Source organism: Lissotriton vulgaris, chromosome 12 (assembly GCF_964263255.1).
Source record: "Lissotriton vulgaris chromosome 12, aLisVul1.2, whole genome shotgun sequence".
NCBI classification, from domain to species: Eukaryota; Metazoa; Chordata; class Amphibia; order Caudata; family Salamandridae; genus Lissotriton; species Lissotriton vulgaris.
This window is the reverse complement of record NC_141700.1, coordinates 533,392,558-533,536,736: the sequence shown is the minus strand read 5'-3', so window position 1 is coordinate 533,536,736 and position 144,179 is coordinate 533,392,558.

Below are 144,179 nucleotides of genomic sequence, written 5' to 3'. Positions count from 1 at the left end.
ATACATGTGCGAGGCCACTGGTATCAGACATGTTTAAGATTGAGCTTAGTATTTCTACGAAATGCACGGGGCAATTTGTCGATAAAAGGGAATATATCTCTGCTGATGTCCTTGCCACTTGCAGATCATACATTTCTTTTGATGACGTTAACGGCACAGTTGTCTGTAAAAGAATAGACTTCATTCTGCCTAAAGTATCAATTCAAATAGAAGAGATATTCAACCGAGGCCATAACGCACCCCCATATCTGGATTGCTGTGTGGATACAATACTTGCATACAGCAAATGGCCCTGGAAGTTACAGTTGTCAGATAGGCTTTTCCTGGCAGCATGCCACAACAGCTGTGGTCACTTATTAAAATGTAACTTCCGTTAGAAAGTGGTCTAAAAAATTGTTCTATCTGTTTTGCAGGCGTGCCATGCAGGTGACATGAAAGGTTATTTAAAGACCCTTCGTAGGATCCATGCAAATTAATACCTTGACACAGAAGTGCACCACTTAGTGATTTTTTACAATTTTTACCACAAAGAAATACCTCCTTGTTCCCTTCACTATAACATATGTGTGTATAAGGTGAATCCCAGGTTGATTTGATGTATTCTTTACCCAACCTTTCATACCAGCAGGGTATATACTCTTGACAGTATTTAAACTGGAAAGTTGTTATCTGAATTGTAATCGTTCCATGTATTATCCATTCAATGACAGGTCTTTCTGACATTGTCAATGGTAATCTCTCGAGTTTTTCAATGCTCAGAATCATATAATCTGCTCCTTTTTGTGCCAAACTGATTTGTTTATCAGTAAGGTTAAAGATAACGAATAATGACGTTGTGTTGATTAAACGCCATGGTACGTAGCCTGAACGCAGATTTTGCAACGTCCAACCAAGCTGTACAATAGAACGTATTTGAGACTGACCATGTTGTAACATTAGTAAGTCCTGCTCCATTATATCAAAAGCAGATGATACAATGCTGTTCAGTGAATATATTCTGGAGGACAGAGTTGTTAACCCATTGTCCACAACAGAAAGTGATTTTTCCAAATTTATACGATCAATTTCTCGTATTTTTTCTGCTGTCTCAATTTGCATTACTTTCCATGCTTCGTTGTACGCAGCGTATATACCGGCCGCTATGAAACGTTTTTGACGCTGTTTGCGTGGTCCCATTATGAAATCATGCAAGTCAGCACCGTCTTTAAGTAAAGTTAAGTGTTGCTTAATTTCAGTCAGTGTGGATTTCTATAGCCACTCAAGGCATAGTTTCCCTACACTGTATGTTGTAACTATCCCTGGATGTTGTCTCTGGGAGTATCTAGGGTCTGGTCTGGTCATTTTGAACCCCTGTGTTTTGTTCAGGAATCTATCTTGACAGTTATTCGTGTCTGTTGGCCAGATTAAACACTTTTTCCAATCAGGATGTGTTCTGTTTTGGTGTAAAATATGGGATACGTCTATCTCAACATCTGTAGTGCTGTCATTATCAGTTATGGGTTTCGGAATAGACGGTTTATTTAAATCTTTTATGTTAGCTAGGCCAGTATTGAAATTTCTCAAAAAATGTTTTCTAACTGCCTTTTGTTGGAGTTGGACAGTGTTCCCACTGGTTATAAGATAAAACATTTCTAGGCTGAGCAGTTTTATGCAAAAAGTGATCACCATAATGGTTGTAACAATATAACTCTTCATATTTTGATGAACCCTGCAAGTAATCATGTTCTGTAAACTTGGCTGCCATTACTAAATCTGACATCATATTATTAATGTTTTCAAAGTCCCAATCATCAGAGAAAGTACTTGGTGTCACAAAGTCACTTAATGAAACCTTGAACTGGTGTGGATACTTCAAGAGCTCAACCGGGCCAAAAATGTCATAGTCAGTTCTTTCCCAAGCTACCCCACCGGGTAGTAGTTTGTCTGAGATGTTTACAGATGTCAGTTCTCTTTTCTCGATGTGAGAGGATGTGTGAGGCTTTAGGACCAAGTTGATGTTCTGACTTGCTGTGTCCATTGTACTATATTTTCCATCAATGAATTTCCCCAAACAGAGAACCATGATGAGCCAAAGCAGGAGAGTAAGTGCACCTAACACAATCCGAACTTCAATCCATGGTGATATCAGATATGTTTCTTTTAGTTGGTGGAAAAGTTCAGTTACTTTGTCTTTGAAAGTTTTTGTTGGAGGCGTTTCTTCATGCTCGCTTGGATCTTCTGATAAATCGTCGAAGTTGATGAAGTAGCCAGATGCAGTTCTGTCAATTGTTGGGATTTTTCCCGGATTTTCATTTGCTTTTGCTTTTTTCTTTGTTTCATTAGAATAGTCAGAGGCTACATCATTGTAGATTGGTGTTTCTTGACAAACTGTCGTTATTTGGGTTTCAAGAGGCACTAGTTCCATGGCATTATTGCATAGTCCATTTTTATTCACTGCAGCTTTATCAAATTCGATTAGTCTCTCAGCATGAGCCTCTTAGATTGTAGCAAATTTCGGTATTCTGCTATTTCTTGGGAGTCCACTGGGCCTACTACTTATTATTGGCCACATGATGTTGGTTTTACCAGGTCGATGGATACAACTCTGTTCTCCCTTTTACCAGCAAGGGGCGGTAGTAAAACTGATCTTGTTCCGTTGATATCTAAGACAGGTACTGCTTTTCTGTAAGAAGGCCCAAATTCCTTCTTTACCGCGATCTTTTCTCTGACCAGATCCCCAATCTTTGGAATCCAGACAGGTCTTGCTGGGACAGGTGGTTTTTCTTCAGTGGCTGTCGGCTGTAGTTTCAACTTTGTGTTACTCAGATTTTTTCTAATTTCATTTAAATCCTGTAAAACAGCCAAATGATCTTTGATATCAAAGGATTTTTCTTCTACCACTAAAGTATGACTATCAAGATCCTGAATAAGCATTCTAGTCCCGAACAATAGTTCGTATGGAGTGAGACCTTTTAGAGAATTTCTTGGCAGATTATTAAGACTACGTTGGACACTTGTTAAATGTTTGACCCACCCATCACCCGAACCTAATACCCTCGCCGTTATAGATTGCTTTATGTCCCGTTTTTTTCTTTCCACAACCGCATTTCCCTCAGGATGGAAGGGAGAAGAGTACCGCAATGCGATGCCCATGCTGTTCATTGCCTCTTTGTAAGCTCGAGAGCAAAACGCAGGACCCTGATCACAATGTAGCATGCCAATTGTGTATGTGCCGATAAAGACTCGCCAATCTTTTATAATAGTTCTGGCATCATAATCAAGTTAATTTGTCTTAATAATTATTGGGACGCATTTCTCTGGTTGGATTTCTGTATCATAGAATGCCTGAAGCTTTCTAACAAAGATGTCCGGGCAGTATCCTGGTCCGGTTCATAGCTGCGATCTCTATTGCAGTCTGGACAATCCATTGCAAATTTGTAAATTTGCACGCTCATTCCCGGCCACCAGTACTCTGATTGTAATTCTATTAAAGATTTCAAGATCTGTTGGTGCCTCGGACCTAATCCCATGTGTGCGTCTTCAATCAGGAAGTCTCTCCTGTTCGTGTTTGGAATTACTCTATCCCCCACTCCAGGGATTTGAGCAAAAGAAACGGAGTTTGCATCAATTATGTATGTATTACTGAGTGGATAGTTGAGAGGTAATGCTGCATAATCGCCTTTTAGTGAGGCTTTTACCGCCAGCATGGTTTCCCCATCTATGTGTTTTTCTGAACGCTTTTCAGTGGCTACGGAAGCCGGTTGAACTGCTTCCGCTGTGGCTGTGTTAGCCAATGAATTCCCTGCAACGTGAACGCCATCACGTTGATGACTCAGTGCGTGTATCATGTGAGTCCTCTGTAGTTCTTTCTTTAAAAGAACTACTTGTTCCCAAAGCGATTTATGCTTTATTGTGGCACCTGTGTCATCTTTGTAACCGTTTTTGATCCATGTCTGCATGTCAATGTTGTATGATTTGACGCAGAAATATGAATCGCACACTATTAGTGTCGGGAATTCACGATCAGCGCCATCATTTTCAAGCGCCATCTTTAAAGATCTTATTTCAGCTCGTTCAGCTGAACAGTTTCTGATTGATTCAGTTTTGGTAATCATTGGCCTGAATTTACCAGAGCGCCAGCGACCTTTAACAATCGAGCACGCTGCTTTGTATGATGTTTCCACTACATTGTAGTGTTGTGCAAATCTGTCCATGTAGATTACACAAGTGTACTTTTCTAGAGGCAGAATTTCGATTGGCAGAGGATATTCTTGTTCGTACTCTAGATCATCTAGTTTCTTCAGTTTCGGGTCAAAATAGTATTTTACGTCTTCTGCAGCAAGAGAATTTTCCCATTGTATCCATTCTGGATCTAAAGCCACAGCATTTAAACTGCGTGTACTCATTAATGCCTCAAGGGCTGATTCTGCTGTAAAAATAGTTATCCTTCTGCCTTGGGCTTGGGCTCTTTCTTTTGCTACAGCAGTTTGAACCGCTAACAGATTTTTTTCTGTACAACTGGATTTTATTTCAGTTTTAGTGTACAAATGTGATTTGTAAGCTATAGGTACCGTTTCTCCCTCATTAGAGGTCAGGTATGTGAATCCGCTTCTTCCTGGGATGACTCTGATTACAAGATTGCGTGTGTTTTCACGTGTTTGCAATTTTGTTTTAGTTAACATGTCTGTTTGTAGTGATCTCAAAATCTCTGTGTGTTTCTGAGTCCAATTTATTGGTTTGAAATCAGGTCCTATTAATTCATAGAGAGGTTTAACCCCCTTGGCATAATTTAGAATGTATGTTCTTCCGAAATTCAGGAAACCTAATATTGATTGCAAATTCTTCAGCGTTTTTGGTGCTTGGAGCACAGCACATTTCTCTAAGAAATTGTCTGCCAGGCTTTTGCCTTCACTTGATAACTCATATCCTAAAAATAGGACAGTAAGATGGGCAATTTGTGACTTTTTAAAGTTGAATTTGTAACCCTCTGAAGCGAACCCAAGTATTATGGAGTTCACCCTTTTCAAGTGAGTCTCCAGGTCATCATCTGTGAGATAGGTGCCATCGACTTAGGATAATGCCTCATCGTCGTATATTTGTAGTAACTCTGTTACCCTTGCTGAGAATAAACCTGGGCTATTCTTGAATCCCTGTGGGAGTCTACAGAAGTGTTTTTGTGACCCCATTATTGAGAAAGCGGTCAAGTACCTGCTTTCAGGTGCAATGTTTTAGCAAAAGAATGCATTAGAGATGTCTAATGTCGTTTTATATTTTTTGCGTACTATGTTATTCATTAGTGCAGCACTGTGTGAGTTTTGTACTGTAATGTTTTACAACAGGAGTTAAGGTGCCTGTAGTCCAAAACTAGACGATATGAATCGTCTGGCTTGGAGACAGGAAACAAAGGATTGTTCATTTGAGAGGTGCATGTTTCGATCACCCCTTGATATTCAAGTTGATCTAATATCTCCCTGACTTGCTTTTTAGATTCTTGTTTAACTGGGTACTGCCTTTGTGCAGTGGGCTGATTTTTTAACTGGATTTTGTGGTGAGGTGAATCCTCATCCCACCCTACATGATTTTTGTATAAAGCAGGAGCTTGGGCCACTGCCCATTTTCTTGCCAATGTGTATGTTTTATGAATCGGGATATGATTCGAGAAGGCAGGCATAATCATTTCTTCGTGTTCCTAGTGACTCACTGGATACATCCCTGTGGGCACACAGTCTACCCTTACGGCAAAGAAAGGGTTCCAACCAATTTTACTGGTACAGTTCTTTAGTGTTTTATTCTTCACACTTTATGTAGTTCAAATATTCATTTTTTCATCAATATTTTTGATATGCAACACATTTGACATTGTTAATTGTGTATCCAATGCATTTTGGGCATGTATTTCCGCCCTTCATCAGGGAATAACACTAAAAATAATAAGAGATAAACATGATAACTAATATTGACAAATGATTCCAGCGGTACAATCAATGGTACATATATAAACTGTTCTGGTACGATTATTTTATCAGCACTACTGGTGGTAATGGTTAACAGTCATGGATCTTGCATACATGGTAAAAAACATGTAATGTAAATCATTCTCTGTGTTTCTCAACCTCTGTACATATACGCTATAAAACAACATATCTGGCGACCAGCGCCTAACTCACATGTCTGTTGTTGTATCATGAGCATCGGTATCCGAGATACGAGCTAAAAAACGAAAACAGTAGATGTTCAAACCTCATGTATGAATGTTATCGACTCATTTTGGTTCATATCTATTCTCCATTGTATACTAACCTTGCTAACGCGATTTGAGTAGATTTCCAAAAACGCCTCGATATTCGTCAGTTTCAGCAAAAACGCTGGCAGCGTCTTAACGGGTCTAATGAGTTCCGCTAACACATTTCAAAAGCGGTTCCGATCACGTGACTAATGGAGTTAAACAAAAGACTTTGGTGTATATCTAATATTCCGGCAAGTATTATTCTCCAAATTGACATTAAAGGTTAAATACAACAAACTGCTAAAACATAATGAACAACTAAAGGTAGAAATATCGGATACACGACGACGTTCAACATTGAGTATGCATTAAAAGATATTGGGTGGAATCGAACTCTTGGCAGGATGTATCCAAAATAATCGGATATCATGCTGCTTAGTGTGTAGCGCTATAGAGGTGATGAGAAATTTCTATTGATATTCATGTGTATCCTTAACATGATGATGGTAAAAGTAGTACCATAGTTCAAAGCATAATTAATATATCAAAACAATAATAACTGTATCGCAAGTGTCTACATATTCAGTCTAGGAACAATTCAAGCAAATTTATAGGTAACATGATAGTTCAATCCGGTCATTAAGACCATTGGGTTTCTGCGATGCAAGTTTTTGAATCCAATAGTTCTCTCTTTTGAGAAGATGTTTGGTGTTATCTCTTCCTTCTACTCTCTCCACAGTTTCCAATATTATGTACTTTAATTGAGATATTGAAGTAAGCCCACACAACCACAAATGATGGGTCAGATCTTATTTATTAGCCATTAGTCACAAGAGCTCCCAGGAACTGTCAACCAGGAGTCCTAGGAACAGTATTCAAAGCCCAACATTCTGTATCCATAGAAATGCTCATGACATAGTATTGTTCTCATGTATAATAGACATAAAAGATGGAAACTAGATTACTACAATATTTCCCTTCTTTCACAAAACTCAAACTTCAACATTTTCAAAAGAATAGAAAGAAACCTAAGAGAACAAACTATCATGATAACAAAAGGAAAATGAAAGGAATAAAAAATTATAACAACTAGAAGAATCATACATTCCCAAAAGAAAAACAAGAATTAGAAAATTGCCAAAAAAGAATACATAAAATTGCAAAAGAAAAAATCAGAGCAATACATAAATGAAAACAACATTACATTTTAGAAAACACCAGCATCCTTAAATTACAAGTCCATGCTTTTAGGAGTTACCCGAATCCTACTGCTCCTCCTAGGAGGAACATAAACCAACTTAGAATCATTTTTATCAGCAAATTCAACTTCTGAATTTTTTCCTCGATTAGCACATCCCATCTGAGAAACAACCTTCTGAGGCAGTTTATACACACAAGCAAGATTCCACCAGTTTTTGCCATTAACTCTCACTGCAAATTTCGTAACAGCATCAATTTGAACTGGTGAACCAAATTTTGATAAACCCTTAGATACATTATGTGGTGACTTGATTTTAACCCAGTCACCTACCTTTATGTTGGACACAAAATCTCTCTGAATGTTTGTTTTTTGATGACTTTAATAACTTCCCCTCCTTGATGCTTATTCACATTCACATCAGTTTGAGATTGAATATTTGTCAAAACACCCTCCTGAGTTGACTTATTCTGCATGAATGAACCCCATTTTCTCATCCAAGCTGGACACAATTGGAATGAAGCTTCTCTTCCTCTTAAAAGCTTGAATGGACTTGAACCAGTAGTTGCATTTGGAGTTGTTCTATGTGCCCATAACATACTCTGCACAGCCTCCTTAATATTTAAATCAGAAGACACTGCCCATTGTATACACTCCACCAAAATTTGGATATTCCTCTCAATAAAACCATTTGCTTGAGGATGATAAAGAGCCACCCTCTTGTGAACAATACCCAATTGACACAGGAAGACAGACATTTCTTTTGAAGTAAACTGAACTCCATTATCCGAAACAATCTCTTTCAGAAACCCCTCCCTTGCAAATAAACTTTGAAAGAATTTGATAACCTCATTAGAATTAGGATCAGTCATGAAATGGACCTCCCACCATTTGCTAAAGTAAGCAGCCACAACCAATGCAAATTTACATTTGTTTGGTAGGATGTTAAATGGACCCACAAAATCCACTGCCAATTTCAAACATGGACCATCCGGCAACACCACATGTTGAATCGGAGGAGAAATAATCTTGACAACTTTGTCGCTTGAATTGCAGATTACACAATCCACCACAGAAGTAATCTGTTGGTCCATGGATGGCCACCAATAAAAGTTACAAATTCTTTTCTTTGTGTTGGTTTGCCCCAAATGTCCTGCATGTCCAAAACTAATTATAGCTGATCTTAATTTCTTTGGTGGTACACATTTCTCCCCCCTCATAATCATACTGCCTCCTTCAACAGTTAACTCATCACCAACTTTCGCGAAAGGATGAAATTCTTTTTCCAGCAAATTTTCTTTAGGCCAACCAGTGACAATGTAGTGCTTGAATCTCTTCAAAACATTATCTTGCTCCACAGCAGCAAACCATTCATTCTCAGAGAAACAGCCAACTAAACATGCATCCACAGCAGCAATCAAACAATCTTCATCTATGTTTTCTTTAAAATCATTTTTAGACATAGGTACTGGGAATCTTGACAAAAAATCTGCACGAGTATTCTTTCCACCTGATATATGCGCAACTTGAAAGCTATACTGTAATAGTTTGCTGCTAAGCCTTGCTATACGCGGTGTATGATCTTTTACAGCCTTCCCTTGCAGAATGGGAATCAAAGGCTTATGATCCGTGAGAAGGTTAAAATCCCCACCCCACAAAAAGCATTTAAACCTCTCGATTGCCCAACAACATGCCAAGAGTACTCGCTCAATTACTGAGTAATTCTTCTCACTAGGTCTCAAAGCCCGTGACACAAAACCAACAGTGAATTCCTTCCCATCTTTCACTTGTGAAATCATACCACCTAAACCATACAAACTTGCATCAACTGACACAGTACATTTAATATTAGGATCAAATGGTGTTAAAATGTTACATGATCCCAATTTATTTTTAAAGTTTTTGAACTCTCTTTCACAAATTTCACCCCAATTAAAAATTGCCCTTTTTTTAGCAAATCTCTCATATGTGCAGTCTTCATAGAGAAGCTAGGAATACATTTCAAGTAAAATTCGCACATTCCCAGAAATGAGGAAACCATATCTTTTGTAGTCGGACTAGGAGCATCTACGATTGCTTGTATCAAACCTTCCCTTGGTACTATACCTGCTCCCGAAATCTGATGTCCTAAATACAATAGAGGATTTCATGTTTTTAGTTCGTATGTTTGACTTGTGCTCCGTCAGTCTGGTTTTTATTCTTCTTTCGGTCTTCCCGATAAATAGTTTCCCGCAGGGACATTTTAATGCGTAAATGACATTAGCTGTATCACATGTAGCATTTACCTTTAGTTTTATTTCAAAACCTTTCATTGGATGGTTAATTTTGTTACCTTTGATAATGCGGTTGCAGTTCCCACAATTGAGACAAGCTTTGGTTCCTTTGAATGTTTCCATTTTCGCTGGTTTATATTGTAACATTTCATCTAAGTTCAGCGCTCTTGTGTATGTAAATAGTGGTGGGTCTTCAAAAGCTTTGTTAAAATCTGATTCTAAATTTAGTATCTTCCAATGTTTTGATATAATTTTTCTGCATTTGATGCTGGCCGTCGAGTACTTTGACACTACTACCATCCTGGTTTACTCTTTTTTCTTAGTACCTTTCAGTAGTTCTTGTCTGTTTAATGTATCAATTTTCTTTCTAGATTCACTGATGATGTTTTCGGAGTATCCTCTCTTTTTGAATCTGGTAGTTGTTTCATTTAGTCTCAGTTGCAAATTTTTGTCATCAGATACAATCCTTTTGACTCTTGCCATTTGAGAGAAAGGAAGGTGTTTTTTCAAATTCGGTTCATGAAAGCTGAAGAAATGTAGCATATTGTTTCTGTCAGTACTTTTAATGTGTAGGTCTGTTTCAAATCCTTCGTTAGTGATAGTTACTTTCACATCTAAAAAGGTAACTAATGTTTTTGAAATATCCCATGTGAGTTGTATACGGTCATCAATATTGGTAAATTCTGTGAGAGCATTGTGTAGTTCTTCTTGAGAGCTCTTCCATACTATAAAAATATCATCTATATATCGGATTAACATTTTGAGATTGTTTTTCCAAGTTGCTTTTGATAGGATATGAGTTTCCTCATACGTTTGCATGAAAATGTTTGCATAAGCCGGTGCTGCTGGCTCCTTTTTGGTTGTGCCCAACTGGGCTTCTATAAATGCTCCCTGACTCCTCCCCTGGCCACCATTTTAGATTTCGGTGACCTGGTGGCCGGGGTTATAGTGTTTTTTTGCTCTTTTATTATAACAGGCTTAGGCAGTTTATTCAGGAATTAATTTTCGGAATGGCGGCAGAGGATTACCGCGTCCTAGAAGCGATCCGGCTGCTGAGTGAGGCTGGTCGCCTGGACTTGGTGCTGGGGGATGCGGCGGGGTCTTCTTGGCCATCGCGTCAAGCCTCAGCCGGTGTCGCAGCGGCCGTTGCCGCTTGCATGACCCCCAAGCGTCAGCAAGTAGATGCGGTGGATGACCGGGGCCGTCCACGTTCTCGGAAAGCGGCCCCGGGATTAAAACTGCATCCGGCCGCGGTTCGGTAGGTGGGCGCTTGGCCCCTTCCGCGGCCGGAGGCTGTGGGGGGCAGTGGTCTATCAGTGGAGGCAGTGGTGGGGCCGCCGGAGCTGGTTCTTGCTCCGGCGGTTTCAGTTAGGGCAGTTTCACCCCCCGCACAGCGAGGGAAGCGCGGGGGCAGAGGGGCGCCAAGAGGCGTTCTGCCTCATTAGCAGCGTTCTCTGTTGTGGAGCCAGCGGGGGCACGAGGGAGTGCGGGTGAACGTGATGCTCGTTCCCCCGCCCGGGTGCAGGCCATGAGTAGCATGCAGGGGGAGAGAGCTGGGTATGGTCAGCCCCTCCCCCTCCCATAGTATTCTTGAGAGACATGTGGGGCTTGATGGTAGGGAGGCAGGGGATGCAGTTTATGCCCGGCCCCCGCCTTATGTTGGGTCCCCAGTTGTGGTTGGTGAGAACAGGCAGTTTCAGGCTGATGTGCAGGGGGGGGGAGTGGAGGAGGTGGCACCTTTTAGCCCTCTTCTATTTTCTCCTCAGGCTTCTCTTAGAGGTGAGGTAGTGTCGGTGCATAGTGGGTCAGTAGGTGAAGGAGAGTGGGCACAGGTGGGGGAGTGGGTTATCTTGCCCCAACAGGAAGTAGTTTCTGATACAGGGCTCCTGCCACCCCCCACTCATAATTGGGTTGTTGGGGGCCAGGTTTTTGGGGGCACAGATGGTTCTTCGGGGCTGGTGGCAGGGCAGGTGGAGGACATGAGACAGGGAGGAGAGGCCAGATCTTGGGAGGGGTTGGAAATGTTTCCATTCTGGTTGGAAGGGCTGAGGGGCGCTGGGGTTAAGGATGTTTTTGAAGGTCGTGGCCGTCAGCAGAAGGCAGGGGGTGTGAGGGCCTTCCCAGTCAGCTGCATAAGGCAACTGGTAGAGCAGTTTTGGCGCCAGAATTTTTCGGGGGAGGTATCCAGGTTCAAGTCAGTGAGGAAGAGGTAGGGAATTCCCCTCCCACGGCGGCGGATGCACGCAGGGCGGGGGTAGCTCGTTTTGGCCAGATGGAGCAGGTTAGAAGTGTGTGGTCAGGGGCATGGATTTCCAGTGGTCAGGAGGAGCTGGGGGCTGGTAGTTTTAAGGGTCCTGGCACATCAGTCCGATTTTTTTCTCCACAGGCTAGGGTTTTTCCTGGAGCAGCAGACACGGTAGAGCGGAGTGCGGCCCAGTGGCGCTGAGGAGAAGGGAGGGTAGAGCCTGGCGCGGCACTTCCCGTACCGTCGGGGGATCTCGGCGCGGTCAGCAAACGCAGGTCGGGCGCGACCTCGCTTTAACCCCTTCACATCAGACAAAGCAGACAGCAAGAGAATTTTCTGAGTTTAGTCAACGTTTGGGGGAGTACCGGCGGGTACAGTCGGCTCCCCCGCATGGTGTTAAGAAAGGGTCTGGTCAGGCCCAGGCTGGTCACATAGGGCATGGTAAAGCCCATGGTATGATGTCAGTGGCTGGACCTTCACAGATGGAGGAGCCTTTGGTGTTGGACTACAATGAGGACAGCCCTGTGGAAGGGGAGCAACGTGATGTTGAGGTTGGGGGGGGCTTCTCATGCTTCTCAAAGTTTTTTACAGGCACCGGCAGTGATACCGCACAAGGTGGATTCAGCATCTGGACCCAGGAGAGAGCGCGGCCCATCGGTGACGGTTCCTCGACTGGTGGACAGCGTGGAACACGTGGCGGTCAGTGCCCGGTCAGGCCCCCCTTGTTACAGCCAGGTGAGAGTTGTGAACCACGGGCCAAACCAAAAATGGTGTCTGTGAGGACAGGGGGGGGGACTGTGGAGCAAGCAAAGGAAAGCTTTATTTATTTATTTCTTTATTTAAGGTTTTTGTAGAGCGCGTAGTCACCCGTGTGTATCCCAGCGCTATGCCTAGTAAGTCAAGAGGAGACGGAGTACAGGGAAATGCATAGAATTCAGGGGAAAAGAAGGGTTTTCAGCGATTTTCTGAAGTGAAGGAGGTTGGGTTCTGTTCTCAGTTTCAGAGGTAGCTCGTTCCAGTGCTTCGCTGTGTTCACAGAAAAGCGACGACCTCCTGCACGGGCTTTTTTCACTCTGGGTACTACGATGAGGTTCTCGTGGTCTGATCGGAGTGCTCTGGTAGGTCTATAGGGGGTAATACAACTTTTAAGGATTGGAGGGCCTTCATTATGGAGAAGTTTATGTGCCAGGCAGAGGGCCTTGAATACCACTCTTTCTCTGACAGGAAGCCAGTGCAGTTTCTTCAAGGCAGGTTTTGCTGATGTTCTGGCCGGGGTGTCCGTGAGCAGCCGGGCAGCGGCATTCTGGATTTTCTGTAGGGTGTGAAGAGTGGCTTCAGGGGCTCCCAGGTAGATAGCGTTACTGTAGTCCAACCTGGACATAATCAGGCCTTGGATCAACAGTTTCCGGGAGTTGAAAGGAAGCAGGGGGAGCACTTTCCTACATGACCTAAGAAGGCCGAAACAGATGCCAGCCGTTTTCTTTGCCTGCGTTCTAAAGGTAAGGTCTTTTTCTAACCATATTCCCAGGCTCTTGACCTCCGTCTTGGGGATAGGGGGTTTACCCAGACAGGCGGGCCAGATGTTGGGAGGTAGAGAGAGCCCTTTTTGTCCTAGGAGCAGAATTTCGGTTTTTGACCCATTAAGCTTGAGTGCTGAGTCGTTCATCCTTTGATGTATTTTGAAGAGACAGCCATGTAGGTTGGAGGGTTCTTGCTTGGGGTGAGAAAGAGTTACCACCAGCTGGGTATCATCAGCATAACTGATGATAGTCACTCCAAATGGGGTGACCACCTCCTCCAGTGGGGCCATGTACACGTTAAATAACGTGGGGCTCAATGACGAGCCCTGAGGCACACCACACCGGAGGGGTATAGCAGGGGAGCGGCTGTCACTCTCCCAGACTTGGAAGGAACGTTGGCAGAGAAATGATGAGAGCCATTTCAGAGCCTTGTCCTTCACTCCGATGTTTCCCAGGCGTTGAGTTAGGACCTGGTGGCTGACAGTGTCGAAGGCCGCGCTGAGATCCAGAAGGATCACTGCCACTGATCCTCCTGTGTCAAGAATGTCTCTGGCCTTCTCCACTGCTGCAAGGAGGGCGGTGTCTGTGCCCTGACCTGGACGGAAGCCCGTTTGGGAGTTCTTGAGCAGATGGTTAGATTCTAAGAACAATGACAGCTTTTTGTTCACTAGTTTCTCAGTGACCTTACCAATCCATGGGAGGAGAGAGATGGGTCTGTAGTTTGCTAGGTCCTCAGGGTCTAAGGAGGGTTTTTTGAGAAGTCCTTTAACGACCGCCGCTTTCCAGCTGGGAGGGACTTCACCTTGGGATAAGGAGGTGTTGATGAGAGCGGTAAGCGGGGGCACTATGGTGTGGGTGACTTTTTTGAGAAACCGTATGGGAACAGGGTCACTGGGGGAGCCACTCTTGATTGAGGCAAATGTGGCGGCTACCTCCTCCGTGGTAGCTGGGCCGAAGGAGTCAAGGTGCGGAGCAGGTGGTTTCGGGGAGGAATTCATCCGAAGAGGAGAGTTACCTTTATCTCCTTCAATGAAACCGGATTCGGTGGGGGGTAGAGAGGCGAGAATTTTTTTGATTTTTTCATCAAAGAAAGTTGCTAGTTTGTTACATTTGTCCTCCGCTGCATTAGAGTCCAGGTGTTTTACTGGGGGGTCGGGGACATGGAGGAGTTCTTTCAGGATAAGGAAGGTTTCCCTAGCAGAGCAGGAGGAACTTTTTATTTTTTCCTCATAAAATGCACTTTTGGCGTTACGGAGTGCTAGTTTGTATGCTCTTATGGATGTCCGGAATACGTCTTTTTTATTAGCAGACTTGTCCTTCCTCCAAATGCGTTCCGACTTTTTACATTCCTTCCGTAAGGCGTTCAGTTCAGGGGTGTACCATGGGGCAGGATTACAAAGGTCGTTATGTTAAAGATCAAGGAGTTGGCACAAGGGAGGAGGAAGGAGGTTTGGGGCAAAGGTGGAGAGTGGTATGAACACCGATGAAGTGGCCATAAGCAAAGATCTGTTACATAGTAAGGAATTGAAGATTAAGAAGCTGCCCTGCATGGGCATTACAAAACCTTTTGGAGCGCATTTGATGTTGGCCACAAAAGAAAGGATTTGAAAGGGGGAGTATGTCGAAATTTTGAAACTATTGCATAGAGAAGTACGTTCAAAGGAAGGTTCTAATTGGAGGAATACGAGTTGGCCAAACGTCCAAAGGTACCTTTGACTATTGAAAAACTGGACGGCGGCGTTTTTAATTTATGCCAGCGTCTATTGTGAAAATTTCCCGGAGCACTGTGTTGCTATATTTAAATACATGGACGTAATAAGGAAAGCCCACATTACTGGTAGTGGCTTTGCATGGGCCCAATATGATAGGCACAGCTAGGGCTTGCATGGCCTGGGATCCGGAGGCAAAGTGGGGTGAGTTGGTTACTGATCTATGGCAGTACACAATGGGAGCATCAGCTGGGGGTAAAACGATCTTTACACCTAGTGGTTTGCCCTTGATGTACCGGCCCTTTCAGGGGAAGCCCACCCGGGGTGGGGTGGGAAGTACAGCAACAACACAGACTGGAGTTGGGGCCTGCTGGGATTTTAATAAGGGCCTGTGCACCAGGGAATACTTTATATTCCGCCATGAATGTTCCCAATGTGGTATAAAGCATCCTTTGGTCAAGTGCTGGGGGGCAGGGAATCTGGGCAGTCAGCAGTGGCTGCGACCAGTGGCCAGCGCTCCAGGCCCTTCACAGGAGCCCCAGGCTGCTAGAGGGGGAAAAGGTCCACAGGGGTCTGGGCCTAAAGGCTCATACACCGGTTAAACTATAGCAGCTAGCGGAGGCGCTTCAGGGATATGGGGATGTGAGAGTCAAGGAGATGCTAGTGGATGGATTTAGAGAGGGATTTCGCCTTGGTTACAATGGGCCGCGGCTGCGGCGTTGGTCGAAGAATTTGAAATCAGCTGAGGAACACAAAGACATAGTGCAAGAAAAACTGGATAAGGAGGTACGGGATGGTAGAATGGCAGGGCCATTTGATGATTGGCCTTTGGAGGAGTTGATTGTTTCACCAATTGGGGTAGTCCCCAAAAAGGAGGAGGGTAAGTACAGGCTAATTCAACACCTATCATGGCCGGAGGGGTCTTCAGTCAATGACTTTATTGATGAGGAGGCGGCCTCTGTGTCATATTCATCAGTTGATGATGCCATGTCACTAGTAGTGACGGCGGGTGCAACTGCAGAAATGGCTAAATGCAATATTAAATCTGCATTTTGACTGCTTCCAGTCCATCCAGAGGATTGGAATCTCCTGGGGATCAAGTTTGCTGGTAAATGGTACGTGGACATGGCATTGCCAATGGGTTGTTCAATGTCCTGTTCCCTTTTTGAATCATTCAGTACCTTTTTGCAATGGTTTTTCACGCAACGCAGTGGCCATGAGTTGGTAACGCACTACTTGAATGACTTCTTTTTTGTTCGTTCCCCGGGCTCCGCGGAGTGCCAGGCAGCTCTGGACACGTTCCAAGGGCTCATGGAGGAGATTGGAGTACCATTGGCGCCTGAAAAGACAATGGGTCCATGCGCGACCATGTCCTTTTTGGAAATTGAGATTTATTCAGTGGCAATGCAGGCATGCCTGTCCGTTGAAAAGAAGGTGAAAATGTTGGAACTTTTGGAGACCATGCTACAGAAACAAAAAGTGACAGTAAAAGAAGTGCAAGTTCTATTGGGCCATCTTAACTTTGCGTGCAGGGTGGTCAGGGCGGGAAGAACCTTTTGTAGACGCTTGGGTCGAGCACTGTCCGGCCAGCACTTGCCCCATCACCTTGTCCGGTTGTCAGCTGGGTTTAAGGAAGATCTTCGAATGTGGTCAGTCTTTTTGCACTCCTTTAATGGTGTTCCTTTGGCCAGGGAGGATGATTGGGTTTGGGATGTTCAAATTTTCTCAGACGCAGCGGGCAGTGAAGGTTTTGGCATTTATTGGCAAGGCAAGTGGTGTGCGGAGAAGGGGCCAGACCAGTGGAACTATGGTGGTAGTAACATTGCCTTTTTGGAACTCTTTCCAGTGTTGGTAGCTTTAACTCTGTGGTGACAGGATTTGGCCCGTGCTGTTTCGAATTGACAATATGGCCGTGGTAGTCATCATTAACAGACAGTCGGCCAGAGATGAACAGATTCAGAAGTTGCTGAGAGTCTTTGTGTTAGGTTGCCTGAGATTTGACATTGGTTTCAGGGCTTTACACATCCCCGGAGTGAACAATGACATTGCGGATGCTTTGTCTCGTTTGCAGAGGGAGAGATTCCATGGTCTTGCCAAGGACGCGGACAGGACACCGACTCCCATGCCGGAACATCTGTGGTATGTAGGCAATGTAGGGTCATACAACTGGTGGTAGGTTCTTTGTCGGTATCCACGCGGGCGGCTTATGCGCTGGCTTGGAATTAATTTTTTAACGTAAGGCGCTTGCAGATGGGAAGCTGGTTGGAGGAGGTCTGAGGATGTTGTGCAGTTCATTCTTGATTTAATGGATAAAGGTCTGTCCAGAGTTACGATAGCTGGGAAGCTAGCAGGCATTGCATTTATGGGGAAGCTACTTTGGGGATACACCCCTTCCACTGGGGAGGTGGGGAAGAGAATGCTGGAGGGTTGGTCTAGAGAGCGGGGAGCAGAACGGCCAGTTCGGTCACCTTTATCCTGGCAGACTTTAGCCAGGGTAGTAGATACGCTTCAGTCAGTGTGTAGGAATACTTTTGAGGCATGCCTTTTTTCTACGCTCATGGTGTGGCTGTTTTTTGGGGCGTTTCGAGTTTCAGAGTTATTAGGTTTTAAGTTGATTCCGGGCCTGAGGTGGCAAGAGGTGCATTTGTCAGACAGGGGTGTTCATATTTGGCTGAACAGGTCAAAAACAGATCAGAGGAATAGGGGCAAAAGCATTTGGTTAGTTGCGTCATCCCCCCTTGATCTTTACAGTAGGGGCGGCGTTGGTGTGTGTTGTCGGGTGGGGGTGTTGATGGGTCCCGGGCCACGGAATACCAACTTCGCATGGTGCTTCGTAAAGCTCTGTGGGGCATTGGGCTGGATGGGTCCCGTTATAGGACTCACTCATTCCGGATCCGGGCCGCCACCGAGGCGAATAATCGGGGTTGGTCTAGACAGGATATAATGCGCTTAGGGCGTTGGTCATCTAAATGCTTTCAGCTCTATGTGAGAAATGAGGGGTAGGCGCCTGCGTCATCTGTTTTGTCTTAAGTCTGATACTTTTTTCTCATTCCAGGTTCTCTGGCTGGCCCCAGTGCGGCGGAAATGACCATCTGGATTGTGGGGCACTCTTTGATAAAATGGGCTCATGTTCAAGCTTGTCGCAGTTATTTTGGTTCTTGTTTAGGCTTTAACGAGCGTTTCTTTAAAGTTGTGTGGAAGGGTAAAGGAGGGATGCTTTGGAGAGAGTTGATTTCTGCTCTTAACTCTTGGTTAGTGGGGGGCCAGTGTCCAGATGTTTTGCTTATCCATTTAGGCGAAAATGATTTGTGTGGAGTTAAAGGTGTGGTTTATTGAGGGCCATGAAAAAGGATCTTACACTTTTGAAGGAGCAATGGTCAGGTTGCCATGTGTTATGGACGGAATTGGTTCCGCGCAGGGTTTGGAGAGGTGCCCATAATCCTAAAGCGATTGATAAGGCACGTAATAAGTTGAACTTGGAGGTTTCCAGATTTTGCCGTGGCCTAGGTTTTGGTAGGGTGATTCACAGAGACATTCGTTTTGATGCTGTGGACTTTTTTAGAGGTGATGGGGTGCATCTATCCAGGATGGGTATGGATTTATATCTCTTGGAGATCAGGGAAGTTTTGTCTCATTGCCTGAAAGTACAAGAGTTTTCAGGTTAGGCCAGGTGGCAGTTGTTTTTTCAGTTCTTCCTTGCCTTTTTTGGGGGGCAGAAAGAGAGAGGGTAGTAATTCTCCCATCTCGCTTCCTGGGTGGAGGGGGTCAGTGGTGTTTTGCCTGGATTGGCAGGATTGTGGTGGTCCGTTTGCTTGGTTTGGTCATCGTCAGGGTGAGTTGGGCAGGTTCAGTTGTTGTGCTGGTTACTGGGGTTGGGGAACAGCATTGGTTGAGGAACAAGACGGGGATTTTGGATAATGGTCTGGGGATTTGTTAAGTTGAAATGTTTATGCAGGAATTTGCATTGTTGGTATTGTGTAATGTTGTAATGTATGGGTGGGGGGTGAGGCCAATGACGTGTTAGGGGTGGGGGAGGGTTCGGGGGTCAAGGAAACATGTTATTTAGTGAGGTTTAGTTTTGTAAGGCGTTGCCGAGGTTTTTAATTTGTTAATGTGCACCTGTTTCAATAAAGCAGCCTTTTTCACACAAAAACTGGTTGTGGTCTGCTATCCCCCCCACCCCTCTCTCCCAAGGGGGGTTGGGGGGGGGCTGCCGACCACCGGGAGGTCCCCCCCAGGCAGTTTGGGAGGGGCAGGATCTGCAGGCCCTTGGGCTGGTTTTTTCTCCTTTTGGGCTCCTTTTTGGTTGTGCCCAACTGGGCTTCTATAAATGCTCCCTGACTCCTCCCCCGGCTACCATTTTAGATTTCAGTGACCTGGTGGCCGGGGTTATAGTGTTTTTTTGCTCTTTTCCCTCCCTTTCTCTTTTTCTTTTATAGTTCTTTTCTAATTTTATTTGGTTCGGTCAAGAGGTGGTTTTTGTTTGAACAGGCATACATGGGATTAGCTTTTTCTGTATTGTTGCTTGGAACAGGTGCAAGTGCGGGGGTGAGTGGTGTTTTGCCAGGATTGGCTGGATTGTGGTGGTCCATTTGCTTGGTTGGGTCATCGTCAGGGTGAGTTGGGCAGGTTAAGTTGCTGTGCTGGTTACTGGGGTTGGGGGAACAGCATTGGTTGTGGGACAAGACGGGGATGTTGGATAATAGTCTGGGGGATTTGTTAAGTTGAAATGTTTATGCAGCAATTTGCATTGTTGGTATTGTGTAATGTTGTAATGTATGGGTGGGGGGCGGGGCCAATGACGTGTTAGGGGTGGGGGCGGGGTTCGAGGGTCAAGGAAACATGTTATTTAGTGAGGTTTTGTTTTGTAAGGCGTTGCCAAGGTTTTTAATTTGTTAATGTGCACCTGTTTCAATAAAGCGGCCTTTTTCACACAAAAACTGGTTGTGGTCTGCTATCCCCCCCACCCCTTCCTCCCAAAATGCTGTTCTCTCTCATTTGCAACACCTGTGTGTATCGGCTACTCTTCACTTCTGTCAAAGTTGCGTCATTTTTACGTAGTATCTGTGCATGTGTGTGGTACCGTAACTTTCAGAAGAGAGGCTCTAGTTGTTTGACCCACTTTAGTTAGTAACCCGCAATAGAGTAATATGCACGCATCTTGCAAGGCCAATCATCATGCAAGGGTTCGACTCATCCCATGGTTTCCCATGGTAACCCATCTTTGACAAATCTGTGTTATTTAAAAAAAAACACATTGTATTTTGAATCAAAATTCTACAACGCTCCAATCCTTTTACGTTTGCAAACGATCAATGCATTTAGAAGAGATCGATGCATTAACGTGACTATATATATGCTGTTATGATAATGGGTTTTACCATACTATGTTTTTAATGTACAGAAATCTACACGGATAAATGAGTCTGCAGCCTTTTACGTGATTATGGATAAAGGCACCCATCTGACTCATCCTAATATGAAATTCAAAGTGTTTGTTGGCATCCATATGGGGGTCATAGAAGAACTCCACCATGGTTAAATATTAAGGGGAAATTGATTATATACATAGGTCATCACATTGCTCGCTGGTTGTCATGTCATGCCATGCACACACGGCGGCCAGACGACCAGTGCCATGCCAGTATCCAATCCTGAGAGCAGCGTGAGACCCTGAATCATCTACCCTATGGTCTATTGCATTATCTCAATTAGTTACAATTATCATATCTAGATCCTGATGGGTCGATTCAGTTTATAAGTCGTTCCCAATCTTCCTTCGAGTTCAACCCTTCCCTCACAGTATTCAAGATAGATATAAACCATTGTTCTCTCTGTTTGCGCTTAATGGTTATGTCTCCACCACGTCTACTACAATTAATCCTTTCTATAATGAACCACTTAATATTCTCACAGGTGTGGTATTGCTGCAAAAAGTGATCTACAAGGGGTGCATTTGCTTTCTTATTCCTAATAGCTGATTTGTGCTCAGTTAGGGGAGTCCTCAGCTCGCGGCCAGTCTCACCCACGTAACCTAATCCACAAGGACATATCAATAAATAGATTAGGTTTTTACTCCTACAGTTAATTAGATCTTTGACTGTTCTAGTTCGGTTGTTGAGAGTGAAGCTCTTGCCTTCAATACATTGCCCACAACTGTTGCAGTTTCCACACCTGTAGTTTCCTGTCACTTTATTACCTTCTAGGTTCAATTGTCTAGCGATACCTGGTTCCCGATAGGTGTGTACCAGGTTCATTTTTAAATTCTCGTTGCGTTTGAATGCAAAAATAGGGTGCTCTAGGATGGTGGGTTCATTGTCATTAAGGAGTGCCCAATTTGAATTAATAAGGGTAAGGGCCCCGAAAGGCACCCCTTTGGTGCCGCTTCAGTTGGACATGAATTTTAAAAGGACAGATCATTACACCATTGTCCGGCCTTTAATGTTCTGGGTAAGACTTTGGCAAACGCCAAAACTGTGTATAGGGATGGGCTGAAAGAAATCCAGCGCTTGGATGTGTCGAAATCCAATCCATGGCTTAGACACATCAAAGTATGGCTTAGTAATATAGGTTTGGTCCATTTATGAGAGAATCCAGAAAGGTTGCCTCCAAACTCAAAAACCCTGGTAAAAAAGGCATTTTAGGGTTTCATATGGGATTCATTGACTAGTAGAAAGAGTGGTGGGTCCTTAGTTTGTAATTTCTTAAGCTTTAAGGACCTGCCCTTATTCAAGGTTTTTCTTGATGAGATAGAGCCACCACTTGCCAAAACTTTGTTTATGAAGCTAAGATATGGCAATCTCATGACCAATTCAAATGTGGCACGTTGGTCTAGGAAAAACAATCGTGAAAATGTTATTGTCAATGACACTTGTGTTATGTGTGATGGGAACCTGAATGAAGATGATATGCACATTCTCTTCTTCTGTCCTGCCTACAGGCTGGCAAGAATGAGGTGGATCAAACCATTGTGTAATCTCCTAGGAATAAGGTCTTGCACTAATGCACTTAGAATAATCAAAACTGATACAATGCAAACAATAGTTTTCAGTGCTAGCAGATTTTTACACTCCGTTTATTGTATTCGAAGGAAGAAGGGACTAAAGCTTTAACAAGGAAGGGAGCGTAATTTGTGTATAAAGGACTTATACTTTATATTTTGTAAAAGATAAAATTGATTGATAGGAGCAAGTAATTGTGTAAAATCGTTTTTAACATCTATTGATTGTAAAATATGTTGTGAAATGTTCTTTTAAAATGTATGTTTTTTAACCTGTAAATCTTTTATGGCTATGCTAGCCAAAATAAAGATACAAGTGAATTAATAATAATCTTTATTTTATTGCTGAGACTGGAGAATTGACTTCTTAAATTTTTTTTTATCCTTGGCGGTATTCTTTTTCTGCTTTCCTTGAGGGTTGTCCAACATACTCTCCCTGTTAAAGAATCTTGCTCTTTTGAAGGAGTGATTAATCAGTCTTTTGGGATAGCCCCTATCCCTCAATTTCTGTTTTAGCAGGTCAGAATGTTTGTAAAAATCTGTGAGAGAGGAACAGTTCCTTCGGAGACGAAGGAACTGTCCAAATGGTATGTTGTCTTTTTGTGACTTAGGGTGATAACTCGAATAGTGGAGCAGAGTGTTTTTATCAGTTGGTTTAAAATAAAGCCCCACTTCCAAATTCCCATCTACATGTTTTATATTCAAGTCCAAAAAGCTCACTATACTATTGCTGTGGTGTTCTGTAAATCTCAAATTTGCATCACCTAAATTGATCCAGTTTAAGAATTCCATTAGCAATTCCTCAGACCCCGTCCAGATGAACCAAATGTCATCTATGAATCTGCGCCAATTCGACACATTTTCATAGAATGGGGCAGATTCATTGAATATATGTCTGGCCTCAAAGTGACCCACATATGCACAAGCCAGACTTGGGACGCAGGTTGCGCCCATGTTGGTCCCCTTACATTGCAGGAATAAATCTTCTTTAAACAAAAATACATTTTCCTTTAAAACCAAGCCTGTGCATTCAGCAATGAACTCTGCACTAGCTCCCCTCGTTACACCAACATCCTCCAGGATGTGCCAAACTACGGCGATGGTGTCACCCTGGGGGATGTTGGTGTAAAGAGCCTCAATATCCAAGGTCACCAAGAACTGGGACCCATCGTTAAAACTCAATCCTTCCACTATACTAATCATGTGAGAGGAGTCTTTTATGTCGGATTGTTGTCTTTGTATTACTGGCTTTAAAAAACTATCTATGTATTTACTAAGGGGTTCCAGTGGAGAAACAATATAACTAACAATAGGGCATAGAGGTGGATTATCCTCACTTTTATTAATTTTTGGGAGTCCATATATTGCCGGTATTTTGGCATCATTATGTAACAAAAATCTTTATTCACTCTCTGTGATAAATTTATTTTGTTTGGCAACCGTGATAATGTCCAAAACCTTTTCTTTCAGTTTGATCCAATTTTTCATGGGCACCTTTGTGTAATGTTCTGGGACACTTAACAGAATAAATAATCTGTGTTCATAATCCTGTGTATTAAAAATTACAACGCTTCCGCCCTCATCAGCGGACTTTATCGTGATCTGGAGGGCATTTTTTAGAGCGGAAACCGCATCTCTCTGCTGTTTTTTCATATTATTACTACTTGGTGGAGGGTTGTTCCAGGTGTTCCTTATTTTGGTTTCCACTATGTGTTCAAAGGTCTCAACATTTTTGTTTACCATATTCAAACTGGGAGTGAAGGTTGATTTCGGTCTAAGACCTGATACACTTTCTTCTGGTGTATAATCCTTATTTTGAAAGAAGCTATTGTCTGATCTTATGAAAAAAAGATTTTAGATCTTTCTCAAGATTACATTTATTGATGTGTGGTGTTGGTGCAAATGTAAACCCATTCTCCAGGACTTCAATTTCTATTTTGCTTATGACCCTACTAGAGAGATTGATTATAGGCATTGTATTCACCTCCAATATTGCTGGTTCCTGGTTTCAAGGTATTCCTCCTGTTGAGGATTCCTCATATATTGGCCCCTTCCGTAATTCCTGATTGGTCTCCTCGTGTCTCTGGGGCGGTGTTCTAAAAAAGGCACCGCGGAAGAGGTAGATGGACCCCCAGCTTGATCAGGTTTTTGATGGTATATATTTCCATTCTATCTCCCTACTCCTTCCTCTTCGCTGCTTGAGCCCGTACTTTCCGAGAAGGTAATATGTTTTAGGGCCACCTCTCCTATAGATCGGTCTCTGGAGGGGAGTTCTCTTCCAGTTGGGCTCCTGTCGCTGTTGCTGGTAATAGTCTTGATTTAAAAAGGGATAGTTTAATTGAATTGTATATTTACTCACATCTTTTTGGAATTGTTTCGTCTTTTTGTTTTGTAAATAATCCCTATAGCCGTCTACTTCAATATTGATTTCTTCTAGTTTTCTCTTTGCCTCCTCAAGGGCTATGTTCTTCTTCAATTCTGCTTCACGTTTTTCAATCTCCTCCCTTTCTAAAACTATAATTTCTTGGGCAGTTTCAATATTAAGTAGGATCCAGTCCCAACTGCACTGATTAGATATGTGGGACCAGGTCTCCAAGAACTTCCTATTTTCAATGAAGTGGCCAGGTTCATTCTTTACCTGTAGACCTATTGGGATCACACCAGATTTAACGTACTCAATTAAAAATTCTGCATGCATTTCAGTACGGATTAGTTTCTTCTTTAAGTTTATCATCTTTCCCCACTTCTCATTATGCCCTGACATTATGGTAACTTTATTGTCTCTATTGGGAATGAAGTGGCCATGTAGTGCAGTTGCATAGAGTGCAGTGGTGTAGAGTATACTCCTGGAGAGTAGAAAAGAGTGACGTAGAGTGAAGTCGTGCAAAGTATAGTGCAGTGGCATGGAGTTGAGTGGTGCAGAGTAGAGTAGAGTAATGTTGAGTTTAGTGGCATAGAGTGCAATTGTGAAGAGTAGAGACGCACAGAGTGCAGTAGTGTATAGTGGCACAGAGTGGAGTAGAGTGGCAGTTGTTGCGTGGTAAAATGTAGACTAGAGTGATGTAAAGTGAAGTGGCCCTGGAGTGCAGTTGCATAAAGTAAAGTGGTGGGGAGCATAGTCATGGGGAGTAGAGAAGAGTGGCATAGAGTGCAGTGGCGTAGAGTGCGATGCCATAGAGTGCAGTGGCACAACACAGAATGCAGTGGCATACAGTGGAGTGGTGTAGAGTGGAGTGGTGCAAAATAGAGTAGAGAGTCAAGAGGCATAGAGTGGCATGGTGTGGAGGTCAGTAACATAGAGTGTAGTTGTTGAGTAGAGTATAATGGTGTAGAGACATTGGAGTGGAGTGCAATGGCCTGGAGTGAAGTGGCATAGAGTGAAGGGGTGCAGAGTAGAGTGCCTTGGTGTAGAGAGCAGTAGTTCACAGTGGAGTCAAGTGGCATAGAATGCAGTGGCCTAGAGTAGAGTTGTGCAGAGAGGAGTGGTATAGAGTGGAGTAATATAGAGGGCTGTGGAGTGGTACAGAGTAAAGTAAACTGGTGTAAAGGGGAGTGGTATCAAGTGGAGGTGTGTAGAGTGGAGTGGCATAGAGTGCAGTGATGCAGAGTACAATAGAGTGGCATAGGGTGGAGTGGCTTAATGTGGAGTGGTGCAAAGTAGAGCAGTGCTGATTGAAGTGGCCTAAAGTACAGTGGCAGTGAGTGCAGTGAAGTAGAGAGGTGATGTGTGGAGCACAGTGGTGTAGAGTGGAGTGGTGTAGAGTACAGTAGAGTGGCGCCGACAGCACTAGTGTGGAGTGGCACAAAGTACAATGGGATAGTACCTCTATATGTGTATTGCTTGCATAAAAGTGTAGAAAAATTATGTTAAAAAAAATACATAGATATTCATTAGTTCTGCGAAACAAATGTACATATTACCGATAGTTACATTATTCTATGTTTTTAACATGTACATAAGTGACTGCATAAATAAGTAAATCTTTTATCATAACTATTTATCTACAATTGCTTCACTACTGAATTACGATTTTTAATATATATAGCCAGCCCCTGACGAGAGGCGGACGGCCTCGAAACACCTAGGGCTTACCAACGACACTCCAAGAAGCTGAGGCGGAGGTGAGCTGTTGAGTGACTCCTGAAAGCTTCGGGTGCATTGGGATACATATATATTGTAATTGTTAGGACCTATTATCCATAGGAAAACCACAACATTCTATTGGAAATAACTTTGGTTTCCGATTGATGAATCTTCTCGAAATTTTTCAAACTGTTGGCCAGCTCAGTTCCGCTACTTCCCTGAAATTTTGTGGGTGATTGGTCTAGCGGGGGCCGAGAAAAAAGGGGGGTCCCAAAACATGTTTTCCCCATGCAATTTCCCAAAGGACCTTCAGACACGGCTACAACCCGAACTGCTAAACGGAATTACACCAAATTTGGCAGAGAGGTAGTCCTCAGTTCTGACTTGTGCCTTTGGCTTATCTGGTGTCAATCTGTACAGTAGTTTCTGAGAAAATTAGGGTTAAAGTCATTCATATATCTATGGGCGCGACGGATCTGTGGATTGTCCCAGTATTGTCATTGTAGCATAAGCGCACCGTCCCGATCACATGCTCAATTCTAATTGGCTGTCAAGCGGTTGGAAACATTTGAAACCAGGAACTGTTTGCAGCCATTTTGTGCCTCGGTAGAAGCGAGGGTGTGAAGAAGTCTGTGAAATATATGTGAAAATTGCGCAAAGGGGGTAGGGTAGACACACCCTGACTGCCTGGGTCTGCTCAGGGGGCCGCACAAGTACCTCTAGGGGAAAAAAAAATTGTTGGTTTTTTTAAATCGCGGGATGCGTGTAGGATCCACGCATTTCGCCATCAAAAAATAAAAAAAACAAAGCACGGGCTCTTGCAGTTTAAAGGTTAATAGTCCCCGGGTGGTCAAATTCCAGGGACATTTAAAAAAAAATTGTGTGGGGGTCCCAATCCCCCACACAGTGCCCCGGGGACTGCCGCTCCCCGGGGCTCTAAGTTAATATATGCGGGGGGAGGTGAATCCCATTCTGTCATTGGAAACTGCTTTCCTATTTCAAAGAGAGAGGAGGAAACCTGGTCTCTCTTCCAAATAGGTAAGCAGATTGCATGTTAGCTGCTCTCCCTGAGGAAAAGTAATGCCGGTTCCGGAAGGACGTCGGGAGCCGGATGGGATCGTGAGGGGAATTGGAGTTACCCTCACGGTCTCCAATGTATTATATAAGCCCCGGGGGATTGTGTCTCCGGGGATAATAAAAATTACTGAAAGGTGCTATTTTTTTGTTTTTTTAAGGTAAAACTCAGTGTTTTTTTACAGAGTCTTTCAACGTCTTATTGCAATCTGTTCCGCAGCGTTGGTTCGTTCCAGTGTTCTTAGTCTTGTTCACTTGTTGTTCTTTTGTAGACTTACCTGTTTGTGTACAATATCTGCCTTCTTTCTTGTGCAGCTTTCCTTTGTGTACCTTCTTCTTTTATCTTTGTCGAAAGTCCTAGGGAGTGGGGAGATAAACCTAGACTTACCAACTTTGTTACCCCTCCCACGGAAGATCTTCTAAAAATCTGTAGATCGGTGAAGTCGGGCTCTCCACGAGACCCAACCACTCCAAAACGCCTGACGGACAGTCTAAGGGTACTAGAACCATACATCAGACATCTACTTGATGTATCTTTTAGCACCAAGACAGTACCCAGGGATTGGAAAAAGGCGGTTGTTCTGCCACTCAGGAAGAAACCTACCATCAGTTTTGAGAAACTAGACAATCTCCGTCCAATCTCACTCCTGCCCTACCTGGCCAAGGTGGCTGAAAAAACGGTCAATATTCAACTCATGGACTTCGTGGAAAAGGCGGCCCTATTGCACGAAACCCAATTCGGTTTCCGCCCCCGCCACTCTACAGAGTCCGCACTGCTAACAGCAGTTGAGACCCTACATCAGGGGGTGGACGAGGGACACACCATGGCCCTCATCCTATTGGACCTGAGTGCAGCATTCGACACTGTGGCGCACGACAACTTGCTACAGTGTCTGAACAACGGAGGAGTATCCGAAGCTGCACTCCAATGGCTACAATCCTTCCTGACAGGAAGAAGCTTCCAGGTTCGCCAAGGCGACCACTACTCGAGAGACATAGGCTTGGGACAGGGCGTTCCCCAGGGTTCGTCCCTGAGCCCAACTTTGTTTAATCTATATGTCTCTCCAGTGGCCTCAATTGCCGTGAGTCACGGACTGAGCATCGTGTCATACGCCGATGACACGCAGCTGGCTATCTCCCTATCGCGTGCACCCAGTCTTGCGATGGACAGTTTCAGGGATTGCATGCAAGAACTTGCAGCCTGGATGTCCACCAACTGCCTTAAATTAAATGGCAACAAGACCGAGGTGCTCGTTGTGGGGAGGGACCCATCTGCTTGGTCATCGGCGTGGTGGCCTCCATGCCTGGGTGAAGCCCCCATACCCCGCCAGGGAGTCAAAAACCTTGGCGTATGGCTTGACGCTGACCTATCGTTTGGACCCCAAATAGACCGAGTTGCAGGTATCTGTTTTGGCGTCCTAAAAACCATAAGGAAGGTCCTCAACCTCCTTCCTATGTCAGCGCGGAAAACACTGGTACACGCCCTTGTAACAGCACACCTAGACTACGGCAACCTACTCTACCTGGGTACCACCTGCAAAGCTATGAATCGCCTTCAGGTAATACAAAACGCGGCAGCCCGTCTCATCCTAAAAATCCCCAAACGATCAGACACCAAAGCCGCTCTCAAAACCCTCCACTGGCTGCCAGTAAAAAGCAGAGTGGAATTTAAAGCCCTCTGCACATGCCACCGAATCCTGGCTAAGAAATCACCTGATCCACTCCAGAACCTAGTGACAAGGTACACACCTGCAGGCGATCTGCGCTCCTCATATGGGGGCCTACTTCAGGTTCCTAGGGTCAAAAGGGCCCGCATGGGCGGACGCTCCTTCCGTCATCTGGCAGCGAAAAGCTGGAATTCCCTCCCTCTCCATCTCCGTCTTGATCCATCCGAATCCAGCTTCCGCAAAAACTTAAAAACATACCTGTTTTCCAGATAACTGATCTTCGGTCTCCAGCCTTGCACAGAGTTTTCAGTTGTAGCGCGGGGACACGCTGCTGCGTAACCAAGCGCTTTATAAGCTACCCTTAATAATAATAATATGTGACCTTTGTTCTTCAGTTCTAGATCTAGTGTTCTGAACATACCAGTACATTTATAGATATTTTGTTTACTCCTTTTTATTTTCTCCCTCTACCCTAATTGACAAAATAATGGGGGTATACAACGTAAGGGGATCTGGTTGTTACTGTGTCTTAAGCTTGCAACATAGTAGGTAAGCCATAGAATTTCAAACCCAGTCTCCACCACCCATGGACCTTACTCCCCGTTGTTGCCACCTCCTTTGTATGCGTTATCAATCAAATCTCTTCACTTGACCTGGTCCTCTTGCAGTATATCCTCATCATAGTAGAAGCCCATACAATTCATTAATTCATGTGCCGTTGCCCACTCGGTGGATGGTGGTTTCGCCACTAGATATTGCACATTATTCACCACCTTGGGCGTAACCGCTCTCAAAATGCTTCCACTGGCTATTGTACATGCAGACTTTGGTCCGTCCTTTTTATCCATTTTTGTACTTTGAAATATACCGTCCTACCTCTGTTCTTCATCTTCTACTTTCTCCTTTCAAATTATCTTGGAAAGACCTTATCAACACTTCAAGAGAAAAAGTAAGAAGGCTGGGAAAGCGGTTTATATGTGAGCTCTTTATGCTATCCTGACACCCAATCATGAAATTGCATGGTTGCTACCTTTCTGTAATGCAGTTCAGTTGTACTGTCCATTCTTGTCTGGCTGTGTGCGTCACGACAATTAAAGGGACCATTGTTTCTGCATTTTTTTAATAAAGCAGTTGACACAATACATAGTGATACAGTATTCATTTATTATACATTTTTATTGAATGTTTTCAAATTAATTTCTACAAGTACAAAGTTTGTTCCTTCATTTACAGAATAAATATTAAAAACATTTTATAGTAAGAACCACAAACGCCAATATTACAGTACATAACTTGTAAAAACAGAAGGAGCAGCAGACAGACACAACCTGTCTATATCAGGTCCTCTGTGACATAGGGGGGGAAATAGATACATAGGGGTCCACAGATGGATAGAACACCAGCCTGGGGGGTGGCAAGTATATCTCTTTCCCAGTTCATTACACAGATGTGTTAACTATGAAATATACTAGTCGTCACAAGCAGATACGGGAGATTCAGTAGACAGACAGAACCTGTCTATATCAGCTCCCCGTGACATAGGGGGGGATATAGATACATAGGGGTCCATAGATGGATAGAACAGCAGCCCTGGGGGGTGGCAAGTATATCTCTGCTTCCCAGTTCATTACACAGATGTGTCAACTATGGAATGTACTTGTTGTCACAAGCAGATACTGAAGGAGCAGCAGACAGACAGAACTTGTCTATATTAGCTCCCCCATGATATAGGGGGTACACAGATACATAGGGGTCTACAGATGGATAGAACACCAGGCCTTTTTTAAGTCTGCTGGAAAGATCTACTGACTGCTCTCCATATGCTATTAGCCGTCCATATTTTATACAGGTCATTCTAAGTTTTACAAAGTGGGAATTAATATCACAAACTGATACAGGAGCAACAGCAGACAGACAGAACCTTTCTATATTAGCTTCCCCGTGACATAGGGGGGTACACAGATATATAGTGGTCCACAAATGGATAGAACACCAGCCCTGGGGGGTGGCAAGTATATCTCTGCTCCCCCCACTTAATTACACAGATGTCTCAACTTTGGAATGTACTAGTCGTCACAAGCAGATACTGGAGCAGCAGCAGACAGAACCTTTCTATATTAGCTTCCCCGTGACATTGGGGGGTACAGAGATACATAGGGGTCCATAGATAGATAGAACACAAGCCCTGGGGGGTGGCAAGTATATCTCCGCTTCCCAGTTCATTACACAGATATCTCAACTATGGAATGCACTAGTCGCCACAAGCAGATACGGAAGGAGCAGCAGACAGACACAACCTGTCTATATCAGCTCCCTGTGACATAGGGGGGGATATAGATACATAGGGGTCCATAGATGGATAGAACAGCAGCCCTGGGTGGTGGCAAGTATATCTCTGCTTCCCAGTTCATTAAACAGATGTGTTAACTATGGAATGTACTAGTCGTCACAAGCAGATAAGGAAGATGCAGCAGACAGACAGAACATGTTTATATCAGCTCCCCGTGACCTAGGGGGGATAGAGATACATAGGGGTCTTTAGATGCATAGAACAGCAGCCCTGGGGGGTGGCAAGTATATCTCTGCTTCCCAGTTCATTACACAGATGTGTCAACTATGGAATGTACTAGTCGCCACAAGCAGATACAGAAGGAGCAGCAGACAGACAGAACCTGTCTATATCAGCTCCCCGTGACATAGGGGGGGATATAGATAAATAGGGGACCACAGATGGAAAGAACAGCAGCCCTGGGGGTGTTAAGTATATATTTGCTTCCCAGTTCATTACACGGATGTGTCAACTATGGAATGTACTCGTCGTCACAAGGAGATATGGGAGCAGCAGCAAACAGACAGAACATGTCTATATCCGCTCCCCCGTGACATAGGGGGTACACAGATACATAGGGATCCACAGATGGCTAGAACAGCAGCCTTGGGTGATGGCAAATATATCTCTGCTTCCCAGTTCATTACCCTGGGGGGTGGCAAGTATATTGACCTAGAGTGATAGTTTTGGCTTTCTTAATGTGTATAGGTCTGTGGGGAATTTTCTACTTGTGTCCAATGTTTTAAAATCACCAGTTTTAAAATAATTTTTGTATGAAGTTGTTTATAATATTTTAACTTGGACCCTATTTTTAACACATTTTCCACCATTGAGCTGTTTTATGTATATATTTGTGAAGTTTTTGTCTTTTTGTAATGCTTTTATGACCTTTGTCGAATAAAGCTTGTTTGGATTGGTATATCTCTGCTTCTCAGTCCATTACACAGGCGTCTCAACTATGGAATGTACTAGTCATCATAAGCAGATACGGCAGCAGCAGCAGACAGACAGTTTCTCTCTATATCATCTCCCCTGTCAGATAGGGGGTACACAGATACATAGGGGTCCACAGATGAATAAAACACCAGACGTTTTTTAAGTCTGGTGGAAAGATCTACTGACCGCTCTCCATATGCTGTTAGCGTCCATATTTTATACAAGTCATTCTAAGTTTTCCAATTTGGGAACGAACGAGTACAGTCTCGATTATTTTTCAATTTGTTTTTTAAATGAAGATATAGTTCCTGAGAAAATATAAATGGAAATTGTAGATAATAATGCAGAAAGGCAAGCATTAAGTTTGATACTATGCTTACGTCATCAATATTGAGAAGTTTAATTTTCTTCAAGACTGTTGAAACTTCACAACAAGCTTCTCCAGATAGCTTGTGGTATTCCAATTTGTTTTCATGCTCTACCTTTAGCATTAGTAAACAATATAAACTAATTCCTTTAATGTTGTGTGCTGCCAACCCAGTTGGAGCAGTGACAACACAAGACAAATGTGACTCAGTTGTTTTCTGTAGATAACTTGTAATAACTTTAATTAAAAAGTTTTTCCTGTTCCAACTTGTCCACTCACGTACATTCGGATAGGTTGAAATGACGTGCATGAGCACTCTTTTTTTTCATGAAGTAATATATGGTCAATCTGTTGTCTCACTTGCTCATATATTTGTTTTTGCTCAAAATTTAGTTGTTCTTCTAAGTTTGTTAAGTTTGTTACATCTTCTTGAGCTTGATACATTGCTGTTTCCACCTCATTAATGGCGATGGCTGCTTCATTTTCAAAAATTTGGTTATCCTAGTGGATCTTGACTTAGTGCAGTAGAACTTTGACTTTCTTGAGAATTGCCTGTAGCAATCTGAGTTGCAATTGTAGCTTCTTGATCAATTTTATCGTTCAACATTTTTAGATAATTTGCAAGAGCACTACATTGTATGCTATCTTTACGAGCATTAAAGGAATCTTTATAGCTCTGGAAATCTCCAAGTAATTCTAGCTCTGAACGCCATGGTTTAAATAGTTGTAAAAGGACTAAATAGTAAAATTCCTTTTTATCAACAGTGTCGCAACTCAGCTTCCTGTGATTCATCAAATTTCCTTTTGTTTGTTTCACCAAACATCCTTCGGAACCAATGACTCCATATTTTCCATCATTGATGTTCTCTGTAGTATTCCGTTCAAAAGTGTAATTTTGCAGTACTTCATGGACACATGTTCTCAAGATGACTTCTGTTTGGGTAATATGTATCCAACATATTTGTACTTTCTGTGTGAACTATGGAATGTACTAGTTGTCACAAGCAGATACGGGAGCAGCAGAAGACAGACAGAACCTGTCTATATCAGCTCTCCCATGATATAGGGGAGTACACAGATACATAGGGGTCCACAGATGGATAGAATACCAGCCTTTTTTTAAGTCTGGTGGAAAGATTTACTGACTGCTCTCCGTATGCTATTAGCCGTCCATATTTTATACAGGTCATTCTAAGTTTTCCAAATTGGAAACTGTTGGACTTGGCCCTTTTGGCAGGTTCACCCTGAAACTTTTTGCATTTTCCTAGCTTGTTTCAGTAACCTGGTGTTGGTGATTTTAGGCCTCTGCGCACTTTTTCACTGTGGTCCAGTGTAAAGTGTGAGCACTCTCTGTGTATGTGTGGTGAGTGGCCTGCCCTCCCATAGGAATGCATGGGGATAGGTGTGTCCATGGTAGTTCCTGATGTATGGAGAGTGCAGGGTCGAGTTTGGTATCTGCGAACTCGTGAGATTAAATACTGCCCGATGATGTGAGCGGATTTATTATGTCTAGTGTAGAAGTTCCACTTTTAGAAGTTGGCATTTCTGTGTGCAGTGAATGTGAATTGGACTATCTGGCTTGTGATTGACAGGAGCTGGCTGGTGTGCTTGGCTCCAGGAGTCAGGATGGGTCTGCCTGGTGGTGAATGGGGAGATCTGCATGTTGATGGAAGGGAGGAGTTGCACCTGGGCCCTGAATAGGGCTGTGCCTTCCCTACACAATGCTGGCTCCACCCCCTGTGGTGCGTCTGATGTCCCTAGCCTGGCTAGTGAAAGGGAGAGAGGGGCTGAGCAAAACAAAGTGCTCAGGTGTTCCCCTGAACCAGCTGTAGCTGGTTCTCCTATTGCCTGCATCTTGTTAAACAAAGGATTTCTGTGTATAAAAAAGGGCTGTGACCCCTTGAAAAATGTTCTTGTGCTCAACTTGAAACTACCAGGGGCGTGCTGCTGCTGGGGCCCAGGGGAAGGCTTGCCTCCCTGGGCCCAGCCCAGCCCCTGGATGCTGGAGGACTTCTTGGATCCTTTTTGTGTTTCCATTCTGCTAGCCTTAGTGATTTTTGGCTGCCCTAGCGCCCTGAGAGTGCTTTACTTTCTTCCTTGGATTTCCTCCCAGCGAGGGAGAGACTGGGGGCCGCGCAGCGCTGGTCTGCAGCCTCTGATGAGGGGACCCCTCTCATAAGGAGTCCCCCGAGCTGTGGGCTTGTTATGGGTGCCACCCCGCTTCTTAAATTACTATGCCAGTGGTTAAATTCGGGTGCCCACCCCGATTATGGCCGCCTCTTGATTTTGAATTGCTACGGGTGCCCACCCCGTTTATCAGAGTAGAGCAGGTGCCCACCCAGCGGTGTGCTTCCAATATCGAGGGAGCCTACCATTCATTGCGAAAGGAATTGCCGCCGCAGCCTGGAAGCTGAAGTCTGGCCTGCCATCTGGTTGTGGGCGGGACCGGTAATCGTCATTTCCGCTTTCCCCCTTTGCCAGGGGGGAAGCCGTGCCGCGTTGGATCTCCCGGTAGGGAGAGAAGGAGCATGGCGGCTCGGCAGGGCTCCCATGAGTGGAGGTAGCCCTGCCGCATCTAGGAGTTGTTCCCAGAGAAAGTGCGGTGCAGCGGGACCTGACAAGGCTCTCTGGAGTGAGAGAGCCCCGCCCACTGCCGCCGTGCCGAGAGAAGCCCTGTTGCTGCCTGAGGAGGACCGGCTAAACAAGCACCTAACACGCCCCATCCTAGTAAGAGGAGTCCCGGTGAGAGGAGGCCACGAGACGGAGGAGCCTCCCCGAAGAGAGCTCGGTGAGTGCGGGCTGATGCCTACCTTGTTTAGGGGGGTTGGTGTCGGGCACATGGTCGGTGCCCGCCCCCTGGACCCATGACAGTGCTTTGGTCCCCTGAGCATCCCTGCTTGCTAGAGGGCCGCACCAACGTTTCGCTAATCATGCTAAGAGCCAGATGGCTCCAACGTGCCCACCATTGATTTAAAGTCCCTGTGTGGGGGGAGCTTGGGGGTATCATTTGGTTACCACTGCAACGCTGGGGGCAAGTGTTTTTCTCTATATTGGCCTCATTATTTGCAGAGCCTATGGCTCCACCATGGGCACATTTGTTTAAAGTGCCAGCGCGCTTCCCAGTGCTTAGGGGCCAGTTATCCCACTAGTGGCGCCTAGTTATTTCAGGAGCCAGTGTGCTCCAGAAGACATGGTTAGTTGTAGAGCCTAAGTGGCTCCAACAGGTGGCACAATTTGCTTTAAGGGCTACTGAGAGCCTGTGACCCAGTTTCTGATTTCCCAGCTGCCCAGCAAGTAGTGGGCAGCTGCACCGTTTAGGTGCAATCCTTCAGATAGTCCCTGAGAGGGATAGAAGTGGCACAGTGGTGCCAGGCCTTCCACAGCTGCACAGCACTTAGTGCCAGCTGCAGCATTTAGGCCTCCCAGTGATTGTTCTCAGCTGCCCAGAAAGTAGTGGGTAGCTGCATTGTTTAGGTTGGCGCAGATAGCGCACCCCTGACTGGCGCTGCTTTGGCAGCGTGCTCTGACATTCTGGACACAGGGCATTTGAGCCCCCTTTTTGGAGATGGCCATTTGGCAAGGAGGACTGGTAGATGTATAGGGCTCAAGGCCCTAATGTGATTTATGTGCTGAAGTGATTGTGTTGCTAGGAAATGTAATGCATTTAGAATGTTTTAGGCACCCTGTGTCTGATACCTCTAGATATGGTTTAGGCTTATGAGGTTGTTTTACCTATTTAGGTTTGTGTTAGTGAGATTGTACTTCACTCTGTGATTTACGCCCTAATGTGAGTTATACTTAGGAGGTAGGGTCTAATGTGTTTAGACTAGTGAGGAGATTGCATAATGTGTTTATGCAGGTGAGGCTGGCGTAGGATGTAATTTGCGCCTGATGTGATTGTGCACAATGTAAAGTTATGTTACAGGTTGAGGTGGAGTACAGTGATTACCAGTGGCTACTGGTTGTAGATTTTTGATCGATTTTTACTTGTACCAATTTTTGCTAAGTGTTGATCCTGACAGTGGCCCACATGGCCCTGTCCTGTGTAAATAGTCCCTTGTGAATATTGCCTGTGCCAGTTAGCACAATGTATATTGTGTGATTACTATCTGATGTGTTTTGAGAATACAAAGGCTATTTTTATATAACTTTGTGTGGAGTTCCTTTTGTGGTGTGCCTGGGATGTTGTTGCTGTGTGTGTGCGCAAATGGTTTACACATTGCCTCCGGGATAAGCCTGACTGCTCGTGCCATGCTACCAAGGGGGTGAGCAGGGGTTATCTTTGACGTGTAACTCCCTGGCCCTGATTAGAGTGGTGGTTTCTGCCTGGCTTTGGCGCAAGCAGTAGCCAACCAGAAATCCCAGTTCTAACTGGAACGAATGTCACAAGCAGATACGGGAGCAGCAGCAGACAGACAGAACTTTTCTATATCAGCTTCCTCATGACATAGGGGGTATACAGATACATCGGGGTCCACAGATGGATAGAACACCAGCCCTGGGGGGTGGCAAGTATACCGCTGCTTCCCAGTTCATTAGTTACACAGACGTCTCGACTATGGAAGTACTAGTCATCACAATTAGATACTGGAGCAGAATTAGACAGACAGAATCTGTCTATATCAGCTTCCACAGATAGATAGAACACCGGCCCTTTTATAAGTCTGCTGGAAAGATCTACTGACTGCTCTCCATATGCTATTAGCCATCCATATTTTATACAGGTCATTCTAAGTTTTCCAAATTGGGAACGAATGTCACAAGCAGATACGGAAGCAACAGCAGATAGACAGAACATGTGCATATCAGCTCCCCTGTGACATAGGGGGGTACATAGATACATAGGGGTCCACAGATGGATAGAACAGCAGCCCTGGGCGGTGGCAAGTATACCTCTGGTTCTCACTTCATTATATAGATGTTTCAACTATGAAATGTACTAGTCATCACAAGGAGATACGGGAGCAGTAGCAGCAGACAGAACCTGTCTATATCAGCTCCCCCATGATATAGGGGGTACACAGATACATAGGGGTGTACAGATGGATAGAACACCACCCCTTTATTAAGTCTGCTGGAAACATCTACTGACTGCTCTCCATTTGCTATTAGCCGTCCACATTTTATACAGGTCATTCTAAGTTTTCCAAAATGGAAACGCATATCACAAACAGATACAGGAGCAACAGCAGACAGATAGAACCTTTCTATGTTAGACTCCCCGTGACATATGGGGGGTACACAGATAAATAGGGGTCCAGAGATGGATAGAAAACCAGCCCTGGAGGGTGGCAAGTATATCTCTGCTTCCCACTTCATTACACAGATGTCGCAACTTTGGAATGTACTAGTCATCATAAGCAGATACCGGAGAAGCAACAGATACACAGAACATGTCTATAGCAGCTACCCCGTGACATGGGGGGTACACAGATACATAGGGGTCCAGGGATGAAGAGAACACCAGCCCTCGGGTGGCAAGTATATCTCTGCTTCCCAGTTCATTACACAGACGTCTCAACTATGGAATGTACTAGTCATCACAATTAGATACCGGTGCGGCATTAGACAGACAGAAACTGTCTATATCATCTCCCCAGTGACATAGGGGGGTACACATATACATAGGGGTTCACAGATGGATAGAACACCAGCCCTTTTTTAAGTCTGCTGGAGAGATCTACTGACTGCTCTCCATATGCTATTAGCCATCCATATCTTATACAGGTCATTCTAAGTTTTCCAAAATGGGATCGAATGTCACAAACAGATACGGGAGCAGAGGCAGACAGACAGTACCTTTCTATATCAGCTCCCCCGTGACATAGGGGGATACACAGATATATAGTGGTCCAGAGATGGATAGAACACCAGCCCTGGAGGGTGGCAAGTATATCCCTGCTTCCCACTTCATTACACAGATGTCTCAACTTTGGAATGTACTAGTCGTCATAAGCAGATACCGGAGCAGCGCAGATACACAGAACATGTCTATATCAGCTCCCCCGTGACATAGGGTGGTACACAGATACATAGGGATTCACAGATGAATAGAACACTAGCACTGGGGAGTGGCGAATATATCTGCTTCCCAGGTCATTACACAGATGTATGAACTTTGGAATGTACTAGTCGTCACAAGCCGATACAGGAGCAACAGCAGGCAGACAGAACCTTTCTATATCAGCTCCCCCGTGACATAGGGGGGTACACAGATACATAGGGATTCACAGATGAATAGAACACTAGCACTGGGGGGTGGCAAGTATATATCTGCTTCCCAGGTCATTACACAGATGTATGAACTTTGGAATGTACTAGTCGTCACAAGCCGATACAGGAGCAACAGCAGACAGACAGAACCTTTCTATATCAGCTCCCCCGTGACATAGGGGGGTACACAGATACATAGGGATTCACAGATGAATAGAACACTAGCACTGGGGAGTGGCAAGTATATATCTGCTTCCCAGGTCATTACACAGATGTATGAACTTTGGAATGTACTAGTCGTCACAAGCAGATACAGGAGCAACAGCAGACAGACAGAACCTTTCTATATCAGCTCCCCCGTGACATAGGGGGGTACACAGATACATAGGGGTTCACAGATGGATAGAACACCAGCCCTTTTTTAAGTCTGCTGGAAAGATCCACTGACTGCTCTCCATATGCTATTAGCCATCCATATTTTATACAGGTCATTCTAAGTTTTCCAAATTGGGACTGAATGTCACAAGCAGATACGGGAGCAGCAGCAGACAGAGAGAACCTTTCTATATCAGCTCCCCCATGACATAAGGGGGTACACAGATACATTAGGGCCCACATATGGATAGAACACCAGCTCTGGGGGGTGGCAAGTATATCTTTGCTTTCCAGTTCATTACACAGACGTCTCAACTATGGAATGTACTAGTTGTCACAATTAGATACAGAAGCAGCATTAGACAGACAGAATATGTCTATATAAGCTCCCCCTTGATATAGGGGGGTACACAGATACATAGGGGGGTACAGATGGATAGAACACCAGCCCTTTTTAAGTCTGCTGGAAAGATCTACTGAGTGCTCTCCATATGCTATTATCTGTCCATATTTTATACAGGTCATTCTAAGTTTTCCAAATTGGTAACGAATATCACAAACAGATACAGGAGCAACAGCAGACAGATAGAACCTTTCTATATTAGCTTCCCCGTGACATAGGGGGGTACACAGATATATAGTGGTTCCAGAAATGGATAGAACACCAGCCCTGAAGGGTGGCAAGTATATCTCTGCTTCCCACTTCATTACACAGATGTCTCAACTTTGGAATGTACTAGTCGTCATAATAAGATACCGGAGCAGCATCAGATACACAGAAAATGTCTATCTCAGCTCCCCCATGACATAGGGGGGTACACAGATACATAGGGGTTCACAGATTATTAGAACACTAGCACTGGGGAGTGGCAAGTATATATCTGCTTCCCAGTTCATTACACAGATGTATGAACTTTGGAATGTACTAGTCGTCACAAGCAGATACGGGAGCAACAGCAGACAGACAGAACCTTTCTATACCAGCTCCCCCATGACATAGGGCGGTACACAGATACATAGGGGTTCACAGATGGATAGAATAGCAGCCCTCGGGGGTGGCAAGTATATCTCTGCTGTCCAGTTTATTACACAGATGTCTCAACTATGGAATGTACTAGTCGTCACAAGCAGATACTGAGCAGTAGCAGACAGACAGAATCTTGGTCTGCAAGTCCTTCTGTATGCTTGCAGTTCCACACAATTACTTTTAATTGCGGTCTCCTCTTGAAAGCACAGTGTTTCATATGCAGCAAATAACTTTTATTGCTTTCAGGTGGAAAGGTGAAAAATTTCCAGACAGTGCTTATATATTTTTCCTTTGGTGGAGGTTTAGGAAGAATTTCTTGCTGTGATGAGTTCTCTGAATCAGAGGATGATGGTGGATTAGCAGCCATATTATCTTTAAGTAAATTTATTACCCAAAAAACAAAAAGCAGCAGATCTTCTCAGGAGGTCATTCCCTAGGAAAAATTGTAAGAAGAGTGATTCAAATGGGTGGGGTCCTTCAATAGGAAATGTAATGAACCAATCAAATCTCTTTTTTGAGGTTACATGGTATGCGCGTAGGATGCACCCTACACAACTTTGCGAAGTTGCATTAAAAATTGATGTACTTTTTAATAAAGTTAAACAATATTCAGATAATCTCTTGTTTTTATATTTATATTAAATATGCATAAATAAATTTAAAAACAATAAAAAAATCTATTGTGTTTTTATCTAGGAAACAAATCAATATTGCTATTTTATGCCCTTGTACGGCTATAATCAATAATATCCCTATAATGGCATAAGAATCATATCCATATTTCGGCAAATAGCCCCTGCAGTCCAAAACACGGCAGAAGCTACTTCCTTGGATTCCTAGAAAGCACAACGAGTTCTTTCGACACACCAAACCTCCAGGAACCTGGGAAATCCCCATTTGCTTTTGGTTTGATTTGTCATTGAACTCCTGCAAACACTAAAGGAACAGTCAGTTATTAGTGACATCTTTATTGACGTCTTATGTCCAAACCTTACGTCAAACTCAGCACCTTTCAGGTATAAATATACCAAAGTTGCCTTAAGCAAACACACGGTGGTGGTTTTGGAGCCGAGCAGCTATCTACTTGCCCGAGAGCCCAGCTGATGCGAGAGCCCACGGACGCTGCCCCTCCTCTTTGACGCACTAAGAAAGACGCTGTCTTTTCTCCTGCCGAGAAATCCAGCTCCGGTGTTCTCAGCCGCCTTCGCGGGCTGCTGGGATATCGAATCCTGAAAGAGAGATACCAGACCTCCTGCATTCTATTACCCAGGTACGGAGCTGACTAAATCCTTGAAGAGAATTCTTGAGTCAGATTCTTGGCAAAACCAACTTAACTTAAACTGCTACTTACTTACTCCTTCCCACGTATTCGGCTTAGGTCAGGTACACCGGGGTAGGTGTATGTTAGAAGCAGCAGTTGAGTACGTTAGTCAATGTATATATGTATGTATATATTTTATCCATTTTAAAGTATCTTATTGCTAAGACACCATATCAATGCTTTTACAGTATTATTTCATAATACTCTTTTTACTGTACGCACTTTACTTTACATTAAGTATTGCAATTATGGCAATTCATTTTTCTTGCATGAGAAAGAAGACTGCTCAACAAATTACTCCTTTTATTGAAAACGCCCGTCTCTCTTTTCTCTGCACTCTGGTGAAACTAAGTACGCACATTTGACTGAGAGAAATAGCTGTCTATTGTTTTCACACGACTCTAGAGATATACTCTTATTCTGAGGGAGCAAAGTTGTCATGTTATATGGTTGTCGGAAGCTAATCCCTTCTTGTCTATCCAGGGAGGTTAAACTCCTCCTCGTTTATTCGAGAACGTTTCTAGTGACCTCTGAGCTAGCTGGCAAACCTTAAGTCTAATATAGTCAGTAGAGACCTAGTTGACCTCAGTCCTACGTCCACACTGCTGAATATATTATTCCAATGCGCAGAGCCTATTGGGAAAATAGGAACTACACTACATGGCGCCCAACGTTTGGTAAGGCAATAAAACTAAAGCAAGACGTTAGAGTAACTCAGTCGTGCTTTTTCACACAGACCCTTTTTCCCGTAAATACTCCAAAAGACGTCTGGAGTGGGTAAAAGGTTAAAATCCGCCGGAGCTGAGTAGGAAGAGATTCCTATGTATAGTTTTTGGTTTATTCAACGTTGAAGGATACAGTGTCCCACAATATTGTGCACCTAATCTTTGTTTCCTTGAAACTTGATCTGCAACAAAAAACCTTTCTGCCGGTAAAATGGTGGAAAGTGAAGATGAGGGAGGCAGCTAGACTAGCAGCTCGACTCCTAGAGTATGATACAAGTCTCCTACAGACTGACCCGAATGCTATACTCATTCCGGTCAACATAAGAAAAACTATAACTATTAAACTTATAGAAAACGGACTGACATCATGAGGTGGTACAGTCATATTCGTGGTAGAGGCCCATGAATATCGGCAGACAGAGGTATTCTATTCATGGATAAACTTTCCAGCAGCAAACGCTGTAACACATGAATTCCACTATTACAAAATAGAGGAACCTCCGGATGAATACACTCCTTTTGAGGACATTGAAATCCCACTAAATTACCAAGAGCACCTGCTCTGGTTAACGGGGGCGTTAAAACATAATATTCACATCACCAGGCTCGGTCCACTAGGTAGACCAGGAGCAACGTGGCCGGTTCTAGCCAGCTACACACCACATCCAGACATTGATAAGATGTCAAGCGAAGAACTCTTAGTTAAAATAAAAGAATTAACAAAGGCATATAGAGAGTTAGTTCAATTGGCAATGGAGGATATAACTTACCTCCAGAAATTGAAAGAAACAGATATAGCAGACCAACCAATTGAACTTGCCAGAATCATAGAAAAATCCTATGAAGAACTAGGTAGAGATAGTTTGGGTGGGAAACCGGTAAAACCCCAACTAACTGAAAATCCTGAAAAAAGTTATTTATTAAAAATATTCTAAACACTCCGAAGAAGAGCTGGGATGGAAATAAACAATCCACTCCCAAAGAAAAAAGATTCCAGTCCAGAGGAAGGTCTCCTCGGCAGAGAGACAGATCTCCGGACCAAAGACATTAGTCTCCCCAGAGGGAGCGCTCTGAGAAAAGATACAACCTTAGAAATAGGGATAATTTGAAAAAGCCTGATAGATATAAAGATATTGATACACGTCCCTCTCGATCTTTTCAGACTTCCTCGCAGAAATCAGAAAAAAGAGGACGGTCAGTACACAGGAAAGAGCATGTCAAGTCCAAAGACAAGGAACCTGCTCAAAGTAAAAAATTACAATTTCCAAGAAAGAAGGTACCAAGTATTAAAATAATCAAACATGCCGAGGATACTGAGGACACAGCTGAAAAACGGAGAGTGGGCCCAGACAATGCTAGACAGCGCAGCAGAAGTGACAATAGCTCGCAAGATCCTGATGAATCATCTGGAGACAGTGGACACGAATGAATACATTCAGGTGGAAACTGCAGATACCAGAGTTAGCAAACCTCATAAAATATACGAAATAACATTGCGTATAGAGGGAGATAAGACTAGGAAAGTAAGGGGTCTGTTTTGGGATAAACTTTCAAAAGGCTATGACGTCCTAATAGCTGAGAAAGACTGGCCACCAGAGTTTGTCCGAGAGTGCCCTCATGGCGAAGAAATGATTATGCCTGCCTTCTCAAATCATATTCCAATACATAGAAAATACACATATGCAAGAAAATGGGCAGTAGCTCAAGCACCTGCATTATATAAAAATCATGTAGGATGGGATGAGGACTCTCCTCCTCACAAAATCCAGTTAAAATGTCAACCAACTGCACAAAGACAGTACCCAATTAAGCAAGAAGCTAAAAAACAAGCCAGGGAGATCTTAGATCAACTTGAATACCAAGGGGTGATCGAAACATGCACCTCTCAAATGAACAATCCTTTGTTTCCTGTCTCCAAACCAGATGATTCATATCGTTTAGTCTTGGACTACAGGCACCTTAACTCATGTTGCAAGACCTTTGCTGTACAAAACTCACACAGTGCCGCACTAATGAATAACATTGTTCGCAAAAAATACAAAACAACATTAGACATCTCTAATGGATTCTTTTGTCAAAACATTGCACCTGAAAGCAGGTATTTAACCGCTTTCTCAATAATGGGGTCACAGTCAATTTCTGTCGACTTCCACAGGGATTCAAGAATAGCCCAGGATTATTCTCAGCAAGGGTAACAGAGTTACTACAAATATATGATGATGAGGCATTATCTTATGTCAATGACATCTATCTCACAGATGATGACCTGGATACGCACTTGAAAAGAGTGAACACCATAATACTTGGGTTCGCAGCAGAGGGTTACAAATTCAACTTTAAAAAGTCACGAATTGCCCATCTAACTGTCCTGTTTTTAGGATATGAAATATCAAGTGAAGGCAAAAGCCTGCACACAACTTCTTAGAGAAGTGCGCTGTACTCCAAGCACCAAAAACGCTGAAGAACTTACAATCAATACTAAGTTTCCTGAATTTCGGAAGAACTTACATTCTAAATTATGCTGAGAGGGTTAAACCTCTCTAAGAATTAATGAAACCTGATTTTAAACCAATCAATTGGACTCAGAAACACACAGAAATTTTGAGATCATTGCAAACAGACATGTTAGCTAAAACAAAATTACAAACTCGCGACAACACACGCAACCTTGTAATCCGAGTCATCCCAGGAAGATGCGGATTCATGTACCTGACCTCTAATGAGGGAGAAACGGTACCAATAGCTTACAAATCACATTTGTACACAGAAGCTGAAAAAACATTCAGTCCTACAGAGAATATTGTAAATGCGGTTCAAACTGCTGTAGCAAAAGAAAGAGCCCAAGCCCAAGGCAAAAGAATAACTGTTTATACAGCAGAATCAGCCCTTGAGGCGTTATTAAGCCCTGTTAATCTAATAACAGTGGCATTAGATCCAAAATGGATACAGTGGGAAAATTCTCTTGCTGCAGAAGACGTGAAATACTATTTTGACCTGAACATGAAAAAACAGAAAGATCTAAAACATGAAGAAGAATATCCTCTGCCGATCGAAATTCTGCCTCTCCAACAGTACTCTTGTGTAATCTATATGGACAGATTTGCACAACATTACAATGTGGATAATAAATCCTACAATGCAGCATGCGCGATTGTTAAAGGTCGCTGGCGCTGTGGTAAATTCAGACCAAAAATAACAAAAACTGAATCACTGAGAAACTGTTCGGCTCAGCGAGCTGAAATTAGATCTTTAAAGATGGCGCTTGAAAATTCTGATCGTGAATTCCCGACAATAATAGTGTGCGATTCGCATTTCTGCGTCAAATCTTACAATAATGACTTGCAGAGCTGGGTTCAAAACGATTACAAAGATGACACAGGTGCCACAATAAAGCATAAGAAGCTTTGGGAACAGGTAGTTCTTTTGCAGAAAGAACTACAAAAGACTCGCGTGATACATACACTGAGTCATCAACGTGATTGCGTTCACGTTGCAGGGAATTCATTGGCTAATACAGCCACAGCGGAAGCAGCTCGACCGGCTTCCGTAGCCACAAAAAAGCCTTCAGAAAAATACATAGACGGGGATACCATGCTGGCGGTAAAAACGTTTTCAAAAGGCGACTGTGCATCTCTTCCCGTGAACTATCCACTCAATTATACATACATAATTGATGCAAACTCCGTTCCTTTTGCTCGAATCCCTGGAGTGGAGGATAGAGTAATTCCAAACACGCACAGGAGAGTCTTATTAATAGCGGATGCACACATGGGGGAGGGTCTAAGGCACCAAGAGATCAAGGAATCTTTGAAAGAATTACAATCAGAATACTGGTGGCCGGGGATGAGCCTGCAACATTACAAATTTGCAAAGAGCTGTCCAAACTGCAACAGAGATCGCAGTAGTGAACCGACCGGAGTATCGCCATGGCCATTCTTGTAGTTAGCATAAGGCTATCTATAAGTAAAATCCAGTGTCCCATTAAATTCTTTTTAAGACTAGATTCACTTAAAAATACAGACCCCAGCGCTCGGCTGACGCCAGAACTGTTATAAAAGATTTGCGAGTCTTTATCGGCACATACGCACTTGGCATGCTACATTCTGACCAGGGTCCTGCTTTTAGCTCTCGAGCTTATAAGGAGGCATGACCAGCATGGGCATTGCATTGCGGTACTCTTGTCCCTTCCATCCTGAGGGAAATGGAATTGTGGAAAGAAAAAACCGGGACATAAAGCAATCTAAAATGGCAAGGGTATTAGGTTCGGGTGATGGGTGGGTCCAACATTTAACAAGTGTCCAACGTAGTCTTAACAATCTGCCAAGAAATTCTCTAAAAGGTTTCAGCCCGTACAAACTATTGTTCGGAACTAGAATGCATATTCAGAATTCAGTGGTAGAAAGAAAGTGCTTTGATATCAAAGATCGTTTGGCTGTTTTACAGGACTTAAATGAAACAAGAAAAGACCTGTGCAACATAAAGTTAAAACAGCAGCTAACAGCCACTGAAGAGAAACCACCTGTCCCAGCAAGGCCTGTCTGGATTCCAAAGATTGGGGATCTGGTCAGAGAGAAGATCGCGGTGAAGAAGGAATTTTGGCCATCTTACAGAAAAGCAGTACCTGTCTTAGCTGTCAGCGGAACAAGATCAGTTTTACTACCGCCCCTTGCTGGCAAAAAGGAGAACCGAGTTGTATCCATCGACCTGGTAAAACCACAATCATGTGGCCAATAATAAGTAGACTCCCAAGAAATAGCAGAATACCAAAATTTGCTACAATCCAAGAGGTTCAAACTGAGAGACTAATGAAATTTGATAAACCTGCAGTGAATAAAAAAGGACTATGTGACAATGCCATGGAACTTGTGCCTCTTGAAACCCAAATTAAAACAGTTCGTCAAGAAACACCTGTCTACAACGATGTAGCCTCAGACTATGCTAATGAAAGAAAAAATGAAAAAGCAAAGGAAAATTCGGAAGCAATTCCAACAATTGACAGAACTGCATCTGGCTACTTTATCAATTTGGATAACTTTTCTGAAGATCCAAGCGAACCAGAAGAAACGCCAGCAACAAAAATCTTCAAAGACAAATTAACTGAACTCTTTCATCAACTCAAAGAAACCTATCTGATTTCTCAATGGATTGAATTTTGGATTGTGTTAGGTGTACTTTTCCTCCTGCTTTGGCTCATCATGGTACTTTGTTTGGGAAAATTCATTGAGGGAAAATACAGTACAATGGACACAGCAAGTCAGAACATCAACTTGATCCTAAAGCCACACAAGTCATCTCACACCGAGAAAAGAGAACTATCATCAGTAGATGTCATAGCCATTCCAATACCCGGCGTGGTAGCTTCGGACAAAACGGATTACGAAATCTATGGCCCGGTTGAACTCTTGAAATATCCACATCAGTTCAAGGTTTCATTAAGTGACTTTGTAAAACCAAGTACATTCTCTGATGATTGGGACTTTGAAAGTATAAATAATATGATGTCAGATTTAGTAATGTCAGCAAAATTTACAGAACATGATTACTTACAGGGTTCGTCGAATTATGAACAAATGTACTGCTACAACCACTTTGCACATCACTATTTACATAAATCTGCTCAACCTAGAAATGTTTTAAAGTATAATCAATGGGAACATTGTGCAACTCCACCAAAAGGCAGTTCGAAAACATTTTATGAGAAATTCCCATACTTCTCAGGGTTTAACACAAGTGATGCAGAAACGTTTTATTTTAAACTGTTAAATAAGACAGGGATAAAAAAAATGTTGACACATACTAAATTGATTTATTCTGAAACATTTTATGAAAAAATGTTTACATTTGGTTTTGATTTCTGGAAAAATAACATTGAAACAGAAACCATCTGGGGTACAAAAAATTGGCAAGTCCAAGGTTTAGAACCATTATTTAGAGCCGGCATGATCCCAGAACAAATAATATTCTTGAATGACACCATTCAACAGACTACTTGTCTTGGCCTAGATAAGATTAAAGACTTTAACAAACCGTCTATTCCAAAGCCAATACCGGATAGTAATACCACTACAGATGTTGAGATAGACGTATCCCATATTTTACATCAAAACAGAACACATCCTGATTGGAAAAGGGGGTTGATCTGGCCAACAGACACAAATAACTGTCAAGATAGATTCCTGAACAAAAAACAGGGGTTCAAAATGACCAGACCAGACCCTAGATACTCCCAGAGACAACATCCAGGGATAGTAACAACATACAGTGTAGGAAAACTATGCCTTGAATGGCTACAAACATCCACACTGGCTAAAATTAAGCAACACTTGACTTTACTTAAAGACGGTGCTGACTTGCGTGATTTCATAATGGGACCACGCAAACAGTGTCAAAAACGTTTCATAGCGGCCGGTATATACGGTGCGTAGAACGAAGCTTGGAAAGTAACTCAAATTGAGACAGCAGGACAAATACGAGAAATTGATCGTATTAATTTGGAAAAATCACTTTCTGTTGTGGACAATGGGTTAATGACTCTGTCCTCCAGAATATATTCACTGGACGGTATTGTATCATCTGCTATCGATATAATAGATCAGGACTTACTAATGTTACAACACGGTCAGTCCCAATTACGTTCCATTGTACAGCTAGGCTGGACGTTGCAAAATCTGTGTTCAGGATATGTGCCATGGCGTTTGATAAACACAACGTCATTATTCTCTATCTTTAACCTTACTGATAAACAAATCAGTTTGGCACAAAAAGGAGCAGACTATACGATTCTGAGCATTGAAAAACTTGCGAGATTACCATTGACAATGTCAGAAAGACCTGTCATTGAATGGATAATACACGGAATAATTACAATTCCGATAACTTTCCAATTTAAATACTGCCAGGAGTATATACCAGCGGGCCAGTATGAAAGGTTGGGTAAAGGGTACATTAAGTCATCATGGAAATTGCCTTACACACACACACATGTTATAGTGAAAAGAAACAGAATGTATTTCTTAGTGGTAACAATTGTAAACAATCACTAAGCGGTATACTTCTATGCCAAGGTATTAATTTACATGGGGCCTGTGAGGGGACTTTAAATAACCTTTCATGTGACCAGTACGGCACACCTGCAACACAAATAGAGCAATTCTTTAGACGGCTTGCCCCGTGCATTTCGTAAAAATGCTAAGCCAAATCCTAAATATGTCTGATGCCAGTGGTATCCCACATATATTTAAGACAATTTTTTCAGGACTGTTAACACCCTTCGAAGCAGTTCTGGGCATTTTTCCCAATTTTGTCCATTCTGTCTTTGGCGGCCTACCACTACTTTTGGGACTCGTAGCAGGAATTTTATTTTGGACCCTTCTGCTCCGATATGGCAAGCCAAGTCGCAGACAAGACTCAAGCAACAATGGAAGAAACGATCCTAGCTATACGCTATCGGGACCGCATAACTAAAGTCCTTGGATTAGCCCGGCTAAGAGATCTGAATATGACCTGGTTTCTTTCATTCAGACCTATCTGGCAAAATTGCATCCTACCTGTGCTTCGATGTATGCTATGCGGAGAAGAATGCGTGTTGGACGTCTGTCTTACACTACCATCAGCAGTACCTTTGGATACAGATACTTTGCTAAGTCCTGTAACGGCTCATGCATCGTGTTGTCCCCAGCGGCTACCCATTCTGATGATGGCATTCGTTGAGACTTCACCACTACGATTAGGTGGCAGTGAAGTACGAGATGAGAGCAACATCACCCAGGTACGACCTTCTGAGAGCATTGCTGATCCTGACATTGATGATAGCAATCATTCTCACAACTGCACTGTTGCGGCACTTTCAAACTTGGTCGAACTTTCACCTGATGTTGTAGACCAATTTTTTGCGAGTCTGTCTGAAATGATGTTCTCCCCTGAACAGAAAGAATAACTTTTAAGCAACGAGCACACAGCGTTCCCCTGAACTCTGAATTCGGCCTTCAGCTTTGATAAACAAAAGCTACTGAAAAACATTTGGAACTATTTTTTCCCATGAAAACGATTTTTTTTTCTCGAACTTCCAAAATATTTACCCTTTTCTGGCACATGTTCTCTGCTTAAAGTAGAACTATTCTTAAAGAACAGAGCTTCTATTTTTAGGAACTCTAGACACAATATATTACCTCAGCCTCTAGCACATTTACAGCAACTGTATTTATATGTGATGGAATGGTCTCGACCTTCTTTTCTGTATTAAGAGCCATTTCATGTGTAATTTTCGCAAATCGTTCAGCTAATATATATAAGCATGTTTAACTGAATGATTACACTGCTTGAAAAGCATACAGTACAATAACCGTTTTCGTGTATTTCGCATACACCATTTCGAATGCATAAAATGTATTTTGGGGTGGGTTGGAATACACATGCACCTTTAAATGTTTACAATTGCTTAGTTTTAGTAACGATGGACATTAGATCGTGGAGTGGGTTTTGTGTTTTTATCTAGGAACCAAATCAATATTGCAATTTTATGCCCTTGTACGGCTATAATCAATAATATCCCTATAATGGCATAAGAATCAGATCCATATTTAGGTAAATAGCCCTTGCAGTCCAAAACACGGCAGAAGCTACTTACTTGGATTCCTAGAAAGCACAATGAGTTCTTTCGACACACCAAACCTCCAGGAACCTGGGAAATGCCCATTTGCTTTTGTTTTGATTTGTCATTGAACTCCTGCGAACACTAAAGGAACAGTCAGTTCTTAGTGACATCTTTATTGACGTCTTATGTCCAAACCTTACGTCAAACTCGGCACCTTTCAGGTATAAATATACCAACGTTGCCTTAAGCAAACACACGGTGGTGGTTTTGGAGCCGAGCAGTTATCTACTTGCCCGAGATCCCAGCTGATGCGAGAGCCCACGGACGCTGCCCCTCCTCTTTGACGCACTGAGAGAGACGCTGTCTTTTCTCCTGCCGAGAAATCCAGCTCCGGTGTTCTCAGCCGCCTTCGCGGGCTGCTGGGATATCGAGTCCTGAAAGAGAGATACCAGACCTCATGCATTCTATTACCCAGGTACGGAGCTGACTAAATGCCTTGAAGAGAATTCTTGAGTCAGATTCTTGGCAAAACCAACTTAACTTAAACTGCTACTTACTTACTCCTTCCAACGTATTAGGCTTAGGTCAGGTACACCGGGGTAGGCGTATTTTAGAAGCACCAGTTGAGTTTGTTAGTCAATGTATATATGTATGTATATATTTTATCCATTTTAAAGTATCTTATGGCTAAGAAACCATATCAATGCTTTTACAGTATTATTTCATAATACTCTTTTTACTGTACGCACTTTACTTTACATTAAGTATTGCAAATATGGCAATTCATTTCTCTTGCATGAGAAACTAGACTGCTCAATAAATTACACCTTTTATTGAAAACGCCCGTCTCTCTTTTCTCTGCAGTCTGGTGAAACTAAGTACGCACATTTGACTGAGTGAAATAGCTGTTTATTGTTTTCACACGACTCTAGAGATATACTCTTATTCTGAGGTAGCAAAGTTGTCATGTTATATGGTTGTCGGAAGCTAATCCCTTCTTGTCTATCCAGGGAGGTTAAACTCCTCCTCGTTTATTCGAGAAAGTTTCTAGTGACCTCTGAGCTAGCTGGCAAACCTTAAGTCTAATATAGTCAGTAGAGACCTAGTTGAACTCCGTCCTACATCTACACTGCTGAATATATTATTCCAATGCGCGGAGCCTATCGGGAATATAGGAACTACACTACAAATCGTGGGAGTTGCACACCCACTGCGTCATATGCATATGCATATGACGTCACGCGCTTCCTTCATGTCACGTAATATGCACATCACAGTACATAATGACAGAATAGATTGTGAAAGCTAATGAGGGCTCTTGCTCATGTATAGGCACCCTCTGTTTGAAAACCTAGCAGCCAGCCTTGAGGATTGTTAATACCTGTCATAGTAGTGACTGATGACTTTATATATGTTAGTGATCAAATCAAACTAGTGATGGTTGTACAGACATGAAAGATTATGCATCTAAATCCATTGAAAAAAGTTCTGGGTGTATGAAAGGGCACTTAGAAACAATAGTGTCGAACATAAATTGTGTATGATTGTTGTTTTTGTTCACTCAAAACGCATCAATTGAGTTGATGTCAGAACTTTTGGTTTGTAGACAGCGCAGAACTGTTCAATAGAATATAAATGTAACAAATATGCGCATTAACACATCTTAACTGCTATTGTAAAAAGTGTAAACTTAATTTAGGCAATTTGGTACATGTCTCATGTTTGACCATGTAGCTAGTCTAAAGTTCGTACTAACCGCAGTTATGGTCTGCTTGCATCATAGAACAAAGCGGTACAAAAGGGGGGTGGTGATGGACGGAGCATCTGAACCAATCAAACACTCACACCCAGTCAACAAATCAGGGTTAAATCTATCACCGTTCTTTAGCCCACTCTGCCACCCCAGTTCAGATATGGCCATGTGCAAATCAGTCTGACCCTGTGCCCCATGGGAACAGTCCAGCCCGAACTGCCAAGCCATGCCTTCCCTGGACCGGAAACAAGATCCCTAGGACCGGCTTCGGGCACCACAGCCTTCTTCAGCCAGGTCCGCCTGAATCCAGTGGCAAAGTGAGCAAGGGACTCACGTCTGAGCATACCCTGCCAACTTATGGCGACAAAGCGGTACAAAAGGGGGGTGGTGATGGACGGAGCATCTGAACCAATCAAAACACTCATACCCAGTCAACAGATCTGGGTTTAATCCATCACCGTTCTTTAGCCCACTCTGCCACCCCAGTTCAGACATGGCCATATCTTTTTTTCTATTTTTTTTTTGCAGTATACCCATTTACATATAGGAACAAATAATGGTTGAAATCAAAGCCAATTCTTTGCATTTCATGTTGCCAGAAATCACATTCTAAATAAAGTAAGCTATACAGACAAGGAAATCCTAAGGCATATCATTTACAGACCCACTTGAAAGACCCCCCATCCTTGTCGCTCTCCATCTGGCTACTGGAGCCCACAGCTGTAGCCCCATCTCTTTGGTTTTTAAGCCCTTGAGCTCATATAGGGCGCCCTCGATGTTATGGATGCCGAGAAACCTACACAACCACATTTGGAAAGTTGGAGCCTCTCTCTCTTTCCAGGCGGCTGATAATAATATTCGGAGTACAGCTGCAGCTATAAAAACTAAGGCTTCCTTCTCAATGCTTAGGTTCAATTTAATATCACACCCCATAATCAGTAATATTGGGGATAGATTCAATTTGACGTCTAAAAGTCCCTCTAGAAAAGCCGCTATCTCTGATTTGATTAATTCCAATTTCTCACACCCATGAAACATGTGCACGATATCCGCCGGCCCTCTACCACATCTAGGGCAATCACTGTCAGCCCTCTTCCCCAATCAAACAGCTTGGATGGCGTATAATATAAGTTAAATAAGGTTTTAAAATGTTGAGCTCTGAGATTGGAGGAGCGGAGGAATCTTTTGTCCAGTGAAAGGGCCCTATCCAGATCAGTCTCTGGATCCCCCAATTTCAGCGCCCAAGCAGCCTCAGTCTTGACCATGTCATCTGGAGAGCTTTCCATAAAAATGTTATACAGTCCATTTATTCTGCGCCCCCCACCCTTTAGATAATCCAGAAGTGCACACCTTTTCCCCAGTATTATTCGGGGTCTTACAGCTCTAATTGTGTTTACCACCTGCAGATATTTATATTCTTGCCCTTCCCGTAATGAATATCGCATCCTTAGGTCCTGCAGTGATCTACATACATCTTTCACCATTATTTGCCCCAATGTTACAATGCCCTGCTGCTCCCAATGCCTCCAAGTTCCATCCAAACACAAATTTGGGAAACGTCCAGAATTCCACAGAGGAGTATGGTGATTATACCTAGGAATTCCCGCTGCTTTCTGCACTGATGCCCAGACCCCCACTATATCTTCGAGCAGTTTATACCGGGTTTTCTTATAGTACCTTCTTTCCGTCTTCTGCAAGAGTACCCCGAAGGCTTCATTACCCAATGCCAGCTGGAATATAGATGGAATGTCATCTTGGCCCCTTCCCTGTCCCGCCCCCCCCCTGATCCAACAGTATTGCCATTTCTATAAGGAGACAGGACCAGTGATAATTCCTGATATTTGGCATACCCAAGCCTCCCCTTTCCTGAGGTAAAGACATACATTTATTTGATCTTCTTATCTTGCCATATTGCCATATAAATTTCATAAAAATTGCTTCAATTTCCTTTATTAGTTTTTCCTCTATTTTAAAAGGGATAGACCTAAACTTGTACAAAATCTTGGGAAACATAGTCATTTTGATGACATTAGCCCTACCTATTATCGTTAGATGTAAAGTATCCATCCTTTTTAAATCTTGTTCCATTGATTTCAGAAGTGGTGTAAAATTATCTCTAATTATATTTCCTGGTTGTGAATTAAGTGTTATACCAAGATACACCACCGAATTGACATATCTAGCATCCCGTTTAATTATATTTTTAGAGCACAGAATTTGGGTTTTAGCCTCGTTTAATCTGTATCCTGAGCATTCCCCGAACAAATTTGTCAAAGTCACTATTTCCCTCATAGTAGATTCGGGATCAGTTGTTATGATGGCAAGGTCATCCGCATATGCGAGCAATTTTGTTTGGAATCCTTTTATAACTACAGGTTTTATCAGCGTATTAGACATTATTTGAGTTATTAAAGGGTCGATGTACAACGCAAATAAAATGGGAGAACAGGGGCAACCCTGTCTGGTCCCCCTCGTAATACTAAATTTTTCTGAGCTCCCCCCCATCAATTGGATCCTAGCTGAAGGAGTAGAATACATTGCCTGTATGGCTTGTCAGAACCTTGGTCCGAATCCTCTCTCCTCCAGCACTTTCCACAGGAAAGACCACCTTACCCGGTCAAATGCCTTTTCCGCATCGAGGAGGACCATCGCGGCCCCCTCCCCACTGGCAGCACAGATATCAAACACAGTGATAGCTCTTCTGATGTGATCCGTCGTACCTCTCCCTGGGATGAATCCAGGCTGCCAGGGCGATACAAGAGCCGCAATGACCCTCCCAAATCGGGTAGCCAGGATCTTAGAATACAACTTGTTATCAGCATTGACTAGGGATATTGGCCGATAGGACCCCGGGTTTTCTTTAGGTTTGCCCTTCTTGTGGAACACCACGATGTTGGTACTCATCCATGACTCCGGTATTTTGCCAGATATCATGATCCCGTTAAACAGGTCTAGAAGGAGAGGGGATATTTCATCCCTCAAACACTTATAAATCTCGAGTGGTAGCCCATCCGGACCCACCTCCTTTCCTAATGCCAAACTTTGTAATCCTCCTATGACCTCGTCCATAGTAATGACTTGTTCGAGCACTTCCCTCTCTTCCTGCCCCAGTCTTACACCTGTGTTTGCCCAATTATTACTTGTGGTATCTATCTCCGCCTCTTCCTGATATAGGTCTTGATAATACCGTCTGAAGACCTCTAAGATCTCAGATGTTTCCTCATATGCTCTCCCCTGTTCTTCTATTTTAGCAATTACATTTTTCGACGAGGCCTGTTTGATCCGCAGCGCTAGTGCCTTCCCAGCCTGTTCCCCTGTCTCATATAACCTGGTTCTTTGTGTATGGTATTCAACCGCTGATTTTTTAGCCAATTGACTCTGTAGTCCTGCTTTAATTGTATTAATCCTCTCTAGACTTTCCAATCCTTGCAGCCCCTGACATATATCTCTACTGTGTTGTGCTTCTGCATCACTCAATCTGTTCAATAGTTGCTCCTTTCCAGCTTGCTCTTTTTCCATTGCCTATTAGAATAACTAATGGTCTCCCCTCTTAACCCTGCCTTATAGCTGTCCCATACTACCCCCCGGGAGGCACTGTATCTATTGGCATCAAAGAAAGCCTTTGTCCATATTTTAATACATTCTATATAGACAGTGTCGGATAAAAGTTTCCTATCAAAAGTCCAAGGTCTGGGCCCCTTGGTGGGTCGATTAACATCCATTGTAATTACCAGGGGATTGTGATCGGACATTATCATTGGAAGTTTGGAGATTTCGACCTTATTCAATTCAGTAGCTGATACAAAAAAGTAATCTAATTTACAGTATTTGTTAAAAGGATGTGAGAAGTAGGTGAACCCGGTATCCCCTGGTTCTTTATTACCCCATACATCTCTTAACCCATGTGTCTGCAACAACGCCGATAGGGCTCTATATACCCGAGGTGTACGTCCAGTATATGAGGTACCATTAGTAAAATCGGCTGATATATTGAAATCTCCGCACACTACTATTGGGGCAGGCCAGTCTAACAATTCCTTCTCCATAAAACCAAAGGTCCCCTGGTCATCTAAATTCGGCCCATAAATTGAACAGACAGTGAATCCCATGTTCATTTCGCACACAGCCCACCTTCCAAGGGCGTCTGCTTTCGAGCGTTTGATGCCTCCCAAACCCTCCTTCCCGATAATAGCTACCCCCCTTATAGTAGATGTTTGAGAGGAGCATGAGAGAATATCGAACACTTTTAACTTAAGCCAGTGCTTTTTCTTCCATGGCAAATGAGTCTCTTGTATCCCGAGGATATCAATCCCTGTCATTTTAAGATATTCCTCAAATCTGCCCCTCTTTTTCCAGTCGTTCAACCCATTAATGTTTATGGAGCCAATCCTAAGCTTAGGCATACTCCTGCACCAGACATTGCCAGCTTCTCAAACGACAGAAATACATATTAGATACATAATTGCAACACCTCTTTTCCCTTATTTTTACATTGAATTTGTAAGTGAATTTGTGACACGTGCTCTCTTTTTTAAGTTTACCCCCCCTTTCCCACCTCTCTCCCCTCCCACCCCCCCCTTGCTCCCACCACCCCCCTCCCTGCACTGGCCCCTCGGCCACTCTCCCACTTCTGCGGGGTGCCCAGACTGCGTCTGTGCATGTGATGGAAGCAGCGCCTGAGCGAGGACAACTTACTTTTTGGACTTACCGGCCTTAACCTCAGAGCTCCAATAGCCTATAGCCAGCCAGCCACCGAGATAACGAATAGTAAACACTTGACAATTTCATTCATTGCCTATGCCTTAAAGATCATCCCATCAATACCCAATAGCCTCTTATCCCTTCATGTACATTTAGCTACTGATATATCTTGATATCTGTCTATCCGTACCCCTTAGCCCACCCTAAGATGACAACAATTCAAAACTAAATTTATATAGAATCCAAGAATTCCTTCGCCTTAATTTCTGACGGGAAATACAAGGTTTTCCCTTCATGGATTATTTTAAGCTGGGCTGGGTTTATAAGATAGACTTGCACTTTCTTATCTTGGAAAGGCTTAATCAGTGGAGGTCGCCTCCAACGCCTTTCTACCGTCACATGGCAGAAATCAGGTCTGACAAAAAATGATACCCCCTCAACTGTTCTCTGCGTCAGGTCTAGCCTTCTCCGCTATAGCTTGGCGCAGAATGAAGTTCCCCATGAAAATCAGGATTGCTCTGGGTTTATCTCCTTCTCTTGTGTTTCGCTTTATCTTGAATGGGGTTCTGTGCGCCCGCTGAATTTCTGACTCACAGCACCAACAATCCAATTCAGGAAATGCTTTAGAGAATAATTTGGCAATATACATTCTCACATACCCCCCCTACAAACCTTCCAGAACCCCTAGTACCCTTAGATTGTTTCTCCTGAGCCTATTTTCAAGGTCCTCCAGTTTCCACTGTATGTCCTGAGCTTGTGCCCCGTAAGATTCCACCTTACTGGTGGCGGCAGCAGATTCGGCCTCAGTGGAGACCACTCTTTCTTCGAGGTTTGACACTCTATCGTCCACCTTCGCACAGTTCTTTGAAAGATTCCTCACAAAGCTCTTTATTTTCCTCATAGCTGCTTGGGACTTGAGATTATCCTGCCTGGTCTCCTCCAGATGTGCGATAATTTCCTGATGGATCGCCTCTAACATAGACCGTTGGACAGACTCGAAGTCTTGAGCTTGATTAGGCGAGCCCTGAAGTAAGTTAGTAGGAGAATGATCCCAGGCCAGCCCCTTCTGCCCAATCTTTTTTAAGGAAACTCCTGGTTTCACTGCCGTTACAGGGATAGTCTCCTCCGGATCACTTTCTGACTCAAGATTACTACCGTCTATATCTCAACTTTGTTCACCCTCGTCTTCAGACCAGTCTGCTTCTTCGGCCACAGAGTGAAAGCATTCACTAGGGGTTTTCTCGCTTTCAGTGTTGCTGGCTACCGCCGTCTCCTCAGTTGAGATAGTATCCTTAGAAACAGACATAGTACTGACTAGAGTGTGGTCAGCCTCAGACAAATCATGGTTTTTGACATTTTTTTTGACAGCGCTGCCTCCCATACCCTCCAAGCGTTCCAATTGTGTTATATTTACTGAGCCAGGAATAAGACTGGCAGTACCTGCCTGGGTATTATTCTCATCTGGAGGATTACCCAGGGAAGCTTGAGCGAGTATGTCTGAGGTGCCCCCAACCGTAGTCATTATTGCATTAGTAACCGTGGGAGCAGTTAGATACGACCCCTCTCTACTTTCTTGGTCTGAAACACTGGCTTCATTGACCTCAAAGTCGTTCTGAACCTCCAACCGTATCTTGCCACCAACCATTCCAGTCTCTGCTTTGTTCATAGTAGCAGGAGCTTTACCCCCTTTCTCCTTACCGCCACGGGCGAACATCTCCACTATGCTTACACTTGCAGTAGTAGTAGCGGTGGTTTGGCGGGTCCTGACCGTTGATGGCCTGACTTCCTTCGCCGGGAGGTTAAGATCGTGCTGGTGTTAAAGCTGACTCCTCGCTCTGTCCAACATTACTTGCAGCAGGAGTGCTCACAATCTCGCCCACATTCTTCTTCTTAGATGATTTCCTGCCGATATTGATTTCTGGGGCCATCCTGCTGCCCCGCTGTCTGGCCCTGGAGCAGGTCGCACTAACCCTCTTGATCCTCTCAATCCTCTCGGGTCGGCAGCGCGTCCCTCCAGCGCTGAGGATGACCGTGAATGCACCAGGTTTGCTCCGCCCACTAACTCAGCGGACTCCGCCGACTGCTTCCGTGTTGCCCGACTCCAGGCAGACTGAAATCCCAGACGCCGCAAGCATCCGAAGCACAGCTGGTGGCAGTGAGAGTCGGTAGGTAAACATTTGTTACCGTGTTACCGTGGGAATCGCCCAAAACGTAGAACACCGGCTCCGAGGCAAAACCCGCTCATCACTTCATGTCCTCGCTCCTGAGACGCTGCTGCTCAGCCGCTCGCCGCGGCCGCCATCTTTTCCCCAAGAGGTCACAGGGCAACTCAGAACGCCTTTCCACGTTTAATTCGCTATTTCCATTAAACGATCCAGGCCCGCCTGAATCCAGTGGCAAAGTGAGCAAGGGACTCACGTCTGAGGATAGCCTGCCAACTTATGGTGAACAAAGCGGTACAAAAGGAGGGTGGTGATGGACAGAGCATCTGAACCAATCAAACACTCACACCCAGTCAACAGATCTGGGTTAAATCCATCACCGTTCTTTAGCCCACTCTGCCACCCCAGTTCAGACATGGCCATATGCAAATCAGTCTGACCCTGTGCCCCATGGGAACAGTCCAGCCGGAACTGCCAAGCCATGCCTTCCCTGGACTGGAAACAAGCTCCCTAGGACTGGCTTCCGGCACCACAGCCGTCTTCAGCCATGCCCACCTGAATCCAGTGGCAAAGTGAGCAAGGGACTCACGTCTGAGCATACCCTACCAACTTATGGCGAACAAAGTGGCACAAAAGGGGGGTGGTGATGGACGGAGCATCAGAACCAATCAAACACTCACACCCAGTCAACAGATCTGGTTTAAATCCATCACCGTTCTTGATTGGTTCAGCTGCTCCTTCCATCACCACCCCCTTTTGTACCGCTTTGTCGCCATAAGTTGGCAGGGTATGCTTAGAAGTGAGTCCCTTGCTCACTTTGCCACTGGATTCAAGCAAGCCTGGCTGAAGACGGCTGGAATGCCAGAAACCGGTCCTAGGAAGCTTGATTCCGGTCCAGGGAAGGCATGGCTTGGCAGTTCGGGCTGGACTGTTCCCATGAGGCACAGGGTCAGACTGATTTACATATGGTCATGTCTGAACTGGGGTGGCTGAGTGGGCTAAAGAACGGTGATGGATTAAACCCAGATCTGTTGACTGGATGTGAGTGTTTGATGGGTTCAGATGCTCCGTCCATCACCACCCCCTTTTGTACCGCTTTGTCGCCATAAGTTGGCAGGGTATGCTCAGATGTGAGTCCCTTGCTCACTTTGCCACTGGTTTCAAGCAAGCCTGCCTGAAGACGGCTGGAATGCCAGAAACCAGTCCTAGGAAGCTTGATTCCGGTCCAGGGAAGGCATGGCTTGACAGTTTGGGCTGGACTGTTCCCATGAGGCACAGGGTCAGACTGATTTGCATATGGCCATGTCTGAACTGGGGTGGCAGAGTGGGCTAAAGAACGGTGATGGATTAAACCCATATCTGTTGACTTGGTGTGAGTGTTTGATTGGTTCAGATGCTCCATCCATCACCACCCCCTTTTGTACCGGTTTGCTACGGTAGGTTGGGAGCACGTCTAGTGATACCTAGTGATATCGGCGGCGGCAGTCGGAGAGTGGCTGGGGCCTCCCGCGTGTTGGATGACTCGGGCCCGGAACTGGCATAGGGAAGTGCCGGTCCTCCAGAGCTTTGGAAGCGTTGGGCAGCAGGGGTTGCGCTGACTGCCTTCTCTATCCCTCTCGCTCCGGCCCGGAGTAGATCGGCAGGGTGGCGGCGAGTGATTGGACTGACCGCAACGCTCTCAGAACTGGGGGATTGCACGGTGCCGCAGAGCCCCGGAGCTGCAGCCATTACTCCCCGTGGACTGCCTGCATCTGGCAAGAGGACCACTACTGCATTGGGGGTGATGATTGGGGGAGGCAGGCACGAGCCTCGGGACAGCCTTCTGCCTTGCGGCAATGCTGGAATCTGCTGGCTACGGGCTCTGTAACTCCGGACTGGGGGGGAACACCACTGGGCGCTATTTTGTGGAGGAGGATGTAATGCAGTGAAGCGGGGAACGCTGGCTTTGCACCCCCTCTTCCAGGAGAAGGTGGTGCAGCTGATATTAACCACAGAAGAGGCGAGGTGAGAGGCATCCTCCTTGCGGGACGGACACCCCTAGGATAGACTAGCTGCCCCCTCCACGTGGCAGATGAAGAGCGGTTGAACCGAGCTGGCATTGCACTGAGACAGGCACACATCGGCACTGGTGTGTGGCACAAGTCTGGAAATAGAGTGGCTTGGTTGGAGTGAATCGATCTCCCTGGTTGGTCTCTGTGCACTGGGAGTGGGGCTAGATCACTATAGCTTGGATTGGAGGCCCTTGCTAACTGGGTATTGCTGCATAACCCTGCCTACAGATACTGGGATAGAGCACTACCAGTGATCACGTGACTGCCTTGCACTGGGAAGCAAGTTGGGGGCCTGAAGGACGCGCGTCTCTGGAATAACAGACCTGGAGGTATGATGGGCAAGCCTGACACCAGGCAGCCGGAACTGAACAATGAAGCAGCCGGGAAAAAAGGTACTCGGAACACGCAGGATGACCAGGATCAGGCTGGGCAGAATGGAGCCCAGGAAGGGGCTGCAGGACAGTCTACTGATGTGCAGGATATCCTCCGAGAAGTCCGGCAGGGTTTTACCACTATATTGGACAAAGTTGATAGAATGTCATCCAGAATGGATGCTATTGCATACAAGCTGGACGGCCATGAAGACAGGATCAAGGAAACGGAGAGGCGCATCTCTGATTCTGAGGATGTAACCGCTGGTCACACAACACAACTTGCCCACATGGATAACCTCTGAGAGTCATAGCAGCAAAAAATGAGGAATTGGAAGCGCGCAGTAGGCGCAATAATATACGCATTTTAGGCATACCAGAGTCTACCAACACAGGGCGGATGGAGGACTATGTGGAGAAAATGCTGCTGACAGCAATCAGTTCTGAATCCTTCTCCAACCAATTTATTGTTGAGCATGCACACAGATCACTGGAGCAGCGTCCTCAGCCTGGCAATACTCCGTGACCCATCAGAGCGAGGCTTCTGAATTATAGGGACCGTGATGTGGCCCTGCGAGCTGCATGGTATAAGCAGACCCTGACATTTGATGGGAACTCATTTTCCATCTACCCAGACTTCATGCCCATGGTGCAGGACGAACAGCGGAAATTCTTGGACGTCATGGCGAAATTGCGAAAGGCACAAATTGACTATGTGCTTTTATATCCTGCTCGACTGAGGGTCACGCACCAAGGCAGACAGAAGTTCTTCCCCAAACCACAACAGGTGGAAGATTTTCTTAAAAAGGTGAAAAAGATGAACAGATCGGAGGGTGGCGTAGCGAACTCTCAGCGGTCCCTGCAGGATGGAGCGGATGGCGGCTCCCAATGAAGGTATAACAGCGGACTATGGACACTCTAACTATGTGTTGGGAAACGTGAGTTATGTAATTGTGGGCAGTGCTACGGGAGAGTGTTTATGTTAATTGCCTGACGACCCATATTCTGCTATGGTGATAGCTCGCCGGACCCTCTGCCCTGACGGGTCTAGCGGCTCCGGCTGCGATGGACTCTATGGGCGGAGGGCTGCTGTGACGCCACCAAGAGATTGTCCCCGAAGGGAAGGACCCGGGTTGTCCACTGCATGCAAAATACAGGGACTGTAATGGTTTTCTTGTTGAGGGGGGATGGGGAAGGGGTGGGTGGGTACACATTTCTGGCAAGTTGGGGCTGCTTCAGTCGGGGGGTGGAGGTTCTAAGGGTATGTTTTGTTCTTTGTATGTCAGGTTTTCAGGAGCATGCCATCTTTTTTGAGATAGTGCGATTACTAAATAGTTTGGTAGTTAAGTACCCTGGGAGCGACATAGGGGCAGAAGATACAGGAGAGGGTGACGTACACCGCACTCGTTGCATGATGTGCACACCGATGACTGACGTCCAGGGGTATGGCTGATTGCGAGGTTGGGAAATTGAACATCCTCACATGGACTGTCAGGGGCCTAGGCTATGCGAGGAAAAAGCGGCACATTCTGGCTTATTTAGAGAGACAAGGGACGCACATTTCTATGTTGCAGGAAACACACTTCTCCCCACAAAGTAACAATACTTTTGTGAGTAAATGGGCGGGACACAGAATGTTCTCCTATTACTCCACCTATGCGAGGGGGACAGTATTACTCATTAAAAAACAGGTGCCATTTCACTTGGCAGGGGCGACATGGGACACGCATGGCCGTTACTGCCTGGCGTGAGGGGGAATGGGATCTGTGTCCGTCACGCTGGCCTGCTGTTATGGACCCAATATTGATGACCTGCACTTCTACACTAAACTCTGGGCTAAGATATTTGAAGTTGGTTCCAGTCACATCATCTGGGATGGCGATTTGAATGTAACACTCAACCCAGGTCTGGATAGATCACACCCTGCCCCTCATCATTACACTAGAGCGCGTAAGGAAGGTACTATTGTCGACTTTCAATTGATAGATGCCTGGCGCCACAACCATCCGCACCTCTGGGAAGGTACACATTACACGGCGCATGCTGCGTCATGGGCAAGGTTGGACTGTTGGCTGCTGTCCCGCGGGTTGGGCCCGACAATAGACCAAGTGCAGCATCTGGCTAGGACGTACTCGGACCATGCCCCAGTCAAGCTCACCCTGTTCTCATCTGACTTTAACGTGCCACGTAGTCCTTGGCGTCTAGACGCCCCAAGCTTGCTGGATGCTTTATTTCAGGAAGAACTGTGAGATGAAATACAAGAATTCTTTTCACGCAATAAGGGATCGGTAAATAGTGTAGAAACCATTTGGGAGGCATTTAAGGTAACACTTTGTGGTTTCTGTATAGCTAAAGGGTGGGGGGTGCTTAAGGACATCACCAGCCAAATACAAAGGCTTGAGGCAGAACGTAAGTTGCTGGAAGCTGACCTAGCTGCGGAACCGACCAATGCTGCCCAAATTAAGTTTAGAGGGGTGCTTACAGAATACATGGACGCAGCCCAGACAGAAATGCGTTTTCGGGGTAAACACTGGGTGGCACGAAGCTACGGTGTAGGGGAACGGCCGGGTAAAATGTTGGCACAAATGATCAGGAATCCTCGCTATGCTAATTTTGTATTGGAAATAGAGGACCTAGAGGGAACAGTATACCGGGACACAGCCAATATACTGAATGCCTTTACACGGCATTACCAATGCCTATACACATCGAAAAGGGTGGATGAATTAGATCTAGAAGACTACCTGGGGGATGTGGCACTGGGATGACTCAGTGATGTAAAGAGAACCTTTTTATGTGCCCCATTTGAGCTGGATGAGGTCAGGGATGCCATTATGAATCTGCAATCAGGGAAAGCCTGGGTAACAGATGGAATCCGGATAGAACTTTACAAAACATATATTGACCTCATGGCCCCCATTCTGCGAGAGGTGTATGAGGAAGCTCTAGAACTTGGCTGCCTCCCTGCATCTATGAGGGAGGCTCTGATTATCTCATTATTGAAGCCGGGGAAACCACCCCAGCACTGTGACTCCTACAGGCACCTCTCCTAAATTGTGATGCCAAGATCTTGGGCAAGGTGAGCGCTACCCGGCTGAGCCTTCTGATGGAAAACCTGATCCTTCCTTATCAGTCGGGCTTTGTGCCTGGACGGGCTATGTCCCACAACCTGAGGACACTTACCATCCGGGGATTTTCTTTTTCAAGACACTCGGGTCGGAAATGACGCGTCTAGTTTGGGGGGAAAACAACTGAGGTTGCAATGAAATATACTTACCAGGTCATATGCCCAGGGAGGGTTCGGCATACCAAACTTCGAATTATACTACCTCAGCACACAAGCACACTATGCACGGTTCTGGGTTAAACAACCAAGGTATATGCCGCAGGTTGCAGCGGAACACTGGCTTGCACACCCCCTTCCCTTGGATAGGGTAATTCACGAACCATCCAGCCCCAGGGATCAAATGCCGACCACTGTTACATGCACGGTGGTGGCATGGCATCGAATAGGGACCATATTACAATCACCCTCGCTGTATTCCTCATTGCTTCCACTTACATATCACCCGATAATGCCCCTTCTCCAGGAAACACTGCTCCACAACTTCAGAAAACGTACTCACATTCACACATGGGGGATCTATATCACGAAGGACAGTTCCGCACGTTGGAACAGACATTTCAGAGATTGAGACAAACCCCGCTTGACGTCTTTTTGTATATTCAGCTCAGGCAGGGCGTTAAATCTCTCACTCCAAACTTCCCTTAGGAACCACAGGAATTAGCCCCACTACAATTGCTACTCAAGACCATGACGGCTAGACGTCTTGTCTCCCTGTTATATCGGGCACTCCACACGCAGAGAGAGGTGCCGGAGGCACCAGATTGCGCAGGATGGGGTGTAGAACTGGGGGACGCCCTAACGGACGATCAGTGGGAATATTGTTGTCTACAAACGGAGAGAGTGTCGTCCAGTAGTAGGCGTCATATCTGTGGCTCAATGATTAGAGCGGCAGACCCTGATGCAGAGGTCTAGCCCGGGACCAGGGTTCAATTCCCCGCCTCGGTGGGTCTTGGGCTCAAAATTCCACGGACCTGATAATTCTCGCCTCGGTGCCTATTCCAATCATGGAGTCCCACTCTGCAACTCTGGGCAATAGCTTGCTTAATCTCCACAACGGCGCCCACAACGCTAAGGATGCCTGGCCTCCACCTTGCGGTTGCCCAGGAGTGGACGCCTCACAGGGAAAGCCAGGATGGGTTCCACAGCGGTATTCGTACAAGCGCCTTGAGACCCTTGCGGGTGAGTAGTGCGCTATACAAGTATCAATTTACATTCATATCACACATTATAAAGTCTTACACCAGCTAGATTGCACGGGTATCATTTGAGGGAATCAGACAGATGTGACAGATGTAAAGCACCAGGAATAGACTTTCTGCACCTTGCCTGGGCCTGTCCGGGAGTGGGAGAATACTGGACACAGGTATTTGAAGCACTGACGTTAATGACAAACACTTGCATGGAACCCACACTATTGATGGCCGTACTTAGCTATGTCCAACCGGTGCAAGCGGTACACCGCAAATATGTAGCACTTGCTCTGCTTGTTGCTAGGAGGCGGGTGGCCTGCCGATGGGGCAGAGGGCGGGCACCTAAATTCAAGGACTGGATTGCTGATCTGGTGAACTGTCAGGACAATCTTAGCACATACGCTGAGCTGCTTCCCAGCGCTTCGAGGCCTAGGGACATTTGGGCCCGCTGACCTGCTATCTACTAGAACAGTGGTTCCCAAACTTTTGACTCCTGAGGACCCCCATTGAGTCACCACTGGAAGCCGGGGACCCCAAGCAATTTGTATGAGTTAAATCTCAAACATTAATACAGTAATTCGAATAAAATACACACGTGTGCACACAAAACAAATACTCAAAGTACTAAGGATTTTGGGGCCAGATGTACGACCATTTCATTTTAACGCCTCGCAATTGGTGACACATTGCGAGTGGCAAATTGCGAGTCGCTAAATGAAATGTACAACAGTGTGCTTAACACTGTTTGGGATTCCCAATGGGGTCGCAAATTGCGAGGTTCATTAATATTAATGAGCCTCTCGCAATTTGCGAGCCCGTTGGGAATGCCAGCCCTCTCAGCGATGGTGGCCTGCTGGGCTCTGCAGGCCACCATGTTTCAGACTGCTTTTAAATAAAGCAGATTTGTAAAAAAAGAAAATGAAACGTTTTCGTTTCATTTTCTAAGGGCAGGCAGAGGTCCCTGGGACGACTGCCTGCCCTTAAAAAATAATTTTGCATGCATTTGCAAAGGAGAAGGGGTCCCCTGGGGACCCCTTCCCATTTGCGAATGCAGTACCATCTACTTGAAGTAGGTGGTAATTGTGGCTGTTTTGCGACCGCAAAACATTTGTACATGGTTTTGAGACTCGCTATTTGGAAGGGAATGCCCCTTCCAAATAGCAAGTTGCAAAACCTATTTAGAGAGTTGCAAACAAATTGCGACTCGCGAAATAGGCCATGTACAAGGCCCAATGGGTTTTTGCATGTGTAAACGGGTTCGCAAACCCGTTCGCTCATATAAAACCAGATCGTACATCTGGCCCTTCATATTTTATATTGAAGTAATAGCCCTTCTGTCACATGTATTTCATTTGTTTTATAGCATCTCTCATACCATTGTAGCATGTCAGAGCACTTTACATCACACACATATAGAGACATTGAATCATACATGTAAATCAGTGTGTATATAAAATGTTTAAAGAGTGCTTGGTCTGGAAAAGCACACACTCAGGATTCAGAACATAACACAGTGGCTAACATTGACTTTAACATTAAAAATGTATTTCCACCCAAATATATATTTTTAGCACCATCAGGATAATGAATAACTGGGACAAAATATAAGTTACTAACTGGTACCAAATATAAGTTACTAACTGGTACCATGCAGTTTGCAAGCAGCTCTTTGATGACAGTTTATAGGTCCCTCTGCTAGATTTCGATTGTCACTTATGAAGTGCACAGTAACAAAAGGAACTCTGTGACAAAAGCAGTAACCACAAACCTAGGCACATAAAATATTGCTTTTTAAGATGCTTGTTACACGTTCTTTGCAGTAGGCACATTAACCCTCTGTGCTACATTAGTTAAATCAAAGCTGCCACTGAACAAAACTCTCCATGCTCTCCAAAAGGTACATTAATCACTGGCATTATCTTGACACTTTTATTGTTGCTGGAAAGCTGCTAATTATACAAGAAACATTTCTGTGCTTTTAAAACTGTTGCCTACGGACCCCCTGGGAATGTGTCACAGACCCCTGGGGGTCCTTGGACCACAGTTTGGGAAACACTGTACTAGAAGACTCATAGGAGGAAGAGACAGACGGCACGGAGACCACCATGCACTGACAGCACTAGGGCGCATGCGTTAGGTGATGGCATGCCCTTCACTGTGTAGGGGGTGAAGAGGGAGAGAGATTTGATGCTGTATATGGTAGTGGGAGTACTGAGATACTTGCATATTGGTGGAGATACTGGGGTGTGATGTGACAAAACTGATGAGAATTGATTTAAGCCAGAAGCCGCAGCCCTCTGGATGGGAACATTCAGTGGCAATCTAACATGTGAAGTTTGCTTTGCCTTTTGATATATTACGGTCAAGACGCGAATTGCTGAAGTAATGTAAAATAATCATCGGAATAACAACTGCCAAATAAGCAAGAATAATGACTGCATATAGAATATGTATGCAATGAAAATGTGGCAGATGTTTTGTTTGTTTGAAAAAACAATAAACAGAATAAAAAAATTAAAAAAAAGAAATTAGTGGTAGGAGCCGTTTTTTTTAATTAAACAATTTGGAGTTGCGATCCTATCGTTACGCTCAGCGCGGCCCCTGGTGTGAAAGCGCTGGGTGCGTGACTCCCAGCGCGACCCCTGTTATGAACGAAAGGGGTGCGCAACTCCCAGCAAAAAAAAATTACGTTTTTTTAATTATAAATCTAGGTTATTTGTTTGGAACTTGGGTGGCTCTAAAAAGAGCCCTTGTTTTTATTGGGAGATTTTGGTACCTATATATAAGTGCCTATGCAGAGTCTAGATTTGTTGAGAAAGACTCTGTTTCCCTCATCTGTGAAATGTACACCATCTCTCCTGTAGATGCCATCCATATTAAAACGTAGATTGTTGTTGTATATGGACCCCATAGTATAATCTCTGAGATAAGCAAAAACAGCTTTATTGACATTTGTCCTAGCTTTCTCAATCTGAGGACAAAATTGATTGGACAGTTCCTTTTCTGCCTTTAGCATAAGTTAGAGAAGAAAAATGCAGTTGGGGGAAAAGTAACATCTATTCTGCAAAGCTGTCCTTCATTAGCATTTCCAGACCTATCCCAGTCAATGTGCCTAGGTCATTGCCACCACAGTGCACAATTATGAGGTCAGGGTGTTGGAGATGCAAAAAGAATTTAACCAACGGCATCAATTGGTGCCACTTTAATCCTCTCTGTCCAATCCATTTAATGTCTACATTTTGCAAAGCTAGGTCTTTGTCGATACCTCGGCTTTCAGCATACCTTTTGCACCAGAAAATATAGCTATGTCCCACAATCCACACTCTGAGCATCTTGAAGGGAAGTCTGGATGCTCTCAAAAGATGTCTGTAGGTGAAGTAGGCAGTTGGTAAAATAAGAGGTCTCTAAAGTGGTCGACAGGATGCAGTTTTAAACAAAGTAGAGAAGTGATTGGCTGTTTGAGAACATTATAGAGTGAAAAATAGGGTGCATATTTCTGTGTTTAAAAAGCATGTTTCTTATTGGTTAGTAAAAACTGTTAGAAAGGTACATTAGATAGGATAAGCTGTTATTTTAAAAAGTGAGGCACACTTGCTGTTTGAATTTGCAACATTGGGTGCTGAACTTGTGACCTGTGTGTTCAGTTGAGTGTTCCATGAACGGTTACTATAGAAACAGGCATTAAGCAGAATGGGGGTACGTCGGAAGTTATGTGTGGCATTAAAATGTGTATTTCTTATAAATATAAAAGTAATATGTAATTGCAGTGAGATTTCCCAAGTCACTGGTATGGTTAGAAGTAGTGTGTTATGACAAAAATGGTAACATTATTTGTAATATACTTTTAAAGTTTAGTCTGGATCAGCGGTTCCATTGCTTATGGTTCACGGACCAGGCATGACTCCAGAAAATTCCAGAAGCAATTTTGGTTCAGTTAGAGGTCAGTTGGCAAGGGTTGATATGTGTAACCAATAGAACTGTGTCTTAAAATTTAAATTAATCTGGGTAGCAATATGATTTGATATTTAAATGTATATGTGTGCAGAATGAGAGGGAAACTGCAATTTTTTGGTTTTGCTAAAAGCAGTGCACTATCTGGCACATGCATCAACGTAGGCTTTTGCAATTCCTTAATTGCGATTATTAAGGAATCGCAATTAAGGAATCGCAAAAGCCTATGCATGTAGGAATCGCTGTAAAAATAGCGATTCCAACACATTCCTTAATTGCAAGTCGCAATTACCATGAAGTTCAACTTCATGGTAGTTTGCACCCCCTATTAGCGAAATCGCAATTTTTTTTACTTTAATGCATTGCATTTAAGGAATCTCACTTTGGGATTCTTTAAATGCAATTGCAATTTAGGTAATCACAATTTAGAGATTCCTTAAATTGCAATTTTTGTATTTGGGATGATGCATCCCAAATGCAAAAATACCAGTTGCAAAGGGGCAGATTCTGAGAATCTGCCCATTTGCGACCGTTTTTTGCTTTGATGCATGTGGGCCTATATTCATTGTGTGCATAAGAAAATCTGGTGTGTGATTCAGATACTTCATAATCTACAAATCAATTTCAAAGGTGAGCTATTCATTTTTGAGGTGTACTATGTGGTGCTTTTGTTTTTAAACATAAAAAATAATTCATAAAATTTGAAGTTAATCATATATGTTTTGTAATGAAGAAATATTTATTGCAGTTTTTTGTAATGTGTTGTTTAATATACACTTTGCATAGTATCATGTGTGTTTTGGAATAGGGATTGTTGATTATGACTGATTGTTGTAATGTGTGGATATGTACATAAGTAGTATAGTGCATAATTTTAGGTGCTGATTTCAAATTGGAAATGTATATGTCGAGTTAAGGTATTAGTGATGAGAGTCATTTTTATAAGTCTCTAAAGAGGTATAGTTAAAATATGCGACATCCTTTTTGGTGTTTGGTTTCAATTTTAAGATTGTATTGTGAATTTACGTGGTATAGATTGTGTTCTGTAGAGAGATACTCATTTATGTTTTTCAGTGATATGATGAGATTTAGTAGAGACATTTCAATGGTTTCTGCTTTGTATTTGGCTACGTGTAATATTAAAAGTAGTTGTAGAAAGGTAATGTAGCAGTAGGAATTGATGCTGTAGTTTTATCCAATAAGGAGTTTGCTTGCTGAGCAGGTATTGCCCTGTTAGTACTGAGACAGTCCTCCAATCACACATCAAGCACTATACAGTTATTTATTCAGTGTAGTAATACCTAAGTACTTTTACATTCTCTATGCACTGTGTTTGGTGCACTGTAATTATTCCAGTTACTGTTTGTGTACTTATAGAATGCCTTATCTAGTATTAGTATTACAGGTATGTTATTCTGTGCACTATGCATGCACATGTCTAACCAGCTACATTTTATTGATATACTCTTGTAAATACGCAATTAGTACTCACGCAGACTATTGATTCAGTTCTGCAAAAACCCAGGTATTAGTCATGCAAGTCAGGAATCACACTGTGAATATGTGTCCAGTCCTAAATCATCCTGACAGAAGCATGTCCTTATATAAGCACTCTGCTAAAACATAAGTACTTATAAAGTCACCTTGCTGTCAACTACTAGCACTCTAGGTACCCAGTCACTGTCTATGCACTTGCACAATGACTCAGGCATTGAGACAAGCACTGGCACAATGAAATGTTCACAATGTATGCAGTCCCCTAACCCCCTGCAGACTACTGATTCAGTCATGCAAAAATCTAGGTAATCGTCATGCTTGTCTGGAATCACACTGTGAGTCTGTGTCCACTCTTACTATCATTCTGACAGCAGTATCTCCTTATTTAATCACTCTGCTAAAACATAAGTACTTATAAACTCACCTTGCTGTCAACTACTCGCACTCCAGGTACCCAGTCACTGTCTATGCACTTGCACAATGACTCAGGTACTGGGGCAAGCAGTGATATAATCAAAAGTGCACAATGTATGCGGTCTCCTAACCCCCTACAGACTACTGAGTCAGTCCTGCAAAAATCCAGGTAATAGTCATGCTTGTCTAGAATCCCACTGTGAGTCTGTGTCCACTCCTACAATCATCCTGACAGAAGCATGTCCTTATCTAATCACTCCGCTAAAACATGAGTACTTATAAACTCACCTTGATGTCAACTAGTAGCACTCTAGATACCCAGTCACTGTCCATGGACTCCCACAATAACTCAGGCATCGAGAAAAGCAGTGGTACAATTAAATGTGCACAATATATGTGGCCCCCTATGTCCCTGCAGACTACTGATGCAGTCCTGCAAAAATCCAGGTGATACTCATGCTTATCTGGAATCACACTGTGAGTCTGTGTCCACTCCTACAATCATCCTGACAGAAGCATGTCCTTATCTAAGCACTCTGCTAAAACATAAGTACTAATACACTCACCTTGCTGTCAACTACTAGCACTCTAGGTACCAAGTCACTGTCTATGAACTTGCACAATGATTCAGGCATTGACACAAGCAGTGGCACAGTCAAATGGGCACAATGTATGCAGTCCCCTAACCCCCTGCAGACTACTGAGTCACTCCTGCAAAAATCCAGGTAATAGTCATTCTTGTCTGGAATCACACTGTGAGTCTCTGTCCACTCCTACAATCATCCTGACAGAAGCATGTCCCTTTCTAATGGCTCTGTTGAAACATAAGCGCTTATAAACGCATCCTGCTGTCAAATACGAGCACTCTAGGTACCCAGTCAATATCTATGCACTTTCACAATGATTCAGGCATTGAGACAAGCAGTGGTACAAGCAAATCTGAACAATGTATGCAGTCCCCTAACCCACTAAAACTACTGAGTCAGTCCTTCAAAAATCCAGGTAATAGTCATGTTTGTCTGGAATTACACTGTGAGTCTGTGTCCGCTCCTACAATCATCCTGACAAAAGCATGTCCTTATGTAATCACTCTGCTAAAACATACATACTTATAAACTCAACTTGCTGTCAACTACTAGCACTTTACGTACCCAGTCACGGTCTATGCACTTGTACAATGACTCGGGTATTGACACAAGCAGTGGTACAGTCAAATGTGGACAATGTATGTGGTCCCCTAACCCCTGCAGACTAATAATTCAGTCCTGCAAAAATCCAGTTAATAGTCATGCTTGTGTGGAATCACACTGTGAGTCTCTGTCCACTCCTACAATCATCCTGACCGAAGCATGTCCTTATTTAATCACTCTGCTAGAACATAAGTACTTATAAACTCACCTTGCTGTCAACTTCTAGCACTAGGTAACCAGTCAATATCTATGCACTTTCACAATGATTCAGGCATTGAGACAAGTGGTACAAGCAAATCAGCACAATGTATGCAGTACCCCTAACCCACTAAAACTACTGAGTCAGTCCTTCAAAAATCCAGGTAATAGTCATGCTTGTCTGGAATTACACTGTGAGTCTGTGTCCGCTCCTACAATCATCCTGACAAAAGCATGTCCTTGTGTAATCACTCTGCTAAAACCTACTAGCACTCTAGGTACCCAGTCACTGTCCATGCACTTGCACAATGACTCAGGCAGTGACAGAAGCAGTGGTACAGTCAAATGTACTCTATGTATGTGGTCTCCTAACCCCTTGCAGACTACTGATTCAGTTCTGCAAAAATCCAGGTAATAGTTCTGCTTGTCTGGAATCACACCATGAGCCTCTGTGTACTCCTACAATCATCCTGACAGAAGCATATCCTTATCTAATCACTCTGCTGAAACATAAGCACTTATAAACCTATCCTGCTGTCAACAACTAGCATTCTAGGTACCCAGTCACTGTCTGTGCACTTGCACAATGACTCGGGCATTGAGACAAATAGTGGTACAATCAAATGTGCACAATGTATGCAGTCCCCTAACCCTGTACAGACTACTGAGTCAGTCCTGCAAAAACCCAGGTAATAGTCATGCTTGTCTGGAATCACACTGTGAGTCTGTGTCCACTCCTACAATCATTCTGACAGAAGTTTATCCTTGTCTAATCACTTTGCTGAAACATAAGCACTTATAAAGTCACTGTGCTGTTAAGAACCGGTACTCTAGGCACCCAGTCACTGTCTATGCACTTGCACAATGGCTCAGACATTGAGACAAGTAGTATTACAGTCAAATGTGTACAATGTATGCGGTCCCCTAATCCCCTGCAGACTACTGATTCAGTCATGCAAAATCCAGGTATTAGTCATGCTTGTTTGGAATTACATTGTGAGTCTATGTCCACTCCTAAAATTATCCTGACAGAAGCATATCCTTATCTAATCACTCTTCTGAAACTTAAGCACTTATAAAAGTATCCTGCTGTCAACTACTAGCACTTTAGGTACCCAGTCACTGTCTATGCACTTGCACAATGGCACAGGGACAAGCAATGGTACAGTCAAATGTACCCAATGTATGCGGTCCCCTAAGTCCCTGCAGACTACTGATTCAGTCCTGCAAAAATCCAGGTAAGAGTCATGCAAGCCAGGAATCACATAGTGAGTCTGTGTCCACCCTTACAATTATTCCAACAGACTGATATCCTTATATAATCACTCTGCTGAAACATAAGCACTTATAAAGTCACTGTTAAGTACCAGTACTCTAGGTACTCATTCACGGCTGTCTATGCATTTGTATAACACTTATCCATTCCAACAATTATTTAAATAGTACCTCTGTACTTCAGTAAATTAATTATGATTTTAAAAGAAAGTGTTTAAATGTGTTTTTTGTAGAATGTGTTTGTTTAGTAATAGAATAGTATATTTTATAGATTTATTTAAAGAATAATATACATATTTATTTTTTACAGATGTTGCTCATCATCATTAAAATAAACTTATCATGGCTAAAGAGACAGAAAAGAGGAAATAACAGAAAAAGGACTATTATTTGAAGAAAACTCTACACCAAGAACTAGATGAAGTACAACATTTAGAGAAAAAGAAAAAGTCTTGTGGTAAGAGAACAAAATAATTTATTTAAAAAAATTCAAAGCCTAGAAACAGTGTGCACTATATGGAAAGTACAAAGAATGCCTCAACAACAAAAAAGAATAAGAAGAAAAGAAACAAAAATATTGGGAAATCACATTCAAAAGAAACAATGTATGGTAAAAGGAGGAAGAGTCAGTATTAAGAAATTAGAAAGAAAATGTTTTACAATAGAGTTGTCTCCAATTTGTTGAAAGGTGTGAAGAAATACAAAAGAAGATCAGCATTTTATAACAAGAAAAAAACAAATTGAAACTATTGTTGAGAAGGCTTTTGAATTAAAAAGAAAATTATTCAGTTTAGTTTTAAATAGAATTCGATCACTAGATAAGCCAAAACATTTTATGAAGGCCAAAAGTAAGAAGAAGAGACTAATTAACAGAAGTAACTTTTGTGATATTGTTTTGGGTAAATGGAAACACAGTTCAAGTTCAGAGCCTTTTTTTAATGAATAGAGTTATGTTCAAACCAATACATTATTGCTTGCAGTTGATACCAGTGGGCGAGCTTATGAGGTTAGAAATGATTGTCCAATTGAAAAAGAGAAGATGGTTTCCAGAAATGTAGAAGAAGTGATATTTGATGAAGTTCTAGGGAGATGTCCTAAAGCTCCAGTGTATACTTGGTATTGTAGTGATATTTGTAGTATCGGACAGCAATCTATTGATAATTTTCCCAATTTTTTACGAGAGTATAGTAAAAAAAAGTGTTAAACAAAAGATTAAGATGCTTCAAGGACTAGATCCTTGCCGAGTGAGAAAAATACTGGTTTGCAAGGTGATTCTCTGGCTTGTCTTTCTAGAAAAGTATATCAAAGTGTTTTTCATCATTTTAAAATGTTAGCAGTACATCATTCTCAAATGCGGAAGTTAGTCAGAAGATTGTATACGCAAAAAGTCTAGCAATAATTTTAAATGAGTTAAACAATGCTCTTTTGCGTGGGTCAGTGTCCGATGTAAAAAAGGTTTGTGATGAAATAGAGTTTTGTGACTTTGGTCCTGAAAAAGAGAGTGGAAAAAGTGACACATTTATATAAGTAGATGTTTAAGAAAATGTGGAACAGACTACTACAGAAAAGTTTGAAGAACAAATAACAAAGTTTAAGGTGAATTCATATGAAAGGCCAAATTATTCTTGTATTTGATGCCGACAAACTCACTATAGTAATCAGACTAGGACTGTTGATCTATATTTAAAAAGTGAAAGAGAAAATAATGATAAGTGAAAGGAATTTTCAACGTATTTGTTGGTAGGGGATTGCTTTGATTTGGGTTCTGATCAGCGTATTTGTAAATATTGTTATAACAAATTAGATGATAATAAAATGCCTGCAAGAGCTGTCCATAATAATCTAGAGTTGGTAACTATTCCCCCAGAACTTCATTCAAAAGAAGTGGTGGGTAATTCTATTGAATTATTCCAAATGAAGAAAGCGAAGGGGACTCCCATGAGTGTATGGGAAAACGTTTGAAAGCTTGTTGTTTTCCGCAGCTGTTCCCAACTGGAAAAGGTGGATGATATGACAAACGATCAGTGCAGATTCCTGCATCAGAATATCGAACAATAATAAGATTGTATGCAGAAGACCCAAGTTTTCGACAATGTATCCCATATATTTCATCTTTTGTTTGACAGTAACTTGTCTGGACTTTCATATGCAGTCAACCACATATTAAAAACAGGAGAACATCTTCAAAGTGTTTCTGCAAAGAAATTTATGGAGAAAGTACATCAGAGAGATGATCATTTAGAATCTCAATGATTAATTTGATGGCATGTCAGCGTGGTACTAATGAGTACTGGTATCATCGTCATGGAGAACTTAAAGGCATGCTAAGGAACTTAGGAACTCTTACATGGTTTGTTACCCTAAGCTGTGCTGAATACGCTTGGGATGATTTACTTGAATTTCTTCGAGAAGCAAATTCAAATATTAAAAATATTGAATACAAGACACCTGGAGAATTGTGTTCTTTGGATCCTGTAAATGTATGCAGATATTTCAATCATAGGTTTGAAGCCATGATGTCTTTTATCTGCAATACAAAGAATCCTCCTCTTGGATAAATAATTGTTATCTTTTGGAGAAAGGAGTATCAAGCAAGAGGTGCTCCTCATATACATATGCTGTTATGGATCAAGGACGCACCCACATTTTGAACTGATTTGGATGAAAGTCACATGTGCTATACTAAAAAGAACAGAAAAAAACACCTTAAGGCAACAAGTGTTACGATTCCAAAGTCATCGATGTGGCAAATACTGTCGATGAAAGTACAAGTCCAAGGAAAAGGTTTATACCAAATGTCGCTTTGGATTTCCATGTCCAGTAATATCCAAAGGAAGAATAAACAGTTTCATGTCAGCTGTGAGACATACCATCACTAGAAAATCTCCCAAAAAACGTACAATTTGAGAAGTGAAGAATCAAAGTATATCAATGATTATAATCCAGTTATTCTCTCAATGTGGAATGCTAATATGGATATCCAGTATGTTGTGGATAATTCCAGTGCTGTTGCCCGTTACGTGACATCTTACATAACAAAATCGGAAAAGACGGAGTTGAAAGAAATATGGGAAGAAATATCCCATGAGAAGAGTCTTAGTAAGAAATTGTACAGTTTTAGTTTGAAGATGTTATTCCATTGAGAGATTGGAGTGTACAAATGCTTGCATCGGTTATCATCTGCAAGTTATACTCAAAGTCTAGAAGAATCATTTGGGTGAGTATAGGTCTTGCTGCAACTCAAAATGGAGTACTTAAATCTATACAAGAAATCAAATATTTAGAAGTATATGAACCGGAAAGTACAGATATTGTCAAAACAAACATGTAGGATACATACTATCCAAATAAAAGTCGTCATCTTGAAAACATATGTCTCTATGAAGTGCTGCAATATTACAGTTTTAAGATAAATACTACAGAAAACATAAATGAAGGAAAATATGCAGTGATTGGTTCAGAAGGATGTTTGGTGAAACAAAGCAAAGGAAATCTGATTAATCACAGAAAATTGAGTTGTGATACTCCTGATAGAAGAAAATGTTACTATTTAGCACTTTTGCAACTTGGCGTACATAATTGGAATTACTTGGAGATGTTCAGTGCTATGAAGATTCTTTCAATGCATGTAAAAATAGCATTGAATGCACAGTTTTTGCAAATTATCTAAAAATGTTGAATGAAGAAATTGATCAAGAAGCTACTATTGTAGCTGAAATTGCTATAGACAGTTCTCGAGATAGTCAAAGTTCTGCTCCACTGAGTCAAGATTCACTAGGAAAACCAATTCTTGGAAATGAAGCAGCAATCGCCATGAATGAAGTGGAAACAGCAATGCATCAAGCTCAAGAAGATATTATGGACTTAGGAAATTTGGCAGAGCAACTAAATATTGAACAAAAAGAAATACATCAGCAAGTGAGACAACAGATCGACCATGGTTTTCTTCAGAAAAAGAAATAATGCACATCATTTCAACCTGTCCAAATGAATGTCAGTGGTCAAGCTGGTACAGGAAAACGTTTCTTAATTAAAGTTTTGACCAGTTATCTACAGAAAACAACTGACTCACATTTGTCTTGTGTTGTAACTGCTCCAACTGGATTGGCAGCAGACAACGTTAAAGAAATAACATTACATTGTTTACTAATGCTACCTGTAGAGCATGAAAACAAATTGGAATATCACAAGCTATCTGGAGAAGCTTGTTATGAAGTTTCAAGAGCGCTAAAGAAAATTAAACTTCTGATTATTGATGAGGTGAGCATGGTTTCAAACTTAATGCTTGCCTTTGTGCATTTAAAAATGCATCAAATTCTAAAAACAGAATATGATGTCTTATTTGGAGGAAAACATTTGATAACTTTTGGAGATCTACTGCAACTCACTTCCATAAAAGGACAACCAGTATTTAAAACACTTGTACATGAAGACACCAAAAAGTATTTGGGAAGTGTTGGAAATGTTAACACTTGGTCATATTTTGAACACAAAGATCTGATTAAAAATATGGGACAGGCAAATTATGTTGATTATGGAACTATTCTTCAAGATATAGGAATTGGAGTATTGACAGAACATGGCAAACAAGCTTTGCAAAGTCGACTACTTACAAACTTGTTTCCAAATGAAAATATATTTCCTGAACAAATTTGCAAAAAATTGCAGAAAATAAATCTATAATCTGCTTAATGCCAACACTGCGTGAGTGTTCTACATTCAATGAAGAACTTTTAAAGATGGAAAATGAACTAATAATAAAAATGGAAGCCGTTGATAAAATAGAGCATGAAGGATTCACTATTATTTTGACAGAAAAGTAAAAAAAAAAAATGAATTCTTTAGAAAAATCTATATCTAAAACTGCAGGTTGAGAAAAGAATTTATATCTATGTGTAATCATTTGGATTTGGAAAAAGGTTTAGTAAATGGAACAATGGGTAAAGTTGTTGATTTTGTTAATTATCAAAATAGAGATGAAATTGAATTTTTGAAAAACAAATTTGATCAATTTGAAGAAATAAAACAAATTGGTCGCTGTTCGGTTAGTTTTTTGCTTGTTAAAGATTTATATGTTTGTAGAAAACATTTTCCATTTCTGTGGTATATGTGGTGACTATTCATAAATCTCATGTTTTAAGTGTAGACAATGCTTTGGTAAACATTGGAAGTACAGAATTTAAAGAGGGTATGGCATATGTTGCTTTGTCCAGAATCAGAACTTTATCCGGATTGCATTTGATTAATTTTGATGAAAGATTAGTGCAGATGCAAATTGTGTAAGCGAGAATAATCGGTTAAGAAGATTGTATGCTCCCAATTTAGGTGAATATCCTGTATATGAAAAGCGTGTAGTAGGTCGAAAAAGAAGATATGAGAATATCTGTAGTGAAGTTAAAGAGAAGAAAAAAATCAAGATAATGTTGAGATTGCAAGCAAAAAGAAAAAGGACACTATTGAAGAGATTGTCTGATATCAGTTAGAAAATAGTTCAGGTATCACCTGCTATGCTAATGTAGTGGTAAATGTTGTTTGTTTTTTTAGAAAGTCTGCAACAGCAAATTTCGGAGAATCGAGGAAAAGATTTTTTCCTTGTTGCATTGTATTTATGAAAATTGAAAACTGATAAAAGTAAAATACAAAATGTTTCTGATATTCACAATCTTCTGGATATAAGTTCTGGTTCTACGCAATTTACACAGAATGTCCACAAGATGCTCAGGAATGTCTATTGTATATGCTTGCAGTATTGGAAGATGAAGGAATACAAATGTGTTTGGAATTCGTTATAAATGGAAACATGAATGTGAAAATTGTACATTTACTTCTACCACTAATATAGACACTGAAAGATTAATATATTTGACAATACCAGACTGTAAATCAGTGTCTTTCAACAAATTAGTTAAAGCAGCAAATCAAAACATGGAGTGTAGCCAATGCAAATCAGGAATGTTATCAACACTATTTATAGAAACATTTGGACAATATCTAATTTTAATGATACAACATTGTACAGCTGATGGAAGAAAATTGGAATATTTAATTAAAAATGTTGTAGCAAGTCAACTATCAATATCTGGAAGAACTTTTGTAGCAGTATCAATTATTTTCCACAATGGTCCTTCTACAACATCTGGACATTACACTGTCTATTTAAAATGTAATAAAGGATGGACATATTGTAATGATAGTTATTTGGTTTTTAGATATTGTTTACCTAACGAATTACCAAATTCATATCTAATATTCTTAAAGCCAAAGTTCTAAGAACATAATTTAGCCTATTAGGAATATGTTAATATGTATTACTACAATTACTTTGGACAATTTCAGTATGAAGGATTTTAGGAATATCATTTGGCCTTGTCGAAAGACATTAACATCAATTGAGCAGTTTTTCTGGAATATTCTGACAGCAAAAGTTCAAAGGATATCATTTAGAGTATATGAAAATTATTAAGAATTGTTGATTGAATTATTGTTTCTGTTCTTTTGTATTGTAGGGACAAAATTTGCATTTTATATATGTGAGAATTGAATGATATGCTATTATTGAGGATGTTGTTTTTTATACAATGTGCAGAGATAGTCCACTATGTTGAAAATATTTTTTACACAGATTTTTTTTTAAACAATCTTATGGATTGTTTTTTTTGCCCGCTGTTATGTGATGAGTAACATTGAAATCACTATCTTCTGTGAAATTCAATAAATTCTGACAACAGCAAAAAAGGAAAACTAAATACTTTATATAATGCTAAAATTATGTTGTAATTATAATATTATATATTATAATTGGGTTTTTTTCTTTTACAGATCCTAAATCCAAAGTTTGAAAGTTTTTCGAATTTAAATTACAAAAAACAATGCAAAAAATGTTTAAAATATTTTGATATCTACTACTATCAAGGTAAGATTAAGGGGGTCATTAGGATGGCCATCCTTTCGGGGAATGGGACCGCCCGCCATAAGGGCAGGGGTCCCGTATGGGCAATTACAATGTGCCTGCCACAGTGGCGGGTGCATTCTTCATTCCTGGCATTGTGGCGGGCGGTGCACTCAGCACCGCCCGCCACAATGCCAGGAAGGCATGTTGTGCACTTCCATGCACAACATGGCAGGCACTGCGCAGTGCCTGCCATGTTGTGCATAGAACTGCTGGGGGGTACCATAGGTACGCCCCATGTGCACCCCCCCACCCCCCAGAGTCCCTGGGGGCCTGCAACGGGCCCCCAAACACAAACACATTGCCACGGAAAGGCACCCTCCCGCCTGCATCCTGATATGGATGGCGGTGTCTAGCAGACACCGCCACCATATGAAAGCCTTTTCTGCCCGGTCAACTCATTTACCAGGCGGAAACGCAGTGGACGATCTTTCCCTGCATACTAATGTGGCGGGGGTAAATGGGTGGCGGGCGGGCTAGGATGTAGGGCGGATCGCCGCCCCATGCGGGCGGTGGCGATCCGCCCTACATCCTAATGGGCCCCTAAGTATTAGAAACACTATCTATGCACTACTACAATCAGCTGTGCACTATATATATAAACCTCTAACCAGCTGTTTAGTAAAGTACTACCCATGCAGTCTAGGAATCTTCTGTCTGTCTCATGCACTTCTCCAATCACCCATCCAGCACTATCTACTTATCCTATTACCCCACCAATACCTAAGCACTTATAACATCATTTTGCAGTCTGGTTGCAGCACTGTAAATTTTTCAATTTCTAGAAATGTACTTATGGAATGTTTTAGCTACCAAGAGAAGTGTACATACAACATTATGTACACTATGCATGCAGACCTCTAACCACATACATACTAATGGTACAGTTTAGTAAATACTAAAGTACAACTCATGCTACCTAGGAATTCTCTTGTCACTCTCATATACTTCTCAAATTACCCATCCAGCAATATGTACTTATATAATCACTTTTCCAATATGTATCTAGTTATAAATTCACCAGAGATCCTGTTTCTAGCACAGTAATCATTCTACTTATTAGTCAAGTACTTATGGAATAGCCTAGCTACTAAGACAAATATACCTACAATATTCTGTGCAGAATGTATGTAGATGTCTAACTACAGATATACTATTGCTACACTGCACTAAATACCCAAGTAGTACCCATACCCCCTAGGAATCTTTCTATCAATTTCATGCACTTCTCCGATCACCCATCCAGGACTATCTACTTATCTTATCATTCCAGCAATACCTAACCACTTATAAATTGAGCATAAACTCTGTTTGCAGCACTGTAATCATTCCAGTTACTAGTCATGTACTTATGAAATGGCCTAGCCAGTAACACTAGTACAGCTACAATATTCTCTGCACTATGCATGTAGACTTCTAACCAGCTACATACTATTGATACACTCTTGTAAATACCCAGTTAGTACCCATGCAGGGTAGAAAGCTTCCCGTCAGTCCTATGCACTTTTGAAATCAGGCATCCAGCAATATCTACTTATCCTATCACTCCGCCAATACCTAAGCACTTATAAATTCACTATACACTCTGTTTGCAGTACTGTAATTATTGTAGTTGCTAGTCATGAAATTATTAAATGGCCTAGCTACTAACACAAGTACAGCTACAATATTCTGTGCACTATCCATGCAGACCTCTAACTAGCTACATACTATTGATACACTCTTCTAAATACCTACTTAGAATCCATGCAGTCTAAAAATCGTACAGTCTGTCCCATGCATGTCTTTAATCACTTAACCACCACTATGTAATTATCCTATTACTCCACCAATACCTAAGCACTTATAAATTAACTGTGCACTCTGTTTGCAGCACTGTCATCATTCCAATTACTAGTGATGTTCTTATAGAATGACCTAGGCACCAACACAAGTACACATACAATATTCTGTGCACAATCCCTACAAACCTCTAAGTACATACATAGTATTGGAACACTCCACTAAATACTGAAGTAGTACCCATGCAGCCTAGGATACATCCTGTCATTCTCATGCACTTCCTCAATCACCCATCCAGCACTATGTTCTTATTGTATCACTCTGCCAATACCTAAGCACTTAGGGGGCAGATTTACAAGCCCCCTGCACCAACAGTACGTCACTTTTTGTGCCGTAGTGATGGTGCCGGGGAATCCTCCATATTTACAAGGAGAGGAAAAACCACCCTGCGTGACTTTTCCTCTCCTTCTCAAGATTTACGAGAAATCGTAAATCTGGAGATATGTGTGAATGCTGCGCCACCCTAGCGGTGGCGTAGCAAGGCGCAACAAGGAGAAATGTTTTCATTTCTCCTTGTTTTTTTCCTCTTTCAATGCGTGCTGCATTACACAGCACACATTGAAGGAGGAAAATGCCTTTAGTGATTGTTTTTGTGCAGGAAGGGACAACTTCCTGCACAAAAACAATCTCACCACTACACAAACATCCTTGCACCATGGAGCAAGGGTGACTGCGTCAGCGCATGGCTGCAGTTTGTGTACCAGTGCATAGGGGAGCACAGAGTTGCGACATATTCATGTAAATAGGTCACATCCCTGTGCTTCGGTAGTGCCGCAATGCTGTGCATCTAAAGGGCTTGCAGTGTCACGCTGCAGCACTTCCTCATAGATCTGCCCCTATAAATTCACCATACACTACTAATGCATTCTTTCAGCCAATCATGCTCTACACATATATTCAACCAAACTTTCAGACATTACCATGCAATTATAGTTCTTTTTTTAACCAGTTAAGGTATGCTGACAAGAATTCTTTTTCTTCTTTTTTTAATTTGTATTTTTTTGTATCTTTTCAACAATTTTGTAGTTGTTTTGGTGTTTTTCTGAAAACTAAACAGTAAAAGGAAAAAGTGAACAGGTAGCTTTTGCAATTAAATAACAGCACAAACAGCATGCACTGATTGTCACCGTAGCAGATGACGGCTTTGCACTTAGTGCAGTGCTGCTGGAGAAATGCAAATTCTGGACGAATGTCTATCGGAGCTGTTGATGTGGAAGCTCTGGAGGGGCAAGCAATGCCTGGTGGTGGATTTTGTGCTGCACGTCTCATCTCTTATCGTGCCAAATTGCGTGGGCGAATGGGTTTTTGCACTGAATTTGTAAATATATGAATAATTTAAATGTGAATGTTTGTAATATTTTATGCCTTTTATGATTTTAACGAATCGAATAAAGTGCATTTGACTGACTGACTGACTGGCGTGGGTGAATGGTTCCGCAGGAGAATTTTTTTCACTGCCTCGCGACAGGACCCTATCACACAGTGAGCATGGGACTTTCGTTGCATTTACCTTTTTTTGTCCAGCAGGAAAGGTAAAAAATTTCCAGACCACTTACTCAGGCCTCTGCTTGGGTGGATCTTCTTCCAAGATATCTTCATCTGAAGAATGATGAGGAGGTTGTGAACTGGATGCCATTGTTCCAATATTTGAACCACCACCAAAATAAACTGCAAAACCAGCTCTTGATGGAGAAGAAATGCCTCTCATCAATTGCTCTAAACAGGATGACTAAAATGGGTGGTGTCCCTCATTAGTTACAGTAGTAAATGTTATAAACCAATGAAATACTTTTTTTAAGGTCATATGGGAGTCGCACACCCAGTGCGCTGAAGAACGCACCCGGCGCGACTCCACGAAAATATATTTAAAAATAATATACGTTTATTTCAAGTAGAAATATATGATTTTTATGAATACATTAGATAATCTATTGTCCTAATATGTACATTAAAGACACATATCATTTTAGAATATAACATTTTTCGCAGGAGTCGCATACTCAGCGCACCCCAGGACGTATATAACGTCACGTGGGGCCCTCCACAGAGCAAGTGTCCCGTACTGTAATGTGCATGTGTCGCAAATACACGGGAGCAGGTGTTGCGGACCGGTCGCATACCAATCGCACACACCACGTAACATTATACGTATATGACGTAACTGAAAAACATGCATCCGTCGCACACCGTACGCAGATACTTCACATTTTATTCAAAATGGCAGGTAGAATGGGCGCACCCGCCGTGGTAGGTACGCTTTGGGTGTGCGACTCCCCCAAACATTTTGAAAAAATACAATAATATAATTATATTAAAATAAAAAATAAATAATTAAACAATATTTCAGTTTTAATTTTTTTTTAATGTGTTGCAATTTTCAAAAATATATATAATGTTGTTCAGTTAATAATATATTTACAAACAGTTATACCTACTATTATACTTAAAAATTTGCATTTTAAAAACTTTTGAAATTCACAGAAAAAAACATGGGTTTCAGAGATGTTATTGTTAAAAATTAGCATTTAAAAAACCTTTGAAATTCACTGAAAAAACCATAGGTTTCAGGTGTGTTATAGTTAGCTGAACATTTCACTCATACAGAACCATAGAAATTCCTCTGTTATAGTTACTTCTGCTAACTATAACTTGTACGCCTGCAATGCACTGCCGATGATGTCACATATTACATCCACACCGAGATAGACAAAAGCCATTCATCACTCCAGGCACAGTATTACAGCTTTGAATTGGTAAAATACCAACTCAAGCCAACTTGCTCCCTTGTGTCTGGACAAAGCTATACCTCTCTGAAGAGCTCTAATTAGAGCGAAACACTGTGTCAGGGGTTGCTTTTACTCATTTCAGGTTGGTTTGAGTTGGTATTTTACCAATTCAAACTGTAATACTGTGCCTGGAGTGATAAATGGCTTTTGTCATTTTACAGCTCGGCAAGGACAACACTGTGCTAGTCCTATGCTTATAGACTTTGCTGTAGAAATGACAAAAGACCTTGTCCTTTTTTATCTCGGCGTGGATGGCACTTTGCTAATCCTATGTGGTAAGTAACTTTATTGTTTGATTAATAAAAATCATTACAATGATGAACATGCGAGCACTATAAAACGTATATCATGAATAGTTAAAATATTTACATTTATACCATCACAATGGGAATGAAAGATAAAATTCATCAGAAAAACGATTTAAAATCCTAATAGCCTGTTAAAAGTAGTTGTAAACCTTAGTTGTCCGTTCTAGTTTTTCCGTCTAATTGGATCAAATGCAGACATTTGCATTAGAAGCAACCTTTAATGACTTTGGTAATTTAGTTCTGGGTTTGTGGTGAGAATCCTGGGGTTACAGACCATTTGTGTAATGAGCCCCCTACATACAGTATTTCGAGGGATTCGCCGGGAAGACAGGTCAGTCCATATGCCGAGACCATTATCAACTGTTATTACGTACTAGGAAGGATTGTAGAAGTCAGTTGAGGGTACAACATGGGCGCAGGGCTTCGTCTGTTTCTTAAAGGTTAACCGTTGGTGGCTTGCCGGGGTCTCGCTGTTTATAAATTTTCTTGCTGTTACTGTAACAAACTTGGTAAACCTGATATTAAGCTGTGGATTATCTGGGTTCATTGATGCAAGAATATCCTGATGGCCTGTACGAATGCCTAGTTTGTTCCATTCGCCCTTTAACAATTTCCTTCGATCGTCTTGAGCTGCAGCGCAAAGACATACCACGTGCTCGATTGTTTCTGTACTGCTCCCGCAGCCTCTGCCCGTTACATTTGGATTTGCACATCGCCGTCCCGCCAGGTGATACAGAAATGGCCATTCTCCCATCCTGAGGGCCAGAAATCTTTTTTTCCACTGTAATGAGTTGGTACATGGCAGGTGTGGGCCCATAATCCCTGGCTTGAATTCTGATACAACTGTCCAGGCGTGCTTACGTTGAACCAGTTGTGCTCTGTCAGAATAGAAGGACTAGAGATGGACGTTTCTTTTGATATGGGTTTTAAGTACCTGCTGTGGTGGATCAGAAGTCCAGATTTCTTCTATGTCAAGGAGTTGTATGGAATCCTGCGAGTAACGCCGATATGAGCCACCGATTTGACCGGCTGAGATCTCCAGCCACAAAAGGGCCTCCAGGCTTCCCTCTCTGCAGTTGCGCAGCTTGTTGCACAGCCTGATGTACGCTCCATGCCCTATTGCTTGGTGGTCTTGAAGGCCAAATTCAAGGCGTACTTGAGCGGGGAAGAGGACTTAGGTAGGCCCAGTACCTGTTTAAATACTCTTGTTATTATTTTATTCATGCAGCTGTTATCTTTCCCTTGCATGATCTCCTGGCTGTAGGTGACGATGTTAATGATTTTTGCCTTCATTACAGTTATAAGTGGGGTTAGACAAGGGCCTGACAGATGTCTTGCAAGGGTCTTAAAAGCCACTTGGATTGTCAGGGCTTTAGCTTCCACCTCGTCTCTATGTTTAGAGAATGTTCCCCTCCTGTCCAGGTGAACCCCCAGGTACTTATAAGAATGAGCTCTGTCAACTTTTTTGCCATTGTTTTGCCATCCGCCACCTTGATATTTCCTTTGCCCAAAGATAAATGCCTTTGTCTTGGTTAGATTCAGTTCCAGATCGTTTTCGATGGTGTATAGGGACAGCTGATCAAGAAGTCTCTGCAGGCCCGCCCTGGAGTGACTGAGTAGTACCAGATCGTCCGCGTACAGTACATTACTGACTCTTGTCCCAGACAGTTTTGGAGGATGGGAGTTGACTTTGTCAAGTATCTCTGACAGATCGGAGATGAAGAGGTTGAAAAGTGGGGGCGCTAGCGCACACCCCTGCTTTACTCCACGAGTTGTTTGTATTTTCCTAGAGATATGTGATCCATCCCCAAGTTTTATACGAATCCATGTGGTGGAATGTAGCACGATTATGGCTTGTAATAACGTTGGTGGAATCCCCCATTTCTGCAATTTAAGCCATAATCTGTTTCTAGGGACGCGGTCGAAGGCGGCCTTGAAATCGACAAAACAGCCGTGCATCAGCATTCTTGAGGTGGACACTTTATCGAACAGAACAAAGATTACGAGCAGGTTTGTTATAGTACCTGATTTTTGCACGAATCCTGTTTGATTGAAGGGTATGAGAGTTTTTTTTTCAGCCCAGGATGCCAGGTAGCTGTTTGGCGTAGTATTTTGATTCCACGTCCAATAGGGTGATCATACTGTAATTTTTTGGGTCCGATCTCTTGCCGCCTTTATAGATTGGGTGTATGATAGCTCCTTGCCACTATTCCGGTAAAACCGAGTTAACCCGGCAGTAGAAAAAAAGGGGTGCTAACTTGTTTGCCCAGAATTCTATGTCCTGTTTGAACAGAGACTGGGGTAAACCGTTTGGCCCTGGTGCTCCGTCTGAGCGGCCCTCTGTTATCGTTCGGGCGATTTTTTTGTGTGGATATTTCTAGGGTTATCGGAGCGTCTTGTGATGTTTCTATGGGCTGAGATTTCATATCAGTTGTCATTGGTGCCCTTGTGTATGATTCGGTATAGATTCCCAGTGTCTTCACATCCATTATGCCTGATGATTGGCATATTTTGGGTTGTAAAGCCATGGCTACTGGTCTAACCGATGGGGTTTCATTTTCTGGTTCATCAAAGGGATCTGTTAGGTAGAATACCCATTCGGTTTCAGAGATGTTAGCGCTGCTTGGTCCTCCTTGTTTGTGAATTTTAGAGTTAATAAGTGACCAAAAAGACTTTGAATTATAATTTTTGCTTGTGTGTATCAGTTTTAATCAGAACTGCTCAGATCGTTTCTTTTTCTCGATGAATATTGCATTTCTGGGATCTTTTTGAGCTTGCTTAAAATTGTTTTGATTACGGTCTTCCCCTGGGTGCCTGCGTGCCTGTCTTAAGGCGCTGTTACATGCTGATTTTAAATTCGTGCTTTTGCCAGTTGTTATTGCCTGATTTCCTTTTACGGTTTTTCGTGTGATACGTAGAAATTTCTTAAGCAGTGCCCGAGAGAAGACCTCCCATGATGTAATGGGCCGAAGTGTATCAATATTCATAGAATGTTGCTGGGCTCTGAATTGGCTCATTATTGCTGGTATGGTCGAAAAAGTCCATTTTAACCTTTTGAAATTTTCAGTGTGGTTACCTTCTGCACTTTGGCTATTTGTGGCGTGATGTGTTAGGAGAAATGACAGGGTGGTTACTTGGGGGCGATGGTCACTGTCCCCTCGAAGTGCTATAGTGTAGTTCTCGATAAAAGGGAGGATTTCCTTACTACAAATGGTGTAATCTAAAAACAAGTGGGCTTGACCATTTGTTCTCGTGCAGTTAGGAGGATTGTCCTTAGGAAAGCGACCATTTAAGATTGTATAACCCAAAGCAGTGAGTTGCAGCACCATGTATTCCCCTAGTTTGCTATGTTTATTGCCGGCCTTTTTTTTTTGTTCCCTGGTGTCTGGCCATGGTGCGTCATACTCTTCTGGGACTTCTTGAAAAAGATTTGTGTTGTAATCTCCGGACACTATACAGGCTGGTCTTTTGTAATTACTTTGTATGTTACACAATACCTGGATTAGATGGTTAAACTTTGTTTTTTTCTCCCTGGCGCTTAGTGAAATGTAGATATCAATCAGAATCAGTTGTTCAGTCTGTGTGGGGTTGCTAATATGTGCGTCAGAGATCCAATCTTCTTCAAATGTCAATTGCATTGTATTATCATTTAACTTGGTTGAAATGTAGCTTGAGAGACCACCGCTAGGTCGACCGGACTTATGCGTTTTCTGAGCGGGTGTTCTATATTCCAGATATCCTTCAAGCGGGAGGCTGACCAAGGACCATGTTTCCTGCAGTAATATAACCTCATGAGCTTTAAAGAAGTTTATCACATCTGGGGATTGAAATTTTGATGGGAGGCCATTGATGTTCCATGAACACACCGAGAGACCGGGTTGAGTTCAGTTGTGGTTACCGCCGTCTAGGGCCACTGGCAGCCAGGCCCAGTCTGTCACTGTGGTTTTTGTCTCCTTGACTTTTAGGTGGCTCATCCTTGCTGGGGAACAGCCTTTGGCTGATCTTAAGATTGAGAAGGATCGTTGGCCCTGTTTGTCTGATATGGCCAGGGTTTTTGCGAGGACCAAAGATTACCGTGGTTCCGATTGGGGGACTACTTTAATACCCCATTTGTTGAATAGAGCTGACCTTGATATTATTTCTTCCATGAGCGCTACAGTTGAAAAAGTAATTAGAGTTTGTTCTGCAAACTGATTGCTTCTCATCGGTTTAAACTCAACAGAGATTAATTCGTTGGATTCAATGTGACGCAGTTCGGGATGCATTTAAAAAGTTTCAGGATGTTCCCTCTATTCAAGATGTCATGTGGTCCTTGGCTATAATATTCAGGGACAAATAACAATATATTTTTTAAATTGTTCGATGGAGGGTCCTGGCAGGGGGTCATATGGTTGTCTTCGACCGCGATTTGAGATGGATTGATTCTCCTTTGGGTATGAGGCAATTGTTGCTTAGGTCCTACGTTTTCGCCGGTGATCTTATAATTGTCTTTGACCATGTTTTGCGATAGGTCGACTCTCCTTTGAATATGTGATGATTGTTGCTTATTTTTCCCGTCTTCGGCTCGGGAATCGTGATCAATTTAATTGGGTAGGGATTTCCCCATTTGCGATATGTCCGGGTTCTTGAATAGTGTTATCTGGATATCCTCCTTGCCTCTCAAACTATACTGGTTGTCGTGCTGTTCATTAATTTCCTTATCTTGGTTTGCCTTTGGTGCGCTTACCGTATTTGTTTGGACTATCGGGTCATCTTGTCCGATCTTAACGACGTGGGATAGTGTTCCCAGCTTCGTAACCTTTCCCTGGTCATCCAAGGTCAAGGGCTGTAGGGGGTTTGCTGGAACATATCTCCTGAGCACGGATGGCTCCTTATTCATTTTACTAATGACGGGAGGTGTTAGCACCTTGTCGGTTAATGCTGTAGATATTTGTGTTGATGATTTTTGTGGCGATGTGAGGATGCTGTCAGAGCTTGCAGTACTGGTTGAACTGAATCGTGTCTTGCCCTTTTCAATGCATGGTGGATCGCTGGTCGTATTTTGAATCACTGAGCTACGTTTGTTGCGTTTTTTCCGTAATCTCTTTCTCTCTCTCTTGCTCAGATGTTGTTTTTGGTGGGATTTATTCATTGGTCACGTTCCTGAGCCGGTCTCTCTAACGTCGACAGATTGCACTAACTCGAGTGTGGATAGTTTGTCTATTTTCAACTTGGTGTTGTTTTTGGTGTTTGATTTGGTTGGTAGAAAAATGTCATACTCCTTGGGTGCCACTTGTTTGTCTCGATTGTCTGAGGACAAGACTACTGCAGAGGCATCTATTGATCGAAAATCAATTTTTGATGAAGATGCCTTATGATTTCTACCGGAGTTAATATGATTTGTACTTTCGTCGTTGATTTCATGGGTGGTGCAACTGCGGGAGTGTAGACAGACTATCAATTATTGGCGAACAGCAGCATATTGCTTGGGTTAGGTTGACTTTTGATTGTGCTTTGGTTATTAGGGTGTTCAAATCTTCTAGTTTATTGTCAATCCCTGCTGTATATACCCCTAGTGTATTTAAATGTTCTACTTGAATATCAAGTTTATCTGAGTGGTAATCTAGTTCAGACACTGTGGATTGTAGTGTTTGTAGAAGCTGAGGCCAGATGATGGTGGATTCGAGAACTGCTGAGTCGTGGGCTTCTGTTGTGACATTTGTTTTATTGGGGTCAGTCTTGAAAAAGGGTAGGTCCAAAAGGGATTGATCATTGGGCTCACCTGTCTTTGTTTCAGGAGATTTGTAATGGACGAAGACAGGTGGTGTTGTTGGTGTTAATGACTTAATGTTACCTGGGAGGGTTCTGGTCCATTGGGCTGCTTGGGGGGTAGATTCTATTTAATTTACAAAGGAGCCCGTACTATATGGATTGATTTCCTGCTGTGAAGGCAATCTGGGAAAAGGGGAAGAATCATCGCTTGAGATGGTTATTGATGAGAAGCGCCATTCCTTGTTAGGTTGTTGCGCTTATTGTTAAAGCGGTGATATATTTCCTGACCTGATGTCTGGCCTTTGCCTGTTTTTCCCAGATGCAGGTGATACTTCTCTTATTAAATGGTCATCTGGGGATGTGATAATGGCCTGGTTTTGCAGATGTTCGTGAACCATGGCGTGTACTTTGATCTGTGCTCGTTCAGAATTGATGGCAGTTTGAGGCGACTGTATAGGTTGTGACAGTATATCAATGGGGTTGGTTGGGGCTTGGACTTTAGTTCCTTGTTTCTTTAAGAAGTCTCTAAGGGTCCTCTTTTTTACGTCACTTGTTGTTTTGTCCGGCCTGGTATACCGTTCAGTCGGGGGCGGGTGAGACTTTTCAATCTTAGTAATACAGTCTATAGAGTCGGGTCAGCGTTCAAAATCCTGCGGATGGGTTGGTGATGCGGGTAACGCCGGGAGATGTAGTTGCACTATCTCCAATTCCTCAAGTGGTTCGTTGTTTTCCTTATTCAACTTCTTGCGATTTTTTACGCTCTCTTTTTTCAGCCTTCCGGACTGCATTGCGACTTAACCGAGGAGAGGTAGCGGGGAGGAGTGGAAGTAACTACTCTTGGTTTTTGACTCTCTCTATTTTTTTTCCCTCCTTCTCCTTCCCTTCGCTTGGTATGCTTAGGGTGCGGGGGGGAACAAGGGAAACGAGGGGGAATCCCCCTGAACCCTACTCAACCCCTCTTGTCCATCCGCACTGCCCCCAGTCACCCCTTTGCATTTAATCACTTGTGGCTGATACCTGGATCACGGTGTCCGCCGGTGGTCCACAGGGGCCGCACTGCTGTTGGTTGACTAGATAGTTGTGGGTTGAACGCCTCTTGGCCCCCACAAGCGGCACCCTCGCTTGGGCTACAGGTGACTGTGGCTGGGCAACACTGATTTGAGCAGCAGAAATGCTGTTTGGTTAAATGCCTGGTGCACCAGGCTCGCCACTCGCAGTTCTCTCTTCACCCGCCTTGGCTGCAGGTCTTATGCCGCTCTCTCCCACGGTCCTGCTGCAGCTGCGGGTCTCGGGTGGGTGTGGCTCCCACTGCTCGCGGCTCTCGGCGGGTCTCCCCCGCGGGTCTCCGCCGCGGTCTGCGCTCTGCTGCGGCCGCGGGTCTCCGGCCGCGGGGTTTCCCGCTTTTTCCACTTTTTGTTTTTGGCAGCTGACCTCGGCTATCAGCAGCTTGCAGGGGTAAAGCTAGAGCCGAGGCAGGAGCTGGGAGGGCGGTACAGTGCAGCTAGTGATGGCTACTCTGCTCTGCGCTTTGAGCTGAATGGGCATGTCCGGAACTCAAGGATTCACCTGGTAATCCTATGCTTAAAGACTTTGATAGAAAAACAGACATTTGAGATGGGCAGATCCTGAGTGTCGCTGGTGTTGAGAGTGCTCTAACAGGAGCTGCCTTCCACCTAAACTTGAGAACTACCCAGAGTTCTCTCCTTTTTTTTGCAAAATGTATGCGTCACTCTATGCCTAAAAGGGTTTTGTTTTGACTTATACTGGGTGCTCCCTTGTGTCTGGACAAAGCTATACTTCTCTGAAGAGCTCTAATTAGAGCAAAACACTGTGCCAGGGGTTGCTTTTACTCATTTCAGGTTGGCTTGAGTTGGTATTTTACCAATTCAAAGCTGTAATACTGTGCCGGGGGTGATAAATGGCTTTTGTAACTTTACAGCTCAGCAAGGACAGCACTGTGCTAGTCCTATGCTTAAAGACTTTGCTGTAGAAATGACAAAAGACTTTGGGCCATATGTAGGTAATCTACATTTACTGATTCTAAAATACCGAATTTTAACGATTCGGTATTTTAGAATCGGTAAATGCTATGTAGGAAAAAATTCTGTAAATTTTACTGAATCTGTAAAATTCGGTAATTACCGATTTGGTATTGACCGATTCGGTAATTCCCATTCATTCCTATGGGCCTTAAGGATTCGGTAATTTACCGAATCAGTATTTAAGAATTCGGTAATTTACTGATTCCTTAAATTACCGTTCGGTAAATTACTGAATCCTTAAACTTGCCTCCTACATCTCAAATGCCCAATACTGGTCGGTAACGGCCGAAATCCGGTAATTTCGGCTGTTACCGACCGGTACTGGACTACCTACATCTGGCCCTTTGTCCTTTTGTATCTCGGTGTGGATGGCACTTTGCTAATCCTATGCTTAAAAACTTTGATAGAAAAACAGACATTTGAGGTGGGCAGATCTAGAGTGTCGCTGGTGTTGAGAGTGCTCTAACAAGAGCTGCTTTCCGTCTAAACTTGAGAACTACCCAGAGTTCTCTCCTTCTTTTTTGCATATATTTTCATCCACTGATGTGTGACAAATACTTGTAGTGTAGTTCCTATTTTCCCAGTAGGCCCTGCGCATTGGAATAACATAAACAGTAGTATCGACGTAGAAGTGCGGATCTTCCAGGCCTCCACTGACTATGCTAAACTTAATTGGGGTTGTTACCAACTAGCTCAGAGGTCACTTGAAACTTTCTTGACTGAAATAGGAAGTGATCAGCTTCCCTGGCACAGCCAAGAAGGGATTCAGTTTTCCAACAACCGTGCAACATGACAACTTTGCTCCTCAGATCAAGAGTCAATCTCTAGGGTCGTGTGAAACAATAGACAGTTATTTTACTCAGTCAGTGGTTGTGCAGTTTACTTTCACAATATGTAGAGAATAGAGAGACGGGCGTTTGTCAATAAAGGGTAGCATTTATTGAACATTCTTTCTTCTCGTACAAGAGAAATGAATTGCCACAATTGCAAGACTTGTTATTATAAAAAGTACGTACAGTAAGATAAGTATTGCCAAATAATACTGTAAAAGCATTGATATGGTTTCTTAGCCATACAATGGTTTAAAATGAATAAAACATATATACATTCATATATACATTAGGCTAAAATACTCAACTGGTGCTTCTAACTACGCCTACCCCAGTGTACCTGACCTAAGCCTAATACTTGGGAGGGGAGTAAGTAAGTAGCTTTTTGTTTAAGTTGGTTTGGCCAAGGTTTGCTTCAAGAATTCTCTCTAAGGGTTTAGTCAACACCATACCTCTGGAATAGAATGATGGAGGTCTGGTATCTCCTTCAGGGGGTCGATATCCCAGTTACCCGCAAGGGTAGACTAGAAACGCCGGAGCTGTATTTCTCTGCAGGAGAAAGACAGCGTCTCTTCTCAGAGCATCGAGGAGGAGGAGGAGGGGCAGTGTCCACGGGCAGCTTGCATCTGCTGGGCTCTTGCAGGGGGACGGCTGTTTCAGCTCCTAAGTTCACCACACCATCGTTCGCTAGTTAGCAGTGATAGCAGTAGCGAAAGCAGCTATGGTATCATCAGCATGACAGATTCTTCAGCAGCAGCGAGATAGCTGGCAGCATCAGCTTCAGCGAAACAGCAACGAAACAGCAGCAGCGTTTGCTTAAGGCAACGTTGGTAATATTTATACCTGAAAGGTGCCTTGTTTGACGTAAGTTTTTGGACATAAGACATCAATAAAGATGTCACTAGGAAGTGATCGTCTATCAGTGCTCATTAGAGTTCTATTACTAATCAAAACACAGCAAGCGGGGATTTCCAGGTTGCTGAGTTTTTATCTTGTTGAAGAACTCGGAGTGTTAATCTAGGAATCTCAGATAGTACCTTCCGCTATGTCATTGCACTAATTGGTTGCAAAGGAAGTGGCAGAGAAAGCTATTCTGAAATGTGGCTCTGTTCGTGTGAGGCCAGAGACGAGTTTCTGAATATTGCACTTGAACGGTAATGCCAATATAGGGAATAAATGGATTTATAGCCGAATAGGGGCATAAGGTCACAGTATCGATCAGGGTCCTAGATTAGAACACAACACCCACTCCACGAATTCATGTCCATCAAATTACTAAAACTAGAGCAATAAGATGCATGTGTAACATTGCCCACCCCAAAATACATATATGCATTTGAAATAGGCGTATTTGTAATACGTGAACATTTAGGTACTGTACGTTTTTGAAGCATAGAAATCATTCAAAAATTATAGCATATGAAATCAATGAACGATTATGCAAAAAGAATTACACGTGAAATATCTCTGAAACAGAAGAAGGGCGAGATAATTTCATCACATATAAATGCATTGCAATAAAATGTGCTAGAGGCTGGTGTAAAGTTATTATGTCTCTAGATGTGTTTAGAAATAGAAGTTGAAGCTTCTGTTCTCTATGAATAGTTTTACTTTAAGCAAAGAATTTTTTGTGCCAGAAAAAGGATGAATATTAAAAAGTGTTCAATTCAAAAAGAATTATTGCTTGAACGGGGAAAATAGAGTTCCAACGCATTTAGCAGTTTTTGTTGTTCATGGGAACGCTGTGTGTCGGAATGCTTCTCTAAAGTTATTGTTTCTGTTCGGGTGAGAACATCATATCAGACAGGCTCTCAAAGAATTGGTCTACAAAATCAGGTGACAGTTCGACCAAATTCGATAGTGCTGTAACATGGCAGGTGTGAGAATGATTGCTGTCATCAAAGTCGGGATCAGCAATGCTCACAGAAGGTCGTACCTGGGTGATGTTGCTTTTGTCACTCGCTCCACTGTTACCACCTAGTCGTAGCACAGGAGTCTCAACGAATGCCGTCATCAGGATTGGTAGCCGCTGGGGACAACACAATGCGTGAGCCGTTATCGGACTTAGCAAAGTATCGATATCCATTGGTACTGCTGATGGAAGTGAAAGACAGATGTCCAACACGCACTCATCTCCGCATAGCATACATCGTAGTACAGGTAAGATGCAATTTTGCCATATCGGTCTGAATGAAAGGAACCAGGTCATGTTTAGATCTCTCAGCCTGGCCAATCCAAGGACTCTAGTTATTCTGTCCCGGTAGGGGATTGCTAGGATTGTCTCTTCCATTCCCATAGGAGTCATGTCTGAGCTGTGGCTTGCCATAACGAAGCAGGAGGGTCAAAAATAAAATCCCTGCTACAAGTCCCAAAAATAGGGGTATGCCGCCAAAAACAGAGTGGACAAAATTTGGAACGATTCCCAGAATTGCTTGAAATGGTGTTAGCAGTCCCGTAAAAATCGTCCTAAATATGCCTGGGATGCCTGTGGCACTAGACATGTTAAGGAGTTGGCTCAACATTTCTACGAAATGCACGGGGCAATTTGTTGATAAAAGGTCATGAACCTCCGTAGCTGTCCTTAGGAGATCATACGTCTCTTTTGATGACGTTATGGGCACTGTTGTCTGCAAAAGCAGACTTCATTTTGCTTAAAGTATCAATTCGTATAGAATAGAGATTCAGACGAGTCCAGATGGGAGTCTCTATGTCTCCAGGCCCGCTCGGGAACAATGCTTGCATACAGCATTTGACCATGGAAGTTACGCTTACGAGATAACTTTTCCCTGGCACAAGGCCACAACATCTGTGATCCGTTCTTAGAATGTAACTCCCATTCGCGAGTTGCATAAAGAAGGGCTCTATCTGAGTTGCAGGTGTGACAAGCTGGTGGCATGAAAGGTTGTTAGAATTACCTTCACAGGCTCCGTGTAAATTAATACCCTGACACAAAAGTATACCGCTTAGTGAACGTTTACAGTTTTCACCACTAAGAAATACATTTTTGTCGCTGTCACTATAGCATGAATGTGTGTATGGTAATTTCCATGCTGATTTAACATATCCTTTACCCAATCGTTCATACTGGCCAGTAGGTATGTATTCAAGGCACTTTTTAAATCGGAAAGTTGTTATCGGAATAGTGATAATTCCGTGTATTATCCATTCAATGACAGGACTTTCTGACATTGTCAATGGTAATCTCTCAAGTTTTTCGATGCTCAGGATTGTGTAGTCTGCTCCTTTCTGTGCCAAACTGATTTGTTTATCAGTAAGGTTAAAAATGGAAAACAATGACGTTGTGTTGATTAAACGCCAAGGCACATAGCCTGAACGAAGATTTTGCAGCGTCCAGCCTAATTGTACAATAGAACGTAATTGAGATTGGCCATGCTGTAACATTAGCAAGTCTCGGTCTATTATGTCAAAGGCAGAAGATACAATATTGTCCAACGAATATATTCTGGAGGACAGAGTCATTAACCCATTGTCCACTACAGAAAGTGATTTTTCCAAATGAATACGATCAATTTCTGGTATTTTTTTCAGCTGTTTCAATTTGTGTGACTTTCCAAGCCTCGTTGTACGCAGCATAGATGCTGGCCGCTGTGAAATGTTTTTGACGCTGTTTGCGTGGTCCAAGAATGAAATCGCGCAAATCAGCACCATCTTTTAGTAAAGACAAGTGTTGCTTAATTTCAGCCAGTGTGGATGATCCTAGCCATTCGAGGCAGAGTTTCCCTACACTGTATGTTGTTACTATCCCTGGATGTTGTCTCTGGGAGTATCTAGGGTCTTGTCTGGTCATTTTTAACCCCTGTGTTTTGTTCAGGAATCTATCTTGACAGTTGTTTGTGTCAGTAGGCCAGATTAACCACTTTTTCCAATCAGGATGTGTTCTGTTAAAATGTAAAATTTTAGTTACGTCTATCTCAATATCTGTTGTTGCATTATCAAGTATTGGCTTCGGAATAGACGGTTTGTTAAGGTCTTTGATCTTAGCTAGGCCAAGACAGGATGTTTGGTGAATTGTGTCATTTAAAAACATCATTTGTTCTGGTATCATGCAGGTTCTGAATAGTGCTTCAAGGCCTTGTACCTGCCAATCTTTCGTACCCCAAATGGTTTTTGTTTCAATGTTATTTTTCCAATAATCAAAACCAAATGTCATCATTTTTTCATAAAATGCTTCTGAATATATCAATTTAGTGTTTGTCAGCATTGTTTTCATTCCTGTTTTATCTAACAGTTTGTAATAAAACGTTTCTGCATCACTGGTGTTAAACCCTGAGAAGTACTTGAATTTCTCAAAGAATGTTTTAGAACTGCTTTTAGGTGGTGTAGCACAATGTTCCCATTGATTATACTTAAAAACATTTCTAGGCTGTGCAGATTTATGCAAATAATGATCGCCATAATGTGTAAAACAGAATAACTGTTCATAACTAGATGAACCTTGTAAATAATCATGTTCTGTGAATCTAGCTGACATTACTAAATCAGACATCATGTCATTAATACTGTTAAAGTCCCAATCATCAGAGAATGTACTAGGTTTTACAAAGTCACTTAAGGAAACCTTCAGTTGATGAGGATACTTCAGGATCTCGACAGGACCATAGATCTCATAGTCAGTTTTCTCCCATACTACCCCACCGGGTATTGGAATGGCTGTGACATTTACTGTTGACAGTTCTCTTTTCTTCATGTGGGATGATCTGTGTGGTTTGAGGACTAGGTTGATGTTCTGACTTGCTGTGTCCATTGTACTATATTTTCCCTCAATGAATTTTCCCAAACAAAGTACCATGATGAGCCAAAGCAGGAGGAAAAATACACCTAGACCGAACCAGAACTCTAACCAAGGGGAAATAAGGTAGATTTCCTTCAGTTGATGAAAGAGTTCTGTTGCTTTTTCTTTAAAAGTCATTTTTGTTTCTGGCATCACTTCGGGGTTACTTTGATCCTCGGAAAAGTTGTCGAAGTCGATGAAATAACCAGAGGCAGTTCTGTCAAGTGTTGGGATTGTTCTTTCAATCTGTCTCTCAGTAGCATTTTCTGATTTCACATTATTGTAGACTGGTGTTTCTTGACGAACTGTTTCAATCTCTGTCTCAAGAGGCATGAGTTCCATGGCATTATTGCATAGTCCTTCTCTGTGCACTGCAGGCTGATCGAATGTGATTAGTCTTTCAGTTTGAACCTCTTGGATTGTTGCAAGTTTGGGTATTCTGTTGTTTCTTGGGAGTCCACTGGGCCTACTGTTGATTATAGGCCACATGCTTGTGGTTTTACCAGGTCGATTGATACAACTCTGTTCTCCTTTTTACCAGCAAGGGGCGGTAGTACTACTGATCTTGTTCCGGTGACTGCCAAGACAGGTACTGCTTTTCTGTAAGAAGGCCCAAATTCCTTCTTCACCGCAATTTTTTGTCTGACTAGATCCCCAATCTTTGGAATCCAGACAGGCCTTGCTGGGGCTGTTGCTTGTGGTGCCTCGTCAGTGGTATCTGGCTGTTGCTTTAACTTCATGTTGCTTAAGGGTTTTCTTGTTTCATTCAGTTCCTGTAAAACAGCCAAACGATCTTTGATGTCAAAGTCTGTTTTATTATCTTGTACCACTGAGACCTGACTATCTAAGTCCTGAATTCTCATTCTAATTCCGAACAATAGTTCGTATGGGCTGAAACCTTTTAGAGAATTTCTTGGCAAATTGTTAAGACTGGTCTGGACACTTATTAAATGTTTGACCCACCCAGCGCCTGAACCTAATACCTTCGCTGTTATAGATCGCTTTATGTCTCGGTTTTTTCTTTCTACCACACTATTCCCTTCGGGGTACGACGGACAAGAATACCGCAACCCAATTCCCATGCTGGCCATGGCCTCCTTATAAGCTCGAGAGCTAAAAGCAGGACCCTGGTCAGAATGGAACGTGGTAATTGCGCATGTGCCGATAAAGACTCGCAGATCTTTTATAACCGTTCTAGCGTCAGCCGAGCGCTGGAGGCCACATTTTTTAAGTGTGTTCAGCCTTAATGATTAATAGGACGCAGGATGGGGTGTAGACAGCGTTACGCTGTTTCTGATTGGTAGCCGGTAGCATGGTTCACTACTGCGATCCCTGTTGCAGTTTTCACAGTTGTTTGCATATATTTGGTGTTGTACACTCATTCCCGGCCACCAGTATACTGATTGTAATTCAGTCAGGGATTCCTTGATCTTTCTGTGCCTAGGACCCAAACCCATGTGTGCGTCTGCTATTAAAAATATTCTCCTGTTCGTGTTTGGAATTACCCTATCCCCCACTCCAGGGATTCGAGCAAAAGGTACGGAGTTTGCATCGATTATGTATGCATAATTGAGTGGATAGTTCACGGGTAGTGCTGCAGAGTCGCCTTTTACGGTAGTTTTTACTGCCAGCATGGTTTCCCCGTCTATGTATTTTTCTGCACGCTTTTTTGTGGCTACGGAAGCCGGTTTAGTTGCTTTCGCTGTGGCTGTGTTAGCCAATGAATTCCCTGCAACGTGAACGCCATCACGTTGAAGACTCTGTGCGTGTATCACGTGAGTCTTTTGTAGTTCTTTCTTTAAAAGAGCTACCTGTTTCCAGAGCAATTTATGCTTTATTGTGGCACCTGTGTCATCTTTGTAATCGTTTTCAATCCAGCTCTGCAGTTTATTATTGTAAGAGTTGACGCATAAATGAGAATCGCACACGATAAGTGTCGGGAATTCACGTTCTGCATTTTCAAGCGCCATCTTTAAAGATCTGATTTCAGTTCTCTGAGCCGAACAGTTTCTTACTGATTCAGTTTTTGTTACTTTCGGTCTGAATTTACCGCACAGCCAACGACCTTTAACAATCGCACAGGCTGCATCGTAGGATTTGCTCTCTACGTTGAAATGCTGTACAAATCTATCTGTATAGATTATACAGGCGTACTGTGGGAGAGGCAGAAGTTCGATTGGCAGAGGATATTCTTCTTCATATTCTAAATCATTCAGTTCTTCGAATTGCGGGGCGAAATAGTATTTCACATCTTCCGCTCCTAGAGAATCTATACACTGTATCCATTTCGGATCCAGTGACACTATAGGCATGTTTACTGGGCTGAATAGCGCCTCGAAGGTGGATTCCGCTGTGAGGATATTAATCCTTTTGCCGTGTGCTAGTTCTCGGTCATTTGCTAATGCAATTTGCACTGCTTTCACAGTTCTTTCTGTGTGACTGAATGTTTTTTCTACTTGTGTGTACAAGTGAGTTTTAATTGAAATTGGTACCTTTTCACCCTCATTAGAGGTTAGGTGCGTGAATCCGCATCTTCCTGGGATGACTCAGATTACAAGATCGCGTGTGTTGTCACTTGTATCTAATTTTGTTTTAGCTAACATGTCTGTTTGCAGTGATCTCAAAATTTCTGTGTGTTTTTGAGTCCAATTGATTTGTTTAAAATCAGGTTTAATTAGTTTGTAAAGAGGTTTAACCCTCTCTGCTTAATTTAGAATGTATGTTCTTCCGAAATTCAGAAAACCTAGTATGGATTGTAAATTCTTCAGCATTTTTGGAGCTTGGAGTACAGCGCACTTCTCTAACAAATTGTCCGCTAGGCTTTTTCCTTCACTTGATAATTCGTACCCTAAGAATAGTACTGTCAGATGGGCAATTCGAGACTTTTTAAAGTTGAATTTGTAACCCTCTGCTGCGAACCCAAGTATAATGGTGTTCACTCTTTTCAAGTGAGTATCCAAGTCGTCGTCTGTGAGATAGATATCATCTACGTAAGATAATGCCTCATCATCATATATTTGTAGTAACTCTGTTACCCTAGCTGAGAATAGTCCTGGGCTGTTCTTGAATCCCTGTGGGAGTCGACAGAAATTTTTCTGCGACCCAAATGCTGAGAAAGCGGTCAAGTATCTGCTTTCTGGTGCAATGTTTTGACAAAAGAAACCATTAGATATGTCTAATGTCGTTTTATATTTTTTCCTAACTATGTTATTCATTAGGGCTGCACTATGCGAGTTTTGTACTGCAAATGTTTTGCAACATGCATTAAGGTGTCTGTAGTCCAAAACTAGACAATATGAATTGTCTGGCTTGGTGACAGGAAACAAAGGATTGTTCATTTGAGAGGTGCATGTTTCAATCACCCCCTGGTATTCAAGTTGATCTAAGATCTCCCTGACTTGTTTTTTAGCTTCTTGCTTAATGGGATACTGCCGTTGGGCAGTTGGTTCACTTTTTAACTGGATTTTGTGAGGAGGTGAGTCCTCATCCCATCCTACATGATTTTTATATAATGCCGGTGCCTGGGCTACTGCCCATTTCCCTGCATAAGTATATTTTTTGTGAATTGGAATGTGATTCGAGAAGGCAGGCATAATCATTTCTTCGCCACGAGGGCACTCCCTGACAAACTCTGGGGGCCAATCTTTTTCAGCTAACAGAATATCATAGCCTTTTGAGAGTTTATCCCAAAATAGACCCTTTATTTTCCTAGTCTTATCACCCTCTATACGCAATGTTATTTCGTATATTTTATGGGGCTTGCTAAGTCTGGTGTCGGCAGTTTCAACCTGAATGAATTCATTCGTGTCCACTGTCTCCAGATGACTCATCAAGATCTTGCGGGCTATACTGATTTCTGCTGCACTGTCTAACATTGTCTGTGCCCACTCCCCGTTTTTCAACTGTGTCCTCAGTATTCTCGGCATGGTTGATTACTCTAATACTGGCTACCTTCTTTTTTGGAAATGGAGATTTTTTACTCTGAGCAGGTTCCTTGTCTTTGGACTTGGTGTGCTCTCCTGGGTCTGACCGTCCTCTTCTTTCCGATTTCTGCGAAAAAGATCGAGAGGGACGTGTATCAATACTTTGATATCTATCAGGTTTTTTCAAATTATCCCTATTTCTAAGGTTGTATCTTTTCTCAGAGGGCTCCCTCTGGGGAGACTGGTTTTCTCGAGTCGGAGTTCTTTCCCTCCGTCGAGGAGACCTTCCTCTGGACTGGAAAACTTTTTCCTTGGGAGTGGATTGTTTATTTCCATCCCAGCTCTTTTTAGGAGTGTTTAGATTATTTTTAATAAATAATTTTTCAGGATTTTCGAGCAGTTGGGGCTTTACTGGTTTCCCACCCAAGCTGTCTCTACCTAATTCTTCATAGCACTTTTCTATGATTTTGGCAAGCTCAATTGGCTGATCTGTTATATCTGTTTCCTTCAACTTCTGGCGGATCGCCACAGATGCTGCTTCTCCCTTTATGTTGGCTAATAATATAGCCGAGACCTGCTTGAAGTCTTTCAGTAATTTCATACCAAGAGTTAAAGCAGGTTCTGGACCGTATTCATTTTGAATCTGTTTTAGCACTTCTGGTATTACCGCCATGGACGGAACACCATGTGTTTTTGTGTAAATGGAAGCAAAGACTGTACCCCAAGTGTCACAGTCCTCCACGTGTGGTGCGATTCCCATAGGAAGGCAGATTGTCAAGATTCTGTGTTTCTCAATAGGGGTAGTATCCGGAAATACTGCCTCTATTTGAGTGATTTTCTGTGCTAACCAGAAAGGAATTTGTTCCCGTTTTACGGGTGTTTTACCAAGACATGATTGTATGTTCTGTGGTGTTATTTTATTAGTGCTCCCCTGATGAGGGGTCAGCTGTGGCACATTGACAGCTGGTTGGACTGTTGCAGTTCGCATTACATATTGGACTAATTGCCTATGTATTTTTATAAGTGTTTTTAGCTGTACTAACAGCTCTTCCTTTGACTTTTTTACAATGTCCGGATGTGGTGTGTAGCTGGCTAGAACCGGCCACGTTGCTCCTGGTCTACCTAGTGGACCGAGCCTGGTAATATGATCATTATGTTTTAGGGCACCATTAAACCAGAGCAAGTGCTCTTGGAATTTTAGTGGGATTTCAGTCTCCTCGAAAGGAGCGTACTCATCCGGTGGTTTCTCTATTTTGTAATAGTGAAACTCTTTTGTTCTAGCGTTTGCCGCTGGAAAGTTTATCCATGAATAGAATACCTCTGTCTGCCGATATTCGTGTGCCTCTATCACGAAAATTACTGTACCACCTTGTGGTGTCAGTCCGTTTTCTATAAGTTTTAACATTATAGACTTTCTTAAATGTGCCGGGATGATTATTGCACCCGGTTCAGTCTGTAGGAGACTTGTGTCTTCCTCTATTAATAGGGTTGCCAGCCTAGCTGCTTCCCTTTCTTCTTCACTGTCTGACATTTTATAAATGCAGGCTTTGCAGAGTAGGTCTACAAGGAGACAAAGATTAGGTGCACAATATTATGGAACACTGTATCCTTCAACGTTGAATAAACCAGAGCTTTACATAGGAATCTCTTCCTACTGAGTTCAGGCGGATTTTAACCTTTCACCCACTCCAGACGTCTATTGGAGTATTTACGGGAGAAAGGGGTCTGTGTGAAAAATGCACGACTGAGTTACTCTAACGTCTTGCATTAGTTTATCGCCTTACCAAACGTTTGGGCGCCATGTAGTGTAGTTCCTATTTTCCCAATAGGCCCTGCGCATTGGATTAACATAAACAGTAGTATCGACGTAGAAGTGCGGATCTTCCAGGCCTCCACTGACTATGCTAAACTTAATTGGGGTTGTTACCAACTAGCTCAGAGGTCACTGGAAACTTTCTTGACTGAAATAGGAAGTGATCAGCTTCCCTGGCACAGCCAAGAAGGGATTCAGTTTTCCAACAACCGTGCAACATGACATCTTTGCTCCTCAGATCAAGAGTCAATCTCTAGGGTCGTGTGAAACAATAGACAGTTATTTTACTCAGTCAGTGGTTGTGCAGTTTCCTTTCACAATATGTAGAGAATAGAGAGACGGGCGTTTGTCAATAAAGGGTAGCATTTATTGAACAGTCTTTCTTCTCGTACAAGAGAAATGAATTGCCACAATTGCAAGACTTGTTATTATAAAAAGTACGTACAGTAAGATAAGTATTGCGAAATAATACTGTAAAAGCATTGATATGGTTTCTTAGCCATACAATGGTTTAAAATGAATAAAACATATATACATTCATATATACATTAGGCTAAAATACTCAACTGGTGCTTCTAACTACGCCTACCCCAGTGTACCTGACCTAAGCCTAATACTTGGGAGGGGAGTAAGTAAGTAGCTTTAGTTTAAGTTGGTTTTGCCAAGGTTTGCTTCAAGAATTCTCTCTAAGGGTTTAGTCAACAACATACCTCTGGAATAGAATGATGGAGGTCTGGTATCTCCTTCAGGGGGTCGATATCCCAGTTACCCGCAAGGGTAGACTAGAAACGCCGGAGCTGGATTTCTCTGCAGGAGAAAGACAGCGTCTCTTCTCAGCGCGTCGAGGAGGAGGAGGAGGGGCAGCGTCCACGGGCAGCTTGCATCTGCTGGGCTCTTGCAGGGGGACGGCTGTTTCAGCTTCTAAGTTCACCACACCATCGTTCGCTAGTTAGCAGTGATAGCAGTAGCGATAGCAGCTATGGTATCATCAGCATGACAGCTTCTTCAGCAGCAGCGAGATAGCTGGCAGCATCAGCTTCAGCGAAACAGCAACGAGACAGCAGCAGCGTTTGCTTAAGGCAACGTTGGTAATATTTATACCTGAAAGGTGCCTTGTTTGACGTAAGTTTTTGGACATAAGACGTCAATAAAGATGTCACTAGGAAGTGATCGTCTATCAGTGCTCATTAGAGTTCTATTACTAATCAAAACACAGCAAGCGGGGATTTCCAGGTTGCTGAGTTTTTATCTTGTTGAAGAACTCGAGTGTTAATCTAGGAATCTCAGATAGTAACTTCTGCTATGTCATTGCACTAATTGGTTGCAAAGGAAGTGGCAGAGAAAGCTATTCTGAAATGTGGCTCTGTTCGTGTGAGGCCAGAGACGAGTTTCTGAATATTGCACTTGAACGGTTATGCCAATATAGGGAATAAATGGATTTATAGCCGAATAGGGGCATAAGGTCACAGTATCGATCAGGGTCCTAGATTAGAACACAACATACTTATATTTCCTCCAACATGCCGCCGCCATAATTGATATGGACCTGTTGACGCTATATACTATTCCATATATATTCAGACTTGCTTTTAAAATCACTTTGTTATATTTTAACTCGACGCGTTTCGAAGGCAAGCCTTCTTTATCACGACTCGTGATAAAGAAGGCTTGCCTTCAAAACGCGTCGAGTGAAGCTCAAGAAATAAAGCACGCTTTTCTGCATCTGTGTGGCCCGGACAATCCTTTTCTGACCTTTGGAGGATAAGTTTTGGTATATATATATATATATATATATATATATATATATATATATATATATATATATATATATATATATTTAGGACCTAGTTTCCATAGGAAATCCGCAACATTCTATTTGGAATAACTTTGGCGCCGGTTGATGAATCTTTGCGATTTTCTCAAAGAAGATGGCCCGCTCTGCTCCGCTTCTTCCCTGAAAGTTTTGGGGGGATTCATCAAGTGGGGGCTGAGAAAAAAGGGGGTCCCAAAACGTGTTTTCCCCATACTAATTTCCATAGGACGATTAGACACGGCTACAGCCGAACCGCTGAACAGAATTACACCAAATTTGGCAAAATGGTAGAGTCTGATTCGCAGATCACGCTTTTGCTTAAATGGTGTAAATCCCTCCAGTAGTTCCTGAGAAAATCAAAAGAGAACAAATATATATATATCTCTAAGCGCGCACCATACGCGTACCGTATCTTCCCGTGCACGAGCTGCATGCTGATTGGCTGCCACTGTCTGTCAACACTCCAAAACAGAAATTGTTGGCAGCCATCTTGTGCCTCGGTAGACAGAGGCACAACAAAGCCAAAAAACAAACGTGTCGAACTCAAAAAGGGGGTAGGGTAGAAGCACCCTGACCCCCTGGGCCTGCTCAGGGTGTCCCACAAGGAACCCCAAGGCAAAAATAAAATATATATATATTTTTTTAATCAACGGGTACGCGTACTGCACACATACCCCGTGATTTTTCAAAAAAAAAAATTGGGGCGGGGGTCTTGGGGGTCCTTGTGGGACCCCCTGAGCAGGTCTAGGGGGTCAGGGTGCTTCTACCCTGCCCCCTTTTTGAGTTCTAAATTTTTCCCCGAGCACGAGCAGCATGCTCATTGGCTTTCAACACTTCAAACCAGGAAGTGTTGGCAGCAATCTTGTGCTCGGTAGACCGAGGCACAAGAAATCAGAAAAACAAACATGTAGAACACAAAAAGGGGGCAGGGAAGAAACACCCTGACTCCCTAGGCCTGCCCAGGTGGTCCCACAAGGACCCCCAAGGCCCAACATTTTTTTTTTAAACCTGGTCTGTTTTTTTTCAAATTACCCCCCAGGGGGACCAAATCACAGGGGCATAGTGATAAAGAAGTGTGGGGGGGCCCAATCCCACCCTACACTGCCTCGGGGACCACCACCCCCTGGGGAAAAGCAACGCAGACCCCTGGCGCATACTGGAGGCTCCTGGTGGGCTAGTTGGCCCCCAGGGACCCCCAGTATGCAAGGGAACTTAATCCCCCTACTTAGAACACTCTACAGGGCGCGCTTGCACAGTTTAAGTTGGGGAATTAATTCCTGTTCAATCCAGAGGTCCCCTAGAGGGCAACTAGTTCAACAGGTATCTCCAGTAAGCGCCATGGAGCTGCGCTGCAGAGTGTTGTAAAAAGGGGGCGTGCCCTCTGAACACCTGTCTGCAAAAATGTAGTAAATAAGTATGAAAAAAAATAACAATTAATACATTTAAAAATTATCATTTAAAAACCTTTGAAATTCAATGAAAAAACCATAGGTTTCAGGCCTGATATAGTTAGGAATTAGCATTTAAAAAACCATTGAAATTCACTGAAAAAAAACATAGGTTTCAGGCCTTATATAGTTAGGAATTAGCATTTAAAAAACCTTTGAAATTCACTAAAAAAACCATAGGTTTCAGGGCTTATATAGTTAGGAATTAGCATTCAAAAAAACCTTGCAAATTAACTGAAAAAAAACATAGGTTTCAGGGTTTATATAGTTAGGAATTAGCATTTAAAAAACCTTAGAAAATCACTGAAAAAAACCATAGGTTTCAGTCCTTATATAGTTAGGAATTAGCATTTAAAAAACTTTGAAATTCACTGAAAAAACCATAGGTTTCAGACCTTATATAGTTAGGAATTAGCATTTAAAAAACCTTTGAAATTCACTCAAAAACTATAAGTTTTAGGGGTGTTATAGTTAGCTGGACATTTCACTCATATAAAAGCATTCAAATTGCTCCTATATAGTTAGTTGTGCTAACTATATTTCGCACACCCGCAATCCACTTCGGAGTCGGCAAGTGAAGAAAGCAGTGTTGGAGTCATTGTATCCCACGTTGTGCAGGCTGGATTCCCGGTTCCGCTCCTGCTAACGAATTTGCCTGGACTTCAAGGCTGGTGCAGTCTAGGGGAGACGAGGAGGCACCAGCTGTGCTACATTCAAGTGACTTTGGACCGCAATATTCCATCTATCCCCGTTGCTGTAAAAAACCAGTCCACGGCATTCTGGGACATGCAGTACTGACGCACTGGGCGTCCTGCATGTGCTTAATCATACAGCAAGTTTGACCTTATGCTGTTTGGGGGGGGCGGAGCCTGTTGTCACCTGGCAGGAGGGGAATTGGTATTTAAACCAGTGAAAACGCCTGCATCCTGCTACAACCATCTGGCGCTGAAGAGGCTAAACATCAAGCCGAAATGCATCCACCCTGTTCTTGGTTGTGCTGGCATTAAAGGAACCTCCTCTCTCTCCCCTTTGTGGCCTCTATTTCTTGCCCTTGGAGAAACTCACTGACATTTCATTAGCGCGCCAGCCAGTAGCGCGCTGCCAGAGGCTCCTGCACCACAAGTTGGCCCTGGTCACGCTGGTTTTTCTGCTTCGGTGGAAATTGCTGTATCCAGGTGGCTGGGAGGACTGGGGCTCACCTTCAAAGACGGCAAGTAAAGAAAGCAGAGTTGGAGTCATTGTATCCCACGTTGGGCAGGCTGGTTCCTGGTTCCGCTCCTGCTAACGAATTTGCCGGGACTTCAAGTCTGGTGCAGTCTAGGGGAGACGAGGAGGCACCAGCTGTGCTACATTCAAGTGACTTTGGACCGCAATATTCCATCTACCCCCGTTGCTGTAGAAGACTAGTCCACGGCATTCTGGGACATGCAGTACTGACGCACTGGGCGTCCTGCATGTGCTTAATCATACAGCAAGTTTGACCTTACGCTGTTCGGGGGCGGAGCCTGTTGTCACCTGGCAGGAGGGGAATTGGTATTTAAACCAGTGAAAACGCCCGCATCCTGCTACAACCATCTGGCGCTGAAGAGGCTAAACATCAAGCCGAAATGCATCCACCCTGTTCTTGGTTGTGCTGGCATTAAAGGAACCTCTTATCTCTCCCCTTTGTGGCCTCTATTTCTTTCCCTTGGAGAAACTCACTGACATTTCATTAGCGCGCCAGCCAGTAGCGCGCTGCCAGAGGCTCCTGCACCACAAGTTGGCCCTGGTCACGCTGTTTTTTCTGCTTCGGTGGAAATTGCTGTATCCAGGTGACTGGGAGGACAGGGGCTCACCTTCGGACTCGGCAAGTGAAGAAAGCAGTGTTGGAGTCATTGTATCCCACGTTGGGCAGGCTGGATTCCCGGTTCCGCTCCTGCTAACGAATTTGCCGGGACTTCAAGGCTGGTGCAGTCTAGGTGAGACGAGGAGGCACCAGATGTGCTACATTCAAGTGACTTTGGACCGCAATATTCCATCTACCCCCGTTGCTGTAGAAGACCAGTCCACGGCATCTAGGACATGCAGTACTGACGCACTGGGCGTCCTGCATGTGCTTAATCATACAGCAAGTTCGACCTTACGCTGTTCGGGGGCGGAGCCTGTTGTCACCTGGCAGGAGGGGAATTGGTATTTAAACCAGTGAAAACGCCCGCATCCTGCTACAACCATCTGGCGCTGAAGAGGCTAAACATCAAGCCGAAATGCATCCACCCTGTTCTTGGTTGTGCTGGCATTAAAGGAACCTCTTATCTCTCCCCTTTGTGGCCTCTATTTCTTTCCCTTGGAGAAACTCACTGACATTTCATTAGCGCGCCAGCCAGTAGCGCGCTGCCAGAGGCTCCTGCACCACAAGTTGGCCCTGGTCACGCTGTTTTTTCTGCTTCGGTGGAAATTGCTGTATCCAGGTGACTGGGAGGACAGGGGCTCACCTTCGGACTCGGCAAGTGAAGAAAGCAGTGTTGGAGTCATTGTATCCCACGTTGGGCAGGCTGGATTCCCGGTTCCGCTCCTGCTAACGAATTTGCCGGGACTTCAAGGCTGGTGCAGTCTAGGTGAGACGAGGAGGCACCAGATGTGCTACATTCAAGTGACTTTGGACCGCAATATTCCATCTACCCCCGTTGCTGTAGAAGACCAGTCCACGGCATCTAGGACATGCAGTACTGACGCACTGGGCGTCCTGCATGTGCTTAATCATACAGCAAGTTCGACCTTACGCTGTTCGGGGGCGGAGCCTGTTGTCACCTGGCAGGAGGGGAATTGGTATTTAAACCAGTGAAAACGCCCGCATCCTGCTACAACCATCTGGCGCTGAAGAGGCTAAACATCAAGCCGAAATGCATCCACCCTGTTCTTGGTTGTGCTGGCATTAAGGGAACCTCCTCTCTCTCCCCTTTATGGCCTCTAATTCTTGCCCTTGGAGAAACTCACTGATATTTTATTAGCACGACAGCCAGTAGCGCGCTGCTAGAGGCTGCTGCACCACAAGTTGGCCCTGATCACGCTGGTTTTTCTGCTTCGGTGGAAATTGCTGTATCCAGGTGACTGGGAGGACTGGGGCTCACCTTCGGAGTCGGCAAGTGAAGAAAGCAGTGTTGTAGTCATTGTACCCCACGTTGGGCAGGCTGGATTCCCGGTTCCGCTCCTGCTAACGAATTTGCCCGGACTTCAAGGCTGGTGCAGTCTAGGGGAGATGAGGAGGCACCAGCTGTGCTGCATTCAAGTGACTTTGGACCGCAATATTCAATCTACCCCCGGTGCTTTATAAGACCAGTCCACGGCATTCTGGGACATGCAGTGCTGAACACTGGACGTCCTGCATGTGCTTAATCATACAGCAAGTTCGACCTTACGCAGTTCGAGGGGCGGAGCCTGTTGTCACCTGGCAGGAGGGGAATTGGTATTTAAACTAGTGAAAACGCCCGCATCCTGCTACAACCATCTGGCGCTGAAGAGGCTAAACATCAAGCCGAAATGCATCCACCCTGTTCTTGGTTGTGCTGGCATTAAAGGAACATCCTCTCTCTCCCCTTTGTGGCCTCTATTTCTTGCCCTTGGAGAAACTCACTGACATTTCATTAGCGCGACAGCCAGTAGCTCACTGCCAGAGTCTCCTGCACCACAAGTTGGCCCTGGTCACGCTGGTTTTTCTGCTTCGGTGAAAATTGCTGTATCCAGGTGACTGGGAGGACTGGGGCTCACCTTCGGAGTCGGCAAGTGAAGAAAGCAGTGTTGGAGTCATTGTACTCCACGTTGGGAAGGCTGGATTCCCGGTTCCGCTCCTGCTAACGAATTTGCCGGGACTTCAAGGCTGGTGCAAAGTGGAATGGAGAGGCAAGGGGCGGTGAGTGGAGTTGTTTAGAACACAGTAACACAGAGTGAAGTGGTACAGGGCAGAGTAGAATGGTGGAGAACGCATTGGAGTAGAGTGCAGTGGCATAGAGTGAACTGGTGTGGAGTGGAGTGGTGCAAAATAGAGTGCAGTGGCGTAGAGTGAAGTGGCATAGAGTGCTGTGGAGCAGAGCAGAGTAGATTGGAATAGAGTGCAGTGGCGAAAAGTGAAGTGGCTTAGAGAGGAGTGTAGTGCCATGGAGTGCAATGGCATGGAGCTGTGATGAGTAGAGTGCAGTATCATAGATTGGGCTGGTGTAGCGTGCCGGGACAAAGAGGCATAGAGTAGAGCAGTGCAAGGTAGAGGAGAATGGTGTAGAGTGTAGTTGCGAAGTGCATTGGTTTAGAGTTCAGTGGCATAGAGTATAGTGGGGAAAGTGTAAAGTGGAGCAGAGTAGAGTGGTGTAGAGTGCAGTGCAATAGAGGGGAGGGGTACAGAGTGGAATAGAGTGGCATGAATTGTAGTGTCGCAGAGTGCATTGCTGTAGGGTGGTGCAGAACAGAGTGGCATAGAGTGCAGTGGCATAGAATAGAGTGGTGCAGAGTAGAGTGTCATAGAGTGCAGTAGCGTGGAGTGCAGTAGCATAGATTAGAGTGATCTAGAGTTCAGTGGTGTAGAGTGCAGTGGTGCAGAGTAGAGTGGCATAGAGTGCAGTAGCGTGGAGTGCAGTAGCATAGATATGAGTGATCTAGATTGCAGTGGTATACAGTAGAGTGGTACAGAGTAGAGTATGAGTGGCATACAGTGCAGTGGCATAGAGTGGAGGGGAATGGAGTGGGACATAGTGGAATAAAGAGGCGTGGAGTGGAGTAGAGTTCAGTGGCATAGAGTAGAGTGGTGTAGAGGAGAATGGCGCAGAGTGCAGTAGAGTAGGGTGCAGTGGCATAGAGTGAAGTGGCAAAGAGTGAAGTGGCATAGAGTGCTGTGGTGCAGAGTAGAGTGGCATAGAGTGCAATGGCCAAGGAGTGCAGATGCACCGAGTGCAGTGGTGTACAGTAGAGTGGTGCAGAGTAGAGTATGAGTGGCATAGAGTGCAGTGGCATAGAGTGGAGGGGCAAAGAGTGGAGTGGGACAGAGTAGAATAGAGAGGCGTGGAGTAGAGTGCAGTTGCATAGAGTAGAGTGGTGTAGAGGAGAATGGCGCTGAGTGCAGTAGAGATGGGTGCAGTGGCATAGAGTGAAGTGGCAAAGAGTGATGTGGCATAGAGGGCTGTGGTGCCGAGCAGAGTAGATTGGAATAGAGTGCAGTGGCGTAAAGTGAAGTGGCTTAGAGAAGAGTGTAGTGTTGTGGAGTGCAATGGCATGGAGTTGTGATGAGTAGAGTGCAGCAGCATAGATTGGAGAGGTATAGCGTGTGGGGACAAAGAGGCATAGAGTAGAGCAGTGCAAGGCAGAGGTGAATGATGTTGAGTGTATTTGCGTAGTGCATTGGTGTAGAGTTCAGTGGCATAAAGTATAGTGGGAAACTGTAAAGTGGTGCAGACTAGTAGAGTGGGGTAGAGTGCAGTGCCATGGAGGGGAGTGGTGCAGAGTAGAATAGAGTGTCATAGATTGTAGTGCCATAGAGCAGAGTGAAGTGCTTTAGGGTGATGCAGAACAGAGTGGCATGAAGTAGAGTAGAGTAGAGTAGAGTGTCATAGAGTGCAGTAGAGTGGAGTGCAGTAGCATAGATTAGAGTGATCTAGAGTTCAATGGTGTAGGGTTCAGTGTCACAGAGTAGAGTGGCATAGAGTGCAATGGCCAAGGAGTGCAGGTTCACAAAGTGAAGTGGTGTACAGTAAAGTGGTGCAGAGTAGAGTATGAGTGGCACAGAGTGCAGTGGCATAAAGTGGACAGGCTTGGGGTAGAGTGGGACAGAGTGGAATAGAGAGGCATGGAGTGGTGTAGAGTGCAGTAGCATAGAGTAGAGAGGTGTAGAGTAGAATGGCGCAGAGTGCAGTAGAGTTGAGTGGCGTAGAGTGAACTGGAGAGGAGTGGAGTGATTCAGAGTAGAGTGCAGTGGCACAGAGTGAAGTGGTATAGAGTGATGTTGTGCAGAATAGAGTAGATTAGCATAGAGTGCAGTGGCATAGAGTGCAGTGGCTTAGTGTTGAGTGCAATGGCATGGAGTTGTGATGATGAGAGAACAGTAGAGTAGATTGGAGTGGCTTTGAGGGTGGGGATGAAGGCTTGAGTGCACTGCTGTAGAGTGGAGTTGCGTAAAGTGGAAGGGTGCAGAGTAAATTGGCATAGAATGCAGTTGCTTTGAATGCAGAGGCGTAGGGGGGAGTAGCATAGACTGGAGTTGTGTGGAGTGGCGTAGAGTCTAATGGTGCAGTATTGAGGAGAGTGGTTTAGAGTGCAGTGACATAGAGTAGAGTGGTGTAGGGTGCAGTGGCGTAGAGAAAAGTGGTGCAGAGTAGAGAGGCAGTGAGGGGAATTTCACAGAGGCACTGCACTGGTGCAAGCTGTATTTTGGACAAAGTAAAAGAAGGCAGCAGAAACAATGTTTTACCTGGTAAATGATACTTGGGGGACAAGAAATAATGTTGCAGTGTTCCTTATTCGGAAGGCACGCAGACACAGTCACACTTTTAAAGTACAAGGATATACGTATTCTGTGCCACGACAGAGCTATTCGCTGTCATGGATGGCTGGTTTGCTTATATTGTTGGGCAGTGGATGGGAGGGAAAAGAAGCAGCAGGGAAGGGGGTTGGGTGAGAGTGAATAGAATCTAAACAGAATGAAAACACAAGCACTCAACCCTGAAAAATAAGCTCCGAAATTGGATACAGTGGAAGAATACATGTATTTTGTCCATACTTCAGGGGAGGCCCAAACACAACAAGAGGATTGATGCAGGCATGCCAAGACAAATTGGTACAAAGGACCTGAGAGCGACGTTGGAGCTAACAAATGGTCAGTTATGGGTGGGCTAAAAGCACACTCTATGTAAACAAAGGGGCCGATTCTGATCCTGGATTTTTATTTTCCATACAAATAGGATTTGTATTTTTTTCCATACAAATTGTACAAGTCCTTTCCAACCTGTGTAGTACGATTTGTACGGGAAAATACATACAGATCGGCCCGATCCTTACAAATCGGACCGGGAAAAGCTGTACGACACGGACTTGTAAAAAAGACCATACAATTTGTAAAAAGGCTGTCCAACCAAAATGGCCTGTATACGGGGAATGACTCGTACCGGGCAACGAAGCAAACCCCTATATGCCTCGTACCCTGGTATGACTCGTTCTGGGGTACGACTCATACCGGGGTACGGGTCGTATAGGGGTATGAGGCGTACAGGGGTCCCCCCACATGTGAGGTGTGTGTATGGTGTGTACCCCAACATTGCACATGTGCGCACAGTACATACGGGATTTTGGGGTAGGGTGCGTACATTCTCGATTTTGGGGTACAGTGCTTGTACGGTGTGTACACGATCAGTACCCCTTCATCGCGTATGTACGCATCGTACCCCACTTTCCGTGTCATCCGTACACACCGTACATACGCACCGTACCCCTGTATTCATGGGGTGTACGACGCGTACATGGGGGGTCTGTCTCGTACTGTTTTCAGGGCGTACAAGGTTTTTCCGGCACTTTTTGGCTCTTGTAAAAAAAGAGCCGTAAGGAGTGCCGTTTGTACGAATCGTACTTGCCGGGTTGTAAACTGCTGCCGGGAATACATGGGAATGTCACGTACAGAGCAATCCGAATCGGGATCGCTTGAATATACGAGTTGTATGGTGTTTTTTACAATTTGTATGGAGTGCTTCTATTTGTACGGATCATTCTTCCTAGGTTGTAGGGGCCTCCTTACAAGTACGAGTTGTATGGGGAAATCGCTCCATAACACGATTTGTACAGCGTTTTTCCAGGATCGGAATCGGCCCCAAAATGTCTTGCAAAGACCTAAAAAATAAACCTGGTTCTTACAGCCTTAACTGCTTTTTGTTTCAATGCTGCTCTAATAATCCCTCAGGCCACGGGTGGCAAGCTCAATTTCAAGGGGGAGCAAAAGGCAAACTGCTACTTCTAGTTAACCCTGTCATTGTGAATAACCCAAGACAGGGGTTGCTAAACTGCAATATAAACAAGTGAAAGGAATGCAAAATAAAAAACGTAGCTGAGAAAATTAGTGACGCTTACGCAAGTTAAATGAGTTCATTAAAAATACTTTGGCCTTCAAATATTTCGTATGTTACAAATAAAACTCTTTTATAGAAAATATGCACATATTTTTAGATTAACAGCTGTGTGCCTAGAGTGGAATTCGGACAATGATTTGTTGGGAGCCATCTTCACAGACACCATTAAGTGCTAAACTAATACATCTTACTTTATTTTTCATGAGATTTGGTTACGAAACAGAATGGTTTAAAGTATTATTGGGTTATTATTTTGATCCAGTCAGGCTACAAAGAATACATAACACCTTGCACCTGTAATAGGGAAAGATACATTGACAAACCTCAAAGGGAAATCCCTATCTGTTATTCCACATTTGTGAAAAAACCATCATCTTGCTGAAGACCTTTAGTGCCAAAGTACATACCTATAATGTTTCTGAAGTTCTTTGGACCATTGTTCTTTACTAACTGTATATGATATGATAAAGTGTAAGAAATATTGGAATGGTGCAAAAGACAAACAGCAAGAAAATTAAATATTTCACAAAAGTGTGCGGTTTGTGGGGAAAAATACCTGCCACTTATCCCTGTGTCCAAAACAGCATCCGTAGTCTCTGATGCCAATCATGTAATACATAAATACATAGCAATGTGCAACCTTATAATATTTTAGCATTCATATACAGGGAAAATATCCACTGTAATCCAATTTCTTTCAGACCTTCCTAAATCTTTGTTCCAAATTTCTCCAAAACGTTTTTTTTTATGTTTCAATAATTATGATTCACAAATGTTTATATTTCCATAAAGTCAATGTGCTCCTCACTGCTTCTCACATTTGCCACAATAGCCAACAGATGGCTGCTACATTGCAACTTGCTGAATAAGGATAGCAGCATTTGAAAATGGGAGCGCTGAAAAAGAACTCATTTAAGACAATAACTAAATGCAAGATGAGAGTCAGGAAAAGAGCGCAGTATACAAATTTGAATTTACAAAGAATAGATCTTTATAATAATAATTATTATTATTTTTGAAAGCCTTGAAGCATATTTAAAAATAGAGAATGCATAGATTGGTACTCCTTTAATTGCATTACTTATATGAGTTATTGATCCTTGTGACCTTGATACCTCTTCAGAGTAAGGACTCGATTACGAGTTTGGCTGTATTACTGCCATACCGCCGCGGCATAGGTCCCAAGAACACAATAGAGTTGGTGGTCTTCCGCCCCTCTCGTTATGATGCATGCAGCCAGAACCATCAATCGTGATGACAGAGTGTGGCCCACCTGCGACATACACAACTGCAGTGTGGAGGATTCATACTTCATCGCTGTCAGGGCCGCAGGTTCTCGCCGAGCCGATTGCGAAAACACAGCTATACTGGTGGTCCCCTTTGCGGTGGTTCCCTGACAGCCAAAGTCTGTTGAGGTATACTCTCAGCAAAGCATCATATCAGTACCCATTGGATGGTTACAAATACAACACACCTGATGTAGATTGGCCAAGGGGCTACACCTGCAAATCACATTATAAAACACATCCCATTTCATATCATCATTTTCTGCCACACCACTGTAGCATTGCAATTTTGAGCCAACATTTTGGTGAGATAAGGCATGCCTTTTTTTCTCCAGCCCTTTTACCACTCTACATACACTTTTCCTGCACAATTTCTCTACATCCCTTAATGTATTTATGCTTGTATTTTAACTGACTTTAGTTTGTGAAAATGACAAGACAAAAAACACCACATTTTTCAGAGACAGAATTGCCAGCCATGGCGGATGAAATGCTAAGTGTGGAGCCACGATTGTTTGGAGCCCAAGTCCAACATACAACTCTCAGTCAAAAATGGGAAATGTGGTCCAGAATAGTAGACAGAGTGAATGCTGTAGGTACCACCCTGCACTAACAGGAGGAAATTAGGAAGAGGTGGAATAACCTGAGGGGAAAGGTGCATTCGCTGTCCTCCAAACAACACCTGGAGGCCCAGAGGACTGGTGGTTGTCCTCCAAAGGCCCGCCCCAATACAAATGTTTCCCTGGGACGAGAAAGTCTTGACAATCCTACTTCTGAAGGCTTGACATAAATACATGGGGGAGTGGGTTCTGGTTTTTACACCTCACTAACTCTCACAATACTTCAATGTCCTGTTTGCTCCCAACTCAGCTTTTGCCATTGTGTTGTGTACCTAGTTTCCTAACATGCAATCCTCAAATTGTCAGAGATGTTGGTTTGTCTGTGTTAATGTGTATTGTTGCATATAAGATCACATATATCAATCTTAATTACATGCCACACGTAATGGTGTCTGTTAGTGAATTACTGTGAAAATATTATTCCAGGACCCATGATATGTGTTAATATGTGAATGTATGGTCCATCCCAACTGCATTTTGGCAACAGTTTTATTACACTAACCATTTTGCAAGTGTTGGCAAGTAGAGATTAAAATGACTACAACTACCATGAGGCTCCTTCTCTGTAACTCAAAACAAGATAAAATTGTGATTTTGCCCATTCTCACTTGTCTGACATATTACATTTGATGTTCATTTCTCATTAAGTGAGCAATCTACATATGATGCCCTACTCAGAGACATTTTTGCCTACTTAGCTTTATGTTGTCCTTGTGTCCTCAACTGAAACAATTGATGGAATGAGTGACACCCTCCCAAGTGTGTGGCTCAAATTTTTGCAAGGCACAAAGTCAACTCAGCTAGTTAGATGTGGCAGGTAACCCATTGACTCTAAATTGCTCATGTGATGACTAATTACTAAATATACTACCAAGTTGTATGATCACCTGTTTTGCAAACAGCTAGGCCTTGGAATGGTCAAATACAGATGTTACCTCTTCACTATGCTGGCTTGAATGTTTGGAAGATGTAATTCTTTTTTTCAAAATCTGTTTATTATTATTAGGGCAGATTAGAACACAAAAAGTACAATAATTTGTGAAATTTCATCTACTTGTTTGACGCATAATATACTTACAGATGCACATCATTAATACAATCAGTACATTAAACAGGCGATATAGTGATACAAGCCATTTGATGTCCCCATCAACCCCGTACTTTGGGATTGTCATTGGGCTCTGTCAGAGGTGGAGAGCAAATATACCCCCTATATTTATTCCATGCTCACCATACTCTCTCCCACTTCTTGGGACAACCGTGGTGTACATACGTGGCCCTCTCCACCACCATAGCCCCATCCATGTCTTTGCACCAGTCCTGTAACGTTGGTGATCACCGCAATCCCCACAATCGGGCGATGGTACGTGTGGCCAACATCATCCCAAGAGTCGTCCAGTCCTGGAGGGCGTGATTAAGGTCAATGGGTTCCCAAATGTATAGGAGATATCTTTAGGGCTCTGGCGCAGTTAAGATTCCACCCACCTGAGACATTGCTCGCATCAACCGTGTCCAATATGACATTATCCTCAGACACTCATTTCCTCAGGCCCAACAGATTTTTGCCACTTCCAATCTTATATAATGTGACCCTGGTGTAGTAGGTGCTATGTAATTTTTTAAGCTGTACCAGTCTCAGTAGTGAGGATATTGCCACTTCGCGTGGAGACGCAAGTGCGTCCTACCAGTCTGTAACATCCAAGTCACCGAGTTCGTTGGACCATTTCATGCATAGAGATTTAGTTGGATCAGGTAAATTAATAACCAGATTGTGGTAGGTGAGAGAGGTAGCCTTTTTAACTGTGTAATCAGTTAGCAACCTATCCTCCAGAGGGGAGGCTACCAGAAGTGTGGTACCAGTTGGTATAGCTGCACTAAGTGCGTGTCTAATCTGCATGTAGCGGAATACTTCAGAGGGTGCCAGCTCATGGTGTTCTTTGAGATAGGCAAAGGTAACCCTCTCACCCTTGACCCATAGGTCATCCACCATGTAGATGCCAATAGCATCTGATCTGTGGAAACCATTATTATTTTTAAGTTTTCCTAATCTTTGTGTGTCCCAAAGTGGAATGAGCTGGGTAAGAACCCCAGTCCAGCCCATTTTTGTTAGCGCTGCATACCAAATCTGTACCATATGCGCTGTGGGTCCAATTAGGGGGGTAGATTGCTTTCTGGTGTACAGAGCCATCATGATGACCCCCTCTCACAGTCCGAACCTGTCGGCTTTAAACACTGGGTCTGTTTGTGGGGCATGTATCCACTTTCAATTGTGATGCCCAATAATAGAGGTGTATGTTTGGGAGTGCTATGCCTCCATCATACCATCCCCGGACCAGTTTGTCCATGGCAATGCGTGTCGGCTTGTCCCTCCATAATAAACTAGAGACCTCCGCCGCTATTGCTTTAAAATAACCTTGGGGTACAGGGAACAGGGTATTTTCCAGAGCATAGAGAAAACAGGGAAGCACCATCATTTTAAAAAGTGCTGCTTTCCCAAGCAACGTCAACGGTAGTGACTGCCAGTGCCTCGTATCACGTCTTAGTCGTTCCGCAGGAGGCATGAGTTTTTTTTTAAGGAATTCGTCCTCACGCTGCCTAACATAAATACCCAAATACTTAAAACTTCACTCAGTGATCTGCAGCATACATCCCTTTGGGAGTTGTGGTGGTGGGCCATGAAGCTCGTACAGAACCGATTTGGACCAATTAATGGTGTAACCAGAAACCTGACCATAAAGGTCACAGATATTTAAGAGCACAAGGATGGACTGCCGGGTACTCTCACCAAATTGGAGACAGGTTCTCCCCACTGTCTGGCAGTTCAAATTGCGCCCACTGAGGCTGGCAAATGGATTATTGTTATTTTTTTTAATTCCTTTGAAAGAACTTTTAACAATGAACATTTAGTCAGTCTATATCATTTTCTCGAATCATAGAGGCGAGATAAACATCAAATCTTATTCGGTTATTGTTTTGGGTGATTTTAATATACATTGTTGTAATGAAAAATTCAATTTTTGGGATAGCTTGGGAACCAGCTGACCAAGAAGATACCCATTTTGAACATTCCTCACAGGGACTTAACCTGGAGGAATTGATGGCAGAAAATGGCCTGATTTATTCTAAGCCAACTGGTGGGGGTCTGGTGTTTCCAACTTTTAAGGGCAATGGCACTGGGTCAATTATTGACTATATTTTTATTAGCGATATATTAATTAATAGGGTAAGTGGGTATACTGTATCTTGGTCTACATTTAGTGACCATAATCCCATCACACTGACCATAGTGGATGACCTAAAGGAATGGGGAAAAAATAATAGAACTGTGGGCAAATTAGATATAGGGCCCACAGACCAAGCCCGTAGAAATAAATGGTGTCGGGTGATACCCCAGGATTTCCATGCCAATCTGCTGGCTACGGCCGGTCACGAGATGTCCATTTGCATGAATAAATGTAATGGGGATGAAGATGTTCTGCCGGTTTACACTAAAATCTGCACTCAGATCGCCTCGGACCTCAATCGACCATGCAAAGGACAGGATATAGTAGGGGAGAGATGGTTTGACCATAACTGTTCAGTAGCCCACAGGAAGCTGTTGGCTGCTCTAAAACTAAACCCACTAGATAAGTCAACAATAGCTGCACTAAGGAAAACTTATAAATTGGCCTAAACAAATCGGAAAAAGGAGATCAGAAAGGAGGCTTGGAATGAGTTATTACACAGTGATGTCATCAAAAATAGCGCCAAGTTTTGGGAAGTGGTTAATAAGCCCTTCTTTCATGAGTCTCCTAATAGCTAGCTTGATTGTGGCACCCAGGAGCAGATCTGGCATAATCATTTTAAATCAGTATATGATGGGGATGATGTTTGTGTCAATCCAGATTTTAAGATTTAGGCGTATACTTTATCCTTCTCAGATTCAGAGGTGTCAGTGGCAATAAAACAGATGACGATTAACAAGGCTCCGGGACCGGATGGTGTGCCGGCTTACCTCTTTAAATCTGATATTAAGACATGGTCCAAAATATTGTGTAAAGTTTTTAACAAGGCCTGTCAATCTGGCCTACCCAACACATGGTCAGAGTCCGTAATAGTACCAATTTTCAAAAAAGGTAATAGAGGTGATCCTACCTGTTACTGTCCGATCTCCCTCATTGATTCCGCAGTCAAGGTGCTCGGAAAGGTGGTGCTTAGTCAACTCACGGGATGGCTAGAAGAAACAAAAACCCTTTCAGATCTGCAATATGGTTTCAGGAAGGGTAGGGGAACGTCAGATCAATGCCTCAACTTACACCTACTGATTTGAAAATACACAGTTGCCAAGAAGGGAGCACTATTTCTGGCATTTATGGACCTTTCCTCGGCCTTTGACTGAGTGAATATGTCCAAATTGTGGGTCATGCTCCAGAAATTTGGAGTTGGAAGTAATATTGTTTATTTCCTTGCAGATCTGCATAGGGGTCTCTCTGCCACCGTGCAATATGATCAGATGGGCAACTGCACAGAAGGAATTCATATCACAAACAGTGTTAGGCAGGGGTGCATTCAGGCCCCCTTACTTTTTACTTGTTACATTAATAATCTGGACTCTGCACTATGTGACGCGTGTAAAGATATCCAGCGTGTTGGGAAATGCCTGATCCCGGCACTACTTTATGCGGATGATGTCGCTCTTCTAGCACGAACTGCAGTGGGGTTACAACTACTTTTAAATTCCTTTGCGGCCTTCATGAAATCCATAGACCTTAGTATCAATTTCTCCAAGTGCCACATGATGAAAATTGGTCCTAAGACCATAAGGGCTAAAACCTTTTATTGGGAGGGGAACGTATTGTCCAAGGTTTCTACCTTCCCGTATTTAGGAATTACATTTTACGATCAAGGCTCCTGGGCTCCACAAATTTTAGCAAAAAGAAATGCCTTGGCGAGATCGACGTATGCTGTTTTGGGCTTTGCACGTAATTTGGAGGCAAGACCCATGCAAGCCCTTTTGAAAATATACAGTTTGAAATGCGTCCCCCTCTCAATGTATGGTGCTGACATTTGGGGAATTAGGAACGTGAAAGCAATTCAGGTCGTTGAGGATAAGTTTTTTAGAAAAATGTTATCTGTCCTACAATCCACAGCTGATTATATTGTTCATCAGGAGTGTGTAGCTGGTTTTGTGGAGGATTTAATAGCCATGGCACCACTTTTAAAATGGATCTTGACCTGGCTGAATCCGGAACTGGAGTTAAACCAGGAAATCTTTAAAGATTGTTTAGCTCTCGACCATGGGAATCGCATCCCCTGGCTCAGATATGTTTATAACTTGACAGTGCAATTGGGCCGACCAGAGTTAGATAACTCGCCTGAGAAGCTGTCGAAGGGGGACATCAAATGGGTCAAGGATTCATATCTCTCAATGGCTACCATGGCTAGAGAAGATAGGGAGTTGGGAAAGCCGACGGTAAGGGCTATTCAACTGCGGAAAACCACCTTGTCTATTGAACCATATTTGGTTAGCGTTACAAACCCCAAACATCGATTCTTACTGGTCAGATTTAGGCTGAACCAAGTTCATTTCCTCCTTGCAGAGTGATCAGGATGGAAGAGGGTGGAAGAGTTGGGGGTTTGTTCGTGTGATGATTTTTCCACACAGGATACAATGCACTTTATTTTTTTCTGTGAGCACTTTACCGCTATCCGGAGGCGTTTTATCCTCCCAATCCTAGCTAACAAAGGCTTTTTACAAGCTAATAATAAATAATAATAATAATTTTTGAGCTTGTAAAGCGCACTGCTACCCGTAGGTTTCCTGGTGCTGTATAACGCTGGTGAACCCGTCCTGGCTTTCCCTGAGGGATGGTCCCTGCTGGGAGTCCCCAAGGTGGAGCCAGGCATCCCCGGCGTTGATGGGGCCGTTGTGGAGATTAGGCAAGCTAATGCCCAGAGTTGCCGAGTGGGACCCCTGATTAGAGTAGGCACCGAAGCGAGAATTATCAAGTCCGCTGACCCAAGTCCATGACCCTGCCGCGTCGGGAATTGAACCCTGGTCCCGGCCGACTTCTGCTCCCGGTTCTGCCGCTTCTAACCAGTGAGCCACACCACTCCAGCTAAGCCAGCTCTTCTTTACCTCCAGCTGTTATCAAATGTGTGGGAAATTATTTATGTCGCTAGCTTCCTCACTGCGGCCGTAAGAATCATGAGAAAAAATAAGCTATGTATAACCGGGCCCAATGCACCTATCTGAATTAATTGAATGTACGGTTGTCTCAGCTCAGTAATGTGGTTTTATGAAATTTGCCCAAAATGAATTTGCACATATGTATTGTGTATTTAAAATTTTATCTATACTGTTACTTTTTTTATACGTAATTAATGGTTTTATAATTCCTTGGTATAAAATTTGTAGTATGCTTTTATGGTTTTAAAACAAACCGAATAAAGTATTTTGACTGACTGACTGAGTGGACCGCCTGGGCAATGTCATATATAACAACTCCACCCAGGACCAAGTCTTCGGTGATGGCCTTGCTTATTGGACATTCTGAACTTGTTGCCGGCGCCGGAAGTCAACCTCGTGGTAGGCATTTTAATCCACAACGGACAAAGCCATAGACTAACCATGATTGTGTTGTTAGAGGAGCAATGTCTGTGGCAGGGCTCTTGCGAGAATTTAGCCCCAATGCCTCCATGACTACATTTTGTATTCCTTCCTGAAAACAGGCTAAGGGCTTGATTTAAAATTCTGCAGACAGGTTACTTTGTCACAAACCTGTCGAATATCCCATCTACCATAGTTCAAGCGCATTATATCCAACTGCACTTGTAATTCAGCGGATGTAATATCCTTTCATGTTTGTGATGGAGTAACCTGTCGGCCAAACTCTAAATCAGCACCTAAATCCAGTGATCTACTAAACACCTTTGTTTTGGATATTGGATTATTATAATTTATTGATTATAATTTTGTACCTCAAGAATTATTAGTCTTGTAGATTATCTGCATTCAAACTTTTCTGTCCTTCCATTTCTCTCTTTTAATTTTCAGCTATTGATAAAGGTATATGTTCAAAGTTTTTGATAAACATTATCTCAATAATCTGATTATGTTTTTCTTTTCTGTATCTCATTAATTAGAAAAAAGAACTAATGTATCTTAGACTTTGGTTTTATAAGTCCATATATTTTATCTAATGCATGATCACAATGTTTATTGCTATATTTTGGTATGCGTCTATTCTCTCTTCCCCATTTTTAATCCCTGTTTCCACTTCACCTAGTCTTGTGTTAAACACTACACTTTCCATTACACTAGTAAGCATTTGTGTCTTTATCCATTTCTGCTGTACTCATTAATGTATAGCCTTAATGTATATGATTTATTTCAGCAATGTTTCTAGTCTTACCTTGACATGGAAATTTCAACTACTTCTGTTGTAGGTCAACTCTAGTACACATGAAATAATTCCTTATTTACTTTTGCTGTAATGTTTGTTAATTTTTGTTTGGGTTGTTTGATACCATGGCTGGTCTTTTTTAGATTTTCTTTCCTTCAGCACAGTTAAGTAGCATTTGTTATTGCAGCCTTTTTCAGTGTGGTATGTTTCATGCTCTCCTTCAACTGTGACCACCCCTCCTACCTGCAGTCCATGTATCCATCCCTTTGCATCTTTAATTTGTTCTTTTATGTGAGCTATCTTTTTTCATACATGACTGTAGTTAGCAAGTAAGAACTGTTCTCCTTTTATTCACTCTCTTAATATATCTTGTATAACAAGGCCAAATGTGATATTTTCTCTACCTTATTTATTGTATTTGTAAAATCTCACTTCCAGGTATGGATTTTTGTTTGATCACTTTATGCTGTGATGTAATATTTCTATTTTTCTGTTGTTTGTTGAATCTGTTAATTTAATCATTCACCTTTCTTTCCTGTTTCTTACTTTTACCTTTCTTATGTTATCAGTGAATGCCTATTTTTATCGCCTTACACTTTTTACCTTTGTGAATGCTATTTCTTTTGCCTTTTCATTTCTATATCTCTATCTCTTTTTTGGCTGTTTTCTGTTTCCCTCTCTCTTGTACTGTCTCCATCCATACAGAATTGTAAGAAGGACACCATCACATCTGAGTAGTCCACTGTGTACTAGGGTATGACTTTTTCTCCTTCCTCTGAATGACAATTCTGGAAATATGCATTCTCTGTTCTCCGTTCTCCTACCAACTCTCTGCCTGTCACTTGGTCCCACTCTATTGACAGTTTTCCTCACCTCTCTTCATCTCTGCTTCTGTTACCTCTTTTCTTTTTTACCCCAACTGGCTGACTCCTTATCAGTGCACTCTTCCATTTTCGTCAGTCCTCTTTGGGCACATGTGTATTTGGACTGGTTGTGGTTACTGACCATGTTTATTTTTAATCCTCTTTAAACAGAGGGATGAGTGAAGGTATGTTTTCTTTTAATTTCTTAAAGGCCGCTTAAACAAAATAGTAAATTCATGTTCGTATAGGTTTTTGAAGATGGTGATGGTATGTAAAGTTTTACTAAGTGAAGGTGTTGAAGCTCAGTATTTAACTGCAAAGATAAAAGATCAATGACAACAGTAAAATAAACAATTCGCTCTCAGCATGTTTGAGTTTGCAAGATTTATTGGGAACCCAATTAGAAAGTAATCACAATGCAATATACTTGCCGCACGGAGACCTCAGCAAAGCTTACTGAGTGCCCAATCGGTATGACAGTGCAGAGACATTTTATAGGTATAAGCCCTCACAGGATGGGCATCATAGTATACGTAATCTGGATCAGGCTATGACCTACTAGACCAATCAGTGAAGTGCACATATGGTGTGATACCCTTTTAAGGCTCGAAGTGAGCCTACACCCTAATATTGTTACCCACGTGTCATCTACAGGAGCAGATTTGGGTTTTTCCCTAAAGGTGAAATCTGCGTTTCTAGTGTACGTGGATTTTGGCACGTATTTGACCAGCTAGGGCAGCTCATGTTGACATCTTTTACTGGAGATATGAGGTTTAGCAATAGCAAGCTAAAAGCTGGAAGCTGGCATGTTTGTTCTCGGAAGCCTTGCGTTTGCTCTGCACGTTGCAGCTGACTGAGACTGACTTGACACACAAAATGGAGCGTGCGACCATTCTGTGGATTTCTGCTGGTGTCTTTCTTTAGTAGTTCAAAGAAGACTATAGGCCTGAAAACATATGTATTTGGTATCATATAAATGTCTGCTTCGTCATCCCCAAATCTGATACTAAATCATATGTTAGTCAGAAGTCATCCATATTTATCATCTCTTCTCCCTCATCCTCATCCTTATGAGTGTGGTGTGGTGAACCACCTTTCCGGAATATGCAGTTGGCACAGGACCTGAAAATTGCTGCACAACAAGATGGGCATATTCTTTTTAGGAGGCACAGTGTCAAAAGAGCTGCTACCACTATTATAACTGCCTCAGGTATCCATGAGCCCCAACCTGTGAACCATTCAATCACATCTTCCCATAGACTACCTGTGTGTATCCCGTGGGCCTCATCACTTATATCTTTAATTTTTTTAATGGCTTTTATTATATTCCCACTGTTATCTGGAATGAATACACAGCATTGGCTCTGAGCCAGGGAAGATGCTGGGGAAGATGCCTCATGGAGGACGGAACAGACTCCTCCCTCCTTGGCCAGAATCATATCGAGAGCAATCCGGTTTTGAATTACGACAGCCCTCATCTAGGTGAGCTCTTCTGTTATATTTCCTAAGGCATCAGTAGTAGAGTCCGCTAGATCTTCAATCATCCTGGACAACTGGTGTATCCGTTCTGAAGTATAGATATTGCCTAGTATTGGAACCATTGCCCCAACACCTGTTAACACGTGGTCTACCCAAGCGGCCGTTCTCTTGGCCCTCACCAGTGTAATCTTTGTTTTTTCTGCTGGCACTAATTTTGTGAAGTGGGTCATCTGTGGGATGATGGATGCTAAGTAGCAACTTCCATACCATCCTGGGGGCAGGTAGAAGTATGCCCATGGACCACAAACAAAGAAAAGGCCTTTGTAACCTACCAGACCTGGTGACGGCTCGTCACGACTCCTAGTTCGAGTAAGTCTGGTTGTGTGGTTACAGCTGCTCATTCCCATGTAAATCTGGGGAACTGCCTTTATGGGTGGTATGCCTTTTATCTTGTTTATCCTGTCCTCTCAATCAAATAGGCCCTGCTCTCCTTGAGCGACCTCCTCGAAGGTGCATCCAAATGAAATGCACTCCTTCCAGTTGTCTTTGGACAGCAGTTCTGAAAGAGTGCATGTTCTGGTAGCTCCCTTTGGAAGAACCGGCACTCTTTTGGGTGTTACTTCTTCTTCCTTGAGGATGCAGGAGGGGGCTGGAACTTCCCCTACCCTGAACCTTGGTATTTTCGAGTGGCCTGTTTCTATGTCATCCCAACCTGCCCTGCCTCTCCATTCCTTATTTCTAGAAGCCCTGTCAAATCCTTTCAGCATCTCTAAGTCTCCCTTAGTTGGCTGCATATTCATACAAGGGATTCTCTTAGGTCTGAGAGGGGGGTCTGTTGTCCTTCTGCTATAGCTATAGCCATTGCTACCGCTGGGATCAACAGTCAGTATTTCAGATGAGGGAGTACCTATCGATACTGACACATACTTGCCGTGTTGACTTTGTAACATGTCTCGCAAAAGGAAATCAGCCTACATATTTGGATAATGGCAGGACGTTGTACTTTAAACTATGTGTGGTGTCTGTGGGCAGGTGTGTGCAGACATAGCAGTCAGATATATTCAAAATTGTCACATACAGTTTCAACATTTCCACATATTGGTTCCCTTCATAGGTATCCCACAATCCTTCTTGGTCCCCTTTATTCACATCCACCCCCACACCAGTAATGTTCATTGTTATATTTTGTTCATAGTCTCTTGGTGTTTTTGTTGGCTCAGTTCCATCACTACCATCCCCCACCCTTCCATTGAGGTGTGGTATTTCAAGCTCAGCAGAATATGCTATTATAATTGCTGTTACTATAACCGCTGGAACTGGTAACAATATTGCAAGAATCACTGCTCTCCAGTTACATGTGTGTCTCTCAGTGGACTGCATGACTCTGTACAAATCTTTCCCTTCCCTATGCTATGCAATCTTCTTGTGAATAGGCCCTAAGTTTATTCTTGGTCCACTCGGGCTTGTGAATAGGCCCTAAATTTATTCTTGGTCCACTTGGCGCTATGCTAGCTGACCCTTAGAGTCAAGCATTTAACCACTGCTCTTCTCTCAATTTTCAATGTCTCGAACAGGTCTAGGACCAGTGACTTCTGTTGCAAAAGCGGCACAATGGATGGTGTTCAAGGTTTTGAATAATGCTAGAACCAGTACTCTGTATCGCAAAAATAGAACTATTGAGAATGTCAAAACGTAGGTCTGTTAACTCTTGCTCAGGAATTTGCTCTTGGCCCGCCGGAAAGGCAATGTCATTAAAAATCAAACGTAGTAGCTCACTGAGCAATAGTGGCCTCGATACCAGTAGGGTCAGAGTTGCAGTTATGTCTTTTCCCGGGCATAAAATGGTTAATTGTATCCTGGACCGTTGTCCGCAGGCTTGTATTGACACAGATCGAAGTCTATTTGTCAGGAGCATTGCATTTAGCCAGCAGTCCGTTTATTATTAACTAGTTTGTTCATGTTTCTGTTTGCTGTGGGAGCGAAGGTGGTATCCTTTGCTGGGTTCGGCGGCTGATATCTGAATCGGTTGCGTCCTTTCTCCGTCCGTTACTTTCTTCGAGTGTGACGCGTGGATCCGCGAAGCTATGCCGTCACACTTCACAGCTGTGGCCGTCGTGAGGATGACCTGTCTTGGCCCCTTCCATCTCGGCTGCAAGCAATTCCTCCGTGTGTGGGCCTTGACCCAAATCCAGTCACCAGCTTTTAGGTCGTGGGCTGGAGACGTTGTGGGCTCTGGAAGGGACGTCAGCACCTGGCAGTGAAGGTAACGTAAGACATGGGTTAACTCTTTACAGTAACACAACAATAAGTCGTCCATTACTGGCAGGGGGCTGTTGACATATGGCCTGGTATTTGCATGGGTCTGCCAAATACTATTTCATGGGGACTTAACTTTGTTACTCTGTCTGGTGTACATCTCATTGCTAGAAGCGCTAGAGGCAGCGCATCTACCCACGAGAGGTCAGTTGACGCACAGATCTTTGCGATTTTATTTTTCAGAACTCCATTTCTCCGTTCAACAGCCCCTGCTGCCGGCGGGTGATAGGCGCAATGTAGCCTTTGTTTTTTGGCCAATCCCTTGCACAGTCCCTTTATGACATTGGAAATGAATGCAGGCCCATTGTCGGATGCCAGGAGGGAAGGTACCTCAAATCTTGGCAATAGCTCCTTAAGTAGACACTTGGCCACGCTCTGGGCATCACAACATTTGGTGGGGTAGGCCTCTATCCATTTGCTAAATATACAAACGATGACCAAAACAAATCTATATGACTGGGTGGGGGGCATGTCTATAAAATCAAGCTGAAGGCTTTCAAATGGTCCATGGGGGTGGGAAGTGGCCAGGCACAGTTGGGATACCTTTCCCAGTGTTGTACTGCGCATAGACAGCACACTGCTTGCACAGCCTTTCTGCTGTCTGGCGGAATTTCGTGTTGTACCAACACTGGGAGAATAACCTGACCATACCATCACGCCCCACGTGTGAGGGTCCATGGAACAACCTACTCATTGAAGGGAGCATGGTGGAAGGCAAGCATATCCTGCCATTAGGTCCGCTCCATAGTCCCTCTTCGGTTTGTGTGCATCCCTGTTGCTTCCACTCCTCTCTTTCATTGTCAGAGGCCTCCCTCTGAATACGTATTGGATCAAAATGCAGTGACTCCTTACCCTCTTTTGTGTCTGTCTTGTTGCCTACTAGTTGTACCATAGCTCGCTCGCAGCCTGTAAGCGCTATTCTCTTTGCTTCTTGGTCAATGAAAGCATTGCCTCTGGAGATGGGGTCTTTTGATGAAGTGTGGGCAGCACATTTTATTATGGCCACCTTGAAAGGTAATAGCAGTGCTTGGAGGAGGTCACAAATCAATTGTGCATGCTGTATTTGCTGGCCTGCTGATGTAAGGAACCCCCTCATTGACCATAACTGGCCAAAATCGTGGACCACCCCGAAGGCATACTGACTGTCCGTGTATATATTTACTTTCTTCCCTTTAGCCCATGCACACGCTCTGGTAAGTGCCACAAGTTCAGCTGCTTGTGCACTTTTTGCTGCCGTCAGTCTCCCTCCTTCCAATAATTTAGTTGCTGTGCCCACCGCATAGGATGCTTGTAATACTCCTGTGTCATCCCTTAAACATGACCCATCTACAAATAGATCTCCTTGAGCATCTGGGAGTGGTGTGTCTTTAAGGTCTGGGCGTATCTTAGTATGCCTGTCTATGGCCAAGGCACAATCATGAAAGGAATCATCTGAATCAAAATCCTCCAGCTCATGCTCCGTTGGTAGCAAGCATGCAGGGTTCAAAGTGGTACACCTCTTGATGATAATGTGTGGTGTCAGGAGTACCAACTCATACCTGGTGAGGCGTGCATTGGTGAGGTGCTGTGTCTTAGTGGATGTCAGAAGTGTGTCCACGGCGTGGGGCACATGTAGCACTAGTGTGTGTCCTAACACTAAGTTGTCTGACTGTTCCACGGCGAGTGCTGCAGCAGCTACTGCTTTCAGACACGGTGGGAGCCCTGCAGCCACTGGGTCTAGCGTGGCAGAATAGTATGCCACGGGGCGGTAGAAAGCTCCATGTTTCTGAGCCAAGACCCCCATTGAGCACCCCCCCTTCTCGTGGCAAAACAAATGAAAATCTTTTCCATAGTCTGGTATGCCTAATGCTGGTGCTTCCTCCAGTCCCCTTTTTAGCGCATTGAAGGCTGCCTCGCATTCTTGTGACCAGGGTACAGTGTCAGGTATGCCTTTGTGTGTCAGTGCCTGCAGGGGTTTTGCAATGAGAGAGAAGTTTGGTATCCAGTGACGACAATATCCTGCAACTCCTAAGAAAGCTCTAACTTCCTTCTGAGTTCGGGGTCTGGGAAAATGTGTTATTGTCAAGATTCTGTCTGGCAACAGTTTTCTTGTTCCTTCTGTTAACTCATGGCCTAAGTATTTCACAGAGGTGACGCAAAACTGTAACTTCTTCAGGGAGACTTTGTATCCCTTTAATGCTAAGTGGCATAGGACAGCGATGGTGTCCTTTACACAAGCCTCCTTTGAAGGCGAGGCCAATAGCAAATCGTCAATATACTGGATAAGTGTGGACCCCTCCTTTAGTACCAGGGAGTCTAAATCTGTTTTTAAGGCATGTGTGAAAATGGATGGCCCTGTACCAGCCTTGTCCAACAAAATCTTTTTTGTCTAAAACTAAAGGAGAAAAAATGTTGGCTGTCAGGGTGCAAGGGGATGGCGAAGAAGGCGGAGCTAAGATCCATTACGGTGAAAGTCGTGGCCGACACAGGTATATTAGATAATATTGTCGCTGGGTTTGGGACCACTGGGAAAGATGGCAAGACTATTTTGTTCAATTCTCTGAGGTCCTGAGTGAATCGATAGACAGGGGCCCCGTTCGGGCCCTTGGATCCCTTTTTCACAGGAAGTATAGGGGTGTTACATAGACTGTATTGAATCTCTCTTAAAATTCCTTGCTTCAGGAGGTCTTTTATCACTGGTGCGATGCCCTCCTCCCCCTCCTTTGAGATCTTGTATTGTGGCACTCTTGGGAGAACTGCCCCTGGCTTCAGTTTTATCTGTACCGGTGGATAGTTCAATACCCGCCCTACGTCATTGGCACTTGTTGCCCAGACCTCCAGCGGCACACAATTGCGTAATTCTAGTGGTATTTGGAGGTCGGTGCTGGAAGGAGTGCATTTCATAAAGGCTTGTATCATTAAACCGTTTGCCTTGCTCTCTAAAAAGAACCCTGTTGGTGAGCAGTGTATGGTGCATTGTAATTTGCATAACAGATCTCTCCCCAGCAAATTCACGGGGCAGAACCTGCTAAGAATAAATTGGTGGTGCACTGTTATCGTTCCTACTACAAACTGTAGTGGCTCAGTAAGGTATTCTGTAATAGGTTGGCCAGTCATGCCTACTGCGGTTATCGTAGTCCTAGAAAGTGGAGCTTCAGGCGTTGTTAGTGCCTTCAGCATTGATCTTTGAGCCCCTGTGTCAATTAGAAATGGAACAACCCTGCCCAATACCTCCCCCTCTACATATGGTCCGGATTGATCTACTGCTATTGCTGGTGCTGTTATCACACAGTTTCCCACTTTCAGGCATCCCTAGAATGATGCTGGGGGTGGGGGTGGGGGCCAGTCATTCATTACTGGAGTCCATCCCTCCCCCCCGCCCATTGCTGCTGGGACTCATTTTCATGTGGCGTGTTGTCTCGGTACTCTGTGTGCCGAGTGTAGTTGGCGTGCTAGTGTCTGCCCTCTTGCCCGCTGTTCTGTTTGTACCTACTGTCCTCATTTCTTTTCTTTAATATTGGACAATCTGCTTTCCAATGATTAGGATCCTTGCAATAGAAGCATGCTGTTCCTTAGGGTGGCAGGGAGGTTGATCTGTGGGGTAAGGAAGGTGTCCTACTGGTCTGCTGTCTTCCTACACCTCGCCCCCCCCCTCTGCTCCTTTCCCTACCTCTGTTATTGCTATAAAACCGTTCTTGTGCTACCATTAACCTCACTTTTTCTTTCTTTAATTTTTCTGTCTCCATCACCTGCGCGCTAGCCTGGAAATCTGCGCAGTATTTAGCAGCTGATAGCACTTTTTCAATTTTCTCCTGCTGCCAGCAGACGAAAGAAGTTTGCAGGTGTGTCCTGATGGGTGGTGCAAGACCTTGTACAAATGTAGTTACCAGGGCTGGCATTGCATCTCCCATAGGATCTTTCAATCCACTGTTCTGCCTATATACTTGCAGGAGGCGGTCAAAGTATGCATTCACACTTTCATCTTTCTCCTGTTTGGTACTTGTAATTTTGCTCCAATCAACCCTATCTTCAGGTACCTTCTCCTTCAAGTGTTCCACTACTTTCTTGTATAACTCCTCTACTTCTGGGCCTGGCGTCCCTCCTTTCCCCCGCTTTGGTTCAACATCTGGCCACTCAATCTTTCTTTTACAATCTTCCCAAAGATCTTTTGGGATGATGATGTTAAATAGCGTGTCGAGGTCGCGCCACAGTAACCCTCCTAATGCTGTCATTCTGCTAAGCTCTTCATACCACCTCCTTGGGTCCTCTCTTAAACGGGGGAAGTCTCTGCTGAACGTGCTAATGTCCTGCCTTGACCATGGGACATAAACATATGCTAAATCATTTGGCGCGCTGCCAGGTGGTGGCGGTATCTCTCGTAGGGGCATGATAAGTGATGGGACCTCTGTTGTCGTAGAGTTGCCTGTTGTGTTGGCTGTGGTGATGGAGTGGGCCAGGGAGTGAGCTACGTCAATTACTGCACATGTGTGTATTAGCTGCTTCCATTGTTGTAATTTATCTATGGCATATTCAAGCGTGTCCTGCAACTTAGACTCCTCCCATGTTATTAAATCTGGGTCTGTGAATCCGAACTTCCCTACCTCCCAATCATATTTTTCTGGAAGTTGGGCACGACTACCTGTGGTCGCCTGGGCGTCGGCTTGCTTCGCATATGCTAAGTGTGCCTGGGGTGCTTTGTTCATTAACTCTGCTCGTGCTAAGGACAGTGTTTTCTCTAAGTACCTCCTATGCTGTGTTTGTATAAAGGAGTCCACAGTTAGTGAGCCCTCCACGAGCCGCTGTAGTAGCGCTTGACAATTTAAAGAATCACTTTTTAACATCAGTTTTGGTGAATTTGGATTTGACGCCGAAGCTCCTCCCACCATTCCCCCCAAAGTGCCTCTTCTTTTGTTCTCTGGAGCTAACTCTGTTTCTGTTAAACACTGCTCTAGTGTTGAAATGTCGTGTTCTGTGTGATGGACATATGTAAATGCATCCCATATTAGCGAGTGCCATTGTTGTTTGCTGAATGAGTCATCCTGTGATTCATCCTCAAATAATTGCTGCCACGGTCTGTCTATTAGTTTAGATATTTTAACCTGTTTTTTAACACATTCTTTGAGGATACTGTGTTTTTTCTCATTGTAGTCTGAAGCGGCTTTGACTGCTATCTCTCTCATTAATTTCAGCGTACCCAGGTCTTGGATAGACTCCAATTCCGGTCTCGCAACCTTATCTTTCAATGCTCTGTGTACAAAGGCCATGGCTGTCTTTCGTTCCCCGGGAGCTAGCTCAGTGTGTTCTGACTCTGGTGCCTGCAGCGGTGAATCACCACCCAGGCATCCCAAGGGAATATCTTCTAAGACTTGGTCTTCTGCTCCTGCCCCACCTTCCACCTCCTCTCCTTCTTTAATTTGTACACATGGGAATGCGCCTATTGTATCTAATTGCTCTTTTCTCCATCTGCCCTCCAATTTTGCCTGTAATATTTGTTTTTTAATTTCCATAAGTTCGCTGTGGACCTTAGATTTGACTGCGCTTGTTGAACGCATATCGCTTAACACAGAGTCCCAATTATGGCACGCCTCCCATTCTAAACTTCTAATCTTCTAATCTTCTTTCCCTTTATATTTAACATCTGGCGCAAGTATGATAGTTTGGCCATGTCATATGTGCCATTACATGGGAATTGGAGATCCTTGTTTTTAGATGTCAGATCATGCCACTTATGTGTACATGATTGAGCTTAAGCCTCTCTTTATAGCTACATTATATGCAGGTGAGTTCTTGGGTGGGGCTGGCTGAGCCGTATTTAAATTCTTTTTACTATTGAGGTTTCCCATGCTTGAGTCGTGTGTAGCAGCTAGTCCTAAACGCTTAACAAATAACTGTTCAAGTATACCAGACAGATGGGTTGCAGGGTGGACTTCAATAGAGTAGCATGTGACACAATAAGGTTGACAGAAATACTTCACTTATATTTCAGCCGCACAGTATTTGCAAGAGGGCAACAAGAAAGCCATACATCAATCACCCCAACAGGTCATGTATGCCAATTCACCAAAGCATTTTCACAAGGGAGAAAGAAGCCAGATCCTAGTTTGTTTGTTTGGGCCTTGACGGCCTGTGAAACAGGTAAGGTAGGAAAACAGACCCTGTCTGCGGCTGTGCCACAGGGTGCTGGCATTCAACAATAGAGCAATATTGGTGAATTGTTTTGTTCAGTTCAGTCAATCACAGAAAACATCTAGGACAAATACGGGGATCCTACGCGGCAGCGCTGTAGAAAAAACCTTCTGTGCAGAGAATGTGTGTGGGTCTGCTGTACTTAGTCCCAAAGAAGTGAGGGGAATATTAGAAATTCTATCAAATTTTCAATTTTTAGAGAGGTGCACTTTAATCGGTCTTTCCAGCCAGTCCCTTCCAGAGGCCAGGGGGTATTGTGGGCGGGAGTACTTATTTGGCAACGTTGGTAACTGGGTGTGTGAGATGGAGGTTTTCTACCAGATCTCCTTAAGTAACGTTCTAGTATACAGATTGAATGAATAAGCCGGCAAAGGTAACCTAGAACCTAGCCCTAGGCAAAAATACTCCACCTTCCTAGCAATATTTGGCCACTACATAGGCCAAGCACATCACAAGTACACAATAAAAAAATGCAATGAAACCTATAATGATTGAGAAAAGAAAAACTGTTGTACCAGGCGTCACACCCCCCTCTTCGTGCCGAGGATATCCCCTAGGCACGAACCTAGAACCTCTCTGGCCCCTAGGTGGACGTCTCCAGGGGGAGGGTGGAGGCGGAACCCAGGCAGGGCGACGGGCATCAGCCAAAGAGCCAGGAGCGCCCGGGGCGTTCCTCATAAATGCCAAAATATTAGGCCAGCTGCGCGTGGGCGATGGTGCTGGACCCAGGCCAGAGCTCATGAGAACAAATAAAATCACGATCAACAAATTCACAGTAGAAACTAAATCTAGTAGCCAACCTGGCTACTGGTATCGCAATACTTAACAGGCACAAACACTATGTGCCAATCTGGGGAGCGAAACTGCCACGCCCTAAAACGGCGAGCTACCTGCAACCCCCCTCAGGGGAGCAAAAACTGCCACAGCTCACAATGAGGGGTCAACTGCTACAACCCAATACCGGAGGGTTAAAGTCCCCTTCCCAAGTGTACTCACCGGGCTTCGTCCAGTCTGATAGAGCATACCGACGTCTGCTGCACTCAATGGGAATGGTCTGGCGAGGGTATCCCGCAACCCAGTGGCCGGTGACTCTCTGCGGCGGGGGGGGTTGCAGACCTTCGCCCTCAATGGCTGGCCAAGGGCCCACTGATGAATCACCAAAGAGTTACTGCCGGCCAGGAATCCTGCAGAAGCTTGCCGTCACCAGCCAGCCAGGGAACGCAGGGGACCAAGGCAGACCCTATAAGATAAAAAAATGTATGTGAGAAAAGGCAGCGGACTTCAGGTAGCAATGACAGAGACGAACACACGCCCGTTGGCACAGAACGTAAGAAAGGTCAACAGCACCGAGAGCTGGAGAAAATAAGAGAGAGAGAGACGGGAGCTACCTCCCGGGCCGTGTGGTGACAAAAACACACGTAAACCATCAGAGCCAGAAACAGCAGAATGAAGAAAGTGATCAGAAAAGGAACCACGAAAGACATGGAGTCTGAACAAGCCTTGTAAATGTCCTCAGGACACAGGCACACCTCGTCAGACATAGAGAGTCAAGAATAAGAAGAGTCAGGAGCAGAAGCACAACACAAGCGTGCCGAGAGCGAAAAGAGCAGGACAACACCAAAGACAGCCGAGAGGCCACACACAGACCATCCACCGGATCCGACCCCCTCCAGCAACCAACCAGGCCGTGGAGAGATAAACAAACAGAACGTTATCACCTCAAATCCCCGCCCTCAGATGGGTGCCGAAGGGTCCGATCACCAGTGCTCCGTCGGTGTAGCCAGTCAGCTGTAATGAGTCCGCATTCTCTCCACCAAATGTTGAAGCTCAGTATTTAACTGCAAAGATAAAAGATCAATGACAACAGTAAAATAAACAATTCGCTCTCAGCATGTTTGAGTTTGCAAGATTTGTTGGGAACCCAATTAGAAAGTAATCACAATGCAATATACGTGCCGCACGGAGACCTCAGCAAAGCTTACTGAGTGCCCAATTGGCATGACAGTGCAGAGACATTTTATAGGTATAAGCCCTCACAGGATGGGCATCATAGCATACGTAATCTGGATCAGGCTATGGCCTGCTAGACCAATCAGTGAAGTGCACATAAGGTGTGATACCCTTTTAAGGCTCGAAGTGTGCCTACACCCTAATATTGTTACCCACGTGTCATCTACAAGAGCAGATTTGGGTTTTTCCCTAAAGGTGAAATCTGCGTTTCTAGTGTACGTGGATTTTGGCACGTACTTGACCAGCTAGGGCAGGTCATGTTGACATCTTTTACTGGAGATATGAGGTTTAGCAATAGCAAGCTAAAAGCTGGAAGCTGGCATGTTTGTTCTCGGAAGCCTTGCGTTTGCTCTGCACGTTGCAGCTGACTGAGACTGACTTGATACACAAAATGGAGCGTGCGACCATTCTGTGGATTTCTGCTGGTGTCTTTCTTTAGTAGTTCAAAGAAGACTATAGGCCTGAAAACATATGTATTTGGTATCATATAAATGTCTGCTTCGTCGAAGGTATATGCTTCAAGAAACTTGCTGACTCTTTACTTAGGAAATTAGGAGGGCCATTAAGTGGGAACGGGACTATAGGGGCATTTCATTGGCTCAGACGCAAGCTATAAATAAAACCTGCACATGACAAAATTCTATAGTTATCAATCTTGTTGGTTTCTTCTAAGGTAGTACCATTACAGAAAGCAAAAAGTAAATCCTTAATTAATATAAAGAAGTAGCATAATCGTAAGTATCTGAATAGATTTACACATCAAATCTGTCTCTGAGGTAAAGCCCAAAATATCAGTGTCTCTCGTCCAAAATATTGTATTTTATAAAAATTTGGAGACAGAATTCATACACAATTCCTAGCATGACATAACATAGAGGGGTTGGATTACAAATGTTTAATTCATTTAAATCAGTGTTCTAGTTGGTACAACCCCTACGTAACTCCTACTTCCTAAAGCATCCTATTGGTTAAAGCTAGAGGTAAATAAAATGGGGGAGATGATATCATGCATTAGGACACTCAAGAATACAATAACTTGTTCAAGCATCTACAGTGGAAAATGATTGAGTAACTTTGAAATTCATAACAGAAAGGAGTATCCTCTCCTCTGGAGGGAAAAAGCAAATGTTATGAAAATGTATTAGGACAAGCCTAAGCCGTATTTTTGTTGATTTTCTGAAATAGAGAAAGATGCATGCAAATTGAACTCGCATACATCTAAAATAAACATTCACCTTTTTGCAGCATTTCATGAATGATTGTCAATGCAGCCTGGTGTGGCCTAGTGATGTTAACTGAACCACACCTTAATTAATCATTATTTTCTAGTAAATTAAAGCTTGTCTACAATTCCCCCTCCAATAATTAATCACCCGACATTACTACAACAATTCTTTTATCATTATTATTTTTTCGATTTTTTCTCCTGCAAGGTTTTCACATGTCATCATACATTCCTTACTTCATATCACCAGGAGCAATCTCCTCTTTGTTCATCCATCTCATTTTATTCTTTTAGTATCTGCAAATATAACTAAAACTTGTAATGCACATTGATTCTAAATGCTTAAATACTAGAACAACACTCGTTATAGCCAGTATTATCAGTACACAGTAACAGCTATTATAATTAATATACCTTTTAGCAAGCTCACTGAACCATGAACCAATCTGTTCTCAAATCCCAGGTTCTCCTATTAGATGATCTGATTTACAATGTTAATTAACTTCTCAATATATTTATTAGCACTCTTACTATTATTAGATATGTTAAGTGCAACAACGCTGAACCTTTACTACATGACAAACTCTTCCTTCTTTGGCCTAAGGCATCTATAAACTTAGGCTATTTTGGATTTCCATAGAGCTTATTGCAAACATCTCTTCATTTATTTTAGTGAAACCACCTGCTGTGTTTATTGACAAGCAGTCTACCGAAGGAGACAATTTTATAATCGTAATCCAAGATTTGCAAACATTTCACACAATGCAGTGCAGCAAGTGAAGTTGCTGCGCTTCATTGCATGAACGGGACTGAGCCATATTTTCAGAGAAATTTCATTGTTCTGCTCTCTTCCTGAGCAGGCATACTTTGACTGCCTTGCGCCAACACATGTACCATTTGCATCATAGTGCAAGGGTGCCTGTATTAGGGTCAGGATAGTTTTTTTTAAGGATGGGCTACCTTCCAGCACAACAAAAAATTCCTTGGATGCTTTTTCTTCGTTGTATGTGTGCTGACAAATGCAGCACACAAGCAAAAAATAAATAACAAGTAAAAATAAAGCTATTTCTCCATAATACACATACATCAGGCAGGCACACCATTTCAGTGCAAAAACTTCTACAACTGTTTGTAAATATTAGTTTGTATCAAATTCCAAGGGAGGGTGCATGGGAACAGCCATGGAACATCTCCCTGACACAAAGTAACACGCAAAGTAATGTAAGGCAGTGCAATATACTGCCATGTATTACTTTTGTTTCATAAAACAACGCAAAATTACATTTGCGTTGCTTCGTTAATACAAAAATGGATTTTGATGGAGCTGCATCAAAGAAGTGATGCAAACCTGATGCAAAATCTTTGGAATTTCAGCATGAGCATCATTTAAAGCTATTTACAGGAGGAATCAAAACACCAAACACATTTAGCACTTGTTAACGCACAATTTTTCTCATCACTCTTCCATGACGCACATCACTCAAGCTTTTGATATGATAAATCTTTGGAAATACTAAATCTAAACAACAGAAACCTGTATACCCTTGTGGAAGAGTAAAATAAGCAGTTTTGATAAATCTGTGATAAATGCCTTTAAACATGATAAAATCAAGACTACCTAATAAATAAAACATATCTATAATATAATTATAAGCACACAGTAGTCCCTATATTGGTTAGATTATACTTCCTATTTATTTTAATTGCATGCAAATTCGTAATCACAATCTTTTCTTACAAATAAAACTCCATTTCTTCTGGACCTCTCAACAACCCCTCTCAATCACTTCTTGTTATACTCTCTAATAAAGTCATGCTCAACGTCACTCAATTTATATACATTCTGTATATTAGTACTTCCTCTGTTAGTACTGTGGAACACTATAGTGCCCTTAAAAGTTCCAGTTGCCTTAAAGGTATAGATATTCTGCTAATTGGGAGATTATAAACTGTTTTACTTATTTCTAAATAATCCTGATGCATGATGGATGCATATCAGACAGGACAGAAAAGACTGTAGCTTAGGGGTAACTGTACATGTGTAACACATTCAGAAACTGGAATAGACACATGAGTACAAACCTAAGTTTTAGACAAATCTATTCTCTCTAGAATTCTTTGGTAAATCTACATAAGAATTTTCTCCAAACCCTTCACTACAACTATCTGTATGATCAAACCTATGATTTTTTACTATCAGTATCATTATAGAGCATTGAGCTTTTATTTCAGATTCAGAGATCTTCAGCAGGAAGTAACAGATACGACTACTCACCAATTAGTGTAATCGAAATAAGAATTATAAAAATGATTTGGAAAGCCAGCCTTGCTTTCCGTGAAGACATCTTCTCCAGTTCATTAAAACAGTTTTTTTCAAAGTAAATTCGTTTTTTAAAGTAAAAAATTAAAAGTACATAAAGTAATCCAAAAATAATTCAATTAATCAAAAGTATTGAAACAGTAATAAAAAAGCAAAAAAACTTAAGGGAAATCACAGTCTTTCAAAATTCAGAGCAACTTTTCTCTTCTTTGTCAGGAAACATATTTAATATTGATCAATTCTTAGTTCATGTTTCTTCAAGCAAAAGTTTAAAATCTTTCAAATTAATGTCTCCTTCTACTGGCACAATGTTTGTCAGATATGACCATTCAAGAGCTGAATATTTATTGTTTGGCATGCTTACTCTTTTTGATGCAGCATATACACTTGACATCTCAAATGATAATTCATTAATGCGTTGCTCATTCTCTTTGTTAGCACTCTGTTTTGCTATTTCTGTTGATTTTTCACCACTTTTCTTCAATCATTTTTAAAACACTCCTTTTTCTCACATTTCCAGGCAAGCGAGCTTAAATCAAGCTTCCATCTTCAGTTTAATTTGCTTAAACTACTTGAGTTTCAACTGTTCCTTCATTTCCACAATTTGCAAATGAAGTACTTTGATTTGCTCTTTGGGTTTTAAGAGTTTAATTTTCTTGTTGTTGTTCCTGAGCTCTTTGTTCTCTCCCTTTCTGGATCCATGCAGCAAACTTGAGCTTTCCTTTGTAAGTCAAGAGTTTGTGTCACCCTTTCTTCATCTGTAGTGAATGCTCTTTTTACGTGTGACGTGTGGATCCAATATGGTAAACCTCTACACTTCAAAGCTATGTTTGTCACCATTAACACCTGATATGGCCAACTCCAGCGTGCCTCCGGGCAACACCTTCTTACATGCTTCTTCACAAGAACTCAGTATGCGGGTTTAAGGTTATCACAAATATCAGTACTTTCAAAAGGTGTGGCAAGTTCCCCCTTGGTGAGAGACACAGCATACTCGATCAGCTAGGCATTTGCAGTAATCCAAGACCAAATCATCAGTAATATTTACAAGAGCAGCTGATGAAATACAAGGAGTTCTTGTAGCTCTTCCCATGACCACCTCATGGACACTTAACCTAGTCTTTTTGGAGTAAAAGCTAGTCAACTCCAACTGATGAGCATCTAGCAGTTTCCAAGAAGTCGAAGCACTTACATTGGCCAGTTTTCTTTTCATAATGCCATTCATACATTCCACAACACCCAATTCTTCTGAAAAATAACTACAATGGAACTTCTGTTCAATGTTGTAAGCAGTGCACAAAACTTTAAGATTTAATTCTTGAAATGTGTACTCTTTTCTGTCTAAATTGAAGCTGGTAAGCCAAACCTCAAAGTCAACTCCCTCAATAGCAATTTGACAA